The 101,479-nt window shown below is 36.4% G+C and overlaps 3 protein-coding genes across 7 annotated transcripts; 1 reads left to right on the top strand and 2 right to left on the bottom strand.

The window, feature by feature from the left end:
* Window positions 1–5,167: 5,167 nt before the first annotated feature.
* On the bottom strand, window positions 5,168–39,491 carry LOC136029293 (uncharacterized). 2 transcript variants are annotated; one of them, XM_065707550.1, is made up of 3 exons: window positions 39,221–39,491; window positions 7,547–7,730; window positions 5,168–5,763 (listed from the first exon to the last, which is right to left on the bottom strand). In XM_065707550.1, the coding sequence occupies exons 1-3, from the start codon at window positions 39,335–39,337 to the stop codon at window positions 5,228–5,230; spliced, it is 837 nt and encodes a 278-aa protein (XP_065563622.1). In that variant the 5' UTR covers window positions 39,338–39,491; the 3' UTR covers window positions 5,168–5,227. The 2 variants fall into 2 exon arrangements, with proteins under 2 accessions (XP_065563622.1, XP_065563623.1); XM_065707551.1 differs by lacking the exon at window positions 39,221–39,491 and adding an exon at window positions 13,122–13,343.
* Window positions 33,819–83,028, top strand: LOC136029294 (uncharacterized). Of its 4 annotated transcripts, none has more exons than XM_065707553.1 (3): window positions 33,819–33,944; window positions 67,286–67,418; window positions 82,533–83,028. In XM_065707553.1, exons 1-3 carry the CDS (start codon window positions 33,939–33,941, stop codon window positions 82,931–82,933), a joined length of 540 nt encoding a protein of 179 aa, XP_065563625.1. In that variant the 5' UTR covers window positions 33,819–33,938; the 3' UTR covers window positions 82,934–83,028. The 4 variants fall into 4 exon arrangements, with proteins under 4 accessions (XP_065563625.1, XP_065563627.1, XP_065563626.1 ...); XM_065707555.1 differs by lacking the exon at window positions 33,819–33,944 and adding an exon at window positions 35,299–35,607; XM_065707554.1 differs by lacking the exon at window positions 33,819–33,944 and adding an exon at window positions 52,295–52,432.
* On the bottom strand, window positions 43,941–49,621 carry LOC136029292 (DNA-directed RNA polymerase II subunit RPB1-like). The gene is made up of 3 exons (XM_065707549.1): window positions 49,489–49,621; window positions 47,052–47,259; window positions 43,941–44,793 (listed from the first exon to the last, which is right to left on the bottom strand). The coding sequence occupies exons 1-3, from the start codon at window positions 49,504–49,506 to the stop codon at window positions 44,039–44,041; spliced, it is 981 nt and encodes a 326-aa protein (XP_065563621.1). The 5' UTR covers window positions 49,507–49,621; the 3' UTR covers window positions 43,941–44,038.
* Window positions 83,029–101,479: the final 18,451 nt, after the last annotated feature.

Below are 101,479 nucleotides of genomic sequence, written 5' to 3'. Positions count from 1 at the left end.
TGATCTCTTGGCTCTTAGCTCTTCTCGCCTCGTCACAAGTGCCATATGAGCTCTTAGCTCTTGTTCATGTAGTCACTTCACTGACCAAGTTTCGCATCTATAAAGATGGATTGTTTCAACAAAAGTGAGGTAGGCTCGAACTATAGTACCTAGACTATTTTTACACTGGTTCCACAATTCTTTTCAGAGGGAAGCAAAGACCGTGTGGGCTTTCTGAAATCGCTGTTTAATATCACCTTATAAAGATTCATCAGTATAAAGCTGAGAGCCAAAATATGTGAAATTGTTGATCTGACCAAATTGTACCTGATTTATAGTTGGCAAAAGAGGATCAGTGTGATTTATTGTCACAGATTCTGTTTTCCCTGTACTGACTTTCAAGCCAATGCAATCTGTCCAAGTAACCACATCATCAACCATAGTTTGGGCTTTCTCTGGGTCTGAGAGGATTCCGACATCATCAGCATAGGCAAGGTCTCCAAGTAAAAAGCTCTTTCAATCTGATCTCCTGTATGAGAAGATTATGTATTCTCAAGCACCCTATCAATGCAGTAGTTAAACAGAGAAGGAGACAGGAGGAAGCGCTGTTACACTCAATCGGGAACTCCTCAGTGTCTTCTCCGTAAAACCAAATTCGGCTCACTGATCTCTTTTAGTATGCTTTAGGTAGTTTGACAGATTTCTGGGGGTTTCCGTGTTTTTTTCGAATTTTCCAAAGTTTTTGGCGGTTTATCGAGTCGAAGGCAACAGCAAAATCCAGAAATATCAGAAGCATGGACAAATTATACCTTTTTGAGCTGCTGGATAATGAGGTAGAGTGCAAAAATATTGTCAGTGCAGCCTCTCCCCGGACAAAAACTGGCTTGGCTTATTTTCTCCCCCCCCTTGAAGAATAGTCTCAAAATTTTATTGCAGTGTCAATTAGACTTATTCCCCGGTAATTTTTGCACTCAGTTTTATCAGCTTTCTTGTAGAAATGGAGAGCAGCTCATGTCTTCCAGTCCTTTGGGAGAATTTTGGCCCTCTGTACTTCTTCAGGCAAACCATAGAGCTGTTTCGCAGTGATCTCACGGCACTGTTTGTACATTTCCAAGGGGAGACCATCTTGGCCTGGGGCTTCGTTGTTCTTCAGGGCCCTAATTGATTTGAATATATCTGCTCTTGATGGAAGACAAGCTCAACATTATAAGGCTCCATTTTATTGCTAGGGGGACCACCAGGAGCTGATGATTGGAATGGGCTAGTTAGTGTTTGGAAGTGATCTTTCCGTTTGGTCAGACTATTCTTTTGACAGCTAATGAATTTTCCTGATCCTTCGCTGACAACTTCATACAAAGCAGCTTTCTTACCAGTCGATTGCTTGGGAATCTGGCAGAGGTTGCGGGTGTCATGAGTGCGAGCTACTTTTTCGAATGACAAAACAGTCTCTTCCTGCATTCCGTGGTGGTCTACACGAGCAGAGCGCTTGACCTGTCTGTGAAACTCTTTCATGACATCATTAGAGCCACTAATCTTTTTCTTTGCTCTCTGGCTACTGACACTGTTCTGGTGGTAGCACAATGGTTTTTTTGAATTTAGTTCAGCCCGGGATCTCTTCGGTGTCTCTCTCATCAACATTTTGAAGGCCTCCCATCTTTGCTGAGGGTCGCGGTTTTCCTCCTCATTCAAGTTTAGGGTATCAAAATGGTTCGTTAGCTCCATGTTTAAAGTTTGCCGAACTTCTTTATCTTGCAGCTTAACAATGTCGATTCGGGCTTTTGGTTTATTCTTTCTCCGAGATGCAGAGTCCTTTTGCTTTCAATAATCAGCTTCCTGGATGATTTATTCGCTTGAATTTTTGCTTCACACCCTATATCATAGGAAATCACTAGATTAAGGAAAAAATTACTAGTCTTGGGAGTAAAATCACTAAAATTCACCAGCAAAAAAAAATCACTAGGCAATAGAAAAAAGATCGCTTGAAATAATGATAGACTAAGAATGGCAACCCTGTTCATGGGTTGCTTACGCCGGAACGACACTAACCCGTGGTTCCCATTGCTGCAATTTCGCGCTAAATCCTGCGACATGGGACAAATGACACAAATCGTGCGACAAACAACACAAAACCATCCGTTTTGCTGCAATATCGGATGCGTTGAATAATTTCGACTCACACGACAAATCGCATGCGTTGTTCTGATTTAAAAAAAAAATAACGAAAAATGTAAATGATAAAAAGAAGTCAGTTTGAGAACCTGATATGAATTCTTCTAGAGTTTGTCGCAGCGACGCAAAAGTCCGCGTTTCTTTGTGAACCTCCTTCCGATTCTGTCGACGTCTATTCCGCCAGAAAAAAATCGTGTCGGGACCGACGCAGCAGTGGAACCAGGGGCAGGGAATTATTGACGCATACTATACGACATATTGACGCACTGATTGACGAATACTGAGGTGGTATAATCAGGTAAAAAATGTTTTATGCGGTATTCCTTGGGGCATATAAGAATCTTGGATAAGATTCTTCGATACGAAGTAAGTATAAAATACGTACATGGCACTAATCACCACAAAGACTATTGTTCTTCTGATTTACCAGGCGCAAGCCCCCCGGAAATCTCCCCCGCAGAAAGTTCCCCTCACCATATAAAATTGAACAGCCAAAAAGAAATTATTACAAATAAAAATAATGAAGAAAAGATGGAACTAGCGAATATTATACCTACATTACAGAATTTTAGCAGAATGTGTGGCGTAGAATGTCCGATAGCATTTATTTTTTCATCTTAATTTATTTCCATTCTTTTTCGTGTTTTGGAGGTTGAGTTATCATAGCAGACTAATGTAAAGGCTAAGAAAAATAATTTGAAAGTATGAAATGAGTAGCAATTGTAGACGAGTTTTCCGATGATGAAAGTTGACAGAGATAACAGGTTGGGACTAAAAAGCTCGTGTAAATACTTTTTGTGAACTTTGCCTGGCACTGACTAGAGTTGTCACTTGCCAAAATGCTTGGGGCAAGGGGCAAATGATTATACCCACTGGCTTGTCATGTTTATTGACTGTTTTGGATGGTTACATTTACTTCATGTAAATGTAACTTTTCTTAAGAAAAAAAAAGTTTAAAGATGGTCTTTTCAAGATTAAAAAGTGATTGTAGGGCAACTAACCCCCCAGGCTCTCTTTTCTCCAAATACATCCAATGACAATTTTCAGATAGCCATTTTGTTCAAAATAATTAGAAAATCAGATAACAGAAACTCCGGGGTCCACAAAAACCCTAGAGCCAAGGGCCACGTGTTGAAAGTTATGCTCCAGGGGCAAATAAGGTTTTTATGGAAGGCGTAGTTGGATTAACTTCAGAGGAGGCTCATTTGATTGGAAATTGAAAGTTAATAAATAAAGTTCTTACGGATGGGACGGCCGTACAAACTTTGGAGGTGGCTTATTCGATTGGAAATCGAACGTTCTAGTTCACTTTTTGAGAATCAATAGTAATCGCAAGACAACCAGCCTTCCCCTCTCAGCCTCTATTTTTTCAAAATGCATTCGATTAAGATTTTAAAATAATTATTTTTTTTAAATGGTCCAAAATTCAAGTAACTTTACCTTACGGGTAGAAAAATCTCCCAAAGCCCCGAGCCAAGGGCTGTAACTTATGGTAGTTGCCCATTGTTAAAATATAAGGTTTAGCGGAAAGACTGGTCGTACTAACTTTGTAAGGGGGCTCATTTTGATTGGAAATTGAAACTTCCAGTTCTTTTTGTAAGAGTCAAAAGTGATCAAAGAGAAACCAGGTCCCCGCGCCCTTTTTCCCCAAATAACTTTGCTCTAAATTTTGAGATATTCATTTTGTTCAAAATAGTTCCTGTATAATATAACAATGCCTTTGGGGTTGCCACAGCCCCACACAGCCCCAGGGATAAATAAGGTTTGTTAGAAGGGGGTCGTATTAACTTCGGAGTGGGCTCATTAGATTAGAAATTGAAAGTTCTATTTTCCTTTTTAAGGGTCAACAGTGATTGGAGGGCAAATAGACCCCTCCCCCACCCTCTTTCCCCTAAATGTATCCTCTCAAAATTTTGAGATAGCCATTTTGTTCAAATGGTTCAAATTTGTTCAAAGATAAAAAAAAAAACTTCCCCCAACAGCCAGGGGGTATGTGTTGAAAGTTTTGCTCCGGGTTCATATAAGCTTCTTATGGAAGGGGCGGTCGCATAAACTTCAAAGGGACTCATTCGAGTGGAAATTGAAAGTTTTAGTGCTCTTATTAAGAGTGATAAGTGATCAAAGGGCAACTTGCCCCCCCCACGCCCTCTTTTCTCTAAGCGCATTCGATATAAATTTTGAGGTGGATATTTTGTTATAAATATTTCTAAGCTCAAATAACAAAACATCGGTGTTAATACAACCCGAAGGGCCCAGGAGCGCGTGTGGAAAGTAAAATACAGAGGGCATTTATGGTTCTCATGGAAGGGGTGGTCGTATAAACATCGGAGGGGGCTCATTTGATTGGAACTTGAAATTTTTAGTTCCTTTATCAAGAGTCGAAATTGATCAGAGGCAGCTAGACCCCCCCCCCCCCTAAGCCCTCTTTTCCTCAAACGCATCCAATCAAATTTTGAGATAGCCATTTTACTCACAACTAGCTGTTATTGTGACGCTTCGCACCACACCAACACCTAGTTGGTGGGGGAGCTTCGCACCCCCCTAAGCCCGCTCTCAAAATTTGATCCGTTGACTTTGGGGGAAAAATGAGCGTGGGAGGGGCCTAGGTGCCCTCCAATTTTTTTGGTCCCTTAAAAAGTGCACTAGAATTTTTAATTTCCGTTAGAATGTGCCCTCTCGCAACATTCTAGGACCATTTGGTCGATACGATCACCCCTGGGGGAAAAAGAAAACAAACAAACAAATAAACACGCATCCTTGATCGGTCTTCTGGTAAAAAAATACTAAGTTCCACATTTTTGTAGATAAGAGCTTGAAACTTCTACAGTAGGGTTTTCTGATACGCTGAATGCGACGGTGTGATTTTCGTTAGGATTGTATGACTTTTAGGGGGTGTTTCCCCTTATTTTCCAAAACAAGGCAAATATATATATATATATATATATATATATATATATATATATATATATATATATATATATATATATATATATATATATATTCAATTACATGATTGTGTCCGGCATAAGAAATTTATTAGAATAATTTTTACAAAATCAATCAATATTTCCACACTTCGCTAATAGTTACTTGAAGGTCTACTTTGTAAGCTGTTGTATGGATGACTAGATATATGTATTGGAGATGGTACAGTATACATTGTTGTGCCACTAATTGGGGGAATTACTTGCGGTATGGTTGTCGTTGGAAGCATTTTAGCTTTAAAGTGCCTTTTAAGGTCACTAAATGTAGGATATGAACCAAACTTCAATTTTTTAGGAGAAACATTGCTTGGCAGAACAGGAATAACTGAATGCAGAAGGCTAAGCGATGGCAGTGAGTTGAGTGGAGGACTTGAGTGACCCGGAAAATAGTATGATGGTTCTGGAACAGGAGGAAATGCAGCCCTGTAGCTCTCGGGTGTGATAGGCATGTTTCTTGAATATCGGTATGACGGCATTGTTTTAGTTGATAGTGCAGAAATAACAGGAGAACTGGATGCATTAGGATTTCTATGGTAAGTAGCCACGTTTTTTCTTGAAGGATACAGACGAACTGGGACCAAAGGCATCACTGGATAATTCGGCTGATTACTTATAAATTCTGAACTGGGACCTGAAAAAAATCAATAATTAAACTAATAAATGATCCTACATCTCATATCGATTTCCGATGGTACTGTAATTTGATATTTCGAGTGAAAGTATTAGAGTTCTTCAAGCACTTATTCTGTAATTCCAAACTGTACTTAATTAAGTTATTCGCGATGGTAGAATTTGAAAAATGTGATCGTCAGAGGCGGTCTTCATACCAAAGCATATAAAAAAGTCTTTGAAAGGTCCATAGTGCATACATTCTCTCAAAAATTTATTTTTATTTTATTTTAACGCTTTTCGAAAGAGATGGACTAATAAGAACTAAAGTAACAACACTAAATATGGGTATAAGCGTATTATGACTAGAATAAATATTTCTTTTTGGATGGACGTCAATAAGTCCCGAACTCGGACTACGTGACGGAACCAAATAAAAATAACTGCTGGTTGTTCTTAACAAAAACACGTGTCAACACGCATTGTAGACAAAGTACGGAGAAAAATAGAGGGATAGGCTAGGAAGAACTGAACAGAGAAGAGAGAAGAACAAATGGAGAAGGAGAGCGAGATATGCAAAGCAAGATAGCGAGAAGGGACTCAAAACTCACACAATATATATATATATATATATATATATATATATATATATATATATATATATATATATATATATATATATATATATATATATATATATATATATATATATATATATATATATATATATATATACATATATCAAAAAAGAAAAAGAGGGACTAAATCGCTCGGGATGTATTGGTATCTTTACGCTAAAGTTTGACTCTTTGCCACAATTCTACTTTTTAAAACAATTAAAAACTTTAGCGTAAAGAGCGAGGCGTTGCGGAGGTGACAACCCATTTCATATACGGAGTAATTTCTGTTCGTTTTAAGTTTTAATGTCGCTCCTTACTTTCAGTTAAAAAAAACTATTTTTTTTTATTTAATTTTTCTAAAGGACATGATTTTTATGTTCAAAGAAATATCAGAGATTTTAATATAGATTTTGTCAAGCCATTTCTTGAAGGTAGTGGGGGGACGGTGGAACAAAGGGTCATTTTTAGGCCATTTTTTGGAGGATTGAGGTTTGAGCAAGTCGATGGCTGGTTAATTTCACCACTAACTAGAAAAAAGACCACAAAATTTGAACTTCATAGACTCATTGCGTCGGAATCCAAAAGCATCTTCATTGGCATAGAAAATATCTGAGTGTGGTGACGAGATTTGTAAACATGGCTACACACTGTGTTCTTATGCCTTATTTAGAGTCACCTTCTTTCCATTCAGTCTAGCAGCTATTTACTTTAATTGCCTTAATTTATGCTTAGGAGCGAAAACAGACCCAAGGATGGAGTCAGCTTCGTCGTTAACAATAGTAATAGTGAAGTTTTGAGGGTGAAACTATCACATGAGTTTCAAAAACATTTCAAAGACTATTCATGAAACATTTACTTCAGTCTTTGTAACATTGGGAAAATCACTATTTCTACAGATATTCAAGTCCTATTCACAACCAGACTTTCGATTTGATCTTAAGCCGCCACGTATAAGTGATTAGCTTTTGATCTCTAAAGCCTGCTCGGGCTATTGCTGTATGTAAAAATGGACCACAAAACGTTCGTTGCTGAACTTCTGGACTAATCTATTGAAGCCATCCTAAGTTTCAATTTTGCTCCATTTACAGTTCCTGGTTGAAAAATTAGCTAGCCAATAATATTAACAATTGCAAGTAGCACTAGCTTAGTATGTGATATTTAAACTGGCTTAACCAGTCTGCTTACCTCGAGGTTTGTTTTCAAGAAGGCTTCCAAGTCCAATTAAGGCTGGCCTTTTAGAGCCTGCGTGCGAAAGAAGTTTGTTCTGGATTTTCAATGTTCTAAGAAGCAAACTTTGTGGATCTAACTTTTGGTCATGATGTCCCAATATAGCTCCAATACACGTTGCAATGGTCATGGTTTTGAGTACCTGAAATGCATCATATCATATTATGCATAAGAGTAATATCGATTATTCCATCGACACCAAGTTTCAGACAAAGCTAAATTTAATACTCAAGGGAAATACAAAATAAATAGAAGGATAAAGATCCTTCAGAGCCATTGATAGCGCATAGGGTACCAAATTGCCATTTCAGTTGCTGGGTATTTTTCACAGAGAAGGTAGCAAGCCTGTCAACCAACCTTGTGCCAGCTGGAATTAAACACCGGCCCCGTGTTACAACATTGAGCATCAATCCATTGTACCTAACCTAAGGTACCTAACCTAACTTTAAAAAATAATTAGAGAAAGCCTACCTTTAATGTCGACACATAAGGATGATAAAATTAAACTGGGGATAATTTCTTTGTTTGCGAAAAAATTATAAAAGTCACTCTTACAAAAAGAAATAAGCAGAATTTTAGTTCCATTTCTGCTGTAACGTTATTTTTGCTGCTAATATTATTGTATTCTTATCTAAAAGGAGAAGGTAAAAAAAAGGTAAAGGATACTGCATTAGACTTTGAAGTCCCTACCGGCGGTGCTGATCTCCGTTTCTTGGCCCTTCAGCCAGGAAGTGCAATGGGGGGCTGGGGGCCAACCATCCTGTGCTTTCGCACACCCTTCCTGTTTACCTTCCCCAGATTTCTCCAGGTACCCCTTTAGAGCTGGGTCGACTCTGACTAAGCTTACAGAATCACGCCACTGAACCCCATCCCAAACTGGACAATTGGATACACTGGGATTCGAACCCGCGTCCTCTCAGACACAGGATTCCTATGGTTCTCCTTTTAGGAGAACCAAGGGAAAATCCCAAAGACACCTATAAAAGGCGGCTAATTTGAAAAATAATGCGATCTTTCTTTAAAAAGTGTCGTACTTCTTCCGTTTTGTACAAAATTTCGTACTTTCTTTACATTTTAGTGTACTACAGAATGGGCTGGAACCATCTCTTGGTGATCAACATTTGCAGCTCTGACAGCTTTCCTAAAAATAATTTGTCGGGGAATAATTTCAGAATGGACATAACGAATTAAATTGGACGGGCTATAACTTCGAATGGACCTGGCGAATTAGATATATCATAGAAAACTGACACTCCAGAGAATTGCAAAAATTTCAGAAAGTATTTGAAACCGTCAGAAAAAGTTCACCAGTTGGTATTAGCGGTCAGATACTCCTCTTACACTTGCAGAGATTAGATAGCGTCACGTCTTTCTTTGAAAGTTCTGCCATCTGTAATCATTGACGGCACTTCGATGTCAGTAAGTGTATAACAATGGCAGTTGACTATGGTTGACTTGACCACAATCCAGTGACGTCAATTCACGAAAATTTAAAGGGGGCAAAGTGCATTTTTAAAATTCTTGGTGGGGGACATCTTTTCCAATTTTTCAAAAGAAATACTCAAAAAAGGGTATATTTCCTTGAAAATATTCCCCCCAAAAATAATAATTTTGGATTAAATATTCTTGGAATTTAAACAGCGGCCTTTTGTTTATTACCCGAGATGGATTCAAGTACATTAAATGCTGCTTAATCATTTTTATGGACTTTTAATGCACTACGTTGACTTAAAGAAAAGAAAATCTTCATTTTCCTGATAATTGGTCCCATGTATTGCCTTCGTTGTATGTGGTTCACTTGCCAGCTATTGTTTTTCCACTACATGCCTGTATTTGCCTTTCAAATTTATACTGACAATTTTCTTTTAGCTTGCAGAGACAAAATTATTAACTAAATATAAATTATATAATTACACATATTACCTAAGCAATCATCAATTTCAACAGGGTGGCCAGTATGCCAAAAAAATAAAAAAAATAAAAGAGCTTTCCATTCATCAAAGGCAACGAGAACAACGTCATTTTAGGTTCTCAAAACCACAGCTAAGAAAACTTATAGAAAATCCCTTATTGATATTTTCTACAGATATTTTCTTAGGTCTGCCAAAAATTCACCGATCTTAAGGGACCTTTGCCCAATTTTTGGAAAAGAGAAAATGTCCTTAGATTTGCACAGCTATCAAGCTCGCCATCGTCACAAGGGTTAATTCCTACTAGATCCCCTCTCCCACAGTAGACAAATGCTGTGCATCACATGCACACATCTTCCGCAACTAATTGATTTTAACAAATATAAACATTTGTGTAAAAGAGATTCAAACAAGTCTTTTTTTACGGAAAAATAAGTTTTTGTGTTAGTATTTGCATGAATCTATAGGAAAATTTGTACAGACCTTTTCAGGACGATTTTGGTTGGGGGGGGGGTAGAGGGGAGGGCGCTACGGGGGAGGATCTTCCCTTGGAGGAATTTGTCATGGGAAAAGAGAAATTCCACGAAGGGGCGCAGGATTTTCTAGCATTATTTAAAAAGAAACAATGAAAAAATAAATATGAAAAAGTTTTTTCAACTGAAAGTAAGGACCAGCATTAAAACTTAAAACGAACAGAGATTATTACGCATATGGGGGGGGGGGCATCTCTTCCTAAATAGCTCGCTCTTTACGCTAAAGTATTTTTAGTAATCTCAACTATTTATTCTACAGTCTTTGTGATTCAGGTGTCAATCTTAAAGAATTGGGACAAAATTAAAGCTTTAGCGTAAAAAGTGAGGTATTAACGAGGGTGCAAACCCCTCATATACATAATAAAAATATACGAATATAGAAGTTCGTTACGTAAGTTAATGTGTAAGTTATGTATATTTCTTACTAATAAAAACTTTCGTAAAAAAGTAACAATTCTAGTTTTTAGGTAACCAAAAAAAATGGTGGGCAACTAGGTATCCTCTCCCACCCGTTTTTTCAAAATCGTCTGATCAAAACTAAGAAAAAGCCCATTTAGCAAAAAAAATTAATACGCAAATTTCGTTTTAATTATTCATTTGCGGAGAGCCAAAATAAAAACATGCATTAATTCAAAAACGTTCAGAAATTAAATAAAAAAAAAACAAGTTTTTTTTAACTGAAAGTAAGGAGCGACATTAATACTTAAAATGAACAGAAATTACTTCGTGTATAAAAGAGGCTGTTCCTCCCTCAACGTCCCGCTCTTTACGCTAAAGTTATTTACTGTTTACTAAAGTAGAATTGAGAGAAAGAGTAAAACTTTAGCGTAAAGAGCGGGACGTTGAGGGAGGAACAGCCCCTTTCATACACGGAGTAATTTCTGTTCGTTTAAGTTTTATTGTCGCTCCTCACTTTCAGTTTAAAAAAAAACTTTTTTTTTTTGTTTAATTTCTGAACGTTTTTGAATTAGTGCATGTTTTTATTTTGGCTCTCCGCAAATGAATAATTAAAACCAAATTTGCGTATTATTTTTTTTTGCTAAATGGCTATCTCTTAGTTTTGATATAGAATGCTGTTACAAGTACTTCGCAAGTCTATATGACAGCGATAGTTCAGGGGACATGTTTAAACAAATTCTCTAGTGGCTCTGATTTTCTCTAGGATGAAATAATTATCTTTTACCGCTCTAAAGGATTCAAAAACTCCCTTTGTTAACCTATGGATAACATTGTTAAGCAGATTGTTTCATACTACTAATTGTGAAAGAAAGAAGATGAAATCTCGATTTTGTGTATTTGTGGAGTAGGAAAATTTCCATGGGAGATTTGGAAAATGTTTCTTCACTTAGCCTTGAGAGGAAACAAGTTTTGAAATGAGGAAATGCACTTAAAAACTACCGTGTTCTTCTAAGGAGACCTTTTTTGTCACCGGAAAAGCAACGCATAATTAATTTTGTTAATAATATTTTACAATGATTCCTGTTCTAGACTAGCAACAATAACTGCACAATTCTTGTGTAAATTATACACAACATTTTGTTGAATTTTTAGGTTGCATTTTTTTTCACTTATTTCTAAAGTAAAATTCGTTGACTTATCTTGAAGATATTTAAATGCTGTTGAATTAAGTGAATGAGACATTCACCGTTGTTTATAGAGCCTGAACTATGCCGAGGAAGGTATTCTCAAGGGTCAACTTCCCCCCACTCCCTCCTCACAGGCACTGGCCTTTAATAATATTGGGCAACCTTTGCGTTATAAGTATAACTTCCAGAAATAGAAATAAATCAAACAAATACCGAGGGAAAATGTTTAGAGCTTTTTAATTCGCTAATTCTTGAATTAATAAACTTTAAAGAATTTGTAAAAAAAAACCTAAATTAGGGAAAAAATCTTAATATGGCATTAATCTACTCAGATCATCGAAATTCTATTTTAAAATCTCGGTAAAATTCTAGTTGATTGACTTTTGGCTATCTCAGAAAGGGGCTAGATTAGAAAAATGAAACTTTCAGGGATAAGTCTAAAGGCTAAAATATGTCCCGTGAAGGTATTTTGAAGTTCCCGCCTCCACTCCTTCTCCCTCTAGAGGGCCCTGACCTTTGATGACCTTTGAAAACATGTGTGTTATAAAAGTGGAACCTTGCAAAATAGATCTTCTGCTTGAATAAAGTACAGCAAAACTGTTTTCAGCTTCACAACTTTGCTCAATCCCAATTCATATGGTTTTAAAGATATGCAAATACATTTCTTAAATTTTGAAAAAAAAACATTGATATGGCTCAAAATTCTACTCAAATAATAGGAATTGCATTTTTAGAACTAAAGGCAGAGAAAAGGCAACTGGTAACTAAAAATTAAGGTAAAATGTTGTTTTGTCGAAATTTTAATATGTATAGGCCTGTCATGAAGGTGAATTTCAGGGCCCTTTAGAGGGAGAAGGAGTGGAGGTGGGTACTTCAAAATACCTTCCTGGGACATACTCTAGCCTTTAGACCCATCCCTGGAAGTTTCATTTTTCTAACCTAACCCCTTTCCGAGATAGCCAAAAGTCAATCAACTAGAATTTTACCGAGTTGGGTACTTTAAAATACCTTCCCGGGACATACTTTAGCCTGTAGACCCATCCATTAAAGTTTCATTTTCCTAACCTAAACCCTTTACGAGATAGCAAGAAGTCAATTAACTAGAATTTTACCTTTTTTTTCACAAGATTACCGTTTTATCATATAAAATAGGCGTAATGTTGCACTTAAATTATTAGTAGCAAAACGCTGACCGATAGAATCATATCTATCAGCACTCAAACTTCCATATTTGTTCTACATTCCCTTCCTTTCAAAACAATTTATATTATTTATTATTATTTATTATTATTAATATTATTTATATTATTTATTATTTTAAAACAAAATATTATTTTTAACTATAAAATTAAAATATTACAATTATAATATAATTATAATTAAATATTAAAAATTAATTATTAAATATTAAATTAATTATAAAATAATAAAATAATTCATTAAATTAATTTTTTATTTTATATATTGTATTTTATAGCTAAATAATATTTTATAGTCTACTCACTTTTAAAAGATTTGCCTCCTTCATTGCTGCAAAATTGTATTCAGTTCGTGTTTGAGAACTCAGTTCAACGGTAATTGATACATACTCAAAAATAGCCTAGGCCTAAGACGATGTTGTCTACTATGAAACTAGAGAAATTAACCCCTTTAGGCCAGATTTGTTTTGATCAGGCTATTGTTGAAATATTCCATTGACCTTTGTGTATGACATTGACCAATGAGCAACACTACGTGTTTATATCATTTTCTGATCTGAGTTTCGTCTTCTTTGACTTTAGGTAAACCTTTCGAAAAAATTGCAATAAACTCGGAAATCATATATTTCAGTGTTACGACAAAAGACCGGCCAAAGTATTCCTCAGATTTTCAGCTTATGCCTCAATATCAAACAGTTCGTGGTAACGAACTGTAGTAAGGAGCGACCCGGCTCAATAGTAAACGAAACTCTAAAAAACGGAATTTCGATACTAAAAGATATATCAAAGGAATTGGATTTTTATGCTGATTTTAAATATATAAGTTTCATCAAATTTAGTCTTTGTCATCAAAAGTTACGAGCCTGAGAAAATTTGCCTTATTTTGGAAAATAGGGGGTAACACCCCCTAAAAGTCATAGGATCTTAACGAAAATTACACCATCGCATTCAGCGTATCAGAGAACCCTATACACAAAATTCCAAGGTCCAATCTACAAAAATGTGGAATTTCGTATTTTTTGCCAGAAGACAAATCACGGGTGCGTGTTTATTTGTTTTTTGTTTTGTTTTTTTTCCCAGGGGTCATCGTATGGACCAAGTGGTCCTAGAGTGTTGCAAGAGGGCTCATTCTAACGGAAATGAAAAGTTCTAGTGCCCTTTTTAAGTGACCAAAAAAATTGGAGGGCACCTAGGCCCCTTCCCACGCTCATATTTTTCCCAAAGTCAACGGATCAAAATTTTGAGATAGCCATTTTGTTCCGCATAGTCGAAAACCATAATAACTATGTCTTTGGGGATGACTTACCCCCCACAGTCCCTGGGGGAGGGGCTGCAAGTTACAAACTTTGACCAATGTTTACATACAGTAATGGTTACTGGGAAGTGTACCGATGTTATCAGGGGGATTTTTTTGGTTTGGGTGTGGGGTTCAGGAGAGGGGGCTATATGGGAGGATCTTTCCTTGGAGGAGTATTTCATGGGGGAAGAAAAATTCAATGAAAAGGGCGCAGGACTTTCTAGCATTACTATAAAAAAAACAATGAAAATATAAACATGAAAAAGTTTTTTCAATTGAAAGTAAGGAGAAGTATTAAAACTTAAAACGAACAGAGATTATTACGCATATGAAGGGTTCTAAAAATACTTTAGCATAAACAGCGAGGTATTTAGGAGGAGATAAATACTTCGCTCTTTATGCCAAAATTTTTTAAAATAATTTCAACTATTTATTCTACGGCCTTTCTGATTCAGAGGTCATTCTTAAAGAATTGGGATAAAACGTAACGTAAGTTACGTAAGTTATGTACGTTTGTTACGTAAGTTAATTCTTAAGTTACCTTTTTTTTTTTTACTAATAAAAACGTTCGTTAAAAATTAAAAGATCTAGTTGCCTCTTTGAGTAATCGAAAAATTGGAAGGCAACTAGACCTCCTTCCCCACCCCTTATTTCTCATAATCGTCTGATCAAAACTAAGAGAAAGCCATTTAGCCAAAAAAAGAATTAATATGCAAATTTCGTTTTAGTAATTTATGTACGGAGAGCCAAAATCAGACATGCATTAATTCAAAAACTTTCAGAAATTAAATGAAAAAAAACAAGTTTTTTTAAATGAAAGTAAGGAGCGACATTAAAACTTAAAACGAACAGAAATTACTCCGTATATGAAAGGGGCTTTTCCTCCTCGACACCCCGCTCCTTGCGCTAAAGTTTGATTCTTTCTCGCAACTCTACTTTTTAAAACAATAAAAAACTTTAGCGTAAGGAGCGGGGTGTCGAGGAGGAAAAGCCCCTTTCATATACGGAGTAATTTCTGTTCGTTTTAAGTTTTAATGTCGCTCCTTACTTTCATTTAAAAAAACTTGTTTTTTTTTATTTTTTATAACTACAGGCGAATCTAACCACCTTTTTTAAATTATCAATTAAATAACACCTACAGAAAGTAAAAGAAAAATCGATTTCCCAGCCATATTAGAGGAATCTCTATTCTCTTTCCTTACCGGCAAAGAATAAAAAAGAGTAAATAAAGATTTTCGTGAAACTTTAAGTATTATCACATGCTCAGCCTACGCTGTGTTTCATCCTACATAAAGGTGTACTATCACTTGTTACATTTAAAAATGGTCTTTCATTCACTTCGAAGGAAGCAGGATAAATCAATCAAAACCGAAGGGACAAAATACGTTGCAGGGACAGATACAAGGGTGGTGCTTCTGTAAAATAATAATAATAGAAAGAAAACTTTTCAAAGAAAGCCGAGAGCGATACTTAAAATCTAGAACATGCAGACAGTAACTAAAATATTAAATCAAACTTAAAATAGAACAAAAGGACTATGAATGATCCAACGAGCTATTCTGAAATACTGCATGTGCGTCATTAAATAACTTAGCAACCACTATCAGAGAAAATCCTAGGGGGGGCAACCAGGGCAGTTACCTCTGGCACCATGGCTTGGAGGGCACCGCGGCTGGGGAAATACCCATTTTGATCCAATTTTTCACTGTGATTCGGCTTTTTTTTTTGTTTATATTTGAGTCAGGAGAGGCGCAGTAATAAATTTTTCCGTCACCAACCCTACGAGCGGCTCTGATCATGGTGTCTTTCGATTTACCTTGCTATTTAAGACTTAGACTCAAATTATGACTCAAACTGTAATATTATTTTGATAAATTTTCCAGTAAAAATTCAGCCCCTTCTTCTCGATACAGAAGTTTCCTTGGCCCATCCTCCCCCTTTGCTCTGAAAGTTTCAAGTCTGTTTCCCAAGATATTTCTGAGATATTCTGAATGCGGTATTTCCATTATCTGGATACAAACAGTCTCCTGTAATATTAAATAAAAAAAATAGTTTTTTAACTGAAAGTAAGGAGCGACATTAAAACTTAAAACGAACAGAAATTACTCCGTATATGAAAGTGGCTGTTCCCTCCTCAACGCCCCGCTCTTTACGCTAAAGTTTGACTCTTTCTCTCAACTCTACTTTTTAAAACAGTAAAACACTTTAACGTAAAGAGTGGGGTGTTGAGGAGGGAACAGCCCCTTTACACTTCCCAATAACCGTTACTATGTGTAAACACTGGTCAGAGTTTGTAATTTGCAGCCCCTCCCACGGGGACTTTGGGGGAGTAAGTCGTCCCCAAAGACATAGTTTCTTGGTTTTTTGACTATACTGAATAAAATGGATATCTCAGAATTTTTATCCTTTGACTTTGAGAAAACAATGAGCGTGGGAGGGGCGTAGGTGCCCTCCAATTTTTTGGTCACTTAAAAAGGGCACTAGAACTTTTAATTTCCGTTAGAATGATCCCTCTTGTGACACTTTAGGAACACTGGGTCGATATGATCACCCATGGGAAAAAAACACGCATCCGTGACCTGTCTTGTGGCAAAAAATACAAAATTCCGCATTTTTGTAGATAGAAGCTTAAAACTTCTAAATTAGGGTTCTCTGATACGCTGAATCTGATGGTGTGATTTTCGTTAAGATTCTATGATTTTGACGGGTGTTTCCCCCTATTTTCTAAAATTAGGTACATTTTCTTAGGCTCGTAACTTCTGATGGGTAAGATTAAACTTGATGAAACTTATGTATTTAAAATTAGCATTGAAATGCAATTCTTTTGATGTAAATATTGGTATCAAAATTCCGTTTTTATGGCACTTGCTATTAACCAAGTGACATATAGCAATCGCAAATTCTGTCGGTCTGTCGGTCTGTTGATCTGTCTGTCTGTCGGTCCCGGTTTTGCTACTTTAGGCACTTCCAGGTAAGCTAGGACGATGAAATTTGGCAAGCGTATCTGGGAGTGGAGAGATCGGGATGAAACTTGATGGGAAAAATAAGCACAAGTCCCAGATACATGATTGACATAATCGAACGGATCCGCTCTCTTTGGGGTAGTTGGGGAGGGGGGGGGGGGTAATTCTGAAAAATTAGAAAAAATGAGGCATTTTTAACTTATAAGCGGGTGATCGGATCTCAATGAAATTTGATGTTTAGAAGGATATCGTATCTTAGAGCTCTTATTTTAAATCCCGACCGGATCTGGTGACATGGGGGGGGGAGTTGGGAGGAGGAAACCTAAAACTTGGAAAACACTTAGAGTGGAGGGATCAGGATGAAACTTGGTGGGAAAAATAAACACAAGTCCTAGATACATGATTGACATAAACGGAATGGATCCGCTCTCTTTGGGGTAGTTGGGGGGGGGGTATTTCTGAAAAACTAGAAAACATGAGGTATTTTTAACTTACGAACGGGTGATCGGATCTCAATGAAATTTAATATTTAGAAGGATATCGTGGCTCAGAGCTCTTATTTTAAACCTGACCGGATCTGGTGACATTGGGGGGGGGAGTTGGGAGTGGGAAACCTAAAACTTAGAAAACACTTAGAGTGGAGGGAACGGGATGAAACTTGGTGGGAAAAATAATCACGAGTCCTAGATACATGATTGACATAACCGGAACGGATCCGCTCTCTTTGGGGTAGTTGGGGGAGGGGTTAATTCTGAAAAATTAGAAAAAATGAGGTATTTTTAACTTACGAACGGGTGATCGGATCTCAATGAAATTTGATATTTAGAAGGATATCGTTTCTCAAAGCTCTTATTTTAAATCCTGACCGGATCTGGTGAGATTGGGGGAAGTTTCAGGTGGGGGAACCTAAAATCATGGAAAACACTTAGATTGGAGGGATCGGGATGAAACTTGGTGGGAAAAATAAGCAGAAGTCTTACATACGTTATTTACATAATTAGAACGGATCCGATCTATTGGGGGGGGGGGTTAATTCTGAAAAATAAGAAAAAATTACGTATTTTTACGAAAGGAGTGATCGGATCTTCATGAAACTTCATATTTAGAAGGACCTCGTAACTCAGATCTCTTATTTTAAATCTCAACCGGATCAAGCGTAATTGGGGGGGGGGCAGTTGGGGTGACCGGAAATCTTTGAAAATACTGAAAGCGGTGAGATCAGGATGAAACTGGATGGGAAGAATAGAAACCTGTCTAAGATACGTGACTGACATAACCGGACCGGATCTGCTCTCTTTGGTGAAATTAGGGGGGGAGGTAATTTTGAAAATTGAGGTATTTGTAACTTACGAAAGGGTGACCATATCTTAATGAAATTTGATATTTAGAAGGATCTTGTGTTTTAAAGTTCTAATTTTAAATTCCGACCAGATCCTGTGACATTTGGGGGAGTTGGAGGGGGAAACCGGAACTCTTGGAAAACGTGAAAATTGGGGTATTTTTATCTTACGAATAGATGATCGGATCTTAACGAAATTTGGTTTTTAGAAGGAATTCATGTCTCAGAGCTCTTATTTCAAATCCTGACCAGATCTTTTGACATTGGGGGGAGTTGGAGGGGGAAATCTTGGAAAAACACTTGGAGTGGAGGAATCGGGATGAAGCTTGATGGATAGAATAAACAAATGTCTTTGATACGTGATTGACAGAATCGTACTGGATTCGCTCTCTTTGGGGGAGTTGGAGGTAGGGGTTCAGTGATTTGGCGAGTTTGGTGCTTTTGGACGTGCTAGGATGATGAAAATCGGTAGGCGTGTCAGGGAGCTGCACAATTTGACTTGATAAAGTCGTTTTCCCAGATTCGACCATCTGGGGGGCTGAAGGGAGAGGAAAAATTAGAAAAAATTAGGTATTTATAACTTACGAGTGGGTGGTAGGATCTTAATGAATTTTGATATTTACAAGGACATCGTGACTCAGAGCTCTTATGTTAAATCCTGACCGGCATTAAGCCTCTGATTTCACATTTTAAATCAATCTATTGATTCATAGAATTTTGTTAGAGCTCATACCATATGATCTCTTGGCTCTTAGCTCTTCTCGCCTCGTCACAAGTTCCATATGAGCTATTAGCTCTTGTTTAGAGTTTCGGTTACTATTGAGCCGGGTCGTTCCTTGCTACAGTTCGTTACCACGAACTATTTGATATTCCACTTCCCATACAAGTTGAAATTTGAAGTACACTTGATCTCGTTCCGCATACACTCCTTGAAATTTTAAACCCGGTATACTAAGCCACTCGTGAGATATTGCAGATAATTTTAAGATTCGAGTGTGCGTAGTGTTTTGTGGCTTACTCAGGCATACCCTAAGAATATGACTTTTTAACTGATCAAACTGCCAAGCCGCCTCTTCTACTTAAACTTATTTGTGAAAAATAGGTAATTTAAACATCTACGGACCATTACCCTGTAATTGTTGGAATAATGTCAACCTCGGAGGCACATTTGTCGGACCTTTCCACGCTTCCAAACAGAAGTTCTTAAGGCCCTTTTCTGGCTCAATTTCGGTGGCAGAATCCAGCCAATCTGTGGGTAAATCAAATTTGAGTGGGGGCCCATCTTTTTGCATTTTTTTTTTTTTTTTACACTGGGTTCTACTTAGCCCAAGGATAAATATTTGGTTTCAATAAAAAAAATAGTTTTCTCTCTTTTTTGGCCCTATTTTTAAGGAGGGGGCAATTTTCTTTGGTTTTTGGGGATTCTTTGGCATAAAAAGATCAAGGGCACATATAGTTAAAGGGTATTTTGCCTAAGGGCATATTTATTGAATCTCTCGACGGTGTTCAGGAAAATGACTACCGCAGAAGTTTGTTCGGATATATTGGGGGGAGTGATATGGAGGTAACTATAACTTTCCTAGGAGGGAGCTGGCTGCCGTCCTATTGCTTTCATCTTTCAAAAACCTGCTAAAATTTTCAGCTTACAATCGAATAAAACCCTTTCGAAGTTTCTACGAGTGCTCTATCCAGACTAAATGGTCAAAAGTAAACAGTAATATTCGTTCCTGGTAAACATTAAATAAAAAAAAAACTAGCTTTTTTAACTGAAAGTAAGAAGCGACAATAAAACTTAAAACGAACACAAATTACTCCGTGAATGAAAGGGGCTGTTCCCGTTCTTTACACTAAAGTTTGACTCTTTCTCTCAATTCTACTTTATTAAACAGTAAAAAACTTTAGCGTAAAGAGCTGGGCGTTGAGAAGGGAACAGCCCCTTTCATACACGGAGTAATCTCTGTTTGTTTTAATTTTTAATGTCGCTCCTTACTTTCAGTTAAAAAAACTAGTTTTTTTTGTTCAATTTCTGAATGTTTTTGAATTAATGCATGTTTGATTTTGGTTCTTCGCACATAAATTATTAAAATGAAATTTGCGTATTATGTCTTTTTTTTGGCTAAATGGCTTTCTCTTAGTTTTGATCAGACGATTTTGAGAAAAAGGGGTGGTGGAGGAGGACGAGTTGCCATCCAATTTTTTGGTTACTTAAAAAGGCAATTAGAACTTTTAATTTTTAACGAACGTTTTTATTAGTAAAAAATATACGTAACTTAAGAATTAACTTACGTACCGAACTTCTATATTCGTATATTTTTATTACGTATATGAGGGGGTTCACCCCCTCGTTAATACCTCGCTCTTTAGACTAAAGCTTAAATTTTGTCCAAATTCTTTAAGAATGACCAAAGAATCAGAAAGGCAATAGAATAAATAGTTGAAATTACTAAAAATACTTTAGTGTAAAAAGCGAGGCATTTAGGAGGAGAAAGACTCCTCATATGCGTAATAAGCTCTATTCGTTTTAAGTTTTAATGCTGCTCCTTACTTTTAGTTGAAAAATCTTTTTCATATTTATTTTTCATTGTTTTTTTTTTATAATAATGCTAGAAAATCCTGCGCCCCCTTCATTGAATTTCTCATCTACCATGACATATTCCTCCAAGGAAAGATCCTTCCACATAGCCCTCTATCCTCAACCCCCCTCCGAAACCAAGAAAAATCACCCTTAAAACCTCTTTACACTTCCCAATAAGCATTATGTACGTAAACACTGGTCAAATTTTGTAACTTGCAGCCCCTCCCCCGGGGACTGTAGGGAGTAAGTCATCCCCAAAGACATAGTTATTATTTTTTCGACTATGCTGAACAAAATGGCTATCTCAAAATTTTGGTCCGTTGACTTTGGGAAAAAATGAGCGTGGGAGGGGGCCTATGTGCCCTCCAAATTTTTTGGTCGCTTAAAAAGGGCACTAGGACTTTTCATTTCCGTTAGAGTGAGCCGTCTTGCGACATTCTAGGACTACTTGGTCGATACGATAACCCCTGGAAAAAAAAAACAAATAAACACGCTACCGTGATCGGTCTTCTGGCAGAAATACGAAGTTCCACATTTGTGTAGATATGAGCTTGAAACTTTTACTAAAGGGTTCTCTTATACGCTAAATGCGATGATGTGAATTTCGTGAAGATTCTGTGACTTTTAGGGGGTGTTTCCCCTATTTTCCGAAATAAGGCAAATTTTCTCAGGCTCGGAACTGTTGATGAGTAAGACTAAATTTGATGAAACTTCTATATTTAAAATCAGCATAAAATTTCGGTTCTTTTAATATAGCTTTTAGTATCAAAATTCCGTTTTTTAGTGTTTTTTTTTACTATTGAGCCAGGTCGCTCCTTACTACAGTTCGTTACGATGAACAGTTTGAAGAAAATCAGCTATAAAGCGACCGTTTTTTTTTTACATTAAAATTGCTATTTTTCGTCACTAGGAATGAAGCTCAATTCACAGAGAGCAGTAACAAATCAGTAGCGGGAAAAGCGAAAATTTTGAACAATTTTGAACTATTTTTTCACTTTTCGTTTGCCGTTTAATAAGCTATTCCTTGTTTTGGAGGGGGGGTATGTTTTTAGACAATTTGTAAGCCTCATAGGATTTGTTTTTCGTTTCACGATCACTATTTTTCCCCGCGAAAAATTTTGAAAATCCATCTCTTACCTTTATCCAACGGCAGACCATAATGCCAAAAAAAACTATGGGTTTAAGGAATTATTATCAACTATGGAAACAATTTAGAAAAAAAAACCTAGAGATTCTAGTTTACAATCAAATAAGCCCCTTGAAAGTTTCTATGAGCACTTCTTCTGTACAAAGTGGCAAAGAAGAAATCAGCTACAAAGCGACCAGTTCGTCCAGATTGAGCAATAAGCACCAACTGCGCTCTGGGAAAAACCGAAAATTTCGAGGGGTCACTATTTTCTTGGCTTGCGTTAAAAATCCCTTCCTCCTTAAATCCACTCCATACATCACTTGTGCATCATAGATGAAAGTGTGAACAAAATGAATGAAATTTTAGAGATTTTGTGAGTTCAGGGGGCTAGAATAGGTTTTAAAATTAATGTTAAGAAGACTAAGTCACTATGGCTAAGAATCAGTGAAGATGAAAAGGTGACGCTGGGTAACGAAAAGATTGATCAGGTGGACAGATTCACTTACCTTGGTACTATCAAACAGTTCGTGGTAACGAACTGTAGTAAGGAGTGACCCAACTCAATAGTAAACGAAACTCTAAAAAACGGAATTTTGGTACTAATAGATACATCAAAAGCATCAGATTCTCATGCTGATTTTAAATATATAAGTTTCATTAAACTTAGCCTTACTCATCAAAAGCTACGAGCCTGAGAAAATTTGCCTTGTTTTGGAAAATAGGGGGAAACACCCTCTAAAAGTTATAGGATATTAACAAAAATCACACCATCGCATTCAGCGTATTAGAAACCCTACTGTAGAAGTTTCAAGCTCCTATCTACAAAAAGGTGGAGCTTAGTATTTTTTGCCAGAAGACCGATCACGGATGCGTATTCATTTGTTTGTTTGTTTGTTTGTTGTTGTTTTTTCCCCAGGGGTGATCGTATCGACCAAGTGGCCCTAGAATGTTGCGGGAGGGCTCATTCTAACGGAATAGTTCTAGTACCCTTTTTAAGTGACCAAAATATTGGAGGGCACCTAGGCCCCCTCCCACGGTCATTTTTTTCCAAAAGTCAATGGATCAAAATTTTGAGATAGCCATTTTGTTCAGCATAGTCGAAAAAATAATAACTATGTCTTTGGGGATGACTTACTCCCCACAGTCCCCGGGGGAGGGGCTGCAAGTTACAAACTGTGACCAGCGTTTACATACAGTAATGGTTATTTGGAAGTGTACAGACCTTACCAAGGGGATTTTTTGGTTGGGGAAGGGGGGGGGGGGGGTCGAGGTAAGGGGGATATGTAGGAGGATCTTCCCTTGGAGGAATTTGTCATCGGAGAAGAGAAATTCCATGAAGGGGGTGCAGGATTTTCTAGCACTATTTTTAAAAAACAATTAAAAAATAAATACGAAAAAGTTTTTTCCCCTGAAAGTAAGGAGTAGCATTAAAACTTAAAACGAACAGGGATTATTACGCATATGGAGGGGTCCATCTCTTCCTAAATACCTCGCCCTTAACGCTAAAGTATTTTTAATTATTTCAACTATATATTTTACAGCCTTTGTGATTCAGGGGTCAATCTGAAAGAATTGGGACACAATTAAAGCTTTAGTGTAAAGAGCCAGGTATAAACGAGGGGGAAACCCCCTGATATACATAATAAAAATATACGAATATAGAAGTTCGTTACGTAAGTTAATTTGTAAGTTATGTATATTTTTTACTAATAAAAACGTTCGTTAAAAATTAAAAATTCTAGCTGCCTTTTTAAGTAACCGAAAAATTGGTGGGCAACTAGGCCTCCTCTCCCACCCTTTTTCTCAAAATCGTCTGATCAAAACCAAGAAAAAGTCATTTAGCAAAAAATAATAATACGCAAATTTTGTTTTAATTATTCATTTGCGGAGAGCCAAAATAAAAACATGCATTAATTCAAAAACGTTCAGAAATTAAATTAAAGAAAACAAGTTTTTCTAAAAAGTAGGGAGCGACAGTAAAACTTGAAACGAACAGAAATTACTCCGTGTATGAAAGGGGCTCTTCCTCCCTCAACGTCCCACTCTTTACGCTAATTTTTTTTATTGTTTAATAAAGTAGAATTGAAAGAAAGAGTAAAACTTTAGCATAAAGAGCTGGACGTTGAGGGAGGAGCAGCCCCTTTCATACACGGAGTAATTTCTGTTCGTTTTAAGTTTTAATGTCGCTCCTTATTTTCAGTTAAAAAACTTGTCTTTTTTTTTATTTATTATTAGTAAGGACGGTGGGAGCAGTGAAGATGTTAAAAAGTAGAATAGCCAAAGCTCGGGTGCTTTTTCACAGTTAAAACAAAGTTCGGAAGAATAGGAAGGTGAGTCTGCAAACCAAGATTAGAATATTGAAAAATGCGGTGATGACAGTCGTCAAATATGGCTCTGAACCATGGGCACTCCGAAAAGTGGATGGAGATCTGCTTGATTTTTTCCAGATAGATTACCTACAGATTGTCCTTGGTACCCGGCTGAACGGCAGTATTTCAAACAGTTGGTTGTACGAAAAGTATGGCTCAATTCCGCTTTCTAGGGCTATAACTAGAGAAAGATTGACATGGCTAGGGCACATTCTGCGGATGAAGGATGACAGATTGCCGAAGATTGTCCTTTTCGGCCAACCGTATAGGACTAAATGGAAAGCAGTTCTTTCGCGGTTGGGGAGAGAGGATTTCATAAAGAAAGGTTTGAAGGAAAAGAGAACTTCCTGGGAGGGTGTAAAAAGGGAGGCTTTGAATAGATTGGGATGGAGGAGGAGCGTGTCAGCTGCGTTGGCCTCAGTTAGTTAGCTAGTTAGTTTGGTGCTGCGGTGAGTTGTTAGCAGTAGTAGTAGGCTAGTATTCATATATTCTTCGATCGGAGGTACGATATAACGTGGTCTATAGTAAAGAGCCATAAGAAGTTCGTTACGTAAGTTAATTCGTAAGGTACGTATGTTTATTACTAAAAAACGTTCGTACAAAAAGAAAATAGTTGCATTTTTAAGTAACCAAAAATTGGAGGGCAACTAGGCCTCCCCCTCCACCCTTTTTGTTATCAAAATCGTCCGATCAAAACTATGAGAAAGCCATTTAGCAAAAACAATTAATATGCAAATTTCGTTTTATTTTTCATGTGCGGTGAGCCAAAATCAAAACATGCATTAATTCAAAAACGTTCAAAAATTAAAAAAAAACAACTTTTTTTAACTGCAAGTAAGGAGTGACATTAAAACTTAAAACCACAGAAATTATTTCGTATATGAAAGGGGTTCCCCCCTCCGTAGCGCCTCGCTCTTTACGCTGAAGTTTTTTTTATTGTTTTAAAAAGTAGAATTGTGACAAAGAGTCAAACTTTACTGAGTCAAAACTTCAGAGGCAGAGTCAAACTTCAACGCCCCGTAAAGAGCGGGGCGTTGCGGAGGGGAGAACCCCTTTCAAACACGGAATAATTTCTGTTCGTTTTAAGTTTTAATGTCGTTCCTTACTTGCAGTTAAAAAAACTTTTTTTTTAATTTAGTATGTAGGTACCCCCTTGCAGACTTTTTGATATCTTCATTACACGTTTGCACACAGCACACCTTCGCACCTGCAAACACATCATTGTATATCAAGTCGCTCCCCGTCTCGGATTTAGAAATAATAGTTCATTTGGGGCCTGGCGCTTCACTAGCTCCAGGTAAATGGTCAGTATTCATTTTTGGATATTGCGCTTCAAATATCTAGCAATAAAAAAAAACTCGATTTGTTAGAGATACTTGCTAACAATGTTATCTCATGGAAACAGAGTTAGTAGCATATTAATACAGTTTAATGCTAATGTTAGCATATTAATATAGTATATTAATAATTATTTTAATTAATATTTTTCTCAATTATGCTAATTGTATTAAGTGTAAGTAAGGGAATTAGTTTTTCCTTATTATTATACCAAAACATGCCAAGAAAGGCCAAACACAAGATGGCATTTTCAAAATTAGCGCCAGCTTACGCTCCTATTATTTAACCATATTCTTTGACCTGTATTTGAAGACTTATACCACTTATCACAATAACATTTTGTCACATTATTTCAAGAATGGCTTAGGAAATCGAGGTTAAATTTTTAAGGTATTGAGAGGACCAGAAAACCTCGAACTTTGACAAGGAGGGCGGGCACAGGAAGGAGGCTATAAAACAAGAGCTAAGAGCTCATATGGCACTTGTGACGAGGTCGGAAGAGCCGAGAGCTCATATGGTACGAGGTCGGAAGAGCCAAGAGCTCATTTGGACGAGGTCGGAAGAGCCAAGAGCCAAGAGCTCATTTGGCACTTGTGAGAAGGTCAGAACCTAAAGTTAAACTTTATAGCACAAGATCCTTCTAAATATCAAATTTCATTAAGATCTGGTCACCCTTTCGTAAGTTACAAATACCTCAATTTTCAAAATTACCTCCCCCCTCCCAATTCCACCAAAGAGAGCAGATCCGGTCCAGTTATGTCAGTCACGTATCTTAGACAGGTTTCTATTCTTCCCATCCAGTTTCATCCTGATCTCACCGCTTTAAGTATTTTCTAAGATTTCCGGTCCCCCCAACTGCCCCCCCCCCCAATTACGTTTGATCCGGTTGAGATTTAAAATAAGATATCAGAGTTACGAGGTCCTTCTAAATATGAAGTTTCATGAAGATCCGATCACTCCTTCGTAAGTTAAAAATACGTTATTTTTCTTATTTTTCAGAATTACCCCCCCCCCCCCGCAATTGAGCGGATCCGTTCCAATTATGTAAATTACGTATGCAAGACTTTTGCTTATTTTTCCAACCAAGTTTCATCCCAATCCTTCCAATCTAAGGGTTTCCCATCATTTTAGGTCTCCCCACCCCAAACTTCCCCCAATGTCACCAGATCCGGTCAGGATTTAAAATAAGAGCTTTGAGCCACGATATCCTTCTAAAAATCAAATTTCATGGAGATCCAATCACCCATTCGTAAGTTAAAAATACCTCATTTTTTCTAATTTTTCAGAATTAACCCCCCCCCCCCCCAACTACCCAAAAGAGAGCGGATCCGTTCCGTTTATGTCAATCATCTATCTAGGACTTGTGTTTATTTTTCCCACCATGTTTCATCCCGATCCCTCCACTCTAAGTGTTTTCCAAGTTTTAGGTTTCCCCCTCCCAACTCCCCGCCCCCATCACCAGATCCGGTAGGGATTTAAAATAAGAGCTCTAAGACACGATATCCTTCTAAACATCAAATTTCATTGAGATCCGATCACCCGTTCGTAAGTTGAAAATACCTCATTTTTCTAATTTTTAAGACTTACTCCCCCCCTCCCAACTACCCCAAAGAGAGCAAATAAGTTCCGATTATGTCAATCATGTATCTGGGACTTGCGCTTATTTTTCCCATCAAGTTTCATCCCGATCTCACCGCTTTAAGTATTTTCTAAGATTTCCGGTCCCCCCAACTGCCCCCCCCCCCAATTACGTTTGATCCGGTTGAGATTTAAAATAAGATATCAGAGTTACGAGGTCCTTCTAAATATGAAGTTTCATGAAGATCCGATCACTCCTTCGTAAGTTAAAAATACGTTATTTTTCTTATTTTTCAGAATTACCCCCCCCCCCCCCGCAATTGAGCGGATCCGTTCCAATTATGTAAATTACGTATGCAAGACTTTTGCTTATTTTTCCAACCAAGTTTCATCCCAATCCTTCCAATCTAAGGGTTTCCCATCATTTTAGGTCTCCCCACCCCAAACTTCCCCCAATGTCACCAGATCCGGTCAGGATTTAAAATAAGAGCTTTGAGCCACGATATCCTTCTAAAAATCAAATTTCATGGAGATCCAATCACCCATTCGTAAGTTAAAAATACCTCATTTTTTCTAATTTTTCAGAATTAACCCCCCCCCCCCCCAACTACCCAAAAGAGAGCGGATCCGTTCCGTTTATGTCAATCATCTATCTAGGACTTGTGTTTATTTTTCCCACCATGTTTCATCCCGATCCCTCCACTCTAAGTGTTTTCCAAGTTTTAGGTTTCCCCCTCCCAACTCCCCGCCCCCATCACCAGATCCGGTAGGGATTTAAAATAAGAGCTCTAAGACACGATATCCTTCTAAACATCAAATTTCATTGAGATCCGATCACCCGTTCGTAAGTTGAAAATACCTCATTTTTCTAATTTTTAAGACTTACTCCCCCCCTCCCAACTACCCCAAAGAGAGCAAATAAGTTCCGATTATGTCAATCATGTATCTGGGACTTGCGCTTATTTTTCCCATCAAGTTTCATCCCGATCCCTCTACTCTAAGTGTTTTCCAAGATTTTAGGTTTCCCCCCTCCAACTCCCCCCAATGTCATCAGACCCAGTCGGGATTTAAAATAAGAGCTCTGAGACACAATATCATTCCAAACATCAAATTTCATTAAGATCCAATCACCCGCTCATAAGTTAAAAATACTTCATTTTTTCTATTTTTCCGAATTAACCGGCCCCTTCTCCCCCCCCCCCCAGATGGTCAAATCGGGAAAACGACTATTTCTAATTTAATCTGGTCCGGTCCCTGATACGCTTGCCAAATTTCATCGTCCTAGCTTACCTGGAAGTGCCTAAAGTAGCAAAACCGGGACTTTAGGTTTTCCCCCTCCAACTCCTCCCAATGTCATCAGATCCGGTCGGGATTAAAAATAAGAGCTCTAAGACACAATATCATTCCAAACATCAAATTTCATTAAGATCCAAATACCCGCTGATAAGTTAAAAATACTTCATTTTTTCTATTTTTTGCGAATTAACCGGGCCCCCACTCCCCCCCAGATGGTCAAATCGAAAAAACGACTATTTCTAATTTAATCTGGTCCGGTCCCTGATACGCTTGCCAAATTTCATCGTCCTAGCTTACCTGGAAGTGCCTAAAGTAGCAAAACCGGGACCGACATACAGACCGACAGACCGACAGACAGACAGACAGACCGACAGAATTGGCGACTGCTATATGTCACTTGGTTAATACCAAGTGCCATAAAAATTTGTCTCCGATGCTGCTAAATGTTCTACGCTATTAGCTATTGGGGAACTTAGAATGTGTCTAATTTTTTCCCTCTAAATCCATGAGGTCAGAACTTTTAGATGGCATTGAATTTTTAAAAGTCGAATGACTATGCCTCAAGGATTGACAACACACCCCCCTTGCCTCTGGGACAAGGGCTATAAGTTATGCAAGTTGACTATTGTTAATATATAAAGATTTTTATTGGAAAAGAGGATCAGGACTGACAGCCCTCTTAGCCGCCGGGGCATGGATTATAAGCTACACAAGTTGACCGTTGTTAATATGTAAGGATTTTTATTGGAAAAGAGGATCAGGATTGACAGCCCTCCTAGCCTCCGGGGCATGGATTATAAGTTGTGCAATTTGACCATTGTTAATATATAAGGATTTTATTGGAAAAAAGGATCAGGACTGACAACCCTCCTAGCCTCCAGGGCATGGATTATACAAGTTGACCGTACTTAATATATAAGGATTTTTATTGGAAAGGAGGATATGTTTGATTCTGGGTTTCCAAACCGGTTTAAAGTATTGAGGTGTAACTTTAAGGAAATGTTGAGAGGCATGCTGAACACAATCAAAGCACACTATATGCTTAATGGTTGTGAAAAAAGGTGTATTAGCAATATCTAAAGAACGACTGAGGGTATTAAGTTGGAAGTTTCGAGGCATGTTGAGGAGATGCTGAAGAGAGATTAGTTGGCAACCATCCCCCTTCCCCTCTTTTTTTAGGTGCCCCTCTGATCAACACTGAAAATTTTTTGGAATGGTCATTTGTTCAATCTAGTCCAAAGGTCTAATAGCTATACTTCCAGGGATGCTATACCCTTAGCCCTGGGGCAAGAATTGCAAATTATGCAATTTACCCATTTTCTAGATTTATCATTCCGAATAGAGGAATTTTTTATTCTAGATGTATCCAAAAAGGCTAAGGGTATTAAGTTAAAACTTCGGAGAATGTAGATGGGTATGTTACACTAAATAAAAAGGCACTACGTATGCCCATTTTATCAACCAAGAGAACGTGAAGTATTTTAACAACGGTTGAGGGTATTTAGTTGAAACTTTCAGGACATATCTAGAGGGATTTTTAAACGTATTTGCAGGCCCATCAGCCCCCTGTCATATTCTTTGTAGTTACTATGCATCAAAAACATTTAATCAAAACTTTTCAATATACACCTATCTCAAAATATTCAAAAGCTCAAGCAACAATGGCTGTCGAATGATATCCCCCCAACAGCTTTTGAGAGGGGCGCCAAACACAATAAAACATATTGTGTGCGTACTCAATGTCTGAAGGCCGTATAATCAATATTTAAGGCATGGGTGCTTACAGAGGGAGGGGGTAAGGAAACCTTAGCTCCCTGGAACTCGAGTCCCATAAAGTAGAGGAAAACAAAGGAAAGGGTGCAGAGTAGGGAAAAACCATTAACAAATTGTATGCTGACCTATGGTTGGCTGCCTGCCAATAGGTTTTGGTCCTTAATAGGGACAATAGGAAACTTGATTGGTGATGGAATGACCCCTTTCCAGTTTTCCACGACCTTTTTTTTACATAACCTGGTTAAATAAAAACAAAAATCAAATGCTTCGTGGTAATGAATGGGAGGCAAATAGTGATTCTTATCAATAATGACAGCATAAGAATCCAAATATTGATAACTGTAAATCAAAAAATCAGTTTTTTTATTGCAAATATGTATTTATTCCAAGTTCGAAGTTGAACATCCTAAGTTATTAGTCCATGAGAAATTTCACATATTGAATAATAATCAATATGTGATTAACATAGTTGAATAAGAAGGAAAATCACTTAAAAGGAGGCACTCCTGATAAAAATACGTCGTCAAATTGAGCATAATTTCATATTTTCCCCTAGAACGGACGCATGGTTTTTAGTGTTTTATTATTTTTTTACCAGGAGTTACTATATTGACCTAGTTGTTCACTTTGAAGAAGCTTTAACTTTTTATAGTTAGGACAAATAAAGCCGTCTAATATATTGGTTTGGGTATTCAAAATTAAAATTAAATATCAATATTACTCAGGAATGTTCAACACTTACAGCCTTTCTCAATGACGTGCAATACTAGAAATTTTATTTGATTTCTTATTTTTAGTTTCGATGTTTTCTAACAACTACTTGAATATGTCTTACTTTTCATAATTACAGAGTCTGAGAGCATTATGTTTTGATGTTTATGTTTGATGTTTCATTATATATTGATGTTTGACAACCAAGCTTAAAATGTTGATATTGTTAAATACAATATTTAAATAATGCTATTTAAATATTGGCATTATTTAACAATGGATATTGTTAAATAATGTCAATTCAACACTTGGGCATTGCTAAATAGACCTGAACGCTTTGAGTTCCTATCTTATTTTTCGTAAGTAGACTATTGTTTTGCGCATTGTTAGTAATTGCTTTACTTTTTTCATTTTTATATGTTTTTACTTTAACTGTCATACTTTTTTCATTTACTTTCAAGATTTTTTTTTTCCTCTGAGCTCTGAATCAAGACAGAGAGCCGAGAAAACCCAGAGCATCCAAATATTGACTTTTTCTAGTTTCATGAAATGTGAAACAAATAAAAAAAAAATTTGAACTAAAATTAGGGAGTACCTTTAAAAATTAAAACGATTTGAAATTATTTTGTATATAAGGGGGACTATCCCCTTCGTAACGGCTTGCTCATTAAGCTAAAGTTTTTTGGTGCTTTGAAAAACCTTCTCTTTCCAATTGAATAGTCCTTGTGTTTCAGTAATTGTTCTCCAAGAATTTAGACAAAAGTGAAACTTCAGAGCAAATAGCAGGAAGTTAAGGAGGAGACGTCCCCCTCAAATAGAGAAATTTCTGTTCCTTGTAGGTTTCAAAGCTTCCCCTTCTTTCAGCTGAAAATAAATATTTTTTTAAAATTTAATTTCTAAATCTTTTCCAAATTATGACTAGGCCTAACCAGATATAATGTGGGGTATTGTCTCCATAAATGCCTGTTTTATTGCTTTTAAAGTGTATGTGTCAAGAATTGTAAGTTGGTTAGTACATCTCTACTTTTCCAGTTTTCTACTAAGAATTAAAATGTTGGATTACAATTAAATTTTGGACAAAATTTGAATATAATGTCGAATTTTGCGATGAACACTGCGTTTGTTCTATAAGTCGTTATTAATATTTCTGCTTCAGAATTTCGAGTGGACACAGAGGGGTATTATAGTTCATGTGGGTATAAATTCTGTGTAACTTTTCATATTCAATGTGGCTGAAGCCATCAAAACCTTTCAAATAGCATTGTCTGATCAATAAATACTTTTTATACATATGTTTTAATATAATAAATATTTTAAATAAATAGAAAAAGAGAAGTATTACCAATTAAGTTTGCAAAAAAAAAATTCTAGTGGTATTGCCCCCCAGGAAATTTTCTGGTGCCTCGTGTCAACTGTAACCTCCGTGCCGGTTAGGATAAGAATTTCATATTTTACACTAAATAAATAGACACTTAGTGAATTCCTACCCTCCCCAATACCTCTTTCTACATTTATTTGAACGCTCATGGACAGTTAGTAGCTTAGATGTTAAAATGAAGTTTTTAGGCATCTGTTCCCCCCTTCGTTACCTAAACAGTGACCTACCACCCCCTTTTGAATCCGTAGTGTATTCTTTTCTCCCTCTACGCTTCGTACTGGAGATTGTCCTCTTCTTGATTTTGTTTTGAAGTTCCCCCTTTGACATGTATCAGAAATGTCTATTTCTTCCCCTGAAAGATATAGGGTTCCATCTGGAACCCCTATATCTTAGGGTGAATTCTCTAGGGTACTTCTAGCGGGAGATTCATTGAAAATTGAAAATTTTCACTGAAAATTATACTATAGGCAAATCTAAGCAATTGTAATTCCAGAAACAAAACAAGTCATTTATATGGAAAAGAGAACAAACAGGGGCAAAACCCAAACAACCAGATTAACCAATTTCATTATCATTTCGATATTTATTTTCACTAAAATGTCATTCTAATGTTTACCAAAATATCTCTGCAGTTTCTTTTCCAATAGATATTCACATTTTTTTCTTCACCATTTGCGCACATTGACACCCCTGAGTTATAAATGTATTGAAAGTTGTGATAATTTTAAATTATTATTTAAACGAAATATGACACCATACCCTGGAGAGGTAAATTCTCAAAATGTACGTGTCTTATATCATCTTGCAAATGGAAAATGCAAATTTTTTCAAAAATTGTATCTGATTTTAAAATTGTGTCGATTTCCTTTTAAACAAGCCCTCTCACAGCATTTTATGACAACTGCTTGGGTATGATCGCCCTTGGCAAAAAAACACACATTACTGCTTCCTAGGCGAAAAAGAGATTTTCCTTCTTATTCAAGACGCAGGACTATAATTCTCAAAGATGGTGTTTCTGACCATGGTAATTCCAGTTGCGAGGTTTTCATTTCGATCCGACATCACTTTCGGGGTTTTCAGGTTCTTTTTGAAATCCCAATAAATTGATTTTCGCGATACATTTTTGTTATTAAGATTAGCCGAAATAAGAGTTACCATTCCTGATTCAGCTGCCCTTATTTGCCAATTTCCATGGAAACCAAACACTATTTGAGATGCATGTATTCAGTGTATTTTGATACAAGACATTCAAAATACGATATTAATAATTTTGATAGTTAAAGTATAATCATCAAGGATTATTTTTTAGAGAATATTTAAATTATCATGCGTCGAAAGAGGTACAGAATGTCTACACGTGTGAAATTGGGGTGGATATGAATGTAAGAGGTGTTACAGGCATAAGTCCTTGTTTTTGGCCCTTTTATTGTTCATGTAAAAATGTTTGTCTGACCCTGATTTCACATACTTTACCACAGGATGTCAGCCTTTTGTTAAATATGTACTTAACATTTTCGGTGGCGTGAATAGAGGGGACTTGGTATTCGCCCTCCCCCAAATTTTTTAAATATTTTGTTTCTTGGGGACAGTATAAATGCCTTTTTTGGTATTTCCAATAAAAGAATTGATCAAAATAACAAATTTGCCCCCTCCATTGATTATACAAACACATTTAACCCCCGCCCAAAATGTTTGTAAAATACCGCCACTTTACTTTATATTTATTTTAGAATTCAATATTGCAGTGTTTTGGAGGTGTATATTGTAGCATTGGCCTACGAACCTTTCAAAGTTTGAATTTATTGTTTTATTATCATTGTTTACTGAGGGCAGCTATTGGTAATATAACCAAGTAAACAGTTTTGGTAGAGGGGCCCTTCTTGAAATTGTTTTGTTGTCAACAGTGAAAATTACAGTTTTTGGTTTTGTTTTGAAAGATGTATTACCTTGACCCTGTAATTCCCCGTTATTGAGTCATAGGAAATTGGAATTTAGCAAAAAAAAAAAGTATTATCATTTGGTGTATTCACAATTTGTTTTTATAGATTATTACAATTTGTCTTGTCGCACGAAATGAACATAACGAAAGATTAGCAGCTTTTAATTCGGTCATTTTTTGGGGATCCATTTTTGTCTCGCAAAACTACCAATTATCACGCTTTTGGAATAGGCATATCTTTTAACCTTGCATCTGCTTAAGTCATAAAGTTATCACACATCACACCGTTTATGCGATGAATGACAAACGTTTGAAAATATGTATATTTTCATTAAATGAAAAGTTAGACTTTTGAACCAATAACAAAGAATTGAGGGAGCAGAACCCTCACTCATAATTTATAATAATAGTAGTAGTAACAGTAACACTCTCCCTCATAATCGTGGTAATTTTGGCTCGTCTTGAATTTTAACATCACTCCATGCTTTCGTGTGAAAATGCCTGTTCTTTATTACTTAATTTTGGATAAGGAGTATAAATATTCACTCTTAGCATAGGCTATTCATAATTCATAGTTTGAAAGTATCTTCAGAAACCAATGACCTACTTCTGTCTACTTTTTGCCCAATATACTGCCAATTTTATGATTTTGGCAAATGCATGACGTAAATAGGAAGTATTCTATAACCAGTTCTTTCATAATTTGAGCCTTGGAAATTTCTGGTTTTTTCAGCAAAAACGTGTTCCACTAACATTTGGAGTATTATTATCATTAATAGGACAGAAAGTTAATTACTTAGAAAAAACAAAAATCTGATCTGGCGAGTTAAAACGAATTATGAATATGTACTACTACCATGGATATAACTTAAACCGACAGTGGGCCTCGTGAACCCCCTCCCCCTTCATCCTAAATTTTCTTGTATTTAGGCACTCTTATTCAAATTGTAAAATATAATCTCTTGTTCTTTTTATTATTCTCCCATCCACCTTGGAAAAATCTTGCCTCTGTGCCTGACTATCACGAATATTTTGGCCCTACTTCGTGTCATTTCTCAAGCCCTGTAAAAGAAAAGGATAGTAGAAAAGCTGCCAAAAAAATAAAGGTATTCAACTCAATTTTCTCTCCCTTTTCCTCTTTCTCTCTCTTTCTCTTTCTTCCCTTTCCTCAAAATGTGTTTTCTTTATAACTACATATGTGCAGGAATATAAAAATTTCCTCAAGACTCGTTATAAGCACAGAGTAACTACACAACTATGCCGATAATACAAGTAAGTACAGACATCGTTCCTCGTTGAGCTGCTACTAGACACATCGTAAAAAAATCCAAAAGATGCACAGTAGTCCTCCGCACATCTCAAAAAATTATTAAACAATAAATCAAATAACATATTAAAAGTCATCATGGTCACAAAGGTAGTTGCAACTAGAAAAGGACGAACCAGAGCTCACAGGAACAAAACAAAACGTGTTAAAAAAGGGAGCAAATGAGAAAAATTTTCATTTCTAGCTGATTCATGAATGGTAACTATTATCTAAATGAGTCTTAATAGTTGAAATATTGTTGTGGAAACAGATTTAAGGGAATTTCGAAAATAGCCTGAAACCCATGGGTGCATCCAGGATTTTTTTAGAGGGGGGTACAAACACTGTATCACCCTTGATGTGTCTTTGCTGAAAAACTAAAAAAAAAAAATAATGGCTTTAGATCGAACAAAAATATACTATTGGAAACAACATGTCGGAAAAAACTATAAAAGGAACTTAAAGCCCCCTGGCTTGAACAACACGCACAATCACTTATTTTGCATGGGTAGTACTGGTAACACTTTTTCCTAGAAAAACCGGGTACCTTAACATTTTTTGACACTTTCCTCGTCTTTTATAGGGGTTGAAGAAATTTCATGACTATCGGGCCAAAATACTCGTTATAGTTAGGCACATAATTCATCAAACGAGTTCCCAATCCCTGGGATCCGAAATCCCACTCCGATAAATCTTCACAAAAAGATACTTCCTACCCACAAGTTCCCTATAACATGACTCTCCACTTCAATAATTACCACCCTGAAATTCTTCCAATAGTATTGTGTTACACTACTTTGGGGGTTGGATGACTAACTGTAGGCTATATGAGATTCATGACAGTGGACTGTTTGTATAAAATGTATGCAGGCTAAAGGCAAAATATCCTGGAAGTTTGATTGATTTTTTATTTATTTTTTTGTAATAGAATGAAAGTTATTTAATTTTTTATCAATAAAGCGCAAAAGGCACGCTAGCCCATAGGAGAATTAAGGGGCGACAGTTCCACTCTTGTTTATTATTAAATAAATAAAAAATTTTACAACTGAAAGTAAGGAGCAACATTAAAACTTAAAACGAACAGAAATTACTCCGTATATGAAAGGGGCTGTTCCCTCCTAAACGCCCCGCTCTTTACACTACAGTTTGTCCGTTTCTCACAACTCTACTTTTTAAAATAATAAAAAACTTTAGTGTAAAGAGCTGGGCGTTTAGGAGGGAACAGCCCCTTTCATATAAGGAGTAGTTTCTGTTCGTTTTAAGTTTTAAGGTCGCTTCTTACTTTCAGTTGAAAAATTTGTTTTTCTATTTAATTTCTGAACGTTTTTGAATTAATATATGTTTTGATTTTGGCTCTCCGTACATGAATAATTAAAATAAAATTTGCATATTAACTTTTTGGGGCTAAATGGCTTTCTCATAGTTTTGGTCGGACGATTTTGAGAAAAAAAGGGTGGGTTAGGAGGCCTATTTTTCCCTCCAATTTTTCGGCTACTTAAAAAAGCAACTATAACTTTTATTTTTTTACGAACGTTTTTATTAGTAATAAATATATGTAACTTACGAATTAACTTACATAACGAATTATTGGTTTTGAGAGGTCAAATTGCTCCAAAGGTGTCATTTCTGTTAATGTGGGTAAACTCACCTAAATTGAAGCTGGTATTTTTGTGGTAGGGTTAAGAATGACTTTTTGAACAGCCACGGAGAGGGTAGAGTACTATTTTTCGGACAAATTTTCATTACAATTTTGGAGGAAAGTACATGACAGAGGCAAATAAAATTTACTGGGAGTTTCAGGATACAATACGAGGGGTGCTTTTGAAGAAAGGTCCGTTTGAACATAAGTACACAACGACAGATTATTTCAAAAAGTAAATTTATTTTCAGAAAGCTCATGCTTTGCTCTATTTTTTGGCATAGTTGCAGTGTTTTTTCGAACACTTATCATACCTCTCAACTAATTTTAAAGTAAACGTCATAAAAACTTGCCACCTGCTCCGATAACGAAGAGTCCAGTGCCGTTTTTTCGTCGTCGTCATCATCGTAACGGTTGCCACTGAGGTAGGAGTCAGTTGAACTGGAGGCGAAACATGGGTTTCGCATATCACGCCCAAATCGAGGCAACAGAACATGTAATGGAAATACACTTACTCTTCTGTAAAGTTGAAGGCCAAGCAGACTCTGTCCCAGCGCAAAATCATGGCATCGGTGTTTTGGAATAGACCTGGTGTTTTGTTCGTCGATTTCACTCAACGACGAAGCACTATCAATGCTAAAGCATACTGTCAAACCCTCAGAAAGCTCTGCAGTGACAAAAAAAAAACAAAACAAACTTATGGCATGGTAACAAAGAGAATTGTCCTTCTTAATGACAATGCATGACCTCACACTGCTCAGAGCCGAAATTTGTTGGACAGTTTTAGCTGCGAAGTTTTAGACCATCCACCCAATAGTTCTGATCTTGAGCCAGGCCGTTACCATCCGTTTCTCCATCTCAAGCAACACCTCATTGGCAACCGTTACAATGATGACGACGTGAAAACGGCAGTGAATTTTTGTGTCATCGGAACAAGCGGAAACTTTTTATGAAGAGGTTACTTTCAAATTAATTAATAAGGATGAAAAGTATCCCAACAAACATGGTAACTATGCCTTTAAACCAGGGGCCTCCAAACTTTTCAATGTAAGGGCCATATTATATGTTCCCCATACTTATGCGGGCCAAAGGGATAAAAAATGAGAAAAAAAACAAATCAGTGCCAGTAATTTAATTTCCTCAAATATTAGAGTATAAACCTAAAAAAAATTAAAACATATCTAGTTGGAAAAAATCAGGGTAAACGAAATAGACTCCTGCCTATAGTTTTATGCAACAAAATTAGTGTGACGAATGATACTGTCGTTCTGACTTTAAAATTTCATTAAAATCAGGTCCCAGATTAGATGAGCCAATTGTAAGAATAGACTTCAAATGATCATCAGACAAATTTGCTCGATAGTTAGATTTCACATATTTCATTTTGGAAAACGTTTGTTCACACGAGTATAATGTACCAAAAATGGACAAAAAACTACAAGCAAAATTTATCAAATTTGGAAACTGATCTGGCTGCAGACATTTATAAAACTCAATCAGATTTCCTTCTCTATACTTATCTTTCAGCCTGTCATCTGCCTGGAGATCCATAATTTCCATTTGAAAATGGGCTGGAAGATTTTCAGCATTGTGGTCAAATGGATTATGAAAGAGCCTGATTTCATTTTCTTTGGCATCAAGGTCAGCAAATCGCTCCTGAAACTGCTTTTTCAAATCTGAAATTATTTCATTTGCAAATGAAAAATGAATCAACTTTAATTTCTGCATAAAATTTTTCACAACATGGAAAATGAGCAAAATTCTTAACTTTTACCTGGCCTTCTAGTAGCGCAAGCTTTGCTCTGAATGCCTTGACATGAACAAAGTAGTCACTGATCAAATTTGTTTTACCGTGCAATTTCAGATTCAAGTGATTCATATGACCTGTCATATCCGCAAAAAATGCCAATTTCCAAATCTATTCACAATCTGATAATAATGGCTGAGGCTTATTTTTCTCTGTGAGAAATAAATCAATTTATAATCTGAGCTCAAAGAAATGCAGCAAAATCTTTCCACAACTAAGCCATCTAACTGCTGTATAATAAGGCAAGCCAACAAACTCCAAATGAATTTCTTTCAAGAAATCACGGAACTGGCGATGGTAGAGTGCATGAGATCTAATGAAATTAACCACAGAAACAACAGGTTTTATGACACAAGACATATCAACATATTTTTGGCACAATGCTTGTTGATGGATAATGCAATACAGAAAAATGGATTTTGAGAATCCTACAGCCTCGCAAGCAGGTGTAATTCGCCCAACCAATCCCCGTTTTGTCCCAGACATATTCTTTCCTCCATCAATTGTCACACACTGCACTTGTTTCCATTCCAGGTTATATTCTGTTATAGTTTTACTTACTTCATAGAAAATGTCTTTTCCAGTTGCTGTGCTATGCATGCTGTGAACTGATGCTAATTCTTGGGTCACATTAAATTCACTATCAACACCACAAATGAATGCTAAGAGCTGAGAGGTATCACACACATCAGTTGATTCATCCAAAGCAAGAAAATACCAGCAAAAGCTTTTTGTTTTTTCCTTTATTTGCCGACTTATGTCGGCTCCTAAATCTTCAATTCTACGAGCAACAGTATTTGACCCAAGACTTGCCATTTTGAAGGGGTTTACTTTTTATGGACATACCTCTCCTGCTGCTTCCACTATTTACTCTTTTATGATACTAACATCAGTGAAAGGTTTTCCTTTTTTAGCCAACACATAGGCAACTTTGAAACTGGCTCTAGTTGAAGTTTCATTTTCAGATTTCTTCTTACTGAAAACAGCTTGTTGAGAATGTAGACTATGCTGAAATGATTAAACTTATTAGTGCGTTCTGCTCCTGTGATGTGAGAATAACTTGAGCCATGTTTAGATTCATAATGCCGACGAATACTGTATTCCTTCAGAACAGCAACACTGTCTCTACACATGAGGCATAAAGCTTTATCATTTGGTTTCACAAAAAAGTACTTTATTTTCGTTCCGTCATTGAACTGACGACACTCACTGTCTACTTTTCTTTTCTTTTTATTTTCCGTATCTGAAAACATAACGGTAAAATAAATAAAATAATTTCTACAGGAAACACAGCTTTATGTGCTGTTAAAAAGCACACGAAATCCTCCATAGCCAATGGTTCGTTGTGAGGGCCGCCGCTCTGCTTACATGTGAATGCCCAAACGCGTCGCTGAGCTCCATTCCGCTCGGCTCTGCTCATAGTGCGAAAGCACCCTAACCACACACCACGCAGCCGATGACAATACTGTTCGCAACACGTCATCAACGATCAAACCCTATCAACACCTCAGTTCACTAAACCCCACGCTCTATCTCACATAACCACGCAGAATACAGTGAAGCCCCACTCGCCCTTCATCCCTACAATATACAGTTATACACAACTGATTGGTTGTAATGCACAACACATACCTACCAGTACTACTATCTGTGATTCACAAAATCGAGAGAGGGAAACTGACTCGGGCTGAGCCGCCCGAGCGCCATCAGTCAACAGCTCAGGCTTTGAATAATTCTACGATGCCATTCGAATGATAATTTTTTTTTCAAGGCCACCACACGGGGATTTGTTTGGCGGGCCGGATGAAATTATGTGGCGGGCCGGATATGGCCCGCGGGCCATAGTCTGGAGACCCCTGCTTTAAACAGACTAAAGTATGTACTTCTTGAAAGTAAATTAACTTTTTAAAATAATCTTTGGTTGTGTACTTATCATCAAACTGACCTTGCTTAAAAAACACCCCTCGTATTTGATTCCATCCCTAATAGTTCCGATTACACAGATCGACTGCTTTGTTAAAAAAAAAGAAAAAGTTGGTGTGTAAAGCAATGATTTACCATTGGGTACTTTGCTTTTGTGTAATATATTTTCTCCATTTTTGGAATATGGAATATATATGTATAGGGATTAAAAAAAAACTTAGGAAATAGTACAAATGACTACCGCAACATATATCTCTAAGGTTTTATTCCACTAAATCAAATAATTTTTTTCTCAAAAATACCGAAAATTTGTCTGGACAGTAGTTGTTACAATAGTATTAAATCAAACAGTTCGTGGTAACGAACTGTAGTAAGGAGCGACCCGGCTCAATAGTAAACGAAAGTATTTTTTGCCAGAAGACAAATCACGGGTGCGTGTTTTATTTCTTTATTTGTTTGTTTTTTTTCCCAGGGGTCATCGTATCGACCAAGCGGTCCTAGAATGTCGCAAGAGGGCTCATTCTAACGGAAATGAAAAGTTCTAGTGCCTTTTTTAAGGGCACTTCTTAAGGACCAAAAAAATTGGAGGGCACCTAGGCCCCCTCCCACGCTCATTTTTTCTCCAAAGTCAACAGATCAAAATTTTGAGATAGCCATTTTGTTCTGCATAGTCAAAAACCATAAAAACTATGTCTTTGGGAATGACTTACTCCCCCACAGTCCCTGGGGGAGTGGCTGCAAGTTACAAACTTCGACCAGTGTTTACATATAATAATTGTTATTGGGAAGTGTACAGTCGTTTTCAGGGGATTTTTGTTTTGTTTTGGGGGTGGGGTTGACGGGAGAGGGCTATGTGGGAGGATCTTTCCTTGGAGAAATGTGTCATGGGGGAACAGAAATTCAATGAAAAGGGCGCAGTATTTTCTAAGATTACTATAAAAAAAACAATGAAAAAATAAACATGGAAAAGTTTTTTTCAATTGAAAGTAAAGAGTAGCATTGAAACTTAAAACGAACAGAGATTATTACGCATATGAGGGGTTCTAAAAATACTTTAGCATAAAGAGCGAGGTATTTAGGAGGAGATAAATACCTCGCTCTTTATGCTATAGTATTTTTAGTAATTTCAACTATTTATTCTACGGCCTTTCTGATTCAGGGGTCATTCTTAAAGAATTGGGACAAAACTTACGATTTAGTGTAAAGAACGAGGTATTAACGAGGGTACAAACCCCCTCATACACATAATAAAAATTAAAGAATATAAAAGTTTGTTACGTAAGTTAATTCTTAAATTACGTATATTTTTTACTAATAAAAAAATTCGTTGAAAATTAAAGTTTATAGTTGCCTTTTTATGTAACCGAAAAATTGCATGGCAACTAGGCCTCCTTCCCCATCCCTTATTTCTCAAAATCGTCTGATCAAAACTAAGAGAAAGCCATTTTGCCAAAAAAGGAATTAATATGCAAATTTCATTTTAATAATTTATATGTGAAGAGCCAAAATCAAACATGCATTAATTCAAAAACGTTCAGAAATTACATAAAAAAACTAGTTTTTTTAACTAAAAGTAAGGAGCGACATTAAAACTTAAAACGAACAGAAATTACTCCGTATATGAAATGGGTTGTCCCCTCCGCAATCCCTCGCTCTTTACGCTAAAGTTTGACTCTTTGCCACAATTCTGCTTTTTAAAACAATTAAAAGCTTTAGCGTAAAGAGCGAGGGATTGCGGAGGGGACAACCCATTTCATATACGGAGTAATTTCTGTTTGTTTTAAGTTTTAATGTCGCTTCTTACTTTCAGTTAAAAAAACTAGTTTTTTTATGTAATAATATCAAATCGAACATTTAATGAACTTACAAAGATTAACAGAAATAGCACCTCTGGGGCATTTCGGCCTATCTGTAAATTACTTCCTTCTAGTTATTCCATCTTCTACTTGTATTTCCTTATACCTGCCTATTCAGGGCACTCGATATTCCCAATGGCTGAGTGTATAGCCAATTTTAGTAAATCTACAAAAAGCTACCTTTTTATTCTATCTCAAAGAAATTTCCCACTGGGGAATTTAAAGACCTGACAGAAAAAAGCGCGTAAATCATGTTTACTTATCCCAGAAAATAAAATTCTCAGCGACTCACGGTTCGAATCTGAGACTTGCCAGTTTGCAGTCCAAAAAAAGTGAGACTTGTATGGTGTATTACATTTTAAAAGACACCCTGAGACTGCTGGACTACATTCACCACCCTGGGCTTCGTTATTCACTGTAATTTCTGCTCGTTTTAGGCTTCATTTACGCAATCCACCTTTTTTTTCAAAACATTTTGTCATCTTAGGTCAGTTTTACCGAGTGTGCATGTCCATTAATTTGCAAGGCAATCAGAAGCCCAAGAACTGAGCCATGTTTGGTTGTCAGCAGTTTGGTCAGTTTCAATCAGTTTAAATTTTGGTAACCAATTTTTTGCATGAGGCTGGATGTTTTACAAAGCTACAAGGATGCTTAGGATGTTGAAGGGATGTCAGACTACTTTCTTATAAACTTCTTGAAATTTAACTAAGAAACTAGAATTTTAAATTAAGATTGCAAGCCACCTCTCTCAAGGTATGTGACCATATGTGATGTGGTGAAAGAAAACGGGATACAAATCCCTCTTTACTAAGTTAACACTATTGCGTTGACAATGACAACTGGTCATACTACCCAAGGTTCTATTTATACTGCCATAATGTAGCAGAGTTAAGACTAAAGCGTAAATCTTCTTTGAAATAAATACGGTTTTAATATAAATATATCGCGTGTAATAAATAAAATATACAGTCTTATCAACAATTTTTGAAAACAAATTAGTCCTTCTCTAGTAAGATTGCACTGATGAATATTGATCCACCGTTGGAGCATCATAAGTCTGTTTCTGGGGTTCAGGAGCGTACTGAGAATAGCTGCCCTGCGGAACTGAATAGGGGTCAGCTGCCGGAGAGTATGATGGTGATGATGCATAGCCTAAAGCGGAATATTGTTCCTGGGCCTCTGGCTGGTAATATGGCTGTTGAGGTTGTGCAGAATAAGATCCATCACCATAACTACTCTGAGAAGAAGACATTGGGGATGGGAATGCTTGAGCTGCCATTGGTGACGATGGCATAAGATTGAAAGGGATTGAAGATCCTTGAGAAGAAATAGGAAACATAAGAGCGGATGGAGATTGAACACCATTGTTCTTTTTGTGTTTATCCATGAATTTAAAAGGGGCTGCTGCTATTTCACTGAAGGAAGGCATGTGAAATCCTTGCTTCTTCCCTTGTAATTCATTTGTCTCAGGTAGAGTTACCAATGTAACTGGCATTTGAGGTGCTACAATTGCAGGAGCACTGTATCCACTTGTGTATTCGGAATTTTCATAGCCTCCTGATGTAGGTACACCATAAGTAGACGGTGCAATAGGATTGTAGGGCTGTTGAGGAGAATCATATGAGGCTGGTGCTGCACTATACGAGGGTGAGCCATAACTTGAACTATAATCAGTATAACCTTGAGAATATGGCTGGGGTGCAATAGGGATTGCCGCCATTGAAAGTTGATCTCCTCCATTATGCTTCTTCCCCTTTAATCCTATAATTAAAATCTGGATATTAGAACCAACGTTGCAACTTGTATACACATGTTTAGGTATATAGCTGTAGAGGTTTAGATAGTCAGGATAGTTGCTAGATTCTTTTTTCATTAAGTACAAAATATATATTTCTAGCCTTTAATGTCACTGAATAAAGCTAATGTAAAATCACAAAGACAAATCTTATCCATACTCTCTTATGAGAGTATGTGCGCCATTACTTTTTATCAGAACTTCCAAAACATTTCCGATCTTGTGTTTATTCCAGACTGGAGTCACTATCACGATTTTAGAATGTATTTGATGCTTGGTTTCTAATATATTTTTACGCAATATATTTTTAAAAGCATGAACACAGAGAGAGAGAGGGGGGGCAGTCCCGGAGTCTCCTGAATTATATAGTTTAGTTCAACGAAAGGCTTTGCTTTTTGACTATATTTTTCATACAATTTGGGCATTTCCGAGTATTAACCAGATTTACCTCCCTCCCAAATATGAATAACTTTTCAATAAATTCCTAACTAGGTTCCTGTAAGAGATTTATCAGTTTTGTATGCTTATTTCAAAACGCATGAAACAATAGTAATTTTTAAGGATGAATTTTATACATCGGAAAAGGTAAGAACCGGTAGTAAAACTATTAGAAACACAATCTGTTAGAATTTGCACTAAATACAAATTTCATTGAGGTATAAGCTATTTGAGACCCACCCTAAGAAGTTTTTTTATATGTTAGAAAAAGGAGAAAGACATCATGAAAATAAACAGGGTGGGGGGGGGGGGAATTTTTCCATTCAGCAGCATTGGTTTCCCTTCTGTTCTATTTTAGCTCATTCATCCTTTATGTGACCCTTGGATTTTTTTTCCCAGTTTAATTCAATCTGATTTGCAGCATGGGGGGCATCTCTGTAATGGGGGAGGGGGCTGGAACACCCTGTCCTATTCCTGGTGGGAGTGAGGGGAGTTCGATTCTAAGAAAAATTTAGTGGTCATATCCTTAGAAACTCATTAGCGCTGGTATGTATTGACTTCGATTATAATCGTATTTATTGTAATATAATTATCGTAATTGAATAATGATCAATTACATAATTATATATTACTAACTACAGCAAACCGAAAATTGTTTCGAATGTTTTTGATTTTTTAATTAATTTTGAATTTTCTATTTTTTAACTAAAATCGAATAGTTGTGGGCATCAAGTCATGGCTAATTATAGAAAAGCCAAGACAAATAGTCCAATTGAGTAAGAGACAATTTTGGCATTAACATAAATATTAAATAAAATTTATAAATAAATTTACAATATTAGGATTGCATAAAAAGGATGTTAGTTCATTTGTTATCTTTGCAAATCATTAAGGAAAACGTTATCAAACAAAACATGGGTTTATCAAAAAAGAAAGGGAAAATCTGAAACTTATCAAAAAAGGATATAAAAATGGAATAGATAAAAAAAAAGAATGCCGTGCAAAAGACAAACTAGACTCATTAGAAGTGACTTTTTCAAGAAATGGGCTGGTCAGCGATCAAAGAGTTGTCTTTACCTGCACATCATTCGGCCCACTTCACCTGAAAATTTCTAATGAAGGCAAAGCTTATCGGTTTCAATGAAGCATTTAAGCTTAGGCAACATTTGTGTTTATCTTTTTAAACATCCGCTTAACTCACTGACCAAAAACCAGATGATTTCACTCATTTTAGGGGGTTAAATCGTCCTGATACTAACCCTGAGAGATGGGGTTGATGGACGGTATCCGAAAAAGTCTAACGCTATCATGTGTGAATAATGTCTTTTACCACTTGGAATTCAATAAGAAATGAAACAAAACATTTTAATCGTGGGCTATTATAAAATGAATAAAGCGATTTGAAAATATAGTAATTAGTTCCATCTAATTTTTTTCTTTGTTAAGGGTTGACGCATTATAGCACTCGATTGACTTTAATTTCCCTATATTAATTATTAGATTCAAGGAAAAGGCCAATAATTCTTCAAAATAACAAAATTTATTTCGAAGATGGTTTACTAAGAATTTGTCTTAGAGGTTAAGTTGATCAATTCCATGCTAAAATAGACTTGGGACACATTATCCCCAATTAAACCATAACCACCTTAAAAAACTCTCTTCATTATAGGATTTATAATTTATTTTTTTATCAAGATCAAGAATTTATCACGTTCAATAGTTTTCATTGCTGTCTCTTTTATGGGGAGCACTTACAGACTTGTATGATAAATTTAATACTGCATACCTGCTAATCCAGCCAGTCCGGCAAGCCCTGCTAGTCCAGCTAAGGATTTCTTCTTTGCAATTCCATTTTGCACAATAGTAGCTCCTTTTTTGAGTGCAAGTCCTGCTGGTGCAAGAAACTTAAGCCCTGATGGTATTGGAATGGGAATTGGGATTCTTATTGGGATAGTTGCTTGACTGTATTGAAGAAGCGCAGCTATCACACAATACTGAAAAAAAAGTGTCGGTTCTAGTACATCTAAGCTCTATTAGAGAAACGAAGGGTATAGTAATAAAGTAGAGAGGTCTGCACTGGATAAAATTTTGTGTCAATAATTTTGAGTTTCTGTTAAATATTTTTTAACATTACTTTCTTTAACAACACTATATTGATGAATTCGATCTCTAATTTCTTCTACTTATCTCGGATGTCAATTTTTGTAAAAGCCGATGTTGCTAAAAGGATTCTTAAATACACTTAAAATATTCCCAATATTCATATCAAACGAATATAACTAAATTGTCTCTTTATATAATAGCTGTATCAAGAACAAAACAGTGAATCTTCTTTTTGATTTTTTTTCTGGTATTTATCTTGTGGTTTTAATTGAACAGGCATTCGAACAGTTTATTTATAACATATAGTATTCTAAAGCTGTTGCTCTTAATAACACAACACATAGTTGACTGAGCTGCATAAGCTTCTCATTCACCCAACTGTATTTGAATGTCGACTCTTTGCCCCTTCATTTGAACCTCTTGCTTTCTTAACACCTTCGTACCTCATTTGAGGATGTCCGGCTTTTTGTTTGTCCACATGTGGATAACCTAGAAGCACAATTACTGGCAGCTTTTGTTTCTTTTTTATTTAACTTCTTATCGTTCTTCAAATAATGCTGGGAAAACTCCCACACCCAATAGTAAATAATCCCCACTAAAAATTCCCCCTTGGAAAGTTTCTCCCGCGTAAAATCTCCCTGATAATTCTGCTGAAAATTACCCCAGAAAAAATCTTTCTGCGGACAACTCTGCCTAGAAAATTCTAGGCAGACAATCTAACTAGGAAATTAAAAAAAAAATTGATATAATATTTTGGGAGGAAAGGAGGTAGGAGGGGGGATTTACCCTGCAATATTTAAGGGCTCAAAAAGAGCTCTAGAACTTAAAACTTCCCTTCGAATAAGTCCTTTCCCGATCTTCTAGAATCAATATTTTCATCCAATCAACCTTGGGGAAATAAAAACAAATAAGCACACAACCATGATCATTCTTCTGGCAAAAGTACAAAAATTCCATATTTTTTCAAGATGGGAGCTTGAAACCTCTACAGGAGCGTTTTCGGTAAAATTCAAATTAATTGACTTCTTGCTATCTTGCAAAGAGTTTAGGTTAGGAAAATGAAACTTTCAGGAATGGGTCTTCAGGCTAAAGCATTTCCCAGGAAGGTATTTTAAAGTACCCATCTCCATTCCTTATCCCTCTAGAGGGCCCTGAAATTTGCCTACATGACAGGTCTACACCTATTGAAATTCTGACAAAACAACATTTTACCTTAATTTTCAGTTACAAGTAGCTTTTTCTCTGCCTTTAGTTCCGAAAATGTAATTCCTGTTATTTGAGTAGAATTTTGAGCCATATCAATGTTTTTTTTTTTAGAATTTAGGAAATGTATTTGCATATCTTTAAAACCTTATAAAATGGAATTGAGCAAAGTTATGAAGCTGAAAACAATTTTGTTGTACTTCAATTAAGCAGAAAATCTATTTTGCAAGGTTTCACTTTTATAACACACATATTGTTAAAGGTCGTCAAAGGTCAAGGCCCTCTAGAGGGAGAAGGAGTGGAGGTAATTGCTTCAAAATACCTTACATACTTTAGTCCGTAGATTCATGCCTGAAAATTTCATTTTCCTAACCTAAACCCATTCTGAGACAGCAAGAAGTCAATTAACTAGAATTTTACCGCGTTCTCTAATACGCTGAATAAAAAAGAATAATAATGCCAATAAAAAAGAAAAGAAAAGAAAAATAATACGAAGCCTATTAGTTCTTTTGTCAGATTTTTTCTTTTGCATTATTTCTTCATTTTTGGGTGGGAGGGGGTGGAGGAAATAGAAAACGCAAGGAACAGGTAAAGCATATGAGAGTAAATACAATTTTAGAAAAAAAGGACCAAATCTATGAATTTTGGGAAGGTGAATCTGAGCTCGAGTCCATTATCCAAATTCTGCTTATCCTTCGTTTAAGGGCGAGGGAGATTTAGAATTGCAGATTCACACCCCGCTCGCAGTCCCTAAGAAAATTCCTGTGAGAATCCACAGACTCAACCTTGCAAGCGGCACCTTGAACTTTAATCTTTCCATTCCCCCCCCCCACAGAGTAAAGGTAGCATATAGGATACTTCTACTGTAATTCCCTTAAAGCCATGCCAAAATATATCTCGATAGAAATATAACTCACCAATCCCTGGGTTTTCATCCTAGCCTTGTACTTTCTGTGGATCTTAGGTCTAACTTTATCAAATCCTCAGAAGCCTTTGTTGATTGAGAAAAACAACCCTCGCATCTTATACCCTTCGAGGTCTCATAACAACCCCGTAATACGGTACATCCACATACCGAATTAAGAAATAAAGGGGTCTATCATTCTTATTCACAAATTAAAGAACAGATTCTCAAATCTCAGTATTTTTGAAGACTTGCTGAGAATAATGTAATTGCTTTATAAGAAATTAAGGAAAATTATTCTTTGCCATGTACTGAATTTTCAATTTCCACAGCCCAAACATGTAAGAAGTGGTGAATATTTTTTCAACTTCGTCAAAGTGTATTTGAAATATTTTAACTAAAGGAATACAGGGGTGTAATCTGCTAAAGGACAGGAGGCAACTGCCCCCGGACCCCAGTTTGCCCCACCCCTCCACTGCAATTTAGTTCTTCAAAATTTAACCAAAAGTAAAATAAACCAACATAACTTCGAGCATCCGCAGAAACGGATCAGGTTCCTTTAGTATAATTAAGTACAAAAAACAAGTTTTTTCTAGCTGAAAGTAAGGAGCGACGTTAAAACTTAAAACGAACAGAAATTATTCCGCATATGAAAGGGGCTGTTCCCTCCTCAATGCCCTGCTCTTTACACTAAAGTTAGACTCTTTTTCTCAAATCTACTTTTTAAAACAGTATAAAACTTTAGCATAAAGAGCGGGGCACTGAGGAGGAAACAGTCTCTTTTACATGCGGAGTAATTTCTGTTCGTTTTAAGTTTTAACGTCGCTCCGCACATTTTTTTGACTCTCCGCAAATGAATACTTAAAACAAAATTTGCATATTAATTTTTCTTGGCTAAATGTCTTTCTCTTAGTTTTGATCGAACGATTTTGATAGAAAAAGGGGTTGGGATGGAAGTTGCTTTCAAATTTTTGGCTACTTAAAAAGACAACTAGAACTTTAAATTTTTTACGAACGTTTTTATTAGTAAAAAATATACATAACTTACGAATTAACTTACGTAGCGAACTTCTATATTCGTATATTTTTATTACGTATATGAAGGGGTTTGCCCCCTCGTTAATACCTTGCTCTTTACACTAAAGCTTGAATTTTATCCCAATTCTTTAAGAATGATCTCTGAATCACAAACGCTGTAGAATAAATAGTTAAAATCACTAAAAAATACTTAAGCGTGAAGAGCAAGGTATTGTGGAGGAGACGAACCCTCTTATATGCACAATATTTTACGTTCGTTTTAAGTTATAATGCTACTCATTACTTCCAGGTGAAATTTTTATGTATTTATTTTCTCATTCTTTTTTTTAAATAATACTAGAAAATCCTGCGCCGCCTTCATGGAAATTCTCTTTCCTCATGATAAATTCCTCCATTGAAAGATCCTCCCACGTCACCCCCTCCCCAGACCCACTCCCAACCCAGCGCAAAAAAGTTCCCCTGAAAAAGTCTGTACACTTCATAATAACCGTTACTATATGTAAACAATGGTCAAAGTTTGTAACTTGCAGCCCCTCCCCTGGGGACTGAGGGGGATTAAGTCGTCCCTAAAGACATAGTTATTAAGTTTTTGAATAAGTTGAACAGAATGGCAATCTCAAAATTTTGATCCGGTGACTTTGGGAAAAAATGTGCGTGGAAGGGGCCTAGGTGCCCTCTAATTTCTTATCACTGGAAAAAGGCACTAGAACTTTTAATGTACGTTAGAATGAGCCCTCTCGCAACATTCTAGGAACGCTGGGTCGATACGATCACCCATGGAAAAAAAAAAAAACAAAAAAAACAATAAACACGGATTCGTGATCTGTCTTTTGGCAAAAAAATACAAAATTCCACATTTTTGTAGATAGGAGCTTGAAACTTTCACAGTAGGGTTCACTGATACGCTGAATCTGATGGTGTGATTTTCTTTAAGATTCTATGACTTTTAGGGGTTGTTTTTACCTATTTTCTAAAATAAGGCAGATTTTCTCAGGCTCGTAACTTTTGGTGGATTATATTAAACTTGATGAAACTTATGTATTTAAAAGCAGCATTAAAATGCGATTCTTTTGATGAACTATTGGTATCGAAACTTCTTTTTTTAGAGTTTCTGTTACTATTGAGCTGGGTTGCTCCCTACTACAGTTCGTTATCACAAACTGTTTGATAGTTCGTTCTAGCGAAATGTCAAGTAATTGACACGTGCCAATAGTTGAATGAAACTTTAAAAAGCGGGTTTTGACAAAGATTTGTACATCAAACAAACTGAATTTTTATGGTTACTCAAGATATATAAAATTTATTAAATTTAGTTACTTATCAACAGTTACGAGCCTAAGAAGATTTGCATGATTTCGAAAAGGGGGAAACAACCCCAAAAAGATGATTGATTATGATACAATTACAACATCATATTCAGCCAATCGGAAAACCCAGTTGCAGAGGTTTCAAGCCCATTGAAGGGGTGAAATTCTGTACTCTTCCCGTGATTGAACGTGTTTCCCAAGGTAATCGTACTGAACCAATGTCCAAGATTTCAGGATGAAGGATCGTTAGAAACGAAACTTATTATTCTTGTGTCCTTTGAGGTAGCAAAAAAACGAAGATTCTGTTGCGTGAAACGACAATTTTGGCCTAATGACTGCCAAAACGCAATCGGGTGAAGATTTTGAATAGACAATTAATTGAAACGTGTCAAAAAACTATATATTTAGCATTCTACTCTCAGACGCAGAAATGCTGCGTGGTGGCGAATTCATTCTAAGAGATGAACGTAGTCTATATAATACGAACGGTTAAAATAGACGCTTATTTTTAATCTTCATTTAATTATTTTGACTCTTTGAAACCTTAATAAAATTGTGTATAGTTATTGCGGATCAGCCATTACAGAGGAGGACCAGTGGATCTTTGTGCAGGTGAGAAAAGTGTGGTTGAAGCCTCAAACAGCTCGTTTTCACGCCCCAATTTCCCAACACTCCGAGATCCTTCAAATAAATGTAGAAGTAGCTTTTGGGGGGAGAGGAGTGTAGAAATTAATCTATTATTCCCCTTGGTTCCCAGGAATGATTTTACACTATGCCTGTAACATGGGTTCTGCGAGGTGATAACAACCTTTTATTGTAGACAATCTTTTTCTGTGCAGCATTAAAGATTACATTTACTTGCTTACCCTCACAAAATGTGGCGAGGGAGAGGGTATAGATAGGGCCATCAGTAACTTATTCAGGAGGGATGGGGGTCGATTCCCACAAGGAGCTTCTTTTGTCAAGATTTTAATTGGAATGATTCTCATTTTCCTATATATTATTTAAATATTTCTTGTTTCCAGGGGTGTTGGCCCTGGTGTATTTGATGGCTTCCATGGAGAGCATCCCTATAAAAAACTCTTTCGAACAACTCTTCTTGAAAACCCTGGACATAATGGCCCTACAATGTATTATTGATATTTCAGATTCCTCCTCCTAATAAATTTTAGGAGGGTTTCTTTTTGGGGGGATGATTGCTATCCCCGAACCATTGTTATACAAATGTGAAACTTGGATTCATAAACGGGGATTGAAGGAGGAACTAGAAACCTCCTTCAAAATTAAGAAAGGCTTTTACTAACCGCTCTTAGTAACAAACTGTAAGTAAAGAGTTCCCTTGTCAAAAGAAACTGGAACTCAAAGAAAAGAGGTTTTAACTACAATGCGTGCAACGCTAAAATTCGTTATTCATGCCGATTCTAAGTATGTAAAGTTTATTAATTTTAAACTCGCTTATTAATGCTATTAGCACATGAAAAACGTGCATAATTTTTAAAGCAGGAATTAAACTCCCCAAAAAAGAGGCCTGATCTTCTTGTAAAGTATGCAATTCACCATTTACGAGAGCCCTAAAGCAGCAATTAGCAAAATCTGGAATTTTTCATTTATCGTAAGAATTGAATGAATATTGAGATCTCTATGGATTTAACCTATAATTTCGCTTCATTAAGAAGAGAGGATTCCTCTTTTATTGCGGAGATGATAGTTTATTTTGAATAATTCTATTTTACCTCGAAAAGCAACGACGCTGAACGAGCTGTTTTTTTTATTATTTGCAAAAGTTTAATTATAGCTTTCAAATTTAACTTATTAAAAGTAAAATTAGTGTTTAAGTTAAACCTAGGTCTGTTATAAGAACAAACAGAAATAAAATAAAGGCAACAAGTTTTATCAAACGAAAGTGAAGAGCGGCACTAAAACTTAAAAAGAACATATGTTGTTTTATATGTGGTGGAATGCCTACACCTCAACTCCCCCTCTCTTTATGCTACAACTTGGCTTGTTGTCTTAAATCCTTAATAACAACTTTTAAAGGGATATGAAGTATTAGGATAAGAAGTAGAGAAGTTAGGAAAAGAAATAGATTTTAGAAAAAGAAATAGAGATAGAAAAAGAATTTTATAAAGCTTCGAAAACTCTATAAAACTTTAGCGTAAAGAACAGGATTGGAGGAAGAAGTGGGCCCTCTCTAATACGGAATAACTACTCACTACTAATAATATCTACTCACTACTAATTTTTAATATTACTCCTTACTTTCATTTGAAAAACTTTTTTTTTTTTACTTTGCAGGAGAAAAAATATTTAGTTGCCCTGCAACGTAAATCTGTCTTTTTTGGATAAATGGCTTTCTCATAGTTTTAATCGAAAGATTTTAAGAAAAAAGGAGCGAGGGAGGAGGCCTAGTTGCCCTCCAGCGTTTTGGTCAATTAAAAAGGCAACTAGAACTTTTAATTTTTTACTAACGTTTTCATTAGTAAAAAATATACGTAACTTACGAATTAACGTACTTAACGAACTTCATTTTCGTATGTTTTTCTTGCGTATATGAGGGGGTTCACCCGTCGTCGATACCTCGCTCTTTACATTAAAGCTTAAATTTTGTCCCAATTCCTTAAGAATGACCCCGGAATCACAAAGGCCAATAATCGCAAAATAAATAGTTGATATTACTAAAAATACCTTAGCGTAAAGAGAGAGGTACTACGAGGAGGTAAACCCCTGATATGTGTAATAATTTTTGTTCGTTTTAAGTTTTAATGCTGCTCCTTACATTCAGTAGAAAAAAACTTTTCAAATTTATTTTTTCATTGTTTTTTAAAGAATACTAGAAAATCCTGCGCCACCTTCATTGAAATTCTCTTCCCCCCATGACATATTACTCCATGGAAAGATCCTCCCAGGCAACCCCTCCCCTCAACTCTCCCCCCCCAAACCAAAAAATCCCCCTGAAAACGTCTATACACTCCCAAATAACCATTACTATATGAAAGACAGGGCAAAGTTTGTAACTTGCGGCCCCTCCCACGGGGACTTTGGGGGAGTAAGTCGTACCCAATGCCATGGTTATTAGGTTTTTTGACTATGGCGAATAAAATGGCTATCTCAGAATTTTGTTCCTGTGACTTTGGGGAAGAATGAGCGTGGGAGGGGGCCTAGGTGCCCTCCAATTTTTGGTCACTTAAAAAGAGCACTAGAACTTTTAATTTCCTTTAGAATGAGCCCTCTCGCGAGATTCTAGGACCACTGAGTCGATACGATCACCCCTGGAAAAAACAACAACAAATAAACACGCATCCGTGATCTGTCTTCTGGCAAAAGATGCGAAATTCCACGTTTTTGTAGATAGGAGCTTGAAACTTCTACAACAAGGTTCTCTGATACGCTGAATCTGATGTTGTGATTTTCGTTAAGATTGTATGACTTTTAGTGGATGTTTCCCCCTATTTTCTAAAATGAGGCAAATTTTCTCAGGCTCGTAATTTTTGATGGGTAAGACTAACCTTGATGAAAGTTTTATATTTAAAAGCAGCATTAAAATGCAGTTCTTTTGATGTAACTATTGGTATCAAAGTTCCATTTTTTAGAGTTTCGGTTACTATTGAGCCGGGTCGCTCTTTACTACAGCTCGTTACCACGAACTGTTTGATTTCAACTGCATAAAGAATTTAGGTGAGAAATTAAGACGATAGTTTAAAGTGAAGATGAATTTCATAGAACCTAAAATTTTATGAATAATTTTTTCAATTGTCCTAAGAATTGAGGAACCTCTTAAAGGATCCTAAAGCGATGTAGTCATCGTGCCAAAATCATTATGAAATGAAGAACATTTGGATTAATTAAATACTCAAATTGTAGAAAGGAACAGGTCTAAAACCCCACCCTGGGTCTGAAATATTCTAATTTTAGTTCAGCAATTTTGCTCTACATCACCGGTTCTAAGCCAGCTTAAGCGCTTCGGTGTAGACTTAAGAAGATATGTTGGTCCCCGTCCTGCACTGGTATCCGGGATCATTGCTTTTCCTGACCCCAAAATAATTTCAAAGATTTAAAGAACGTGAAAATTGGAACTTGGAAATGCTATGACGTTAAAAAATGACTATCCCATCGACATTTTGACTGACGAATTCAGACGGTTTGAACTGGATTTACTAGGTGTTTCAGAAACTCATATCCCATGGGTAGGAAGCATGCAATTAGGTGACGTAGAATTTGTTTACTCAGGCAGGAATGATGGGGTACATAGACAGAGAGTAGGGCTCATGATGAATAGGGAAGCTGCTAAGTCTTGTTTAGGCTGGGAAGGTATTAATAACTAATACTAATAACTAGAATACTAATTGCTCATTTTATGACTAAAAAGTTCAGGGTATCAGATATAGTAGTATATGCCCCTGTTGAACCAACTGATGGAGATACTAGTGACTCAGATGAATTTTACTTACAGTTACAGGAGCAAATAGACAGGGTACTAGGTAGAAATATGGTGTTTTTGCTAGGAGATTTTAATGCCCAGGTTGGTAGAAATAGGGATAGATGGTATCCTAGCCTAGGTAAATTTGGTGTAGGAAAAGAAAACAGTAATGGCTATAGACTTTTGCAATTTTGTAGGTATAACAACCTAGTTATAACCAATGCGGTGTTTGGTCACATACATGGTATTCACGTAATAGATGTGAAGGAAGATTGGTTTAGTGAGGAAGAATTAGCGACAATACTAAAAGGATTAAAAAATAATAAGGCTCCAGGTGCTGATAGTGTGATAAATGAGTTTCTTAAATATGGTGGCTCTGAGATTAGGAATAAGCTGCTGAAGATTATGAACATGATTTTTGAAAAAGGGAAAGTACCTAATGATTTTATAAAACCTGAATTAAACCGCTGTATAAGAAAGGTGACAAGAGTGAGTGTCGTAGTTATCGAGGCATTAGTCTGGTCTCTGTAGATAGCAAATTAATGTGTAATATGGTACTTTTTAGACTGAGAGATGCTGTAGACAAAGTTTCAAGGGAAGAACAGTGCGGTTTTAGAAAAGGTAGAGGATGTGTCGACCAAGTTTTCACTCTTAGGTTAATGATTGAGAAGTCACTTCTTGTCAAACACCTTTGGTCCTCGGTTTTATCGATTATGAGCAAGCTTTCGATTCTGTTGATAGAAGAGCGTTAGCAAAGGTCTTATCATTGTATGGTATACCAGAAAAATACATTAAAGTGATTTGTGCTATAATATTGCTGCGGTTAAAGGTAGGAAATGAGGTTAGGAACTCGTTTTGTATTAAATCAGGAGTTAAGCAGGGCTGTGTTCTATCCCCCCTCATATGGATCATTTTGATGGAGTTCGTCTTAAGGAGCACAGGAAAGGCGATTGGAGACCACGGAATCAAATGGGGAGGAAAAACGCTCCTGGACTTAGATTATGTTAATGATTTAAGCATATTCGGTGAAAGTGTGAGCAAAATGAATGAATTTTTAGAGGTTTTGCAACTTCAGGATGCTAGAATAGGCTTGAAAATTAATGTGAAGACGACTAAGTCACTAGGAATAAGTGAAGATGAAAAGGTGACGTTGGATAACGAAAAGATCGATCAGGTTGGCAGCTTTACTTACCTTGGTAGTATTATTAGTAAAGACGGTGGGAGCAGTGAAGATGTTAAAAGTAGAATAGCTAAGGCTCAGGGTATTTTTTTCACAGTTAAAAAAAGTTTGGAAGAATAGAAAGATAATTCTGCAAACCAAGATTAGAATACTGGAAGCTACAGTGATGATAGTGGTTAAATATGGCTCTGAAGCATAGGCGCTCAGAAAAGCAGATGAAAATTTATTAGATGTTTTCCAGATAAATTGCCTACAGATTGTTCTGGGTACCCGGCTGACTGACCGTATTTCAAACAGTAGGCTGTACGAAAAATGTGGTTCAATCCTGCTTTCTAGGGCTAAAATGAAGGAAAGGTTGAGATGGCTAGGCCACGTTCTGCGGGTGAAGGGTGACAGATTGCCGAAGATTGTCCTTTTTGACCAGCCGTCTGGTGCTACACGGAAATCAGGTCGTCCTTGTCTGGGTTGGGAGGATGTCGTAAATAAAGATTTGAAGGAAATGGGAATTTCCTGGGAGGATGTAAAGCGGGAGGCCTTGAATAGATTAGGTTGGAGGAGGAGCGTCCGTAGCTGTGTTGGCCTCAGGCGGCTTGGTGCTGCAGTGAATTATTAGTAGTAGTAGTATTAGTAATCTTTTTTTATCCTTTTAATTTTGCTCTATTAGATTTTGTATTCGCTCATGAATTTCATGTATTCATGAAATTTCATTCATGAAATTGTATTAATTTCATTGTATTCGCTCATGGATTTTATTTCATGAAAATAAACTTCACGTCTATCACCTATCCCCCATAAATCCCACATTATCCCAGAGAAACATTTTGATCCATGATGAGTTCCGTACAATAGCCTCCTGATTTGCTTGTATGACTGAAATCTTTCGATTTAAATGGCGGAAAAAACAGATGTACTTATTCTCTTACATAATCAGAAATATTAAAACAATTTATGTTGGTCATTTGTGGTAGCAAAAGATGGTCTTTCTGTTCAAATGGAATATTATTTGGTGTGTGTGTGTGTTTGTGTGTGTGTGTGCGTGCGTGTGTGTGCGTTGTGTGTGTGTGTGTGTGTGTGTGTGTGTGTGTGTGTGTGTGTGTGTGTGTGTGTGTGTGTGTGTGTGTGTGTGTGTGTGTGTGTGTGTGTGTGTGTGTGTGTGTGTGTGTGTGTGTGTGTGTGTGTGTGTGTGTGTGTGTGTGTGTGTGTGTGTGTGTGTGTGTGTGTGTGTGTGTGTGTGTGTGTGTGTGTGTGTGTGTGTGTGTGTGTGTGTGTGTGTGTGTGTGTGTGTGTGTGTGTGTGTGTGTGTGTGTGTGTGTGTGTGTGTGTGTGTGTGTGTGTGTGTGTGTGTGTGTGTGTGTGTGTGTGTGTGTGTGTGTGTGTGTGTGTGTGTGTGTGTGTGTGTGTGTGTGTGTGTGTGTGTGTGTGTGTGTGTGTGTGTGTGTGTGTGTGTGTGTGTGTGTGTGTGTGTGTGTGTGTGTGTGTGTGTGTGTGTGTGTGTGTGTGTGTGTGTGTGTGTGTGTGTGTGTGTGTGTGTGTGTGTGTGTGTGTGTGTGTGTGTGTGTGTGTGTGTGTGTGTGTGTGTGTGTGTGTGTGTGTGTGTGTGTGTGTGTGTGTGTGTGTGTGTGTGTGTGTGTGTGTGTGTGTGTGTGTGTGTGTGTGTGTGTGTGTGTGTGTGTGTGTGTGTGTGTGTGTGTGTGTGTGTGTGTGTGTGTGTGTGTGTGTGTGTGTGTGTGTGTGTGTGTGTGTGTGTGTGTGTGTGTGTGTGTGTGTGTGTGTGTGTGTGTGTGTGTGTGTGTGTGTGTGTGTGTGTGTGTGTGTGTGTGTGTGTGTGTGTGTGTGTGTGTGTGTGTGTGTGTGTGTGTGTGTGTGTGTGTGTGTGTGTGTGTGTGTGTGTGTGTGTGTGTGTGTGTGTGTGTGTGTGTGTGTGTGTGTGTGTGTGTGTGTGTGTGTGTGTGTGTGTGTGTGTGTGTGTGTGTGTGTGTGTGTGTGTGTGTGTGTGTGTGTGTGTGTGTGTGTGTGTGTGTGTGTGTGTGTGTGTGTGTGTGTGTGTGTGTGTGTGTGTGTGTGTGTGTGTGTGTGTGTGTGTGTGTGTGTGTGTGTGTGTGTGTGTGTGTGTGTGTGTGTGTGTGTGTGTGTGTGTGTGTGTGTGTGTGTGTGTGTGTGTGTGTGTGTGTGTGTGTGTGTGTGTGTGTGTGTGTGTGTGTGTGTGTGTGTGTGTGTGTGTGTGTGTGTGTGTGTGTGTGTGTGTGTGTGTGTGTGTGTGTGTGTGTGTGTGTGTGTGTGTGTGTGTGTGTGTGTGTGTGTGTGTGTGTGTGTGTGTGTGTGTGTGTGTGTGTGTGTGTGTGTGTGTGTGTGTGTGTGTGTGTGTGTGTGTGTGTGTGTGTGTGTGTGTGTGTGTGTGTGTGTGTGTGTGTGTGTGTGTGTGTGTGTGTGTGTGTGTGTGTGTGTGTGTGTGTGTGTGTGTGTGTGTGTGTGTGTGTGTGTGTGTGTGTGTGTGTGTGTGTGTGTGTGTGTGTGTGTGTGTGTGTGTGTGTGTGTGTGTGTGTGTGTGTGTGTGTGTGTGTGTGTGTGTGTGTGTGTGTGTGTGTGTGTGTGTGTGTGTGTGTGTGTGTGTGTGTGTGTGTGTGTGTGTGTGTGTGTGTGTGTGTGTGTGTGTGTGTGTGTGTGTGTGTGTGTGTGTGTGTGTCATAAATTGTTGATATTTATAATTTGATGAGAAATAGTAAAAAAATATGTTAACTGAACGAAAATGCCTTTGATTGGTGTTGCTTTTTTTTCATAAAATTTTCTAATATGAAATCTTTGTGACTTCCCTAGATTTAATTCCTGATAATTGGATGCATTTTTCTGTACTGTCAATGCTTAAAGAATATGTTTGAAAACTTTATTCCTGTCTTTGGTTTTAGTGACGTAAGAAGCAAAGAAAAATTTTTTACACAGAAAGGCAAAAAATGTTACTCAATATATGAGCTATAGTACAATAGAAATACATTATTTAACTTTATTTTTGGTTAAAAGTAAACTTCAACTTTTTTTTTTAAATCATCGAAAAATCCTTCAAGTTCAACCTCAGTTAGACAACAACAAGACGAAAAATCTTACTCACACCACTAGGATTTCCTACGAAAAATATTACTAGGGTGAGAAATATTACTAAAACACATAAAATGCAAAGAGCGTTAAACATTTTCATGAGACAAGAATAAATTGAGATGAAGGAAAGCGTTCTAAATACCGTGGCTTTTAATTAAACACTGTTTACCGGACCTTAAAATAGCAATTGCTACAGGCAATGTCTGTTTTTCATAGAAAATATTGTTAATTCCTTTTTGAAAATAATAATTAACCTGAACACAATAATGTTTGCTTCAAAAATATGGTTCATTTCAAAGTAGAAACACGAAAAAAGCCAATTTTACTAAATATTGACTAAACACCATCGCTTAAGGTTACAACAAACGTGAGACTAGGCACATACCATGACAGACCTTGAGGCCGAATTTAAACGTCAGAACCCCATATAGCCTAATAATTTTCCCAAGTTAAAATCTAACTTTCCTTTTTTGGGTGGGGAAGGGTTGTGTGAATTTTTGATAACCCTCTGTGTTCAAAACAAATTTCGCACACGTCGGTAAAAGAGAGAGGATCAGAACGTTCTATCATAAACTTGTCAAATTTCATAGTGGTAGTGCTTATGACGTAGACAATAGACAAAAATACTGAAGCAGACAAAACAGTCTTAAATCCACAAACCTGGTTGCTGACCTTTGCAATAAATAAGGTACGAGGTCACCAGATTTTATACCTTTACATCAAAAATACCGTTACACGCAAGGTTCTTGGCTAAAGGCGAAATGATGTTTGGGATTGGATAGACTTGCTCCAGAGCAATACTTTGCAAGAGGCAAAAGAGGTGTACTCTTAATTGCGTAAGTGTACAAAGTTCACCAGATCCGGTCAACGAAATGGATCTTAATAAATTCGTAAGTTATTTTTGTTGCAATAAATACACACACACACATATATATATATATATATATATATATATATATATATATATATATATATATATATATATATATATATATATATATATATATATATATATATATATATATATATATATATATATATTCAAAAATATGTTCTTCTTAAACGATTACTCGGACCTTTAAAAGAGTATTTGGACTCATGATATGTCATATAATGTAGAGCTTTAATTTGTTTAAAATAGGCAGTAAAATGGTCACCATTTGCTCACCAAAATCCAAAACTTAAATTAATAATTTTTGCACTTCTCATACATTTACTTTCTATTATACAAATCAAACCCAAAAAACCAAAACAGACATCCAAAAAAAGTAATGATATCAATTTTTTCACCTCATGCAATAGCAAGACTCGAAAACAAATATTTGACAGTAAAGAGAAGTAAATATTCTGCTTTTCAGCCCTATTGTGACAGCAAAATCCTGAAATGTCATTTCAACAGCATAAAGAAGTTATGATTTTTAATTTCCCCTCCCTGTTAATACGAATTGAAGATTTTCGCCTACCAGTTGCCTTTTTTGGTAATACGGACAGATTCCCTTGATAAACCTTAAATACTTTTTGGCAGTATCCTGTCATAACAGGATAGCACCTCAGTGCAATAGCAAGACTCGAAAACAAAGAGAAAGTAAATATTAGTAAAGAGAAGTAAATATTTTGCTTTTCAGCCCTATTGTGACAGCAAAATCGTGAAATGTCATTTCAACAGCATAAAGAAGTTATGATTTTTAATTTCCCCTCCCTGTTAATACGAAATGAAGATTTTCGCCTACCAGTTGCCTTTTTTGGTAATACGGACAAATTCCCTTGATAAACCTTAAATACTTTTTGGCAGTATCCTGTCATTAGTAAAATTTAACAGAGACCGCACAAAGTAACCAAAACTTTGTTTCAAACTTGTTTGCAAAAAGAAACAGGCTTAATAATTAAAAACTTATTAAAAACTCAACTATAGAAAACCAATTACAAAAACGTAACTTTCGTCCCAACCCAAACCAGAGCAAGGGGTCCCAATCACAAATCTACCACTGCTTCAGGGGAGCACACCCCCCGCACCCCCTTGGATATACCACTGAGAAAGATATTAATTTCACATTTCTGATGCATTTTTAACGGTTTTTGTGTCCCCCCAAACGAAATCCTGGTAATGGACCTAGGGATTAATATTATTGTTATTATTATTATTATTATTATTATTATTATTATTATTATTATTATTATTATTATTATTATTATTATTATTATTATTATTATTATTATTATTATTAAGAATTATTATTACTATTATTAAGAAGAATTGGTAGATCTTTGTGTAGGGAGGAGGGGAGTAAGATACCCAAACGAGTATATTTCAATGACCTAATCCTCTAAGCCACATCGATTCTTTCAGATGAAAACTAAATGATTGTTTGTGACTTGTTGTCTAGTTCTTCTTAGTCCCCACGAATAATTTCAGTCTACACCTTTATTATTAGTGTTGAGGCGTAAGGGAGTAGTAGTGTCCTAGTACTGATCAAGTTCATTCAGATTATTTTTGATGAAATGGTATACAAAAATTGAATTGCGTTTTTTTTTTTAATGTTAAGATACTTATGGTGTATAAATTCCTCTTTTTTTCATTTTCCTTAGTACTTCTCAACTAAACTAAAAAATACAACTCAAATAAACTCTCAAATTCGGAAAACCCTATTTTCTGCGAGGGGAGAGGGTATTTTCCAGGGGGTTTTTTCCTAGGGGGTATTTTCCGATTGTGGGTTTTTTCGGGGGCTATTTTTCAGGGAGGAGGTGTTTCCGGGGGAAGTATATTCCGAGGGGATGGGTTATTTTCTGGGGGAGTAAACGCCTAGTGACATATTGTATACATCTGTTTAAATACATTGGAACATTGTATGTAGATAGGAAAAGGGAAATCTTACCATTTAAAATTGCTGAAAACCAAAATCCACTTGCCACCCTCCCCCAGCAAATTTTCTATCAGAACTCATGATGACTCGCTTTGCGTTTTCCACCATTGTCCCGGTTAGCAAGTTAACATCTTTTTTTGTACTAGTCACATTAGGAAGGGCATTATTATCCCATTCCCTAGCACCAATAGCAAAGGCGTAGACAAAAACACTCCCAGGAATCAAGAGGGAGTAGGATTCAATTTCTACCACCTCCCCTTTCCCCAAAATTAATTCTATATTTCAAACAGTTCGTGGTAACGAACTGTAGTAAGGAGCGACCCGGCTCAATAGTAACCAAAACTCTAAAAAATGGAATTTTGATACCAATAGCTATATCAAAAGAATCGCATTTTAATGCTGGTTTTAAATATATAAGTTTCATCAAGTTTAGTCTTACCCATCAAAAGTTACGAGCCTGAGAAAATTTGCGTTATTTTAGAAAATAGGGGGAAACACCCCCTAAAAGTCATAGAATATTAACGAAAATCACACCATCAAATTCAGCGTATCAGAGAACCCTATTGTAGAAGTTTCGAGCTCCTATCTACAAAAATATGGAATTTTGCATTTTTTGCCAGAAGGCAGATCACGGATGCGTGTTTATTTGTTTTTTTGTTTTTTGTTTTTTTTTCCCAGGGGTGATCGTATCGACCCAGTTGTCCTAGAATGTTCCAAGAGGGCTCATTCTAACGGAAATGAAAAGTTCTAGTGCCCTTTTTAAGTGACCAAAAAAATTGGAGGGCACCTAGGCCCCCTCCCACGCTAATTATTTTCCCATAGTCAACGGATCAAAATTCTGAGATAGCCATTTTATTCAGCGTAGTCGAAAAACCTTATAACTATGTCTTTGGGGACGACTTACTCCCCCACAGTCCCCGTGGGAGGTGCAACAAGTTACAAACTTTGACCTGTGCTTACATATAGTAATGGTTATTGGGAAGTATACAGGCGTTTTCAGGAGGATTTTTTTGGTTGGGGGGAGGGGTTGAGAAGAGGGGGATATGCTGGGGGAACTTTCCATCGAGAATTTGTCATGGGAGAAGAAAACTTCCATGAAGGGAGAGCAGGATTTACTAGCATTATTTAAAAAAAATTAAAAAATAAATGTGAAAAAGCTTTTTCTGCTGGAAGTAAGGAACAGCAATAAAACTTAAAACAAACAGAAATTATTACCCATATAAGGGGCTCACCTCCTTATGATACCTAGCTCTTTACGCTAAAGTATTTTTAATAATTTCAACTATTTATTCTACGGCTTTTGTGATTCAGGGGTCATTCTTAATGAATTGGGATAAAATTTAAGCTTTAGTGTAAAGAGCGAGGTACTGACGATGGGGCGAATCCCCTCATATATGTAATAAAAACATGAGAATACAAAAGTTCTTTACGTAAGCTAATTTATAAGTTACGTAAATCTTTTACCAATAAAAAGATTCGTAAAAAATTAAAAGTTCTAGTTGCCTTTTTAATTAACCAAAAAATCGGAGGGCAACTAGGCTTCGCCCCCGCTCTTTTTTTCTCAAAATCATTCGATCAAAATTATGAGAAAGCCATTTAGCCCCCCCCAAAAAATATGCAATTTTCATTTTGATTATTTCTCTGCGGAGAGCCAAAATCAAAACATGCATTGATTCAAAAACGTTCAGAAATTAAATAAAAAAAAACGAGTTTTTTTAACTGAAAGTAAGGAGTGACATTAAAACTTAAAACGCACAGAAATTACTTCGTATATGAAAGAGGCTGCTTCCACATCAACGCCCCGCTCTTTACGCTAAAGTTTTTTACTGTTTTAAAAAGAAGAATTGAGAGAAAGAGTCAAACTTGAAATTACATAAAAAGTTTCATAAAATATGAAATTTACTCCGTATATGAAATGGGTTGTCCCCTCCGCAATCCCTCGCTCTTTACGCTAAAGTTTGACTCTTTGCCACAATTCTGCTTTTTAATACAGTTAAAAGCTTTAGCGTAAAGAGCGAGGGATTGTGGAGGGGACAACCCATTTCATATACGGAGTAAATTTCATATTTTATGAAACTTTTTATGTAATTTCAAGTTTGACTCTTTCTCTCAATTCTTCTTTTTAAAACAGTAAAAAACTTTAGCGTAAAGAGCGGGGCGTTGATGTGGAAGCAGCCTCTTTCATATACGAAGTAATTTCTGTGCGTTTTAAGTTTTAATGTCGCTCCTTACTTTCAGGTAAAAAAACTCGTTTTTTTTATTTATATCTGAAAGATCAATGAAAGTTAGGTATTAGAGTGTTCACTTTGAGGAATCTCCCCCCCCCCGCCTACAAAATGACCTCATTCACAATAGTTTATGCACACTTGGATATATCTGCAGATTCCCTTGATAAACCTTAAATACTTTTTGGCAGTATCCTGTCATTAGTACAATTTAACAGAGACCGCACAAAGTAACCAAAACTTTGTTTCAAACTTGTTTGCAAAAAGAAATAGGCTTAATAATTAAAAACTTATTAAAAACTCAACTATAGAAAACCAATTACAAAAACGTAACTTTCGTCCCAACCCAAACCAGAGCAAGGGGTCCCAATCACAAATCTACCACTGCTTCAGGGGGGGCATACCCCCGCGCCAAAATGACCTCATTCACAATAGTTTATGCACATAAATGTTTATGCGCATAAAATTTTATAAAATGCAAAGCAAATCAGTTTAGTGAAACGAACCTTTAAAATAGATGTCATATACTTTTTTCTATGATAAAAAGGAAGGTATTACCCGACAGCACCCTTATTTAGGGCTATTCTAAATAAAGAAAGATAAGAGAAAATAACTCCTACCCTCTCCCCAAATCCTCGTTCTATATTAATCTGAAAGATCAGGGAAAGTCAGACAATTAGGGCATTGAAATGTGGTTTTTAGTCAAATACTAATAGAAATCAAGAGAAGTTAAATATCAGTGTTTACCTCCCACTCCCCCTTTGCCCTTTTTTTAGAACTGATCCTGCATTTACCTGAAGGCTCAATGAAGGGAGGAAATGTTTGTTTGACTTGTAAAAACGTAAAAAAAATGCATTAAAATACATTTTTATACGTTTTCCAAAGTTTTGTATACCTCCCCTGGAAAAGTCCTGAATACGGACTAAAATTCTTTTGTGAGTAACAACTCATTCGGCAGCAACTGGTAAAAAAAAGTAGGCTAAATCTTATAAAAGAGCACTGAACTTTCAATTTCCAATCAAATGAGACCCCTTTAAAGTTTATTCAACCAGCATTCCCATAAGGACCTTATATCCTAACAATGGGTAACTCGCGTAGCTTACCACCCTTGCCCCGGGGCTGGAAGGGGGGTTGTCAAATCTAGGAGCACAGTTATTTGACCTTAGGACTGCTTTGAGCAAAATGTTTATACCAAAATTTTGATAAGATGCGTTTGGGGAAAAAATAGTGTGACGGGTGGCTTGTTGCCCTCCAATCACTTTTGACTCGTAAAATCCCCTGCTAAATATGATTAAACTACTCGTGTGAAATTGAAAATTAATATAGCTCAATTGAAAGGTTCTTGGGATGAATAGCATGCTTAGATAATTTCGATAAGCCTAAATCGTACTAGTTTTAATCGTTGATAATTCTAAATCGTACTAGTTCAAAGAAGAAAAGAAATGTCATTTCTTTTCTTCTCCTATTCTTAACCTGATAAGATTATGCAGTAAGAATTTTGTAAAATTAAAGTTATTTGTATATATCAGGGAAATAAGGCCTTAAAATCATAGTTACTTTTGGGAAATGGGGCAATAACAAAGGTGGCTACATGCCCAGTTACTTATTCCACACAAAGTAATTTAGGTATTTTAACTTGCAAGTCACCGGTTACTATAGAACTTGCTTATCGCCTTAATCGTATACTTCCAGGTTTTTGTGATGCTTGGAATAGCACTGCATCAGTGTGCTACAGCGTCTCCTCTATCTTTCCTTCAGCTGGTAAAGGCTCACCTCAATAAGAAGAAAGGATTAGCAGGTCTTGCCGGGCTCGCAGGACTCGCAGGTATTGTAATGTCTTATTTTATTAGGGCTGTAATTCTGTATTGCACTAGCAAGCACGGTAGGATAGTGAATGATAATTTTTTCTGATGTTTTTGGGGAAGCCTCATTAAAGATTGAGAACTAACATCTTTAAATGTCGCCTTTGCCTGTTTAATTAATAAACCTCACTCCCAGAGAAAAAAAATCTTTTAGCCTTCTCCACCACCTATAAGGTCAAAATGCATATATCTGTCTGGTAGAGTTTCAATGTTTAGTCCATGTCCATACCAAACACGGAGTAGGAAAGAAGTCTGCAAAGCTTCCAAGAAATCTATGATCTGAGTAACTTTTCTACATTTAATGTAAAATCTTGATTTGTTCCCACATAACTCAATCACCGTCCTTTCAACCACCATAACTTAACCACCAAACACCTCAACCCCTTCAACTCAACTACCTCATAACTCAAATACATTAAATTCAATCACCAAACAGCTCAACCACCCTCAACTCAACTATCTAAAATTCAACCACCAAATATCTCAACCACTGCGTATTTCAATCCCCACATATCTCAACAACCATCAACTTAATCACCACATAGCTCAGATCTGTTTCAACTTTTGTCTGGTTAAGGATTTTTAATATATTCTTTTAAAAAGGAGCAAAAAACAGACAATTGCAGTTAGTGCAAGTTTTCTGAAGAGCAAAACTTGGTTCTAAGAGGGAAAAACTCGAGTCAAGAGAGCAAAATGTGTTTGGGCACTTCGATTTTTTTTTTGCTGTTTTTTATAAAATTCTTAAAAATTATTTATGTTTCTATTTTCTAAATTTATTTAAGCTTCGGTCTGACCACAAGCACTGGGGGACACACAGGCACTGGGATAAAAGGGTGATATATTCCTAAAGTCAACAATACTCTCCTTGGGGGAAAATCCACAAAAAGTTAATGGAAAAATACGTCTTTGTATATAATTTTACATTCAAAGCATCTTTTTACCCTTGCATATGAGCAATTGCTTTCAAGTATCTCATTTTTTTTCTTCCTGAGGATATGTTTGAATGCGTCTTGAAAGTCATTAAGCAAGTATTTTATATTTTGAATCTTTCTGACCCTGCTGTTGAGCAACCTATGATGCCACCATACGTTGAATAGCAATGTCACACGTTGATTCATCAAAGAGCTTCCAAAGACTTGGATGATCGCAGCGAAACATCCTATTAAGGGCATTGTGGAAACCCTCCGTGGTATTTGTAGTTTTCGCCACAAAATTCAGCGTGCTTTCAGTGTGGTTCCAGCAGACTGGTAAAAATTTTAGCAATGCAACCCCCTGGTTTGGAAATTGAATGCCAAGTACGTAGGTATCATTGAAGTAACTCAAGACAGAATCGTAATTATCAACTTGGAGGAAATGGCCACAGAGTTCATCGAACTCTCATTTACAATAATAGAACAAAAATTACAAATTAGAACAAAAGCTAAGGCTAAGATACTTTTGACGAGGATATTAAAATTGTCGTAATTTTCCAACACTTACTTGAGGCCCGACTATTGAACTTTTCTTATGATAGTCTGTTAAAATTGAAAGAAACATCCCGACAACGTAGATTTTGGAAATTTAACTCGAAAAGCATTTATAGCTGCTTTTTCAAAATGTGTCAGAATTCTAGAATAAAATTTTTTAATTTAAAAAAAAGTGTTAACAGCCACCCCAAGAAGTAAAACACTTGTCCAAGGGGGTGGCAAAAATACGCGAAAAATAATACAGGACTAAATAAATAATAAAACAAATAGTAAAAATCACACATCCTCATCGGCAGCACAAACCTCACAACAAAATGAACTCAAGTTTACTATTAATTAAATAAAAAAGAAACAAGTTTTTTAAATGAAAGTAAGGAGCGATCTTAAAACTTAAAACGAACAGAAATTACTCTATATATGAAAGGGGCTTTTCCTTCTCAACGCCCAGCTCTTTACGCTAAAGTTTGACTCTTTCTCTTAACTCTACATTTTAAAACAGTAAAAAACTTTAGCGTAAAGAGCGGGGCGTTGAGAAGGAAAAGCCCCTTTCATATATGGAGTAATTTCTGTTCGTTTTAAGTTTTAAGGTCGCTCCTTACTTTCATTTAAAAAACTTGTTTCTTTAAATTTAATTTCTGAACGTTTTTGAATTAATGCATGTTTTGATTTTGGTTCTCCGCAGAGGAATAATTAAAACAAAATTTGTATATTTATTTTTTTGGCTAAATGGCTTTCTCATAATTTTGATCGAATGATTTTGAGAAAAAAAGAGCGGGGGAGGAAGCCTAGTTGCCCTCCAATTTTCGGCTAATTAAAAAGGCAACTAAAACTTTTAGTTTTTTACGAATCTTTTTATAAGTAAAAGATATACGTAACTTATAAATTAGCTTACGTAAAGAACTTTTGTATTCTCATGTTTTTATTACATATATGAGGGGGTTCGCCCCCTCGTCAGTACCTCGCTCTTTACACTAAAGCTTAAATTGTGTCCCAATTCATTAAGAATGACCCCTGAATCACAAAAGCCGCAGAATAAATAGTTGAAATTACTAAAAATACTTTAGCGTAAAGAGCGAGGTATTAGGAGGAGGTGAGCCCCTCATATGGGTAATAATTTCTGTTCGTGTTAAGTTTTAATGCTGCTGCTTACTTCCAGCTGAAAAAAAATCTTTTTCATATTTATTTTTTCATTGTTTTTTTTAGTAATGCTAGTATATCCTGAGCTCCCTTCATGGGAATTTTCTTCCCCCATGACAAATTCCTCGATGGAAAGTTCCCCCAGCATATCCCCCTCTTCTCAACCCTTGCCTCCAACCGGAAAATCCTCCTGAAAACGCCTGTACACTTCCTAATAAGCATTACGATATGTAAGCACTGGTCAAAATTTGTAACTTGTAGCCCCTCCCACGGGGACTGTGAGGGAGTAAGTCGTCCCCAAAGACATAGTTATAAGGTTTTTAGACTACGTTGAATAAAATGGCTATCTCAGAATTTTGATCCGTTAACTTTGGGAAAATAATTAGCGTGGGAGGGGGACTGGATGCCCTCCAATTTTTTTAGTCACTTAAAAAGGGCACTAGAACTTTCCATTTTCGTTAGAAAGAGCTCTCTCGCAACATTCTAGGACAACTGGGTCGATACGATCACCCCTGGGAAAAAAACAAAACAAAAAAACAAACAAATAAACACGCATCCGTGATCTGCCTTCTGGCAAAAAATATAAAATTCCACATTTTTGTAGATATGAGCTTGAAACTTCTACAGTGAGGTTCTCTGATACGCTGAATCTGATGGTGTGATTTTCGTTAAGATTCTATGACTTTTAGGGGGTGTTTCCCTCTATTTTCTAAATAACGCAAATTTTCTCAGGCTCTTAACTTTTAATGGGTAAGACTAAACTTGATGAAACTTATGTATTTAAAATCAGCATTAAAATGCAATTCTTTTGATGTAGCTATTGGTACAAAAATTCCATTTTTTAGAGTTTTGGTTACTATTGAGCCGGGTCGCTCCTTACTACAGTTCTTTACCACGAACTGTTTGATATCATACCCAAAATGGTCATGATAAATTACTCAATTGAACTTTTGAATTCCGACCAGGACCAGCACTACAGAAAAATAAGATGTAAGGAATCACAATCATTCCAATTTCTGTACTTAATAAACTTCGATAATGTGCAACCTATAGGTCATATCAATGCAATATCGACGTAATCAAACAGTTCGTGGTAAAAGTAAAGAGTGACGCAGCTCAATAGTAACCGAAACTCTAAGCAACAAATTTTGATATAAATAGATATACCAAAAGAACTTACTTATTATGCTGATTCCAAATATATAAGATTCATTAAGTTTAGTGTTGCCCATTAAAAACTACGAGCCTGAGAAAATTTGATTGGTTTTTGAAAATAGGGGGAGGGGAAACACCTCCTAAAACTAAAAAAAATGTGAATAAAAATCACACCATAAGACTCAGCGTATCCAAGAACTCTATTGTAGAAGTTTCAAGCTCCCATCTGCAAAAAAGCGGAATTTTGCTTTTTGTTTTTTCTTTTCTTTTGCCAGGAGAAAGATCGCAGATGCATATTTATTGGTTTGTTTTGTGTTTTTTCCCAGGGGTTATTACACCAAACCAATATCTCTAGAGTATCGTGAAAGGGCTCATTCGAATAGAAATTAAAAGTTCTAGCGTCCTTTTTAGTTCACAAAAATGACTAGAGGGCAGCTAACGCTCCTACCATCCCCTATTTTCCTCAAAGTAGCCCAATCAAAATTTTGAGATGGTCATTTTGTTCAGCATAGTTGAAGAGTATCTATGACTTCGGGAACAACTTCACCTCCCAAAGCCCATTGGGAAAGGTATGTAATTCATGAAATTTGTCCGTTGTTTGCGTATAGTATTTTAAATATTTGTGGGGAAACTTTTCCACGGAGGAGGGGATTTCTGTCATAATTTTAAAAACAATCAGACATGGATCTTTTTCAAATAAAAGTGTGATAAGAAAAATTTTTCCCTCAGAATTGTCCGCAATAAAAATATCAACTATAATGGAATTGTCTGTGGGGAATTTTCCTGAAAGCTGGGAGAAGGTATTTTACGCGGGGAGAAATTTCCAAGGAGGGATTTTTCATGGGGGAAAGAAGTTTTTCATGGTGGAGAGCAGGATTTCACGGTATTATTTAAAAAGGATCAGAAATTAAATTAAAAGTTTTTTTCAACTGAAAGCAAGGAGCAATATCAAAATTAAAAACGAACAGAAATTATTAAGTATATGAGGGGGTCCCCTCCTCAATACCTTGCTCTTTGTGCTAAAGTTTTACTTTTTATTCCAATTCTTTAAGAGTGACTCCTGAAACACAAGAACCGTTTAATTTGAATAATTGGCTTTTTAAAAAGTTCTAAAAAAATTTAACGTAAAGAGTAAAGTATTGATGAGGGGGCAACCCCCTCAAATACGTGATAATTTATGTCCTTTTTAAGTTTTGATGTTGCGCATTACTTTCAGTCGAAGAAAACTTTTTAGTTTTAAATTTAATTTTCAAATAAGTCGACAAAAACTTGACTTTTAACTTTGTAATAAGCTCAGTTTTAACCTTGGATATTTCTTTTGGATAGATAAAAAAAAAATTTTAACCAAAGTAAGGAGCAATATTAAAACTTAAAAGAGTAGAAATTATTACGTTTATGAAGAGGATTGCCTCCTCCTCAAAACTTCTCTCTTCCCGCTAAAGTTTGTTAGTACTTTTAAAAATAGTTTTTTATTGATCTAATTAAACAACTCTTTTGTTTAAGGAGCCGTTCCTAAAGAACTGGGACAAAGTTTAAACTTTAGTGTAATAACTGAGGTGCTGAGGAGGAGGCCATCCTATTCATATACGTAATAATATCTGTTCGTTTTACGTTTTAGTGTTGCTCCTTACTTTCAGTTGAAAAAACCTTGTTTTTTTTATTTAATTTCTTATTATTTTTTATATAATCCCAGGAAATATGGCTCTACCTCCGCACAAATACCCTCCGCATGTTCATATCCTCTAGATAATTCAATCCCGGTGGAAATTTACCCAGGACAATTATCCTTAACAACTCCACGCGTAAAACTGAGACAAAAAAGAGAAAGCAAGACATGCAAGAAATTTTTTTATAGAAATTCTTACAAATTCCACTGAGTAATTTCTGCTGAAAAGTTCAATCCCTGGAAACTTCCCTCCTCATGGAAAATTCTCCCGTTGAAAACCCTGAACGGAAAATTCACCCCCCCCCCTAACCTAAAATGTATACATGCTTATGCTTCCCAATAACCTAAAGACATTTCCCCTAGGATTGTGGGGGTTCATATTTTATATCCAACGGCGTAGTTATCGGGTCTTTCAACTATGATAAACAAAATGGCTGTCTCAAAATTTTGATCAAACAATTTTGGGGGAAAAGGGGTGGGGAGGGGGCCTAGCTCTGCTCCAATCTTTTAAGTCACTTAAAAGTGGCAATAGAGCTTCTAATTCCCATTAGAATAAGCCTGCTCACGCTATTCTAGGACCAATGGGTCGATACGATCACCCCCGGAAAAAAAAACAAATAAACATCCATCCCTGATCTTTCTTCCAGCAAAAAATACAAAATTCCACATTTTTGCAAATAGGAGCTTGAAATCACTATAGTTGGGTTTTCTGATACGCTGAATCTGATGATGTGATTTTCATTAAGATTCTATACCTTTTAGGGGGTGATTCCCGCTTTATCGAAAATCACGTGAATTTTCTCAGGCTCGTAGCCGTTAACTGGTAAAAGTAAACCTAATACAACTTATATATTTGAAATCAGCATAATAAGCATAATCTTATATCTTATATACTAAGTCCATTCTTTTCATATTTCTGTTGGTATCAAAATTGCGTTTTTTAGAGTTTCGATTACTATTGAGCTGGGCCGGTCCTTACTTATAGTTCGTTAACACTAACCGTTTGATATTAATATTAACAAACAACTTACCAATAGCCCATCTTATAGGTTTTTTACGATGAAAAGTATAGCGATAGTTATAAATACTGACGTCAATTTTCTTTATTTTCTCTTCTTATCTTCTTTTATATTTTCTTCTTAATATAATTCTTTTATAAATTACTAGAAATTGGTTAAATAAATAGAAATAATTATTTTGCTATACTCAATTTATGTTTTTGACACATTAATATCCGTAATAAAAAGCACACAAAGCAGTAATTGTTGCAATTATTGTCAAATATCTTGTTAATATTTCTTGTAGAGGATAGAGGCGGTCGAAAATGTCACTTTTTAAACTTGTATCTGTTTCTAAGGTTAAGAAAGTTAAATCCCGCCTCTTTTTCTATCTGAAGGGCCTCTCAAGTTGACTTTCTGTCGTCTTTCTTACAATTAAAGCCTGAATATTTTTATACGGTAATAAAATAAGCACATAACTAATCCACAAACTGACCATCAGCTATGCACATTCTACAAGCATAAATGAGCCCAGAGTATACATAAGGCCACAAACAAAGCCCATGACTTTAACTAACTAAGTACAAAAGATTACATAAAAAAATAATTGTTGACATTTGAGTTAAACCCAAGATTCACTGGTGAGAAGCCAGACCTTCAAACGCTGGATGTACAGACACACCTGACAATCTTTTCATGTCATTCTTATTGTAAACTTTACCGTTTCGTACGATTCAACCCTCTGTAATCTTTCTTACTATTAAACCCGGGATTTCTTTTTACCGAAAATAAATATATATTTATATATATATATCTATATATATATATATATATATATATATATATATATATATATATATATATATATATATATATATATATATATATATATATATATATATATATATATATATATATATATATATATGTATATACTTACTTACTTACTTACTTAAGTCCCGTCCATCCTCGCGGAACGTTTTGGGGCCACTTCTTTTGACAGGGCGTGAACTAGGGCTCGGTACGTTGTTCTATCGTGTGCAGTTCGAGTCAACTCAACGATGCGCTTTCGGTCAAAGTTTTCAATCCACCTCTTGCTAGGTGTTCCTCGTGGTCGAGATCCGTACATGGTTCCTTCGAGGGAGATTTTTGGTAAACGGTCGTGGTCCATTCTCTTGACATGCCCGAGCCATCGCAGTTGTTGTCGTTTGATTTTATTTAGGATTGTGTCGGGGGACTTCAGCCGTCTTCGCACCTCCTCATTGGTCACATGTTCAGTGTAGGTGATTCTTGCGATGCGACGGAGACATCTCATCTCGAATACCAGTAGGTTGCGCTCATTTTCGATCTTCAAGGTCCAGGTCTCACACCCATATATAGCAATTGGCACAATCAGGCTGTTGAAAAGTTGGACTTTCAGCTGGTTCGACAGGTTTCGGCATTTCCAGATATTTGTGAGCCTTTTAAAACTGGAGCTAGCAAGAGCTAGGCGGCGTTTGATGTCGGAGGTGTGACAATTGTCCGCTGTGAGGAGACTGCCCAGGTAGACGAATTGGTCGACCGTTTCAACTGGCTGGCCGTCAATCATTATGGAAGGAGTAGCTGCTTGTTTTTGGCGTGACGTGACCATAACTTTCGTTTTTTTGGCGTTAATTTGCACCCCAAAAGTTTTTGTGGCTTCGTTGAGATAGTCTGCTTGTCTTTGGATATCAGCAGCCGTTGTAGAGAGCTGGTCAATTTCGTCAGCATAGGCGAGCTTGTTTACTAGGACTCCACCTATTTTGGCTCCATGTTCGTCTGGTATCAGTGACAGTATGGCATGAAGAAACAGGTTGAACAGGTGGGGCGACAGAATACATCCTTGCAAAACTCCCGAGGATGTTGAGAATTCATCAGAGAGTTCATCAGTGGTGAGTATCCGGCTTCTGGATTGGCTTTATATATTCTCAATAATCGTGAAGATTTGGTCGGGGATACCGTAATGTCTTAGGATGTGCCACAGACCTTTCCTCCAGATTAAATCGAAGGCTTGCTGAAAGTCAATAAAGAGATGATATAGGTCTCTGTTGAACTCGACAAAGCGTTCCATGAGCTGGCGAACGGTGAAGATTTGGTCAATGGTCGATCGTTCAGGTCGGAAGCCAGCTTGGTATTCACCCAGAACGGAGGTTGTAATTGCTTGGATTCTACGTAGGAGAGTTTTGGTCAGTATTCTAGCTTGATGACTGGTCAAGCTGATCGGGCGGTAGTTCTCACACTCTCTTCTTGAGCCTTTTTTGTGGATTGGGACCACTGCTGCCTTACACCATAGCTGTGGGAGGTGGCCCGTTGACCATGCGGCTGACACAACTTTGTGGTACAATTCGACGACGTCCTCTGAGTCAATGTTAATTAGTTCAGCAGTGATACCGTCCGGTCCTGGGGCCTTCCCTCGTTTCAGAGATCTTATCGCTGCCTCAGTTTCTGATTTTAAGAGTGGTGGTGGAGGTTCTCGATCATTAATGGGGAAGGACTTTAGGATGCTGGGATCGGCAATGATCTGCGGATTTAATTTATCTTCAAAATATTCCTTCCATGGTTCGAGCTTCATTTTTACGTCGTTGATGGGATTTTTTTGTTTGTCTAGGATTGCTGTGGAGGTGGGATCTTTCCTGCTAGACAGTTCATGAACTGTTTTGAAGAGTTTCTGACTGTTTCCGTTCCTAATCTGGGTTTCGCATTCCTTGCATTTCTCGGTAACATGGTTACGCAAGGCCTTTCGGACTTCCCGTTCGATTCTCCTTTTGAGATATTTATAGGTGTCTCGGCTGCATGGGTCAGCTTTGTTGTTGCAGAGACGCTTTTGGTTACATAGTTGGATTATTTCTTCAGTAATCCATGGCTTTTCGTCTTTCGTTTTCCTCCCGAGGACATCATTTGCTGTCTCCAAAACTGCAGGAATTGCATGCTCAGTCAGTTGATCAATCTCTTCGATGGTAGTAAGAGAAAGGAATTTCTCCAGGATAGCTCGGAATTTTGACGATAGGTTGGTGGTATAGGCGCCTTTTTTTATGGGGTCGCGAAGCAGCTCTGTCCGGAATCTAGGGATTCTTGTCGTCTTAGGGAGTCGATTCAATCTTAGCTTGAGTTTGGACATGAGGAGTGAGTGATCTGAATCAAAGTCCGCACCAGGAAGGGATACCGTATCCATTATTGAGGACTTCCAGCGTTTAGATATCAGCACATAGTCTATCATGTTTTCAGTTACTCCGTCGGGGGATCTCCAGGTGACCTTACGGCGGTGTCTGTGTTTAAAGGCGGTGTTAGTTATATACAGTTCGTTTTCTCTACAGAAACTAATTAGCCTTTCACCTCTTCCGTTCAGTCTGCCGTGGCCATGCGGTCCCATTACATCTCTCCGATCAGTCTGATCGTTGCCCGTGATAGCGTTGAAGTCGCCCATGACGATGAGCATATCTTTCTTTGGTCGTCATAGGTTTGGGGTCGTCATAGGCCTATTATGATCGTCGGTTTCCCCGTACGCGGTAGCATGTTCGTCGGTTTCCCCGTACGCGGTAGCATGTTTGTCGGCTTCCCCGTACGCGGTAGTATGTTCAATATTACTTCCACTCACCATCATCGTCATCATCATCAAATTGCTAGGTTCGTCGGTTTCCCCGGACGCGGTAGTAATTCTGCTTTGATTTATAGAGCCCTTAATTCATTTGTTAAAAGGAGAGGTTTCAAGGCTGGTTAGGAGACGGCGGTAAGCCACTCCTCTCCGTCAACTTGCAGAGGCCGTTGTCCGTCGCTGAATCATCCACCCTTTCGCAGTTGTCCTCCTGAAGAGGATCCTCCCACGATGATAGTCTGCCATACCATACGATTTTACCCATTGTTGGGAGAAGGTTTGAAGCTGACGGGATTTGTCCACACGCCGGTGGGCCCAGCTCAGTCTACATCAGAGGGGCCTTCTTCCTCCTCCGCCTGAATTTATGTCCCCCAGGCGAGGGTATCCCAGTTATGTTTTGGGACCCCCAGGGGCTGGGTCCCCCCTTGGTCCACGCCTCTATCAACCGGAGGTACCCTGCATATCTGCAAGGCTTTCCCCTATCCGCCACCTGAGGACGCGCTGAGTGGCCTGGGGTGGGGCCCTACTGAGAAGGTGACTCAGAGAAGGTTCTCAGCATGAGAACCTTCTTCTCAGCATGTTCCCAAACATGAATTTGTCAGTCAAAATATCAATATATATATATATATATATATATATATATATATATATATATATATATATATATATATATATATATATATATATATATATATATATATATATATATATATATATATATATATATATATATATATATATACATATATATATATATATATATATATATATATATATATATATATATATATATATATATATATATATATATATATATATATATATATATATATATATATATATATATACAAATTGACCACCAGCGCTGCGTATTCGGCAATCATTGCTGAATCCAGGGTGTAGCCTATATAAAACTACAAATCCTGGGATTTTAATTTACTAAATAAAATAAAATTGCTCAAATTACTCGCTGCTGGTATGGGAGTTGAACCAAAGGCTACCTGATGACTAGCAAAAGCCTTCAACCCTGAATCAACAGACGCACTGTGTGGTCTTTTCATAGCACTTCTTTTATATTAAGTCTAATATATACGCGTGGCTTAGTTGTACAAGTTTGCTATGATTTTCCAGATAATCTACATTATTTTTATATTTATTGACTTGCTTTTGTTCTTGTTTCTTTTTGTTGTTGTAGCTTCTCCTTTCAATTATTTCCTTGTCAGGACATATTCCAGTGTACGCCCTTGAAATAAATGTTTAATAGCTGCAGTACTCATAGAACTTGGTGCACCTAGATGTCGTTGGGCTGCAGATTTAATCTAGGAAACAGAGAAGTAACTGATTTCAGTACCAAAAATTGCAGAGCTGGAACTTCAGATGTACCTTCAAATTCTAAGACTGCGCCTCCAAGGCTCTCCTAAATGCGAAGGAGACTCCTACTGCCTCCTTCAACATTCATTTTTTATGTTGAAGTTAAATATTCGTTTAACAATGCTTTGAGACTGATAATAATCCGTGAAAAAATGCACCCTTTCAAATACTAACTAGAGAGGGGGGTGGACTCAAGGAGAGTTAGGAATTTGGCGCATAAAAATGAACTTTCTGAGGCTCAAGTACACTCCCTTCCCCTTATAAAGACTTGAGAAGTTTGTTTGCAATAGATAAGCAAAAAATCTTCAATCATAACTAAAGTGCAGTTATAAATTTCTGTTGTAAAGTCCAAGGTCATATCTGACCTTCCTAGCCGTATTCGGTGGAGTATATTCTCGGCCATTTGCGATTTGTATTTCTCCCATTACTCTGTAGGAGATGAAGGAGAACAACTTTTGCCGGAAGACACGGGCCGTAATGCCATGTCTATGAACCGGCAATTGTCCAGGATGTAAAAGCTGTTGTATCTAATCCCAAGATGGATTATATGTAAATGTAATAAATGACGAATCATTAATCAATAGGCATAATATTTAATTGTGCTGCATTTCTTATCCATTTCTTTGTTAGTGGCTGGATTTATCAATTTAATATTAAAGTGATAGCCATCGGCTCCATCCAAAAAATGATAGGATATTGTAGGGCATCGTAGCATCGATGAGTTTAAGCAATTCTTGTCAACTGATTGTTTCGCGTTAGAACTGATCACCGACCATAACGATTGCCACTTCGTTGATAGTTGCGTATCAGTAGGCATCAATTCGATTGCTGTTTTGAACAGAAGCACTAAATTATTATTTTTGTGGAAAACATGTTGCAACTGGGAAACGATAGTCCTTTCAACGTCGTTTTTTTTATCATCGGTATCACTTTCAAGTTGTTTGGTTCGTTTTACCTTGGCTTGTCTTTCGTCACTATGAAATACATATCGCCGAACCGAACCTTTGTGTTTTTAACTGAAGTCTGGTAGGCATTGATGACCTTATCCAAGTCACAATCCCAAATCCAATCATCATCACTATCATTTTCAGTTTTGATACGTTTTGACTCTCGCTGTCCAGGTTGATTTTCATCTAACTGCGCGGTTACGGCATAATGCTCAATCCTTATAATGTTGTCAGTCGACAAACATGACGTCAGTCGACAGTCGACAAACATGACGTCAGTACACAAATAACTTATTTTTATATATATAGACTAGCTGTTCGGGTGGTGCTTCGCGCCACCCCAACACCTAGTTGGTGGGGGCCCCCCGTGCGCGTAAGTCGTTACGCACCATATTAGTTACGCGCCATTGTAGTTGTGTCCCTGTGTCCCACCTGTGAATATAGATATTTTTAACTACATATATATGTTTTTAACTACGTAAAACTTGCGAATATACAACATTCTTCGATGTCCCATTGTCTGTGCATATAAATAGATTGTCAGGTTTACCGACTTTTGAACATGCAACATAAAATTGTCCATGGGTAAAACAATCCGTATTCAGATCTATAACTCATTATTCATTTCTATACTTGAGCTTTGTTGATGGTGATTGCTAATCGAACATTCCCTGTGTCCCCGTCGTCATTTATATATCCCCCTGTGCCCCCGGCATCCCCGTTGTAGTTGTGTCCCCGTGTCCCGGTCGTCATTTATATTCCCAGTATCCCGGTCGTCATTTGTGTCCCAGTGTCCCAGTCTGTAATTTCTCTTTGAGTGTCCCGGTCGTCATTTATATTCCCTTGTGTCCCGGTTTTTAGTTTTCTTTTTCTCCCTTATTTTTCAGATTTTTTCCTTTTTTTAGTTTTTTTTTCTTTTTCAGTTTTTAGTTTTTTAGTTTTTTAGTTTTTTTTATTAGTTTTTAGTTTTTTTTTCTTTTTAGTTCTTTTTTTGTAGTTTTTACCTTTTTTTAGTTTTTTTAGTTTTTTTCATTTTTAATTTTTAGTTTTTTACCTTTTTTTTTAGTTTTTTTTTAGTTTTTTAGCTTGTTTAGTTTTTTTAGTATTTTGTTTTTAGTTTTTTTTTGTAGTTTTTACCTTTTTTAGTTTTTTTTTCCTTCTTTTGTATTAATGCTAAAGCCAAGGTTCGAACCTGGAACCTCTCGGACCTAGAACCTGGAACATAACGCTTTACCAACTCAGCTACTTCGGCTTGAATACATTCGTTTTTGAATTGGTATATGATGAAATAATTCAGACGTCATATATGGACAGACAGACAGACACACAAACAAACAACTTATTTTTATATATATAGATAGAAGATATTAAAAATTTCTCTTTCAACGATCTTCTTACAATTAAAAATTCGTCTTTGAACGATTTTCTTAAATATTTGTAATGACGTCATATACTAAGCATCGTCATAACAAACATGACGACAACTAGCTTCATGACGACATACAGCTCAATCCTTATAATGACGTCAGTCGACAGACAGACAAACAACTTATTTTTATATATATAGATAGATAGATTGGTTATTGGGAAGTATACAAAATGTTTTCAGGGGGATTTTTCTGGTAAAGGTTTGGAGAGGGTGACGTTGGAGGATCTTTTCATGGAGCAATTTTCATAGGGGAAGGCCATTTTTCACGGAGGGAGAGCCGGATGTCCCAGGACTGTTTAAAAAATGATAAGAAATTAAATATAAAAAATAGAAGATTTTTCAACTGAAAGTAAGGAGCAACATCAAAACTTAAAACGAACAGAAATTATTACGTATATGAGGAGGGTTCGCCCTCTCCTCAATACCTCGCCCTTTACGCTAAAGTTTCTTAGTACTTTAAAGGCACTTTTAATTCTAATTAAACCGCCTTTGTCGTTCAGGATTCATTCTTAAAGGATTGGGTCTAAGTTCGAACCTTAGCGTACAGAGCGTAGCGTAAAGTATTGAGGAAGGGGAGACCCCCTCATATACGTAATAATTTCCGATCGTCTTAAGTTTTAATGTTGCTTCTTACTTTCAGTTGAAAAAACTTGTTTTTTCATTTAATTATGGAAAGCATGACGTTAAAAAAACTGATGTTCGTTTTTATTGATTCAATGGACTATCGTATTTTTTGATTTATGACTCGATTCCCTAGTGAAGGGGAATTTTCGTTGGGTCTTTTAACGGGGAAATTTCCTGTTCGGGAGGTGGTAGGAAATTTCAAGGTGAAAATTTTCCACGGGGGTGGGGAATTTTCAGGTGGGATTTAGACACAGGGGGGCATTTTTCAAATACTTTTAAATCTAAAGATACAAGTGCTATTAATACGTAGAGGAAATATTCCTCGGAAAGAATTCTGCGTAGGGAGAATTTTAGCAGGAGGGACAGGTAAGTCCCCCTGTATACACACAATTTTGAATGCTTTATTTGGAAAAGCAAATACACCGAATGTGGTCTTCATCAAGAAGCATTACTCTGAAAACTTTGCGTTTTAATTTAACGAGTTGTGAATATTTGAGCCAGTAAACATATAGTTCTTTAAATATGGCTTTGCTTGAAAAAGTTATTTGGAGTGGGGAGGTGGTGGAGGGGGGGGGGGGGGTTAGCTGCATATAAGCCTATTGGTATGTCATTGAGTCAAAGAGTCAAATACTTAACACATTCAGTGATATATTATTAATTTATTTTTCTTTTAGGTCTTGCTCCTCTCGTGCAGGCAAAGAAAGCTGAAAAAAACTCTGTCCAGCATACAAACGAAGTCCCTATGGATCTGTCTGCACAGTACATAAATCTTCCGATTGTTCATCCGCCAGCACCGAACGCTTTACCCTCCATTGGAGTTTACTTGCCAAAAGAAATTCCAATGCCATACCCAGTCAAACAGTCTCAAACATTGCCATTAAGTGCAGCTAACCGGAGTAAATTGATGAAAATCAAGAGCAAAGGAAGAAAAGCACCAAAACCAGTAGATCATGATCCTTATGGTGATTATAGACTTCCACATTATATTACCTATCCTGCAAAATATGAGCCAAACTACATTCCAACTTATGTCCCTTCTGTGCCCGATGTTTCTGGAACAAAACCAGGCTACTAAGAAGAAACCTGGGATTTCTATTCTAAATTTTTCTAAATTATTATTCTATATTATATTTTTGGTAAAACAATTGTTTAATATTAGTTTTGACTCTGTTCTGGTATTTGAATTTTTAGTAAGCACGCACCATTACTTTATGACCAAACAACTGTCAAGACAGTCTGGATCAACCAATGAAAGCGCAAGAAAATGTAATTTTGATCAACCCTATTTGTCTTAGGCTTTTATTGATTGTTATAATTCCTGCTTTTTTAGTCAGGCACGAAATTCAAACAATGCTTTACTCCTAAGAAAACAAGCTTGCTCCGATTTCCTATCGCTGCTGCTTCAGGACTGAAGTGAACCAAAATATAATAGCAACTATTATGTTTGCCTGAATTTAATGAATCTCTTAAGTCAAAAAACAGCAACAGAAGTAGCACTTGCGTTACAAGTTCTGAGACAAAATGAAGTACGAAAACATCTGCGGCTAGAAGACATGCAGCAACAATCATCACAACGATTCCAAGATCTAAATGATGGACAAAAAAATCTGCTGTTAGAAGAAAAGTGTATCAAACAGTTCGTGGTAACGAACTGTAGTAAGGAGCAACCCGGCTCAATAGAAACCGAAACTCTAAAAAATAGAATTTTGATACCAATAGTTACGTCAAAAGAATTGCATTTTAATGCTGATTTTAAATATATAAGTTTCATCAAGATTAGTCTTACCCATTAAAAGTTACGAGCCTGAGAAAATTTGCCCCATTTTAGAAAATAGGAAGAAACACTCCCTAAGAGTCATACGATCTTAACGAAAATCACACCGTCAGATTCAGCGTATCAGAAAACCCTATTGTAGAAGATTCAAGCCCCTATCTACAAAAATATAGAATTTCGTATTTTTTGCCAGAAGACAAATCACGGTTGCGTGTTTATTTGTTTGTTTTTTTTTCGCCAGGGGTGATCGTATCGACTCAGTGGTCCTAGAATATCGCAAAAGTGTTCATTCTAACGGAAATTAAAAGTTCTAGTGCCCTTTTTAAGTGACCAAAAAACTGGAGGGCACCTAGGCCCCCTCCCACGCTCAATTTTCCCCAAAGTCACCGGATCAAAATTCTGAGATAGCAATTTTATTCACCATAGTCGAAAAATCTAATAACTATGTCTTCGGGGACGGTTTACTCCCCCGCAGTCCCCGTGGGAGGGGCTGCAAGTTACAAACTTTGACCTGTGTTTGGTTACATATAGTTACATATAGTAATGGTTACTGGGAAGTGTACAGACGTTTTCAGGGGGATCTTTTGGTTGGGGGGGGGGGAGAGTTGAGGGGAGGAGTTACGTGGGAGGATTATAACTATTTCTAATATATTACCAGTTTTTTGCTGTTTACGCAATTTAACGTCTTTTCATACTAAATTTTTTCATAAATATTTGATTATTAAAGCAAGTCCAGTTTCTAACAACGATAGAGCTGTGAAGCGTGAAGCGTGAAGCTAACAGCTTCACGCTTTTGTTTTTTTTTACGGTTTTTGAATTGTTGAAGTCTCTTATTAAAATATAGACAAATATTTTTTTTTACCAGTTTTGTAATAACTGTTTCTAATATATTACCAGTTTTTAGCTGTTTACGTACTTTAATGTCCTTTTACACTGGTTTCATTTCAAAGATATTTGATTACTAAAGCTAGTCCGAGTTCTAACAGCGATATGTACTAAGCTTTAAACTTTTGGTTTTCTTTTTTAAGGTTTTTGAATTGTTGTATATATATATATATACATATATATATATATATATATATATATATATATATATATATATATATATATATATATATATATATATATATATATATATATATATATATATATATGAAAAAGCGCTTTTAATTTTAATTAAACCGCCTTTGTGATTCAGGAGTGATTCTTAAAGAATTGGGATAAAGTTCGAACGTTAGCGTAAAGAGCGTACCGTAAAGTATTGAAAAGGGGGAGACCCCCCTCATATGCGTAATAATTTCCGTTCATCTTAAGTTTTAATGTTGCTCCTTAGTTTCAGTTGAAAAAACTTGTTTTTTTATTTAATTATGGAAAGCATGACATAAAAAACACTGATGTTCGTTTTGATTGATTCAATGGATTATCGTGTTTTTCGATTTATGACTCGATTCCCCAGTGAAGGGGAATTTTCGGATGAAATTTTCGGGGAAGGAAATTCCTTGTCAAAATAAAGAATCACTATTTGTAATGATAAGTTGGAGACGGAAGTATTCTGACTGTATATATTTGTTCTTTATTTTGGTATTGAACTTTATAAATTTTTTCAATACCCTTTACCTTAGCTGATCGGATTGGTGCCGTCACCTTTGATGGTCTAGGTTGTTCATTTGTCTTCTAGGTATTATGAGCTTACTTAAAATGCCTCCGAAGTTAGCTCTACAGCGGCTCCGAAATTAGGCACGACAAAGGAGTTGCACTCATGATGACAAGGGAAACCTCAAAATCTCTCTTAAAATGGACTCCCATATCGTCAAGAATACTTATTGCATGTTTCTCTGGTCGCCAGACAAAACTCTCGGTATGAGTCTGCTATGCTTCTGCAAAAGTCACAGAAATCAAGTGCAAAGAAGAATTCTACCAAACTCTACAGGAAGAAACCTAAGGACCAGTGGCTATCAGACCACACCTGGAATCTGATAGAAAGAAATGAGAATCGACAAGCTATAGCTCGTCTCATCCTACGACATGAACCGGATATACAGAAATGGGACCTAGAGACTGATCGACAAATGTGTCAAGAAGAGTGCACGTGAAGATGAACGCCAATTTTACGAAGCGAAGGCCGCAAAAGCTGAAGAAGCTGCAAATAATGGCGATAGCAGGTCAGTTTACAAGATCACAAACGAGACCATCGGGAAGAGGAAAGCCAGTGACGGTCCGATCAAGTATGAGAATGGCATGCTGATAACTGGGTCCGAAGAGAAGAAGGAGATATGGGCAAAACACTTCGACAAAATCCAAAACAGCCCACGCTCAGAAGAGCCGATTTCTATCCCCGGAAGGTCAAGGATACTTCTGAATATCACCACCGAGCCTCCTACCGAAGATTCAATATTGAAGGCAGTCAAAAAGCTGAGAAATGGGAGTCACCAGGAGACGACCCCATCACAGCAGAAATGCTGGAATGCTCTCTGACCACTCTAGTCTCTTATTGGAAATTTTTCAAAGTCATCCGGCCAATAGCCAAAGTACCCTCAGACTGGTCCCACAGCACGCTCTTAAAGCTGTTTAAGACGGGTGACGCTACCCTATGGAATAACTGGCGTGGTATTAGCCTATTTTACATCCCTGATAAACTTCTATCCCACATTATTCTAGCCCGTATTCAACACCACCTAGACGAATATCCCCACGACGAACAGCATGGCTATCTACCAAACCGGTCCTGTACCTACCTGTTTTTTATCTTGCGGATGCTCACAGAGGAGAGTTGTGAATGGTGCAACAAGCTATATATAATTTTCATAGATTTTAAAAAGGCCTTCGGCTTTGATCGCCAGTCACTTTGGAAGCTTCTCCGCTATTACGGTATCCCTGACATCGTATTTAAGCTCATTGTGGCCATGGACGAGGATACAACCAGCTGTGTGAGAACTTCAGAGGGGAAATTACGTAAATTCCCAATCCTCTCCGGGGTGAAACAAGGCTGTGTCTTATCGCCACTAGCTTTTGCATTGGTAATCGACTATATATTGCGGAGCATCAAGTCAACTGGGTTACACCTAAATGATCGCCTGCTCAGCAACCTAGATTTTGCCGATGACATTGCAATACTCGGAACCTGCAAAACACGACTTCGGGCATTACTCTCGAATATTCAATAAAAACAGGTAAATTCAGGCTTAATGCTTGTGCCATTAAAACCAAAGAAATGGTGACAAGCGACTCACCTATGAAAATCAAATGCGGCGATGACGATGTGTAAATGGTAGTCAACCTCAAATACCTTGGCAGCACCTTCAAAAATAATGGATCCACAGCCAAAGAAGTCATTGTCCACATTGGTCAGACTAACAGCACCTTTAACAGGCTTAATAAAGTGTGGGGACCGGGTAATTTCTCTCTCCGACTCAAACTCTACCTGTTCAACAGTAACGTCCTGCCTGTCCTCTTCTACGCATCAGAAACTTGGCATCTCAACCATGACCATCAGAAGAGAATCTAGCCCTTTGTGAAAGCTTGTTTTCGGAGGCTTCTCGGTATTCACTGGACCCGAAAAGTCACAAACGTAGATATAAGGAGCATCACGGGCCAGCTGTCCCTTACCGTAACCATACGAAGACACAGATTAAGCTACCTAGGTCACTTACTACGCATGGAGAATACTAGAATCCTCAAGCAAGATCCTCAACGAAGAGATAATCTGGTGTAACAGAGATCTTTTGTCTTTTCTGTGAGCTTATTCGGACTATTTACAGTCATTGCAGTGTTTGGGAGATCATTCATCTATAAGTTTTATTTGTTTGTTTGTTTTATTTTATCTTTTTATTTATATGTTGCGTTTACTTTAATTTAACAACTTTTTTTCCTTGTCGACAAACGCTTCTGGAAGTAGAGTCGAAATATTTGGATTTGTGCTATTTAATTTTTTTTTTTATTCCACAGTTTATCTAAATGATACCCGTTTTTGCTCTTATAAAGTCTGTAAATGGAAAAGAATTATTCTCTTGCAAATTATTTTATACATCCATAAGTGCTTATAGAATTGCTATAAAAGGGCTGAATTTGTCATAAGTTCTACTCTATGAAAAAAACCGTAGAATCTGACTTTTACACAAACACTTCAAATTAAACGAATATTACAATTAATACAGGGTTTAAACAAGGACAGAAAACATTCTCGTGAAAGATTAGAGGTCAGAAAAGTTAAATAATCGCATGATATTAATTTTTGTAGAGTATACCTATAGGGTTGATAACAAAGAAACAACTCTAACTAAAACTGAACAACAGTGCTTAAACAATAACTGGATGGATCTTAAGTAAAGTAGACTAAAATTGAATAAATAGCTTTAAATTAAGGTGAAATTTGGAAAAGGTAGCCTTGATTAATTTCAATCAGGAAATTGAAAATAATATACTTTACTATTTTTTTTGATTTAATAAACGAAGAAAGAAAGAATATACGAAATTGATTATTACCTTTTTAATTTTCAGTTGAGATTATTTTCACAATTGCTGCAGTTGAAGGACCATTGAAATGGTAAGAAAAAGTAAAATTCAAAGTTTCAAACAGCACGATCACTGAATTCATCACTGGAAATTTAAGTCCTAGCAAAAAAATATTCTGAGGCATTTATTGTCTAATGGAAATGTTTTATACTACTGCTACTACTAAAAACTCACCGCAACAACAAGCTGCCTGAGGCCAACACGCGCTCTTCCTTTATTCCAATCAATCCAAAGCCTCCCTCTATACACCCTCCCACGAAGTTCCCATTTTCCTTAAATCTTTCTTTATGACATCTTCCCACTCTAACCGCGCACGAACTGCTTTCCGTTTAGCCATAGACGGTCATCCAAAGAGCGCGCCCAAGCCATACCAACCTTTTTCTCTTTATAGCATTAGAAAGCGGGATTGAACCATAAGAGTGTTGCAAGACTCAGGTTTCTTCTTGGAATTTTTTTTATTACTTAGGCTATTAAAGCTATCATTCATGTTGCCCAATAGAATTTGATATACTAGCTCCAAAATAAAGGAGCTTTTGGGAAATACGTCATCCAAGGTGTTCACTGTTAAGATTCTGAGATCTCTATTGTGATTCTGAAGATCTAGAACATATTCTCTATTCTTAAGACCAGAATATGATTTGCACTTTAATTAAAGCAAAAATACAATTTAAATGTTTTCATGTTTTCGACTTTAATAAAGATAAATTATTAAAATTGTATGCAAAAAAAGAAAATATATGTAAGTCTAATTGACAATCCACGATCAGTTGTTTTTTTTTTTTTCTTTTTCAGTAAAGAGTAAATTATATTATGATCTTGAGAGGGCATGGGGTTTGTCAGCCCTGCTCTTGTTCATTTTTGCTAGTTCTGAGATTGACTCGGTTGATTATTGTAATTGCTGTTCATTTTGAATTTTATTTACTTATTGATGGTGATTTCTGTCAGTTTTATTCTTGGAAGATTATTTTACTTTATTTCTGCTGATTTTTAGCTTCATGGTGCTATTTAATATTTTTTTTTGAAACGCTTGGTCTTGTGAAAAATATTTTAGATTAATTACTTTGAATTAATAGCCTTTTTTGCCGAAAAAATATAACATTATATATGTTTTCTGTTTTCGAAACAGTTTGTGGTAATGAACTGTAATTAATGAGCAGCGTGGCTAAATAGTAATGGTAAGCATCGTGATAATAATGGACACATCAAAAAAATTAAATTCTGATGCTTATTCAGAATATATAAAATTCATCAAGTTTAATATTACTCATCAAAAGTTACGAGCCTGAGAAAATTTGTTCTATTTTTGAAAAAGGGGGAAAACACCACCAAACCATAAATTGATCCTAATGAAAATCACACCATTAGATTCAGTATATCAGAGAACCAAATTGTAGGCGTTTCAAGCTCCTATATACTAAAATGGGGAATTTAGAATTTTTGGCGAGAAGCAAGATCAAGTAGCAGTGGAACAACTTTTATTATTAAAACAACGATATACCATATTAATAGCAGAGCAAAAACATAGCTTCCGAGGCTTTGCTATTAGATAACAAACAATCACGAGAAAAAAAGAAAAAGAAAGGATGTGTATTTGTTGGTTTTTTTTCCTAGGAGAAAAAAAATGGGGAAAATTTGTTTTATTTTTTCCTATGGGTTGATCGTATCGAGCCAGTTATCCTAGAAGATAGGAAGGCCTCTTTGACGGGAAATCAATAGCTCCAGTGCCCCTTTTTAGTGAGCGAAAATATTGGAGGACAACTAACCTGCTTCCTACGTACATTTTTTCCCCAAAGTCTTCTGATAAAATTTTGTTCAAAATTTTCTAAATAGCTATGTCTTTTAGGATAACTTGACCCTCCAAAGCATCCAGGTGAAGGGATGCAAGCCATGAACTTTGCCCATTGTTTACATTCAGTATTAGGCTGGCTAATGGGAAGTATAAATATACTTTTGGGGGGTGGAGGGTTTAATGGTATGAGGTGGGTTATGTGAGAAGACATATCCAAGGAAGGATTTTTCGCAGGGAGGGATTTTTACTGAGGAGAACTGGATTTCCGAGCATTATTTAAAAAAAAGACATCAGAGATAAAATTAAAAACAAGAAGCAATTTTAAAACTTAAAATGAACAAAAGCTATTACAAATATGAGTGGGTTGCCCCTTTCTCCATACCTCGCTCTTTACGCCAAAATTTTTTTGGAACTTTAGTTTTAGCTTATTATTCTAATCAAACGGCTCTTGTGTTTCAAGAGTCATTCTTAAATAAATAGCAGAAAATTTCAAACTTTAGTGTAACTAAATAAAAAAAAACTAATTTTTTTAGCTGAAAGTAAGGAGCGACATTAAAACTTAAAACGAACAGAAATTATTCCGTATATGAAATGGGTTGTCGCCTCCGTAATCCCTTGCTCTTTACGCTAAAGCTTTTAATTGTTTTAAAAAGTAGAATTGTGGTAAAGAGTCAAACTTTAGCGTAAAGAGCGAGGGATTGCGGAGGGGACAACCCATTTCATATACGGAATAATTTCTGTTCGTTTTAAGTTTTAATGTCGCTCCTTACTTTCAGCTAAAAAAATTAGTTTTTTTTTAAATTTAATTTCTGAACGTTTTTGAATTAATGCATGTTTGGTTTTGGCTCTCCGCACATAAATTATTAAAATGAAATTTGTATATTAATTCTTTTTTTTTGGCTTAATGGCTTTCTCTTAGTTTTGATCAGGCGATTTTGAGAAATAAGGGGTAGAGAAGGAGGCCTAGTTGCCCTCCAATTTTTCGGTTACTTAAAAAGGCAACTAGAACTTTTAATTTTTAACGAACGTTTTTATTAGTAAAAAATATACGTAACTTAAGAATTAACTTACGTAACAAACTTTCATAATCTTATATTTTTATTATGTATACGAGGGGGTTTGTACCCTCGTTAATACCTCGCTCTTTACACTAAATCGTAAGTTTCGTCCCAATTCTTTAAGAATGACCCTTGAATCAGAAAGGCCGTAGAATAAATAGTTGAAATTACTAAAAATACTTTAGCATAAAGAGCGAGGTATTTATCTCCTCCTAAATACCTCGCTCTTTATGCTAAAGTATTTTTAGAACCCCTCATATGCGTAATAATCTCTGTTCGTTTTCAGTTTCAATGCTACTCCTTCCTTTCATTTGAAAAAACGTTTTCATGTTTATTTTTCATTGTTTTCTTATAGTAATGCTAGAAAATCCTGCGCCCTTTCCATTGAATTTTTCTTCCCCCATGACAGATTCCTCCAAGGAAAGATCCTACAACATAGCCCCCTCCCCTCAGTCCCACCCCCAAACAAAATAAAATCCCCCTGAAAACGTCTATACACTTCCCAATAACCATTACTATATGTAAACACTGGTTAAAGTTTGTAACTTGCAGCCCCTCCCCCAGGGATTGTGGGGGAGTAAGTCATCCCCAAAGACATAGTTATTATGGTTTTCGACTATGCTGAACAAAATGGCTATCTCAAAATTTTGATTCGTTGACTCTGGGAAAAAATGAGCGTGGGAGGGGGCCTAGATGCCCTCCAATTTTTTTGGTCACTTAAAAAAGACACTAGAACTTTTCATTTCCGTTAGAATTCCGTTCCCTCTTGCGACATTCTAGTACCACTTGATCGATACGATGACCCCTGGGAAAAAGAAAAAAGAAGAAAAAAACAAACAAACAAAAAAACAAACAAATAAACACGCACCCGTGATTTGTCTTCTGGCAAAAAATACAAAATTCCAGATTTTCGTAGATAGGAGCTTGAACTTTTTACAGTAGGGCTCTCTGATACGCTGAATCTGATGGTGGCATTTTCGTTAAGATTCTACGACTTTTAGGGGGTGTTTCCCCCTACTTTCTTAAATAAGGCAAATTTTCTCAGGCTCGTAACTTTTGATGGGTAAGACTAAACTTGATGAAACTTATATATTTAAAATCAGCATTAAAATGCAATTCTTTTGGTGTAGCTATTGATATCAAAATTCAATTACTATTGAGCCGGGTCGCTCCTTACTACAGTTTGTTACCACGAACTGTTTGAATAGTGAGGTATTGAGAAAGGGGCAACCCTTTCATATTTGTAATAGTTTTTGTTCGTTTTGAGTTTTAATGTTGCTTCTTACTCTCAGTTGAAAAACTTATTTTTTATTTTTTATAAGAATCCACAGTTTAGTTTGCTATTTGTTTGTTGGAGAAACTTTTTACCAATGTTTAACCCTGAAGCAAATAGTACTTTTTTAATTTCAGTTTATACATTCCGAATCTGACCAGCAAAATAAAACATGATATCATTCTCCAAAAAATTCCATCTAAGCTCTTTGAAAATCTGGATACATATACACTCTTTTGATTTATTTAATGGGGTAAGAGCAGAAGTAGTAATAGAAGCAGCCCCGAAAGTTTCAACCTAATACTCCCAGTTGTTCTCGATATATTGGTGTGGCGTCTTATTGGCAACCATACGCAAAGTACCTTTTGATTCAGTTTTAAAACAACATTTAGGGCATAATGGGCCAATTACATAATTGTCGGGGGTTGACTAGAGACAGGGTTATTGTACTGTTCTACGATGCTGAGCTAAATAGTTGTCTAAAAATTTTGACTGGGTGTGTTTGGAAAACGAATGTTCTTGGGTGGAGGGCTGCTTACCCTCCAATCTCTTTTTCCTCTTAAAAGGGTACTAAAACTTTTTTATATTGTTCAACATCCGCCTAAATACTCCTTGAAAGCTTCAACTTAATACTCTAAGCTTGCGTAGTAGCCATAGTTGTAGTAGCATGAGCAGTAGTATTTGCATAGCACCTTCGGTTTCTTCAAATAGCCCTTCAAAACACGCTCAAAGTATTAACTTAATACCATCAATCGTTCCTTAAGCCTTTTTGATACGTCCTCTTGACAGCCTGCATGGGCATAGTGTGTTTTGATTTAGTTCCATATAGTTTCAATATTCCTGAATTTTTTGCCTTAATACCCTTGGTTTTAGTAATAGTAGTAGTAGCAGTAGCAGCAGTAGAATTAATAGTAGTGACCTTAGCTTTAATGGCAGTAGTCGTAGTAGAAGTAATAACAATAGTAAGGAGCTTTTTTGGTAGCAGTAGTTTAATGAGACAATATATGCCTCGGAATATTTTTGGGCTAGGACTGAAATTTCCAGTGGTGAATTCAGTGATCGTGCTAGTTTCTCTTCCCATTTCACTGGTCCTTCAACTGCAGCAATAGTGAAAAAAAAGTCTGAGATAAATCTTAAAATGTTCATAATCAATTTTTTCTATTCTTTCTTACCGTATTTATTGAATAAAACAAAAAAGTTAAGTATATTGTCAATATTGAAGTTAGTTAAGTCTACCTTTTCCGAAATTTACCAGAATTTAAAGCAACTCCAGTCTTATTTATTTTACTTAGGATAGGTCCAGTTACTGGTTAATCACTGTTTTTCAGTTTTAACACTCAAAGAGAAAGCGACCAGGACAAAAGGAATGTTCGATTAGCAATCAACAAAGCACCGGGACACAGGGAGTATAAATGACGACCAGGACATAAGTAAAAAAAAAAACTAACAAAACTAAAAAGAAGGTAAAAACTACAAAAAAACTAAAAAGAAAAAAACTAAAAAAAGGCAAAAACTACAAAAAAAACTAAAAACTAATAAAAAAGCTAAAAAACTAAAAAAACTAAAAAAAGGCAAAAACTACAAAAAAAACTAAAAACTAATAAAAAAAATAAAAAAGCTAAAAAACTAAAAAAACTAAAAAAACTAAAAAAAGGTAAAAAACTAAAAAACTAAAAACTAAAAAAAACTAAAAAAAAGGAAAAAAACTGAAAAATAAGCTAAAATAAAGGTAAAAACCAATAAAAAACTAAAAAAAAAACTGAAAAAACTAAAAAAAGGCAAAAACTACAAAAAAAACTAAAAACTAATAAAAAAAGTAAAAAAGCTAAAAAACTAAAAAAACTAAAAAAACTAAAAAAAGGTAAAAAACTAAAAAAAAATAAAAAATACAAAAAAACTAAAAAAAAGGAAAAAACTGAAAAATAAGCTAAAATAAAGGTAAAAACCAATAAAAAACTAAAAAGAAAAAAAGGAAAAAACTAAAAAAAATTTTCATCTAAAAAACTAACAAAACTAAAAAAGGTAAAAACTAAAAGAACTAAAAAAGAAAAAAATAAATGACGACACTCAAAGAGAAAGCGACCAGGACAAAAGGAATGTTCGATTAGCAATCAACAAAGCACCGGGACACAGGGAGTATAAATGACGACCAGGACATAAGTAAAAAAAAGAACTAACAAAACTAAAAAGAAGGTAAAAACTACAAAAAAACTAAAAAGAAAAAAAAACTAAAAACTAATAAAAAAATCTAAAAATCTAAATAAACTAAAAAAGAAAAAACAAGGAAAAAAATAAAGGAGAAAAACAAAACTAAAAAACGAATGTATATACAGACCGAGACACCGGGATACAAATGACGACCGGGACACAGGGAATATAAATGACGACCGGGACACAGGGACACAACTACAACGGGGACACCGGGGGAAACAGGGGGATATAAATGACGACCGGGACACCGGGACAGGGAATGGTCGATTAGCAATCACCATCAACAAAGCTCAAGGGCAATCATTAGAATCATGAGGTATAGATCTGAATACAGATTGTTTTCCCATGGACCATTATATGTTGCATGTTCAAGAGTCGGTAAACCTGACAATCTATTTATATGCAAAGACAATGGGACAGCAAAGAATGTTGTATATTCTCAAGTTTTACGTAGTTAAAACCATATATATATATATATATATATATATATATATATATATATATATATATATATATATATATATATATATATCTATCTATATTCACAGGTGGGACATAGGGACACAACTACAATGGCGCGTAACTATTATGGCGCGTAACGACTTACGCGCGCGGGGGGGCTTGGGGGGGCGCGAAGCGCCCCCACCAACTAGGTGTTGGGGTGGCGCGAAGCGCCACCCCAACAGCTAGTATATATATATATATATATATATATATATATATATATATATATATATATATATATATATATATATATATATATATATATATATATAGAGAGATATATATATATATATATATATATATATATATATATATATATATATATATATATATATATATATATATATATATATATATATATATATATATATATATATATATATATATATATATATATATATATATATATATATATATATATATGTTTTTAACTACGTAAAACTTGCGAATATACAACATTCTTCGCTGTCCCATTGTCTGTGCATATAAATAGATTGTCAGGTTTACTGACTCTTGAACATGCAACATATAATTGTCCATGGGAAAAACAATCCGTATTCAGATCTATACCTCATTATTATAATGATGTGTCCCTGTGTCCCGGTCGTCATTTATATTCCCTGTGTCCCTGTCGTCATTTGTGTCCCGGTATCCCAGTTTGTAATTTCTCTTTGAGTGTCCCGGTCGTCATTTATATTCCCTGTGTCCCGGTGTCCCGGTCGTCATTTGTGTCCCGGTCTGTAATTTCTATTCAAACAATCCCTGTGTCCCGGTCGTCATTTACATATCCCGCCTGTGCCCCTGGCGTCCCCGTTGTAGTTGTGTCCCTATGTCCCGGTCGTCATTTATATTCCCTGTGTCCCGGTCGTGATTTGTGTCCGGGTGTCCCAGTCTGTAATTTCTTTTTGAGGTTCCCGGTCGTCATTTATATTCCCTGTGTCCCGGTCGTCATTTGTGTCCCGGTGTCCCGGTATATAATTTCATCAGTTGACAAACATGACGTCAGTCGACAAACAACTTCATGACGCATACAGCTCAATCCTTATAATGACGTCAGTCGACAAACATGACGTCAGTCGACGCTCAAAATGACGTCACTCGACACACACACACACAGACAACATATTTTTATGTATATAGATATACGAGGGGGTTCACCCCTTCGTCAATACCTTTCTCTTTACGCTATATTTTGAATTTTGTTCCAATTCTTTCAGAATGACCCTGAATCAAAAAGGCCGTTTAATTAGAATGAATAGCTCTTTTAAAATTACTAAAAATGCTTTAGCGTAAAGAGCGAGGTATTGAGTAGGGGATCATATACGTAATAATTTCTGTTTGTTTTAAATTTTAATGTTGCTCCTTAATTTAAATCAAAAACTTGCTTTTTTATTTAATTTCTCGTTTTTTTTTAAATAGCACTTGAAAAACCAGCGCCCCCTTCATGGAAATTCTCTTCCCCCTTGATAAATTCCTCCATGGAAGATCCTCTCACATAACTCTTTCCCCCGACCCCCCACCACCAGATGAAAATCCCCCCTAAAAATTTGAGTATACTTCCCAATAACCTTTTCTATGTGTAAACAATGGGCTAAGTTCTTAAATTAGTTATTAGATTGTTTGACTATGCTTAAAAAAATGGTTATCTCAAAATGTTGATCCAATGATTTTGGGGAAAAAATGAGCGTGGGAGGGGGACTAGTTGCCCTCCAATTTTTCGTCACTTAAAAAGACACTAGAACTTTTAATTGTCGTTAAAATGAGTCCTTTCACGACATTCTAGGACCACTGGGTTGATACGATCACCCCTGGGGAAAAAACCAAATAAACATGCATCTGTGATCTTTCTTCTCGCAAAAAATAAAAAATTCCACGTTTTTGCAGATAGGAGCTTGAAACCTTTACAATAGGGTTTTCTGATACGCTGAATCTGATGGTGTAATGTTCATCAAGATTCTATGACTCTTATGGAGTATTTTTCCCTTTTTATGGCACTTAGTATTAACCAAGTGACATATAGCAATCGCAAATTCTCTCGGTCTGTCTGTCGGTCTGTCGGTCTGTCTGTCGCTCTGTCTGTCGGTCTGTCTGTCGATCCCGGTTTTGCTACTTTAGGCACTTCCAGGTAAGCTAGGACGATGAAATTTGGCAAGCGTATCAGGGACCGGACCAGATTAAATTAGAAATAGTCGTTTTCCCAATTTGACCATATGGGGGGGGTGGGGGGTGGGGGCCGGTTAATTCGGAAAAAATAGAAAAAATCAAGTGTTTTTAACTTATGAGCGGGTGATGGGATCTTAATGAAATGTGATATTTGGAATTATATTGTGCCTCAGAGCTCTTATTTAAAATCCCGACCGGATCTGATGACCTTGGGGGAGTTGGAGGGGGGATACCTAAAATCTTGGAAAACACTTAGAGTGGAGGGATCAGGATGAAACTTGGTGGGAAAAATATTTCCCAGATACATGATTGACATAATCGGAACGGATCCGCTCTCTTTGGGGTAGTTGGGGGGGGGGGGGGGTTATTCTGAAAAACTAGAAAAAATTAGGTATTTTTAACTTACGAACGGGTAATCGGATCTTATTGAAATTTGATGTTTAGAAGGATATCGTGTCTTAGAGCTCTTGTTTTAAATCCCGACTGGATCTGGTGACATTGGGGGGATTTGGGAGGGGGAAACCTAAAACTTGGAAAACACTTAGAGTGGAGGGATCGGGATGAAACTTGGTGGGAAAAATAAACACAAGTCTTAGATACATGATTGAAATAAACGGAACGGATCCACTCTCTTTGTGGTTGGGGGGGGGGGGTATTTCTGAAAAATTAGAAAAAATGAGGTATTTTTAACCTACGAACGGGTGATCGGATCTCAATGAAATTTGATTTTTAGAAGGATATCGTGTCTCGGAGCTCTTATTTTAAATCCCGACCGGATCTGGTGACATTGGGGGATTTGGGAGGGGGAAACCTAAAACTTGGAAAACACTTAGAGTGGAGGGATCGGGATGAAACTTGATGGGAAAAATAAGCACAAGTCATGCATACGTGATTTACATAATTGGAACGGATCCGCTCTATTAGGGGGGGGGGGTTAATTCTGAAAAATAAGAAAAAATTACGTATTTTTAACTTACGAAGGAGTGATCGCATCTTCATGAAACTTCATATTTAGAAGGACCTCTTAACTCAGATCTCTTATTTTAAATCTCAACTGGATCAAGCGTAACTGGGAGGGGGGCAGTTGGGGGGGGGGCCGAAAATCTTAGAAAATACTTAAAGCGGTGAGATCAGGATGAAACTGGATGGGAAGAATAGAAACCTGTATAAGGTACGTGACTGACATAACCGGACCGGATCTGCTCTCCTTGGTGGAATTGGGGGGGGGGGTAATTTTGAAAATTGAGGTAGTTGTAACTTACGTAAGGGTGACCAGATCTTAATGAAATTTGATATTTAGAAGGATCTTGTGCTTTAAGGTTCTAATTTTAAATTCCGACCAAAACCTGTGACATTGGGGGGAGTTGGAGGGGGAAACCGGAATTCTTGGAAAACATGAAAATTGGGATTTTTATCTTACGAATAGATGATCGTATCTTAATGAAATTTGATTTTTAGAAAGAATTCATGTCTGAGAGCTCTTATTTCAAATCCCGACCAGATCTTTTGACATTGGGGGGAGTTGGAGGGGGAAATCTTGGAAAAACACTTGGAGTGGAGGAATCGGTATGAAGCTTGGAGGATAGAATAAACAAATGTCCTTGATACTTGATTGACAGAATCGTACTAGATTCACTCTCTTTGGAGGAGTTGGGGGGAGGGGTTCAGTGATTTGGCGAGTTTGGTTCTTCTGGACGTGCTAGGACGATGAAAATTGGTAGGCGTGTCAGGGAGCTGCACAATTTGACTTGATAAAGTCGTTTTCCCAGATTCGACCATCTGGGGGGCTAAAGGGAGAAGAAAAATTAGAAAAAATTAGGTATTTATAACTTACGAGTGGGTGATCGGATCTTAATGAATTTTGATATTTAGAAGGACTTTGTGACTCAGAGCTCTTATTTCAAATCCTGACCGGCATTAAGCCTCTTATTTTCCTTTTTAAATCAATCTATTGATTCATAGACTTTTGTTAGAGCTCATACCATATGATCTCTTGGCTCTTAGCTCTTCTCGCCTCGTCACAAGTGCCATATGAGCTCTTAGCTCTTGTTTTAAAATAAGGCCAATTTTCGCAAGCCAGTAACTTTTGACAGGTAAGACTAAACGTGATGAAACTTATATATTTAAAATCAGCATTAAAATCCGATGCCTTTTATGTATATATTGGTATCAAAATTTCGTTTTTTAGAGTTTCAGTTACTCTTGAGCCTGGTCGCTCCTTACTACAAAAACGGGTATAATTTAAATAAAACAGTGGAGCAAAAAAACTTTCAATAGTAAAAATCCAAATATTTTTACTACACCTTCAGGGGCCTTTATGAACGATGAAAAAAGTTAAAGTTAAGTTAAATTAAATGCAAAATATAAATAAAAAGATAAAATAAAAACAAATAAAGACAAACAAACAAAACTAACATCTTAGTGACCTCCTAAATTACTGCTATCACTGTAAATAGTCAGAGTATGCACACAGAAATGATAAAGGATTGTCTCGGTTACACCAGATTGTCTCTCGTATAACTTCGGTTTGGCAAAGAGATCTAGCAAACATAAAATACTATATTTATTTGAAAGAATTTACTTAAATACCAGTTATTAAATTATGTAATTATTTATATTAATTAAATTATTTGTAATTAAATTATTAAATTATGTAATGCCATATATATCCTTAGATTGTCTATATAGTTCAAAGAATCTTAATCTTGTAATTTTAATCACAGGTAATAACCTGGGCCTCACGTCAATTCTTTCAAACAAATAAAGTATTTATTTTTGCTAGATCTCATTGCCAAGCTGAAAATATAAGAGAGACAATCTGTTGTTATTTCAGTGTGCTTGTTTGGACTATATATAGTCATTGCAATATTTGGGAGTTATTTAGATCTGAGTTGTTTGTCGTGTTTTTTTTTGTGTGTTTTTTCTTTGTATGTTGCGGTTAGTTTAATTTAACTTTTTTTTTCCCGTTGATAAATTTTTCCTGGATGAGGAGTCGAAATATTCAGGTTTTCATTATCTAAGTTTGGTGTTTTGTTGTTTTTTTTTTTTTTTTTTTTTTTTTTTTTTTTTTTTTTTTTTGTTCCATTGTTTTATTTAAACCAAATTTTCTCTCTTAAATGCTGTGTATGAATACACTCTCAGCGAATTTTGTGATTCTTCCAGCTTAACATACCAAATCTGGATCCTTGGCCCTAGAAAGGTTCCACAGTAATTTTGCCTTATTAGTCCTGTAATTAGTCCTGTACAGTAATTATTTGTACAGTAATTAGTCCTGTATCTGAAACTGCTACTACTAACAATTCACCACAGCCTCAAGCCGCCTGAGGTCAACACGCCTACGCACGCTCTTCCTCCATCCTAATTTATTGGCAATCTATCTTCCTTCATCCGCAGAACGTGCCCTAGTCATCTCAACCTTTTTTTCATCATATCCCTGGAAAGCGGGACTGAACCAAATTTTTTGTTCAGCCTACAGTTTGAAATACGGTCAGTCAGACGGGTACCCAGAACAATCCGCAGGCAATTCTCTAGAAAACGTCTAGTAAATCTTCATTTGCTTTTCAGAGCGCCCATTCTTTACAACCATATTTGACCACTGTCATCAATGTACCTTCCAGTATTCTAATCTTGGTTTGCAGACCTATCTTCCTATTCTTCTGAACTTTTTTCAGCTGTGAAATAAACACCCTGAGTCTTGGCTGTTCTACTTTTAACATCTTCACAGCTCCGACCGTCTTTACTAATAATTACACAAAAAAAAAACAGTTTTTTTTACTGAAAGTAAGGAGCGACATTAAAATGAACATAAATTAGTCCGTATATGTAAGGGGCTTTTCCTTTTCAACGCCCCACTCTTTACGCCAAAGTTTGAGTCTTTCTCTTAACTCTACTTTTTTAAAACAGTAAAAAACTCTAGCGTAAAGAGCGGGGCGTTGAGGAGGAAAAGCCCCTTATATATGCGGACTGATTTCTGTTCGTTTTAAGTTTTAATGTCGCTCCTAACTTTCAGTAAAATGAACTTGTTTTTTATTTAATTTCTGAACGTTTTTGAATTAATGCATGTTTTGATTTTGGCTCTCCATAGATAAATAATTAAACAAAATTTGCATATTTAATTTGTTGGCTAAATAGCTTTCTCATATATTTAATTGGAGGATTTTGATAAAAAAGGAGTGGGGGAGAAGGCCTAGTTGCCCTCCAATCTTTTTCATTACTTAAAAAATCAACTATAACTTTTAATTTGTACGAACATTTTCATTAGTAAAAAATATATGTAACTTACGAATTAAATTACGTAACGAACTTCTATATTCGTATATTCTTATTACGTATATGAG

Source organism: Artemia franciscana, chromosome 7 (assembly GCF_032884065.1).
Source record: "Artemia franciscana chromosome 7, ASM3288406v1, whole genome shotgun sequence".
Lineage (NCBI taxonomy): Eukaryota > Metazoa > Arthropoda > Branchiopoda > Anostraca > Artemiidae > Artemia > Artemia franciscana.
Note: the sequence above shows the minus strand (reverse complement) of the source record. Positions and strands in the feature narration are given on the sequence as shown.

Bases quoted from the DNA above. Each gene is read 5' to 3' on its own strand.
- LOC136029293 (XM_065707550.1), bottom strand. From the start codon at position 39,337: ATGACAGGTCATATGAATCACTTGAATCTGAAATTGCACGGTAAAACA. The intron at 7,731-39,220 runs GTAAAAGTTAAG...GATGCATTTCAG, and splicing joins TTGCGCTACTAGAAGGCCAG to GTACTCAAAACCATGACCAT. The intron at 5,764-7,546 runs GTAAGCAGACTG...GATTTTTTTCAG, and splicing joins TCTTGAAAACAAACCTCGAG to GTCCCAGTTCAGAATTTATA.
- LOC136029294 (XM_065707552.1), top strand. The intron at 67,419-82,532 runs GTATTGTAATGT...TTTTTCTTTTAG, and splicing joins CGGGCTCGCAGGACTCGCAG to GTCTTGCTCCTCTCGTGCAG.
- LOC136029292 (XM_065707549.1), bottom strand. The intron at 44,794-47,051 runs GTATGCAGTATT...TTTTAATTATAG, and splicing joins CGGACTGGCTGGATTAGCAG to GATTAAAGGGGAAGAAGCAT.